The 128,033-nt window shown below is 47.8% G+C and overlaps 1 protein-coding gene, 1 long non-coding RNA gene, 1 other non-coding gene and 1 pseudogene across 3 annotated transcripts; 2 read left to right on the forward strand and 2 right to left on the reverse strand.

Annotated features, from left to right (window-relative positions):
• The first annotated feature begins 12,209 nt into the window (after nucleotides 1-12,209).
• On the forward strand, nucleotides 12,210-13,774 carry LOC123802019 (uncharacterized). Its single transcript, XR_006782399.2, has 2 exons — nucleotides 12,210-12,601; nucleotides 13,292-13,774. It is a non-coding gene; the product is annotated as an uncharacterized LOC123802019 (long non-coding RNA).
• Nucleotides 13,775-69,462: 55,688 nt separating this feature from the next.
• On the reverse strand, nucleotides 69,463-96,584 carry RPN1 (ribophorin I). The gene is made up of 10 exons (XM_045812357.2): nucleotides 96,274-96,584; nucleotides 92,148-92,212; nucleotides 87,924-88,230; nucleotides 82,278-82,487; nucleotides 80,747-80,939; nucleotides 76,214-76,313; nucleotides 74,875-75,013; nucleotides 74,566-74,685; nucleotides 71,188-71,433; nucleotides 69,463-70,075 (listed from the first exon to the last, which is right to left on the reverse strand). The coding sequence occupies exons 1-10, from the start codon at nucleotides 96,532-96,534 to the stop codon at nucleotides 69,893-69,895; spliced, it is 1,824 nt and encodes a 607-aa protein (XP_045668313.1). The 5' UTR covers nucleotides 96,535-96,584; the 3' UTR covers nucleotides 69,463-69,892.
• A 16,801-nt stretch (nucleotides 96,585-113,385) lies between these two features.
• On the reverse strand, nucleotides 113,386-113,492 carry LOC123802074 (U6 spliceosomal RNA). The gene has a single exon (XR_006782423.2). It is a non-coding gene; the product is annotated as a U6 spliceosomal RNA (small nuclear RNA).
• Nucleotides 113,493-115,551: 2,059 nt separating this feature from the next.
• Nucleotides 115,552-116,683, forward strand: LOC123802030 (26S proteasome regulatory subunit 4-like; annotated as a pseudogene).
• The last annotated feature ends 11,350 nt before the right edge of the window (nucleotides 116,684-128,033 follow it).

Below are 128,033 nucleotides of genomic sequence, written 5' to 3' on the forward strand. Positions count from 1 at the left end.
CATACCTGAGCCCATACTTCAGTCTTTCTAGCCCAGGTGCAAGACGCTGAATGAAAAAGCCCTCTGGGAAATGGACCCTCCAGCCCCAACTATTCTAGCCCTGCAGCTGTTAGAGTTACCCCCAGCCATTCAAGTCATCCCAATTGAGGGCCTAGATATTCAGAGGCAGAAAAGACCCACTGTGCCTGTCCAAATGCAGATGCACGACCCACAGCATTCATGTGCATAGTGGAATAGCTATTTCACATTACTACACTTTGGGATGGTTTGTTACACAGCAATAGGTAACAGGAACGCCATTTTTCCCCTCATTTCTGTTCTTCTATTCAGACCATTCTTTTTCTCCTAATCCTACACAGCTACACAGATTGTGTTCCCACAAGCCAGAGTGGGAAGTTCTCCCAACTCAGTAATGGAGCCTAATCGGCCCTAGACTAAAGGCTGTTCTGAACCTAACAAAGCTGAAAAGCATGCCTCAAAAGAACTAAATTCTATCCCAGAACAAAGCCCCAAAATATTTAAAGAAATACAAAACAAACAAAATCACACACTCAAGTACATAATATTTACAACTCCCGTCATCCAATCAAAAATTACCAGGCACACAAAGGAGCAAAAAAAAATGCAAGGATAAAAAGTAATCAATAAAAACAGACCCAGAAATAACACAGATGACAGAATTATTTGACAATGGTATTAATAGGATATTTAGGGGCATCTTGGTGACTCAGTTGATTAAGCATCTGCCTTCAGCTCAGGTCATGATCCCAGGCTCCTGGGATAGAGTTGCACATCAGGCTTCCTGCTCTGCGGGAAGGCTGCTTCTCCCTCCCTCTGACCCTCCTTCTGCTCATGCTCTCTCTCTCTCTCTCAAATAAATAAAATAATAATCTTAAAAAAATAGAATATTTATAATAGTTGACTACTACAAATATACTCAATATATTCAAGAAGAGAGAGGAAAACATGAACATGATGAAGATAGAAATTGATACAAAAAAGACCAAAGTCGGACGCCTGGGGGGTGCAGTCAGTTAAGCATCCAACTCTTGATTTCAGCTCCGGTCATGATCTCTTGGTCGTGAGATTGAGCCCCGTGTCGGGCTCTATACTCAGCTCAGAGTCTGAATATTCTTTCTCCCTCTGCCCCTCCCCTGCCCATGTTCCCGTGTGTGCTCTCTCTCTCTCTCAAATAAATAAATAAATGAATAAAATCTTTTTTAAAAAAGACCAAAATCAAACTTCTACAAATGAACAATACCCTGTATAGGATTAACAGTACATTAGACACTGCAGAAGAAAAAGAAGGCAGGAAAAGGAGATAAGTGAATGAAGAGCAAGATGAGACTGATAGAGATCAACTAAAATATCTTAGATTTAAATTCAGCCATGTCAATAATCATATTAAATGTAAATGTTTAACATTCTAATTAGAAGGCAAAGATTGTCAGATTGGGTAAAAAGGCAAGACTGGGCCCTCTACAAGAGGCCCACTTTATTTTTTTTTTCTTTTCTTTCTTTTTTTTTTTTAATGATTTTTTATTATATTATGTTAGTCACCATACAGTACATCCCCGGTTTCCGATGTAAGGCTCGATGATTCATTAGTTGCGTATAACACCCAGTGCACCATGCAATACGTGCCCTCCTTACTACCCATCACCAGCCTATCCCATTCCACCCCCTCCCCTCTGAGGCCCTCAGTTTGTTTCTCATAGTCCATAGTCTCTCATGTTTCATTCCCCCTTCTGATTACCCCCCCTTTCTTTATCCCTTTCTTCCCCTACTGATCATCCTAGTTCTTATGTTCCATAGATGAGAGAAATCATATGATACTTGTCTTTCTCTGCTTGACTTATTTCACTTAGCATTATCTCTTCCAGTGCCGTCCATGTTGTAGCAAATGTTGAGAACTCGTTCTTTCTGATAGCTGAGTAATATTCCATTGTATATATGGACCACAACTTCTTAATCCAGTCATCTGTTGAAGGGCATCTCGGCTCCTTCCACGATTTAGCTATTGTGGACATTGCTGCTATGAACATTGGGGTGCATATGGCCCTTCTCTTCACCACGTCTGTATCTTTGGGGTAAACACCCAGTAGTGCAATGAAGAGGCCCACTTTAAATATAAAGGCTATCAATAGATGAAAAGTAAAAGAATGGAAATATATATATATGCAACACTCACACACACTTTTTTAAAAAGCTGGGTGGTTATGCTAATATCATACAAAGTACATTTCAGAACAAGGACTATTACCAGAAATTTAAAAGAGCATTTCATAATGACAAAGTGGTTAATTGATCAAGAAAACATAAAAATCCTAAATGTTAATGCCCTTAATAACATAGCTCAGAATACATGCAGCAAAAACGGATGTGCTAAAAGGAGAAAATGACAAATCCACAGTTTTGGTTGGAGATTTCAACATACTTCTCTCAATAACTGATAGAACAAAATAGACAGAATATCAGTAAGAATATGGAACAGGGGTCAGCAAACAGATCAGCCTGGCTTTTGTACAGGAAGCTTTCTTGGAATTCGGCCATGCATATTTATTTACATACGGTTGATGACTGCTTTCACGCTATGGTGGCAAAGTTGAGTGGATGGTATGGCCTGCAAGGCCAAAAACATTACACCCCCTGATATAAAAGACTTGAATGACATTACCAAATTGACCTAATTAACATTTTTAGAACATTCCACACGAGGACATCCGAATACACATTTTTTTCCAAGTACATGTGGAACATTTACTGAAACAGATTGTATTCTGCATGATAATACAAGTCTTAATACATTTACAAGGATTCAAATATTTTCTCTGCCCACAATAGAATTAAATTAGAAGTCAATAACTAACTAGACAATACACTTCCAAATAACCCAGGAGTCAAAGAAGAAACTACAAAGGAAATTAGAAAATATTTGAATAACAGAAATGAAAATATGACATATCAGAATTTGAGGCATGCACATCAAATAAGCTTTTACTCGGCTGCCCGTGTATTTTAGCTCAGGGACACCACGATCACTTAGCCACCACTGAAGATTTCTGTGGGCCAAGCATCCTGCGTATTGCTCTGGCCCAGCTGCCCACCTTATCTCTCGTGGTTAGGTGGCACCCTCCTGCTTCCTTGAATCAGCCAACTTCCCCAAAACTTAGTGGCTTAAACACCAACCTTTCACTTTGCTCACAATTCTGTGATCAGCTGAGTAGTTCTTGTGGTCTGAGTGGGCTTGCTGAGCCTTTCATGTGCCTGTAGTCAGCTGGTGGCTGGATGACCTAGGACATCCTCACTCACATATCTGGCAATTGGCTGGCTGTTGGCCAGAGAGACAGGGACAAGAGGGCCACATGTCTCTCATCATTCAGCAGGCTAGCCCAGAATTTTTAACCAGAGGCCAGGTTCCAAAGCAGGAGGAAAGGGCAGACAAGCTCCAAAATGCAAATATTTTTCAAGCTTCAGTTTGGGCCACCCTTGTTACCTTGTCTAAAGTAACCTTGTTCCGTTGTCTAAAGCAGATTAAACGATAGAACCCAGATACAAGATGTAGAGAACCAGACTCCACCTGGGAAGAGTTGCAGAGTGCTGTGGATACAATGGGAAGAATCTGTGACCATTTCTGCAATCTATGCAGGGAGCTCATTTCCATGGGGGCGTCTCCCACTATCATCACCATCCTGAAGAGAATAACCATGGCACAGCCTTGCAAAACTCTGATGTTCCCCTCACCCGTGTATTACTCAAAGCTCTAGTCAAGAAAATGTCCTGTGGACCCCCCTCCCCAGGGGTCTTTGTTAGGGGCCAGGCGAGTACTTGCTGAAATCTCAATCATCGCCGGAGCTCTAGCTGCAAAGGAGTCTGGAAAAGGTTCTTTTCTTGCTTCTCAAGCTCTGCAGTATAGGAAAGGATGCCGGAAGGCGGTGACACGGGTGTTGAGCACCAGTCCCTCCCACCCACTCACGCTGAGGTGCTTCATGAGGAAGGACTTTTTGCAGCAACAGAAAAGGAGTCTGAGGCAGGAGCTCCTGATGCCAGCTCCTACCCCTTCGCCTCGAATTCCAGCTCCTCTAAGCCATATCACCAGAGGCCTCCTACCTGCTGACTCAGGCCAGCCACAGCTATAGCCCAAACGACCCCAACAGGAGCAAGGCAGCCCCCATGCCTCGGCCAGACCCCTCCACCCCACCAGCACACACTCCTGAGGCCCAGAACCTACAACAATAATCACCTTGGTCACCAGCCCGACTGTGGGCCTGGGAGTGTGACCTGCCCTCCCCCTCAATCCTCAAAACCCCCTCAGGTGGGGGAACACTCCATTTTATAGGAGATAAAACCAAGGCTCAAAGAGGTGAAGTCACTTCCTCCTCAAAGTCACCTATGATAGAGTAACCAAGCTGGGATTTGAACCCAAACCAAAGCAATGCAGAAGTCTCCCCACTGGGCTGCACAGCCTACCTGGCTCCCATTTCCGACTCTGCAGTCCCTAGACCGAGGACCAGGACGCCAAGGGAGGACCATGCTGGCTCACCATGGGTGCTTGCGCCAGGGCCTGTAATCAGCCCTCGGCATAGGCCCTACCAAACCCCCCTCTGCTGCCCATAAACACGCCTTGGGTGAGAGGGACACATTCCTCCCTCCAAATTCCTAGAGGAAAAACAAATATGTAATGGTTGGAAATACGCTGTAACAACCAGACATCCCGGGGCACCTGGGTGGCTCAGTCGTTAGGCGTCTGCCTTCGGCTCAGGTCATGATCTCAGCGTTCTGGGATCGAGTCCCGCATAAGGGTCCCTGCTCAGCAGGAAGCCTACTTCTCCCTCTCTCTCCTGCTCCTGCTCTCTCTCCGACAAATAAATAAATCTTAAAAAAACAAAACATCTTCTAAAAAAAATAATAAATAAAATAAAAAGCAAACAGAAGAGTATACTAATGTCTTAATGGTAATGATCCCAGGGTCCTGGGATCGAGCCCCACATCGGGCTCCCTGCTCAGCGGGAAGCCTGCTTCTCCCTCTCCCTCTCTCCCTGCTTGTGTTCCCTCTCTCGTTGCCTCTCTCTCTGTCAAATAAATAAATAAAATCTTTAAAAACAACAACAACCAGAATCCCTGTAGTCAGCTATGTAGATGTGGGGACATTGCCAGTTCTATTTCCCTTGCTTGTAGAACAGACTTTTCCTAAGGAGAATCCCTTAGGATAGAAGGGGGGGTGACGTCACCCCTCACACGGGCACTAGGACTATAGCATGTCACCCACGCCTGGCCAATCAGAGTCCACATGACTGGTTCAGAGGTGGACATATGACCCAATCTGAGCCAATGGCCAGGCGGCACCCTGTGTTGTTGGAGATTTTTTCTGGAACTAATGGGAAGAGGAAGTTCTCATTCCACTGGAATTGCTGAGCTTGTTAAAGATGAGCCTAAAGCCGCTGGAGCTATCTGGCCGGGATAAGGAGAAAGTCTCCAAGGAAAGAGCCAACACAGAGGCCCTGGAGCCTGCCATTCCTGAAACTGGAAGAGTTTTCTTTTTCCTTTTTCTTTTTCTTAAGAGAATGACTTATATCTTCAATGTCACTTGTCCTGAAATTTTTTTTAAAGAATTTATTTATTTATTTGACAAAGCGAGAGCACGCGCACAAGCAGGGGGAGCAGCAGGCAGAGGGAGAGGGAGAAGCAGGCTCCCCACTAATCAGAGAGCCCCACGAGGGGCTCGAACCCACACCCCGGGATCATGACCCGAGCCAAAGGCAGTTGCTTAACCAACTGAGCCACCCAGGCACCCCTGGAAGAGTTTTCAATTACATAAATCAATAATTTCTCTTTTTCCTGAAGGCATTGTGAGTTGGGTTTCTGTCACATGCCGTCAAACGACCCTGGTGCACACAATGAACTGTGAAAGTCAAGTCAGGGCTCCATTTGTTTTGCAAGGCATAAACTTGGCCCCTTTCTCATCAAGTAAGCAAATAAAATCCTCCATAACCAGAACCATCATTCCAGCCATTCTGGCGCCTTCCCAGGGCCTTGCCCAACCTTTTCCTGACCTGAACACCCCCTCCCCCCCCCACAACGTGGCAGTTCCCCAGCAGCAATGCCGGCGCCGCCCACCTCCCTTGATACCCAGTCTGGCCCTCAAGTTGTCCTTCCATGAAGACCTCGTCTCCCTGCAGAGGGACACAGGCTCAGGGTGTGGGGCTGAGCAGAAACAGCCTTAGGATATGGTCACGGAACTGTGGATCAGGCATCTATCGATTATACACTTTTGAGCAAGTATCCCAATAGCCATATGTTTATTTACATATTTTGTGACACTATTTGCATTTTATGTACTAATAAAACTTCACTAATTCCTCATTTTAGATGACATTTAAATAAGAATTCTCCAGTTCCCATCCCTTGTCTTTCACCCCCTCTTTGGAGACCTCAGGAGGAGGGGGTGCTGGCCGGACTCTCCTTCCCATCCCCCAAGTTGTTTTCCAAACTTTCAATATTGTTAGTAAAAGGAGGGGCCCTGCCCGGGGAGGGCTGGCTGAATTACCCCATGGAAATATTGGCGCCCTGGGCTAGGGGCAGGGTGGGCCCAGTTTCCAGGAAGAGTTTGGGCAGGAAGCCAGGCAGGAAGGGGCTGGGAGTTTCTGGAAGGGCAGCCTGGAGAGGCCTGGCAGGCTAGTCCATGGATCTCACTGTGCAGCACTTTCAGAGATGGGGAATCCTTGGCACTTCCGGCACATGCCAGGGCACAGGTGGGGGAGGGAGGGCAGGAGGGTTCCTGGCTGAGAACAGGGACAGAGGTGGTAGGCGACTCCTCAGTGGGCTTTCAGGAGGGGTGGCCATGGATGGACAGGAGAAGGTGGGCAGACTTGCAGGGGCAGTGACGGGGGACACTTGGGTCTCCCTCTGTGCCTCCCCCCCCCCATAGCCTGGGTGGGATCATTGGAAGACATATACTTTCGGCCAAGAGGATCCTTGGAGCAGAAGGGGACAAAGAGGAGGCCCAGAGGGGTTTTACTTGGTTAGGGGTGGGGAGTCGGAGGGTGGTGTTGTCAGGATGGAAAGATCCCCAGGCAAAGACTCTTGTGGATGCGCAGGGAAGGAGCTGTTCCGTGGGGGTCCCTCTCTCAGACTTCTGCAGGCCCCGTGACAGCCAGCCCAGGAGATGCCTCCTTGATACAGTAGTTAGGTTTTGGACAGAGACCCAAGATAGGAATGGCATCAACTATGTAGAAGTTGTTATTCTGTCACTCCTAGTCTGGGCCCAGCCTTTCTGGGAGGATGTGGCCTTTGCACGGTGTCAGAGACCCAGGCTCCCTCTGCCTCACTGTTCCAGACACAGCAGGATGGAGGGAGGGCAGAAGACGCCTCACAACCTATCCCCTGGCCACACCCCACTAATGGGATGTGGGGACGTGACCTTAGAACGTGGTCACGGGCCTCGCTGAGAGCTCTGTGACCATGGAATGAAGATGAAGGTCCTGGGGGCCAGCTGGCAGCCCACCCCACGTACCTACAGTACTCAAGGTGGCATAGGAACAAGCTGCTTCCACTAGTGTCCTCCAAACAAGAACTCTGTTTACCTCTACGGGGAAGTAAACACAGGGGTGGTCCTTACAGGAACACGTGCAGGGTGCAGAAAGAGCCCAGGTTCCCCAGCTCGGGCCTCTCTGCCCATGAGAGGAAACAACTCCTCAGTGGCCCCTTCGGCCTCTTGTCCCCTGGCCTGGCTCCCCCTGCACCAGCCCCAAGCACAAGGAACCCCAGATATAAGCCTCTCAAATCCATCTCCTCTTAGCATCTGCGGCTAAGCAGCCCCTATGTCCCATCCTTCATCCAGTCGTTCATGCAACATTTACTGAGCACCTCCCAAGCCTCTGTCGGCCTTCAGGGGTCCCACCACCTCCAGATCCTGTGCTCCCCACCCCCACCCCACAGTAACTGGTTTGGGTAGAAACGCTAGCCGAGCTGCTCCAACCAGGGCGAAGAGAAGGACTTCGGCAGGCAGCGCCCAGACCAAGATTTGAACCTGGGAGAACAAGAGCCCCGGAGCGGCTGGGCCAGTCCTTACGTTGTAGGAACCCCTTTCCCGAGGGGGGCCCATGAGAAGAAAGCAGATGCATGATGTCTGAGCCCCTTGAAGCGAGGGCTCCCCCAGACAGGAACTCCCAAGTAAGCCAGCTGTGGCCTGCAGCCCAAGCGTGCCAGCTGCCAGAGAAGGCACAGAGGCCGACCTGTAGGAGGAAGGGGAAGAGCAAAGGGCGGGCTACCGGCTGCGGTCTTGGGAGCAGCTCCGCCCTTGCACCCCTTCTCCCTCTCCTCACGGTGCTCCGGCTCACTGCCATCATCCGGAACGTCCGGAGGGAAGCGGGCACTCTCGACTTCAGGCCAAGACCTCCTTCAGAGCCATCAGTGGGGCGGGCAGGAGTGAGGGGGGTGTGAGAGGACACAGGCCAGGTCCTTGTTCAGGCGTCGAGGCCCAGGCCACCTCAGCGGGCGCCCGGCAAGCGTCCCCTCCTGGGAGTCTCAGCTGACCTCTCTTCTCCAGGGGAGGTCCTCCCTCTCCATGGCAGGAAAGAGGGCAGATGCCCCAAAGACAGGAAGCGGTTCAAAATAGCCTGGGGGGCTGTCGGAAAGGCCATCCAAGCAGGAAATGCTGCTGGAGTGGGGAGGAGGGCTGCGGGGTTCCTGCAGCGCTGTCCTCTTGGAGCCCCTTCCCCGGGCACAAGGGGCCCGGGCATCATGGGCACACAGTCTCGCTGGCGACCGCACGCACTCATGGCAGGAACCGCAGTATGACTCCACGACAAAGCGCAGGCTGTCACAAGAGCTTAGGAGAGGGGCCCGGGCGCCACACCGCAGTGGGGAAGGCCTCCCTGAGCTGGACCCACAGGCCCTGCGGCCAGGGGTCATTGCGGCGGACACCAGGGGGGGGGGGGCCGCACGGTCTGTTCCCACCTCCTCTGTGGCCCAAATGCAGATGTTGGCACACGTAAACTACATTTCCCAGACTCACTTAGAACGAGGGTCAAATGAGATTCCACCGATCCGGGGCACTCCTGTGTGATCTGGAAGACGAACAGGCCGTTGGGGTTTTCTGCTGGTAAGTGTGGTCGCAGAGATGCTGGGTCTCTGTGGTGATGGTCCAGGCTCCAGGCTCCGGCTTCATGGGGTTCGACCAGCAGCTGAAGTGGCTTCTGATCCCTGGATCACAGCTGAAAGGCTCCGTTCTCGAACTAGCAGTTCCAGCGGTAGTTACGATCCCCGAGGGTACCAGAGCTGGGGCCAGGTTCTGCTGTGCTTCCTGAGATCATCCTGGAGACTCCACCAGCTCTTCCAAAGTAGCACCCAAGTCCCTACATGAAATCTCCTCTCCTGCTTCAAATACCTAGAATGACTTCTGTATATAAACTGAGACACCAGGCAGAGAACAAAAGGATGGTCTAGATGCAGGGCCTGGCATGAGTGTGGCAGCCTTGCGGCAGAGAAGGGAGCCGAGGCAGGGACCCAGCTGGGAGCTACTACGCGGTACGACAGGAGCCTGAACTAAGGTGGGGACAGTGGGATGGAGCAGAAGGGAAGGGTAGGGGTGAAGAATAAGCCAGACTTAGTAACTGTGGGCATGAAGGTGTCTCCTTGCACCCATGAGATCCCATGACTCTTAGAAGCACACAGAGCAGGGTGGTGTCATGCGGAGAGCACGAGCCTCGGGCCTGCCCGGTGAGACAGCGGAGACCCCTGACCTCGCTCATGTGCCCGCAAGGGACACAGATCAAGTGGATACAATTATTTCCCAAAGTGACAAGTGCTGCCAAAAAGAGGGTAGCATCAGAATAAAAAGGGGCAGGTTGGTCAGGAGGGGCCTCTCAGAGCTGGTGTTGGGTTGGTACCTGAAGCATGAGGAGGCAGCCATAGGAGGATCTGAAGGAAGGACTGTCCGAGCAAAGGGAATAGCCAGTGCAAAGTTCTCAGTGCAGGAAGGGAAGTGACGCGGGACGCCTTGGAGGCTCAGCCAGTGAAGTGTCTGCCTTCCGCTCAGGTCATGATTCCAGGGTCCTGGAGTCAAGTTCTGCATCTGGCTCCCTGCTCAATGGGGAGTCTGCTTCTCCCTCTCCCTCTGCCCCTCTCCCCACTTGTGCACTCCCTCTCTCTCTCAAATAAATAAAATCTTCAAAAAAAAAAAAAAAAAGGAAGGGACGTGACATGTCCTGGGCTCACACAGAGGCGGGATGGCTAAGATAGATAAGCAAGAAAAGAGACAGGGTCCCAGAGGAAGGCTGGAGAAGGGGTAAAAACTCTCAGTCAGCCAGAACCTTTGATGAACCAGAATGTCCCACCCTCCATGTTCAAGCATTAATGCCATTAATTTAGCAAATGAGTGAGTAATGTGTTAAAGGGCCACCAGGAACCAGACAAATAGTAGGAAAGATGTGCAGCAGGGGACGGGACCAGAATCAAATACAGACAGGAATCACTAGCTACCAAACACCGGACAGAGGGGGCTAAACATCCCTCTCACATGGAGGGAAGAGAAGGGAAGGATGGGGGTGAAGGGAGAAATCTTCCAGAGGATTCCATGTCAGATCCCAGCTGAAGCAGGACTTTTCTGGTAGCAGATGATGACCGAACCTCAACTGGCCTAACTAAAATGAGCATTACTGACATAAGTAGCTGAAAAACCCAGATGCGGATTAAGCCCAAATTAAGGTTTCTAAGCACCATCACTGTTGCCAGCTCTTTCAGCTTAGCTCACCTTCTCTGGTGGCTTCACTCTCCTCCTGGTGGAGAGATGGCTGCCGTAGTTCCAGCCCTTACATCTATCTGCTCAGCCTACAGGCCATCAGAAACAGGAATGTCTCCAGTTGACTTGGATCAGGACCATCTCTGAGCCTATTGCGGTGGGCAGGGGAATGCAGCACGTTGGCTAGCCGTGGCTGGGGTGGCCCACCCCCAGAGCCAGTGGGGGCCAGCCCCAGGCAATCACATGGGCCCGGAGTGGGGGAGGGGAGGGTTTGTTCCCAGGGTAATGGGGTGAGGGAATGGATGCTGGTCCACCAAGGACTTCCAACAAGAGCCACTACTACTCATCATCGCATCACCGCCATGATTCTTAGCCACTGAGCACCGGCGCCGCCCCTGAGCCCGCTAAGTGCTTTACATACATTATCTCAGTCGGTGCTCAGGGCCCCTTAAGGCAGGTGCTCTTTATTCCCTCATGAAATAGTTGTTTATCAAGCACCTTCCAAGGACCTTGCCTCCGTCCCAGGTGTCAGGGACACAGCCCTGAACAAAGCAGCAAGCCTCCCCACCTTCAACCTTCCATGCTGACATTCCAGCAAGAAGGAGCTACATAAGCAAAGCTCATGACGCCCGGAAATGCCTGGGAGACACTGAAGCGGGGGGAGCAGGGAGGGTTTAAACAAAGACGGTGACACTTGAGGAGACCTCAAAGGATGTGAGGAAGCAAACCTTCGGGGTGCCTGAGGGGAGCCCTTTCCAGGAAGAGGGAGCAGCCATTGCTAGGGCCCTGGGGCCGGCCTGTGGATGTGTGTTTGAGGAGCGGGAGGAAGCCACTGTGTGGGGGGTGGGGGCAGTGAGGGTGAATGGTAGGAAAGAAGGGAAAGGAGGAGAGGAGAAAGGAGGGGAGGGCTTTCGCTCTGGATGATGCAGGAGCCTGGGGAGAGGTTTGAGCAAAGGGGAGACTGGTTAAAGTGGGATCCTGCTGCCTGCTGTGGGGAGAAGAGGTTGTGGTTGGAACACAAGGGACCCAGGTGGGAGGTGGGGAGCCCAGGGAGGGCTAGGACTGGGTGGCAGCAGGGGGCTGGGCAAAGAACCAGGTTTGACACACTGTAAAGGCAGAGCGGGCAGGGTTTGCGGGCAGATTGGATAAGGGGGTGAAGGAAAGAGATGCCCACATACAGATGAGAAAACCGGGGCCCAGGAGCTTAAGAAATTTGATCTGGGTTCTGAGTCCATCTTGGCAGGCTGTATGCAATCAGGGCACCTGCCCGGCTGCGGGGGCACCCAGAGGAAGGGGCTGCCTATTTCTTTTTTTTTTATAATAATATTTTTTATTATATTATGTTAGTCACCATACAGTACATCCCCGGTTTTTGATGTTAAGTTCCATGATTCATTAGTTGCGTATAACACCCAGTGCACCATGCAATACGCGCCCTCCTCACTACGCATCACCAGCCGGGGATCCCTCCCGCATTGTTGGTGGGAACGCCTATTTCTACTTAGCGGGCGGTGGCCGTGCCTGTCTGCGCGAGGCAGCGTCCTGCTGCCTGAGCCCACCGAGGACAGCGCGCCCGCCACAGACAACCGCTGACTATCCCTTCATCCCTTCAGGCTGCTGGTGCAGGCCGGCTGGGCCCAGCGGGGAGCCAGCGAGTGCAGTTGCCCAGGCGCTCCGCAGAGAAACGCGGAGGGACAGAAAGCAGAGGCTGGTGTGTTTTTCAGGAAGGAAATCTTCGCTGCTGTAACAGTCTGGGAGTCTCGGCTCGCCCCGCAGTCCGCCCCGCCAGGAAGCGCCCCCTCCCGCCTCGCTCGCTGGTCCGAGGCAAACACTTTTGAGGACAGGAAGGGGAGAGGTGAGGTGAGTATCAAAGCAGCTGTGGAATTCGGGGGCGGGCCGAGCAAGGGGGTCCTCGCCATCTTAAGCGCTGATGGTGACTTCCAAGACCCCAGCCCGTGAGCAGACGGTGGGCTGCGGGTGGGTGGGGGTGGGGCGGCCCGGCCCAGGGCCCGGCCCCACAATGCACCGCATTACCCCGGCCGGAATTCCTGCAGGACGCTCTGTTCTCGATGGCAGCCCTGCTAGGGCCATCAGGCCTGGGCCGTGGCCTGGGTGGCAGGCCAGAATGAGGCCTCAGGAAGCCCTCAGCCGGTTACAGGGCTGGGCACTGCCCGCGGTCCTGCCAGCCCTTCTCCGGGCCCCCTCCACCCCACCGGCGCCACAGCCCCCCTGGGCCTCCCCCCTTCCCCGCCCCCGCCCCGGAGCCTGGAAACTGGGCCCCGTCCAGCCGGACAGGCTGTGTTAACTCCAGCTGGGGGGCTTTGCTGAGGCCACCCCAGTTTCCTGCGGCGTGCCCGCTGTCTACAACCGAGTCCACCCCTCCTGCTTCCCCTGTCCTCACCAAGCCTCCCCCTCTCCCTGCCCTGTCTCCCTCCCCCACGTGGCAACCTGCCCTGGAAGCATTCCCTGGATGGTTCACAGTGGAAACTCTGCAGAGCTGCTCCAGGCTGTGTGACATCAGGAAAGCAACTTAACCTCTCTGTGCTTCAGCTTCCTCTGCTTTACAGAAGGCCACCGGCTCCTCCGGAGAAGCAGTAAAGCAGGGGCATCCAGGGGAGGAGAAACACTCAGCTTTGGGGAACTGATTCAGAATTATGCAATCAGAAGAATCCAGACGAAAACCGTGTTAATTTCAGCACTGAGTTTCGGTGTTACTTTGATTTGTGGAATTTTTTAGAACAAACACGAACGGCACTTATGCAGCGCCAGGCACTGTTCTAAGCTCTTCACCTGTACGGACGCACCAGCCACGGCGGCAGCTTCGCGCCTTGACGAAGGAGGAGACCGAACCACAGACAGGTGGACAAGATGCCCAGAGGCGGGAAGTTGCCGAATTAGGGTTCAACCCTGGTGTCCAGGCTCCAGGTCCACGCTCATAAACACCCCCTCGCACCCCCAAGTTCTTACGGCCACTGAGGCCTCCAGCTTCCCTTCCCCTGCCAACCTCAGAGGAGTAAAGCCCCCATCTTTACAGAGACGAGGTTATTCTTCAGAACTGTGTAAGGCGGAGGGGGGTGTGTGTAAAGGTGCCTGCGTGACTCTGTGTGTGTGTGAGTGCACGTGTGAGCGTCTGGACGTTATAACAGTGAGTGTATCGTGTGACTACTCACATAGGTGTGAGTGTGTGTGCGTGTGAGTGCGGCGTGGGTAGGGGTGTGTGTGAGTGTGTGTTGTGTGTCGGACTGTGGTGCGTGTGTGTATGAGTGGACGTATGGATGTGCGGGCATGTGGGCGCGCGTAGATGTGGGGTGTGAGCGAGTCTGTTGTGAGCACACCGTGCCTGCTTGCACGGCAGCCTGGGGAACTCTGAGCAGAGCTGGCGAGGAAAGAGGGAGTAGGGCAGGGGTGAGACTTTGCATGTGCCTGAAAAAATTAAAGAGTGATTAGTCAAAGCTGAATTGTTTTTCTAAACTCCTAATGCAAACAACATGTGGGGCAGCGCCCAGATGGTGCCCGGGAGCCCCCGACAGGGTCCTCAGGAAACAGGTGCTCTTGGAATGTTTCCTGCCGCTGGGCTGTGGCGGGCGAGCGAGGTCGCCATGTTCTTTATTACCGTCAGGCAGGGCCCAGCTGCAGGCCCGTCCAGCTGGGTGGAAACCCACGGCCACCGGTCACAACAATGCAGGCCTCAGCTGGGACAGGCCCCACAGCTCTGCCAGGCCCAGCGTTGCCGGCCAGTATGAGGTGTGTCCCTGGGCCAGGGTCACGGGGGCGGGAGCCGTGCTCGCCTGGCTCCACGCAATTGCTTGCAAGACTGTTGCGAGCATCTTTACTCTGGAAAGCTATTGCCAATTATTCTCCCCAAGTGTTGTACCAATGCATAGTACCACCAGCAGCGAATGCTAGGAATTGTTTTCCTAGACCTTCCACAAGCCCGGGGTGTTCTCAGTCGTTTCATTCCCGTTAGGCTGATAGAGCAGGATATCTCCCAAGAAGAGGGGCACAATGATGCCTGTGTTTTAGAAAGATCCCTAGGGGTGGCGAAATTGATGATAAACTGGGGTATAACTAGGATTATGTTCAGTCACACACACAGTGTGTAATTCAGTGACTTAAATACGGATTTATTTATCTCACGTAACGAGAAATCCGAATGCTGTTCGATGGCTGGAGCACGCCTCGGCTGAAATCTCTGTGAATCTCTTTCCTTATGGTCACAAGATGGATGCTGTCGTTCCAGCCATTAGATCCACATTCAAGACAAGGAGAGGGAAGAACAAGGACGGGTTGGAGCTGAGTCCATCTCTTTGTATCAGAAAGAAAAGCCCTCCTCGAAGCTACCCCAGCCGATTATCAGCTACTATATTATAGGCAGAGGATGGGAATGGATTTTGGGCAGCTGACCACCAGAGTCTGCCACGACGGGTGCCAGCACGCCGGCTGCCAGACACTGCTGCTGTGGGTCAGCCTGGGCCCTGCCCCGCCTGGCCCCGTTCAAGTGAGCCTCCAGCCACCCCCCGATAGCCGTGGTTGGTCCTGCAACCAGCAAGAGTTCAGCCTGGAATGATACCTGGAGCTTTCTTCTAGCTCAAGGCAGGCCTCAAAAATTGTCTCCAAGCTTCTGGTGAGGGATACAAGACAGCTTCCTCCCCAGTGTGGGAGCCAGTTGGTTGGGTCTCAGACTTCTAGAACATTCCACCTGCCTTGATCTCTGACATGGAAAGGAAGTCTAACCCTGTGTCCAGGATACACGGGCTCCCACCAGCCCTTTCCCAGTGTGGAATCCTGTCTTGAGCACCCATCTTGGCCGCACCACCTGGCTAACAAGCGGCTTCTCCGACCATCTGCTCTGCCTGTCCATCCCTCTCTCTTTCACATGGCTTCCTGATACTTCCTGGTCAGGTGTTGGCCATTCTGTCCTGGACATGGCTGTCTGCATGGGCTGTGGCTGTCTTGCCATTCCCCCAAGCCTCTGGGCCCAGCCACACAGTCCCGGAATGCCATCATTCTTTCAGAAATATTTTTTAATCAGAAGAGTACAGGGGCACCTGAGTGGCTCAGTTGGTTAAGCGTCCAACTCTTGATTTCGCCTCAGGTCATGATCTCAGGGTCGTGAGATCAAGCCCCACATCAGCATGGAGCCTGCCTGAGATTCTCTCTCCCTCTGCCCCTCCCCCACCCACTCACGCACTTATGTTCTCTCACACTTTCTCTGTCTCAAAAAAATAAGAGTACATGGTGGGGGGAGGTGCCTGGTTGGCTCAATGGAGTGTGCGACTCTTGATTTTAGGGCCGTGAGTTCAAACCCCATGTTGGGTGTAGAGCCTATTTAAAAAACAAAAGAGTACATGGGAATTCTATTTCCAGCAAAATGACAGTGGGCAATAGGCAGTCTAATAATTCTAATAATATTCTAATAATAGCTGACACATAGCACTTACTGCACTTAGACACCATTCTGAGCACTTTATATGTTTGTTCACAGCGACCCTCTCTGGTGGGAATATGAGTCTCCCATTTTTCAGATGAGAAACTGAGGCACAGCAAGGTTAAGTAGCCTGCCCAAGTCACACAGTTATGAGTAGCCTAGTATTTCCTAGAATTGGTTAAAGTATAATAAACATTCCTTTCAATGCACTGCAGATCTTGCAGGAAGAAAGAAAGAGAGGGAGGGAGGGAGGGAGGAAGGAAGGAAGGAAGGAAGGAAGGAAGGAAGGAAGGAAGGAAAGGAAAGGAAAGGAAAGGAAGGAAAATTCCTAAGGGTCAAAGTGAAAGAGCATCAAAAAAAGTGAAGTAAAACCCCCACCCCTTCAGTGTGGACTGTGCCCAGTGACTTCCTTCCAAAGAGTTCAGGGTGGGAAGGAGGAGAAAGAGTAACTTCACAGTGGAGACACCCGACAAGCATGGCCTCGGCCAGGTGCTCAAGGTCAGCACCAAGAGCGATATGTTACATCGACACGTGCACCCGTGATACGATGTGATGAGAAAGGCACTTTACCTCTGTGGTCTTCGTGTCAAAACATACAATCCCAGTTAAACCACTGGCAAAACATCAGACAAATCCCAGCTGAGAGAGGCTTTATGGAATACCTGACCCGTACTCACAAAACTCTCAAGGTCATCAAAAAACAAGGAAAATCTGAGCAACTGTCACAGTCTAGAGGAGCCCGAGGAGACGTGACATCTAAATGTCATAATCTCCTGGATGGGATCCTGAGACAGAAAAAGGACATTCGATAAAAACTAAAGAGATCTTGGGCGCCTGGGTGGCTCAGTCAGTTAGGCGTCTGCCTGCGGCTTGGGTCATGATCCCCGGTGCCTGGGATCGAGTCCGGCATAGGGCTCCTTGCTCAGCGGGGAGTCTGTTCTCCTTCTCCCTCTGACCCTCCCCTGGCTTGTGCTCTCTCTCTCATTCACTATCTCTCTCAAATAAACAAATAAAATCTTAAAAAAAAAAAGAAAAACTAAAGAAATCTTAATAAAGTACAGGCTTTAGTCAATAATAATAGTCAGCATTGGCTCATTCATCATGACAAACTACCACATCAGTCTCATATGTTATCAGTAGGGGAAACTGGATACAGAGTCTATGGGAACTCCCTGTTACTTTTCTATAAATCTCAAGTTATTCTAAAATAAAAAGTTGATCTAAAAATGGGGGCACCTGGGTGGCTCAGTCGGTTAATCATCTCTTGATTCTGTCTCAGGTCATGAGCTCAGGGTCATGAGATCGAGCCCCGCATCAGGCTTCACACCAGACATGGATTCTCTCTTCTTGAAATTCTCTCTCCCCCCTCCCTCTGCACTCCTACCCCCGCTCTCTCTCTCTTTCTCTATCTCAATAATAATAATAATAATAATAATAATAATAATAATAATAAATGAAGGGGCAACTGGAAAAGAACACAGCACTTAGAAATTCTGCAGGGGGGGGGGCGCCTGGGTGGCGCAGTCGTTAAGCGTCTGCCTTTGGCTCAGGGCGTGATCCCAGTGCTCTGGGATCGAGCCCCACATCAGGCTCCTTGCTCCGCTGGGAGCCTGCTTCTTCCTCTCCCACTCCCTCTGCTTGTGTTCCCTCTCTCGCTGGCTGTCTCTCTCTCTCTCTGTCTGTCAAATAAATAAATAAAATCTTTATAAAAAAAAAAAGAAAGAAGAAAGAAAGAAAGAAAGAAAGAAAGAAAGAAAGAAAGAAAGAAAGAAAGAGAAAGAAAGAAAGAAAGAAAAAAAAGAAAGAAATTAATTCTGCAGGGGCAGGTGATGGCCAGAGCTGTCAATCTAACCAAAGCTCAGGTCCTCACAGTCCCGTGGGGACAGCCTGTGGGGGTCAGGAGGTGGTAACAGAATCCCCAACCCTCTCGGGGATCCTTGAAGAGCTCCCACCTCAGTGAAATAATGGTGGCTGGTAGAAAAGTCCCTTGAGTGACAAAGGTAAATAAGAGGATTGCTATCAGTGTCAGGACCCTAAACAGAGAGAAAACATCTCCCCACAAGAATTCCAACCACCCTTCCACCAACACTGGAGTTATGGGTTAAAGTTTAGGCAACTCTCCCCAAGCTGATCAATTACTGTAAAAAACAACCCCTGGCTTGTTGCTCAGGCACATTACCTGGAAGAAGCAACAGTATCTTCCCAGAGACCCACCCTCAACCACGGCTACGCAGACACCACAGACACAGGCCTGCCAACGACGCCACTGCAGCCCCAGCGCCAAGACACACGGGGAACCCGCTATCAGAAGACGCAACCGACGACAGGATTGGAGCCCCGAACTGCAGAGAGAATCATCAGACACAAACTGATGGCAAGTTGCAAACCAAGCTAGAAAAGAAGGAATCTGACACGTAAGAGGAAAAGAAACCATTTTTTCAAAAAAACACATTTGAAAAAGAACCGAGTGGAACCCCAAAACATTAAAAATAAAATATTCACAATGAAAAAAGTGGAGGCATGAGAGTCCATCAGGACGCAGTGACGCGGATTAGAGAAGGACAAACAGAGCCGATGGGGCGTCTGGGCGCTGACTCAGAGGCCACGAGATGGAAGCTGCAGGAGAGAGGGCGAGGGTCAGAGGAGAGAATGAAAGGCCCAACACAGGGCATTAGGAGAGCCAGGGAGAGAGACGAGAGACCTGGAGGGAGGAAGTATTCCGAGAGATGATGGCTAAGAATCGTCCAGGATTGATTGAAAAGATGAATTCTCAACATCTCAACATAAAGTCTATTAATTTTTTCTAAAGGCGGAAGTCCTGAACAGGAGAAATGAAAGGAAAGCAACCGCTGGATGCCCCGGTTCCAAAACTGCAGACCACTGCAGACGGAGAGGCGGTGCCCGGCCCCAGGACAGAAGGGCCACTTGTTCCCCAGCTGCGGGGACGGCTGGCTGCTGAGGGCGCACAGCTGTGTCCCTCTCCAGGAATTGCTGTCAGCCACATAGTGCTGCCTCCCCCGAGGCCACCCTCCTTCCCCAGGGCTCCACCTGGCCTGGAATGGCTGGTGCCCAGCACCAGAGCTCCCCCGGAAGCAGGGCAGAGGGCAGGGGGTGCGTGCTCCCGAGGCCTCTGTCAGGCTCCCCAGCACACCTCCTGTGCACACCGTCCTCCTCGGTCTGTTCTCTGGGGAATCAGCTGCCAACGAGATTTTCATCCATGGATTCAGATGGTTAGCAAGTCAAGTGCCCCAGAAAGTAGGATGTGGCTGCCAGGGGCTGGGGGAGGAGGGAATGGGGGGTTAGTATCTAATGGGGACAGAGTTTCAGTTTGGGAAGATGAGAAAGTTCTAGAGATGGATGGTGGGGATGATTCTACCCCAGAGCCATGTACTTAATGTCCTTGAGCTGTACGTTTATTTTTGTCAGCTCTAAAAGTTTATTAAATAAGAAGGGAGGCTCCAGCTGAGAAAAAAAATTACTATTAACATTTTGCTATCGACAAAGTACTTTCATATGAATTAGCTCATGGGCTGCCAAAATTGAATGATAATATATGATACAGTATATGGTGACACGCTGACTGACCAGCACGATCACATGCTCTTCTGAGCCGCCAGTGACAAAAATTCCACACTGATTACAATTTCGTATTTTGTACACAAAAACATGATTTTTCACCTCCGTTATGTCAGGGCGGTACAGAAGAAAGGGAATTCATTCTTCATTTGGCCAGTGACGAGATGCAGTTTATAAAACCACTCATACGGATTTTGCAAAAATCACTCAGAGACCTAGCTGACTAGCCCAAACGACACACAGGATTTTTGACTGTCTTTTATCTCTGTGACAGCTTCTCTTTTGAACTGTACGTTTAAAATTAATTTAAGGGACGCCTAGGTGACTCAGTCGGCTAAGCGTCTGCCTTCAGCTCAGGTCATGACCCCAGGGTCCTGGGATTGAGCCCCACATCGGGCTCCCTGCTCAGCGGGGAGCCTGCTTCTCCCTCTGCTGGCCGCTCCCCCTGCTTGTGCTCTCTCTCACTCTATCTCTGACAAATAAATAGATAAATAATCTTATCAATAAAATAAACTTAATTTAAAAAGTAAATTTTATACTATGTGTATTTTACTAAAATAAAGAAGTCAAGTAGCCCAAATATGAAATCCATATCTATATCAATATCCATACTGATATCAATGAATGACTGACTAAATTACTAAGTGGAGGAAGGAGACAAATCCCTCAGGCAGAAGAACTCCAAGTAAGTTATGAAGATATTCCACACGAAATATCTTTGGTGTGGGCTGCACCTGGTGACTTCCTTCCAAAGAGCTTGCTGCGGAAAAGGGGAGAAGGAGTAACTCCACGGTGGAGACACCCAACAAGCATGACCTCAGCCAGGTGCTCAAGGTCAACATCCACAGTGATGCAGCATGTTGACAGCGGGCTCCCGTGATCTGACATGATGAGAATGACCCTTTACCTCTAGGGTCTTCCTCCCCAAACTCATTAACATCTTCCAATAAAATTGCAAAACTAGCACACAGAGATCTCGTACTTCCTCACCCAGTTCCCCTTATTAGTACTATTTTCCATTAGTGTGGTACCTTCGTTCCAATTAATGAACCAACACTGACAACATTATTTTAATTAATAATTATTAACTAATTATTAACTAATTAATTATTTCCATTATTTTTCCTTTAAATTTTTAAAATTATGTTATGTTAGTCACCATACAGTATAACATTATTATTAACTGAAATTCATACTTTATTCAGATGTCTTTAGTTTTTACCAAAGGTCCTTTTTCTGTCCCAGGACCCCATCTCCTTAGGCTCCTTTTGGCTATGACAGTTTCTCACTTTCCTTGCTAATGATAAGGGAAACTGGGGGAGAGCCTTAATTCTTCCATCAATCTAAAAATGTCTTAGAATATAAAGTCTGTTAATTTTTTCTAAAGGCTAGTAGCACAAGGCTTATAATGAAAAGCAACGACCCCTGCTTGGCCTCGGGCTCCCCCAAGCAAACAGTGGTAGTTCGTTCTGATTTTGGTTTCCTATTATGCTCATCCCATACACCTAAAAGCAAGGCCTAGAACTGCCATCACTTCATTTATCAGCTCAAACCACGGTCGCCCGGCTTCCTGGGACAGGGAGGTGTCAGCTGGCTCACACCATCCCACCTCCTCCCCGTTTTCGCTCTGTTTGAGTTTTCAGACCTCCCCCGTTCTCCCACCACCTTCACAATCGTTGCTTTATTTGATAACACCTGTGTTATCATTTACTTATTATTTCTCCTTTCGATGGGCTTGGTTTTACAAATGAAAGTATTTTAGTATTTTAGTCTGTTTTACTCGCGTCCCTATTCCTAATCCTTGAATAGCACCTGGCACATAGAATGTGTTCGGCCAACACTTACTGAAGAAAAGGAGAGAAAGAACTTGGAAGTGGGGGCGTATATGGCGGTGGTTGGATGTCCTCCCGGGAGGCGGCGGGAGGAGGCGCGAACTCTTCGGTGCTTCAAATACCTCCCTGCCCCGCGTAGTCTCCTGCTTTAAGTACGCTTAATCCCGTCACACACAAAAATAAGCAAATAAATAAGCATACAATAAAATGAAAGTATTTTAAAAGAAAGCATTTTTTAAAAGATTTTATTGATTTAAGAGAGAGCAAAAGTGAGAGAGATCTCAGAGGGAGAGGAAGAAGCAGACTCCCCGCTGAGCAGGGAGCCCGATGCGGGGTTCAATCCCAGGACCCCGAGATCGTGACCTGAGCTGAAGTCAGACACTTAACTGGCTGAGCCACCCAGGCACCCCTAAAAGAAAGCTTTTATGTCCCTATCACTATATTTAAACAAATATCTAGGCCCTTTGGCATACCACCTAAAACCCTCTTCCGAACCCCCGAGGAGCTCTTCCCGCACGTTCAACTTAAACCTCAACTCTCCCTCGGTGTATTTTAAGAGCTCTGGGTGGCAGCCACTACCCTCCCCTACCTTCCCACCCACCTCTCCCTCAGATTTCCTAGCCCTGTTGACCATCCAACTTCCCCATTACTCAGGGGAGTGACTCCACGTCCACCTGGAGGTCCAATGGGCACTGCAAACCCAAGCCATCCAAAAGTGCTGAGTCAGCAGAAGGAGACCCGTGTGTGGAGTCAGGGGAGAGGTTAGAGCCATTGGGGCCTGATTCAGAGCAGCCAGCAAAGGTGAGGAGAGGCAAGAGGGAGTTCGTGTTCCAGAGCTGGTAAACCTGCTTGCTGAAAACGGATGGATGGATGGATGGATGGATGGATGGATGGATGGATGGATGGATGGAAGGATGGATGGATGCACTGATTTGTAGTGTCTTCCAATTTCCATGGTGTGAACACTCCCACCATGGCCCATTTCAAGGTACCAATGAGATGTCACTGAACAGGCTGTTGGCACACAATCAACTCTGACAAGCTGATAGGCGCTGGCTCAGGCTCACCGCGGCCTGAGCACCAAGTGAAGAAAGAGCTACAAGAAAGAATTACAAGAATGGGGGCGCCTGGGGGCGCCTGGGTGGCACAGCGGTTAAAGCGTCTGCCTTCGGCTCAGGGCGTGATCCCGGCGTTATGGGATCAAGCTCCACATCAGGCTCCTCCACTATGAGCCTGTTTCTTCCTCTCCCACTCCCCCTGCTTGTGTTCCCTCTCTCGCTGGCTGTATCTATATCTGTCAAATAAATAAATAAAATCTTTAAAAAAAAAAAAAAAGAATGGGGGCGCCTGGGTGGCACAACGGTTAAGCGTCTGCCTTCGGCTCAGGGCGTGATCCTGGCGTTATGGGATCGAGCCCCACATCAGGCTCCTCCGCTATGAGCCTGCTTCTTCCTCTCCCACTCCCCCTGCTGTGTTCCCTCTCTTGCTGGCTGTCTCTGTCTCTGTCAAATAAATAAATAAAATCTAAAAAAAAAAAAAAAGAGTTACAAGAATGAGAGAGTGATCAACCATATTAAATGCTGTTGACATGTCAAATTAGATGAGGACTTCTGCAGTGATGTGTATAACATTTTCTACTTTTTTTAGTGATCTCTTCCCCCAACACGGGGCTAGAACTCACAACCCTGAGATCAAGAGTCACGCGCTCTACCAACTGAGCCAGCCAGGCACCCCTGATGTGGATAACATTTTGCCACACAAAAATGTTAAACCTCGTTCGAACGAGATGCAAAAATAATGACTTCATACCCTGTTTGTGCAACTTAAAAACTAGAGAGTGAAAGAGAACCAACTGTCTCACTCGTTTATTTTTAACCTTTCCTCTTTTTTAATATATGTGTTAAGGCTATAATTTTCCCTCCAAGCATGGCTTTAACTGCATTCCACACATTTTAACATGTGATATTTAATCATCATCCATTCAAAACATATTTTTAATTGCCATCATGTTTCTTTTTCTTTTGGCCCTTAGGGTTTTTGCAGATTTTGACTATTGCTTAATTTCCAAACATGTGAGGATGTTTGTAAGATATCCTTTTAAGATAGTTTTTTAGATACCTTTATTTCTAACTAAATTGTCTTGTGGTCAGAGAACATATTCTGTATTATTTCAATTCTTCGAAGCTTTTTAAGATTTGTGTTCCAATATAAGTACATTTTTCGTAAATTTCCAATGTGTGCTTGAAAAGAATGTCTATTCTAAAGTAGCTGTGTTCAATGTACTACATGTGTCTGGGAGGTCAAATTTGCTGATCATGTAACTTGAATCTTCTATATCCTTACTGATTTTTTCCCTGCTTATTCTATAAGTTACTGAGAGAGGTAAGAGTCATATTAACACCTCCCACTGAAATTGTGGATTTGTCTATTTCTTCTCATCTGTTTCCCATTGTCTGTTGTTCCTTCTGGTTTTCATTCATACGGCCTTCTCTGTGCCTGTGCCTAGCTACTTTTATTGTGTACTTGATGTTAAAATCGTTTTTAGGGGCACCTGGGTGGTGCAGTTGGTTAAGTGTCTACCTTCAGCCTAGGTCATGATCTCAGGGTCCTGGGATCAAGCCCCGCATGGGGCTCCCTGCTCAGCAGGAAGTCTGCTTCTCCATCTCCTTCTGCTGCTCCCCCTGCTTGTGCTCGCTCTCTCTCTGTCAAATAAATAAATAAATTATAAAATGAAATGTTTTTTAAAGGCTTATTTATTTATTTGAGAGAGAGAGGGCAGCGGGGAGGGGCAGAGGAAGAGGGAGAGAGAGAGTCCCAAGCGGACTCTGCACTGAGCATGGAGCCCCACACAGGGCTTGATCTCAAGACCCTGGGATCACTAACTGAGCTGAAACCAAGAGTCAGACACTTAACCAACTCCCCCCGCCCAGGCGCCGCTTGGTATTAAACTCTTAAACATTGTTTGTAGAAATAATGTGGGGTCTAGAATATTATGTTCCAGCAGAAACATATTAAAATCTTCCTCCCAAAAGGCATGTAAAGGTATTAAACATCTCCAGAAAGTCACTGCTAGTGCCTTAGGCCCTAAGTCCTACGTCCAGTTTTAGGGTTAGAGATTGTTTAAAACCGAGCAGCAGCCCTGCCAGGAATGGTCTAGGTCCACCTCCATTGCACCCGTACTCCCAGGGCGTCATGCTTCAGGGTCCTGACTCAGGGCCCAAGCAGCAGATCAGCTCTCACCAACTTTTCTCTTGCTAGCCCCACCAACTGTCAGGAGGAGTGGCCCAGGTCTTAGCTACGTCTTCTGAAACCGGCAAACACCCTCATGGAAACAGTGGTCCCAAATCCGAACTCACCTTTCTGATTTTTTTACTTTATATCGGGTGCTGGCCCAGTAATGCCTCACAGTGTTGGTAGCTCTCTGATGCTTTCAAGCAGGCATTTTGTTCTGTTTTGGATGGTCGTTTTTCTAATTGTCCTCTGTGAAAAGGTGGGGACAAATCACTTAGTCATCTTTACAAAAATCAGAACTCTTACCTCCTTTTTCAAAGGAAAAAGCCATGACTTTCTATTCCATAGATGTACCCTTTCCTAATTCCCAAAGAGATCTCTTACATGACGTAATAGCTCCATGGGTGAGAATTTGAGGGAAGGGTGTGGCTTAAGGACTCAATGGCATCTGGAACAGAGCTGGCCGCTACCAAAATGCTCAGGCACGGTTCTGTTTACACACACACACACACACACACACACACACGCACACACTTTAAGCCAGTATCATCTTCAATTCTGACAAACCACAGCTACCATTAAACCCCGAGTCTACAGGCAAGGTGGAAACAGCACTGCCCCTTGGTGACAGCATGTCTTAATTGTAGGCAAGGTAGCTAAATTTGAAACAAATTTCCGAAAGCAGATCACTGGGAAGGACAGTGTCACTATAGCAGGTTTGAGAGCCTAACCTCTGCTTCAAAATATGACAAGGAAAGAATGATCTAGAAGATGGATTCTGGAGATATGCTGATGAAGAAAGACTCAGCGCCACCCCTGGCCAGCACCTCCTCTTCCTTATACCCTAAGCCCCAGCTCAGTCTGCTTGCTTACTATCTTCACCCCGTAGGGAGGGAACAATTTATTTGTAATTGAAGCTGTAGGATCTCAAGAGAAATCTTGGTCAGTATTTGAGCCACTTCTTACATTCAGCCTCATTCAAGGTCCCTCTTCTTGACTGTACTGTCCTAACCCACTTTCCCACTGATGTAAATACTATTTCTAGTTCTCGTCCTAACAATCAGAGAAATTTTGTGTTGGAATCACTATTGGGAAATCTCTAGTGACCCTTCATGTTAAAAAAGGAGGAAGGGAAAATTCAGAGAGTTTGACCAGCTTGCCCAAAGTCACAGCCGTTGGACACAGAGCCACGGCAGAACTGTTGCCTCTCGACTTCCTGCCAGTCTCCACACTGCCTCTTGCTCGCACCGCTTTGTACCAGTCCAGGGGCTCTGGGACCCTGAGCCGTGGGTGTGGAGGCTAGGAACTGACTTCCCAGAGGTGATTTAAGTAGGGTCTGCAGAGGTTTGGAGGACCAGGCTGGCGAGAGCAGAGGGGAGGTTTCAGACTCTTCCGGAGCTGATGAGTGCCTACACGCGCAGCCAGCCCGCGGTCCGGCATCCTGGCGCTGCCTGGCAGCGCTGCAAAGGGGATGCAGCTGGACATCGGGCGCCCGGCCAGCCAAGCGACCTGCAGGCCTCCAGATTGACTCCCTCTTGAGCAAGACCTTTGTAGCCAGAAAGGCCCAGATCCAAACCCTGACTCTGCCATTGAACTAGGTGTGTGACTCTGACCACCCCTTTCCTCCTCTGTACTGTGGAGACCAACACTGTCCATACACAGGGGTGTGATGAGAATAACAAGGTGTTCTACGGAAATCACCTAAAACCGTGCCTGGCACATAGTAAATGCTCAGTGAATGTTAGCTGTGGTAGCAGAAAAGGAAAATTGAGAAAGGTTTAATGGCACATGGGAAGGACTTGGTTAAGCCTGAAATAATGCTCTATCGAGGGCCTAGCCCATGCCAGGTATTTCTCAGTGACTGCCAGCGTCACTAGGACCACGACCTCGTGCTAAGTGTCATGGCTCCATCTCCGCATTGAAGATACTGACACTCAGAGAGACCCAGTGACTTTCCCAGCCAGCAAGGGAAGCAACCGGAGTCCCGTTCCGAATGACACCTTACGTATTTTCTCTCGTTTAATCCTCTCAACAACCCGGGCTGATTCATACTGTTAATTCCAGCGACAGGCACAGAAAACATAAGCACTTTGTCTGGGGTTAAACTCCTGAGCAGTGGCAGAGTCAGGATTCAGACTTAGAACCTGCTAGCTCCAAAGTCCTTGCTCTGCTGCCTGGACGAGTCCCCCGGAGGTGCCACGAAGCGTTGCGCAGGACACGACAGAGATGTGTGCTGGGGCGCTGGCGAATCAGCCTGACTCGGGCCGAGGGCTGGCCAAGGGAGAGAGAGAAGCTAGAACCTGACCTTTGGATGGAACGCCAAAGGCCCTGTGACCCCAGCCTCCCTTCACCGTGTGCATTCCTCATCTCAACTGCCCGTCTCCGCTCCGTGACGGGGACTCACTGCCAGCCTGCTCCATTTTCGAGCAGCTTTAATGCATCAGGAAGCCTCTAGTGAAGGAGAAATAAACCACCTGTCGCTTGTTGGTCCCAGTTTGGCCACCCGGAGCCACACAGATTTTGCTTTTACATGAAATAACGATAACGGTAATTTGAATGGGTACAATGCACCATGCTGTGGGTTTGTTCGCTTGTTTGTTAAGGATTTTATTTATTTATTTATTTGAGAGAGAGAACAAGAGCTGGGGCAAAGGCAGAGGGAGAAGCAGGCTCCCCACTGAGCGCAGAGGCCCACGTGGGTGGGGCTTGATTCCAGGACCCCAAGATCACGACCTGAGCCGAAGGCAACTGCTTATGGACTGAGACCCCAGGCGCCCCCATGCTGCGAGTGTTCTGATGTATTATCTCATTTAGTGTTCACGGCGCTACTGTGCCCATCCCCCCACTCCAACAAAGACGGGAAGTTCCCAATTTATGAACTAATTGTGTTCCTAAAATTCCTTTGTAAGGCTGTTGTTTGGATGGCGGAACCGCTTTCCCACATAAACAATGTGACAGACAGACGGCCGTGGGTGCCCCAAGGAGCCCCTCGGAGCTGGGCTCGCCCATCGCCCCCCGAAGGGACCACCGGGCAGCTACAGTGAAAGCGAACTGAGTTCAGCTACAGTGGCAATCATTATTTAGTGCAGGGAAAACCTGACGTCGGGGAAAAGAGATGTTTGTTCATCTTCCACGCCAGCTGCTTGAGGAAGCGGCCTCCTGGAAGCATACAGCCAACTTTCCATGCCGGCCGGGCACGGCCTGGGAACCGGCTTCAAAGCCAGTTCACCTCCTACTGACGGTGCCAGACAGCGACAGCCCAAGAATTCTACTCAAAGAATGGCCCCTGGTGGTGGAGACGGTGAGGAGCCCAGAGGAGTCGGCCAGGCCTGGCTCTGTCACTTACGGCACGTGCGGCCCTGGGCAAACTAACCTGGCATCTCGGAGAGTCCCAGGTGGAAAGTGCGGACACCATGGTCCTTCCTGACCGGCAGGAGTGCTTTGAGGAAACAATGTGTGGCACACAGCAGGTGCTCAGTAAATGCTCACTTGGACTGTTAAAAATCATCAAGGTTCTACAGAGTCCATGCCGGGAGGAGAAAAGAAGAAAGAAATAGGGTGCCTGGGTGGCTCATTTGGTTAAGCAACTGCCTTCGGCTCAGGTCATGATCCCGGAGTCCCAGGATCGAGTCCCACAATGGGCTCCCTGCTTAGTAGGGAGTCTGCTTCTCCCTCTGACCCTCCCCCCTCTTGTGCTCTCTCTCTCTCTCTCTCTCAGATAAATAAATACAATATTTATTTAGAAGAAGAAGAAGAAGAATGAAATAGGGCAAAGAGAGGCCCCACATGTCCCGGGCATTGGGCAGAGGCCATAATCTGAGGAGGTGGGTTTCTCTGATCTCAGAGCCTGCCAAGCAATGAACTGAAAACGAGAAGTGGGGAAACCAGAATGGAAACAGAAGTCTCAGAGGGACCAGGATTTTAGGACAGGACAAGAGGCGCTCTTCTGTCAGCGAGGACAGCCTGGAAGCCCACTGGTGGCCTGAGAGACGAGGTGGCAACTTCAGGCAACAACTGACGTCACAGGCAGGCAGAAGCAGCCTGAACAAGAGCTTAGCCCAGTGTTTCTCAAACCAGGGCCGGCGGGCACAGGCTCCAGGCTCTCCTAGTGCACCACGGGCTTTTAGCTTCCAGAAGTCATTCCCATAATCATTTACATGGCTGCCTTCTAACCAAGGGCAGCCAGAAATTCCAGTACCAGCAGTCAGGCTTTTCATCTCCCGATAGCCATCGAGTACAACTCTATGGCCATAGGACACTAACAGCGAAGGCAGACCTAAGACGGAAAGAGTGCGTCCATGACAAGAGAAGGGCAGGCAGCATCTGTGTGTGTCATAAAAAACGAAGGCTTTGCAATAGTTCCAGTGAGAAAAGGGTAGGAAAATTGAGTAGTTGCAAGTGGCTAAAGAACGTGCCAGATTCCAGGGCGTCTGCACCGAGGCAGCCGACACCCTCTCCCTCTCCCAACCAGGTTATGGTGAGACAACAGCACCCACAGCTGGGAGGTAATGTTGTCCATTTGAATGTCATTAGTCTTGTCACGTTGACTGTATTTAAATGCATCCATTTGTTCTGGTTTTATTGCTGTAGCAGGACACGGGGCAGGTGTTAGTTTTCGATGTGCACAATTCGATAATGTTAAAATAAAGCTAAAGTCACAATGACCAAGAGGTGGAAGCCACCCAAGTGTCCATCAATGGATGAATGGGTGAAGTGTGGTCTATCCACACCATGGCGTACTATTCAGCCTTAAAAAAGGAAGGAAATTCTGATACACGCTACAGCGCGGGGGAACCGCGCAGGCATTATGCCTAGTGACAGAAGCCAGACACAAAAGGACAAATCCGGCATGATCCACTTACACGATGTCCCTCGAGGAGCCAAATGCACTGGGACAGGAAGTAGGATGACGGCTGCCGGGCTGGGGGAGGGGAATGGGGAGCTCGCATCTAATGGGGACAGCATCTCAGTTTGGGAAGACGAAAAGGTTCTGGAGACAGATGGTGGGGATGGCTGCCCATCCATCCATCTGGGCAGTAAATGTACTTAAAGCCCTGAACTTCACTCTTCAAAACGGTTAAGACGGCAAGTTCGATGTTGGGTGTATTTCAGCACGTTAAGAATAAATAAATGAAATAAGCCTAAAGTCAGCTCTGGGAATGGGTGAGATTTTTTTCTGTGGCTGTTAAAAGATGGCCACACATAAGATTTCTGGGGTTATCTCAGGGTAAGATAACATGGGTCCTAGGGCTCATCCTTCCGAGGAGGATTTTGGGGCCTAGAAAATAGATTGCTCTCCCACCACCGTCTCTATCTCAGCCAGACCACACAAGAAAGGCAGCTCTCCATGCCTAGATCAGGAGGGCTAGTGAGGCAATGAATCATCTACCAGCCATTTACAGACCTGCCTGTGCACGGCAATCACCTGACCACTGTCAAAACGAAGATTCCTGGGCCTGCCCGGGGCCTGCCGAATCCAGCTCTCCATGGTGAGGCCTGGAATCTGTGTTTTCCACCAGCTCTCCGATCCCCTCTGAACGCCCAGCCTACTGAAGTGGCAGGTCGGGGCCAGGGGGCGGGGGCAGAGAGGCCTAGAAGGACCCAGGTTTGCAGTTGCCAAGTCCGTGTGACTTTCAGCAGGCCATCTGGCCTTCTGGGTCTCAGTGTCCCCTCTCTGAGCTGGATACAGACATGCCTGTCGTGGAGGGCTCAGTCTGAGGATTGATGTTATCGTCTACAAGGTACCTGGGCGTGAGGGATGCTCGATAAATGGTGGATGCGGTTAGAATCCAAGACCCAGGAGAAGCCGACCCAGTTGGCACCCGCGGAGAGGGGAGAGCTGAGAATAGCCGAGCGCTCAGCCCTTTCCTCTGGAGCAGCTCCCTCACAGATGGCTCTGTCCAAACTGCACATGTGTTTCCTGCAGGAGCGAGCACCTTTAACCAGGGACGTGGACATGGGTTGTCACTTCAGCTCTGAAAAAAGGGACAGAAGTCATCAAGGGGAAATTCCCTCATAGAAATCAGAATAGTGCTGTGGGAAACCCCTCTCCTCTTTCTCCCCCACCATCCTCATCCCCATTCTCAGAGCTGGCTCTGCCTGAACCTTAAACCCCGACGGCAGCCTCTCCCAGGAAGAGAAGCGCCGCTGGCCTGCTGTGCAAATCCTGCCGTGTGTATTAAGAAAATCAGAAACCAGGGATGTACTGTATAGTGACTAACATAATATAATAAAAAACATTATAAAAAAAAAAAGAAAGAAAATCACTTGCCCTCCATGAGCCTGAGATCCTCATCTCTAACTGGGGGGAGGAAGGTGACAACAATTCATCCATCCTGCAGATTTTTATTGAGCACTTACTAGGCCAGGCCCTTGACCAGGGGCAGGGAGGCCACAATGAACAGGAGACACGGCCCTGGTCCTCACCACTGACAGTCTGGTGGGAGAGCCAGGCTTTACGCAAACCATCCGCAAATATCTAATCGCAAAATAAAATCTCTGTCTTAGAAGCTGTGGCTAGGCATCGTTCTTCCAACAACTTCGTAGTGGCAGAACCTTTTACTCAAATAAAGTCTTACACAAAAAGCAAACGGGAACAATAGATCGAAGGGTTGTTGCTCAGAGGTCTCCGGGAAGATCTCCAGGACACTAGGGCTTCAAGGAGCACAGCTAGAAATCAGCACTCTGGAGGGATAGAGGAAGAAATGTCTGCAGGTGGCCAAGCAGAGTCCCGGCCCGCCGCGGGGCACTCGAGAAATGGCAGTTCCCATTCCTCACGTTGTCATCTCTCTCTCTAGGAGACAAGAAGGCACCATTTCAGACGGTGGTGGGGGTGGAGGCGATGGGGGCCGGGGCCAGGCTCAGCCCTGGACTCCTGGGTCCTGCAGCCGGCAGATCCCCTGTCCATCCTGGCTGAGGGTGCCCCAGGGGCTGCGAGTCTGGGGGTCACTGGGAGGTGGGGACACACTGATTCTGGGCATGCTGACTCTGGAAACCAGCTCGCTGCAACGGCCGATTATCTGATGGAACGCTTCCTTCATCAGTGCTAATATCCATGTACTGAAACAATGAAAGGGTTTCCTATCAGTTCCAAATAGGACGTGAAAAACTCTCAGTGCTAAGAGTAGAGGATGCTAGAATAGGCAATGGGAAACGCCTGAGTCACCGGAGGGCCGCTTTGATTCCAACGGCCCAATCGCTGAAAAGGAAAAGAGAGAGAGAGAGAGAGTGGTTCATTAATGGTCAGAGGGAGGGGACAGGAAGGACTGGCCCTTCACACGGGACCTCCCCACAGGGCCAAGAGCGGGAGAAGCCTGGCCGTCGGGACGACACCCAGAGAAAGGAAAGAACTCACAGCTTCTTCCGCCCCCACCCAGCCTCAGCCTCAGCCTCAGAGCACGGGCAGGAGCCACACTCCATGGGCAGGTCTGATTTCCACAGATAAAAGCTTGCCAGGAGGAATTTTCAGGACGTATTTTTCTCCAAGCACCTGCGTATACCCAGGAGCTGGACGGCCACAGGGCTGGCCCGGAACAAGGAAGCCTGTTCACCCCTGCCTTGTCCTGGGGCTCCAGGCAGTTGTCTTGCCCTCCCTGTGGGTCTCCAGCTCCCCTCGGGTTGGACACGAGTCTGTTCTTTTCCCTACTCTAAGAATGCACTGGTCCCTTATGCTTCAAAAGACAAAATGTGAACAGGCCCCAGGCAAAGCAGAATGGTTCCTAACCTCACGGCTGGTGCGTGCGCTCATGCCCGTACTCCGAAAGTAAACTCTCTCTTACGGTCAGACCACAGCCCTGGTTATCAGGCTTGGAAGGTAAGAAAGGAGCCTTCTGTCCCTGAGCCTCCGGAATCTCATGACCTTGCACTGCACTCCAAGGAGCCTACCTCCACCAGAGCCTGTGTTGGCCCAGGAACCAATTCAGACCAGAGTCTTGCTAACAAAACGATCATCGTTGGGGTCAGAAATTAATGTAATTCAGGGGCACCTGGGTGGCACAGAGGTTAAGCGTCTGCCTTTGGCTCAGGGCGTGATCCCGGCGTTATGGGATTGAGCCCCACATCAGGCTCCTCCGCTGGGAGCCTGCTTCTTCCTCTCCCACTCCCCCTGCTGTGTTCCCTCTGTCGCTGGCTGTCTCTATCTCTGTCAAATAAATACATAAATAAAATCTTTAAAAAAAAAAAGAAATTAATGTAATTCATCCCGTTCCTTACGGTCCTCACTTGCTGGTGATATGACACTGTACCTATTATTAGGCTTCCAGAGTGAGACCGGAACGCTGGAACCTCGGCGTGAGTATCACTTGGGTGCCTCCCCTCGGCTCACATCCGGGAGCCGCGCAGGGGGAGCGTGATCGCGCTCTACTCCGGCTCGGGGTTAAACAACAGCTTTTAGGAAAAACCTTCCGATGATGTGCTGCTAAGTGTACAGGTCCTGTGCGTAGTAGGGGCTTTATGAATATGCATCAAATGAAACTGAACCCAAGGAAGCTTACTCAGCATGTGTCATCTGGGGGGTCTCCTTCCCCAGGAAATGCATGTCTTGGGGAAGGCTCCTGGGACTCAGTTCCAGAAAGAGCTGGAGGCTCCTGAGAGAAAGGGGCCCAGCTCAGCCCCAAGCTTAGAACAATGCCAAGCGCTCAACACACTGCAGGTGTGTGTGCGCTGGGAACTTCTTCCTGAAGCCTCTGAGGTCAGGGGCCGGGGCCCAGAGGGCTGGCTGCATTTATTGTCCATTGTCCCGGGCAGGGACAGGAAGCACTTTCTGTTCCCAATTGCTTGGGTGGATTAATTTACAGTGGGGAGCTCGGGGTTGGCGCGCCAGCACCTGTTTTCCCCTCCAAGAGGCCAGCTTCCGGCCTCGGAGGGTTTTCAGGAGGGGTCCCCCTCTGCACAGACGCAGCCTCCTCCAGAGCCCCTCTGCCTGCTGCCCCTGCCACGTTCCCCCGTTGCCCTATGGGCCACCAGACACCGACTGGGCTGCAGCTGAGGCCCTGGGAGCCCCGAGGCCTGCACTGCCCTCTGAGCCGCCTACTCTTGGGGGAAAGTTTAACCCCATGGGGTGCACACCACACTGGCCCGATAAGGAACGATGACAACCAAACCTCAGCAACAGCGTCTCCCCTTTTATTCAGGATCCACTCTCTCTGCCCAGTTCGGTTAGGTGTCGTATACACGCTCCTCTCATTTTCCTTTGAATGGGGGTGTGAGACCCATTTTACAGATAAAGAGACGGAGGCTCGGAGAGGTGACGTGCAGGGATCATAAATAGCAATGATGCAGTTCAAATGCAAGTGTGTTCCAGGTTCCAGAGCTCTCTCTCCAACATGAATGTCTGCAGGAGCCAGGCAAAGCATACGACTGAGAGATGCCGGCCGACCCTGCAGTGACAAGGAGCGGGGGGAGTCACGAGAGTCGGGGACACATGTGCCACCTCCAGGGGACAGCCGCTGCTCCCCGCTCCAGCCTGCTGTTGCCTGGAAGGAAGGTGGGCCCCGTGTGGCCAGATTTCTATGTGGAACCTCCTGATTTTTCCACGTTGGTAACTTGCACAATGAACGTCTAAACCTGGCTAAGTGAGAGGAAGCTTGTACGCAGGCAACAGATTCCTGCAGGCTCTGCCTTGACCTTCTGGTCTGTGCCAGTAACAGCAGGGAGCACCTACTGTATGCAGGCACTGCGGCGCACGCTTCCCCCACAGAGATCCATGATCCATTCACTCTCTGTGTCCTCCCTCTGCTCCAAGGAGAGTGGGGCCGTAAAGGGAAACCGTTGGACGCCGGCACCCCACCATTCCCCGCTTGCTCACGGCATCCCTGCCTCCCTACATCAGAGTCTCATCACTGTCCATCTAGGAGGCAGAGGAAGAGTTTGGGAGTCTGGTGGAGGATGGGGATGCTGGCCTGATTTCTGTAGGTCATTTTCATTTTCCTATGATGGCCCTGAGAGCGTCGCCCAGACCCACCAGCACACCCACCACTAGCTAGCACAGCTCGGATTGGCCAGCTTGCTCCCTTTCGCTCTCCTCACAGTTTCCCAGCTTCAGCTCGGCCCCTTGATTCTGGTGGCCCGACATGGTTCCATATCCCCTCTCTCTGCCCACCTGCCCCCCTGCCCAGCAGCCTGCCATTCGGGGGGCTGCGGCCGCTCTGCTCGCCCTGTTTTCTCCTACCCCACCCGGGGAGGACGCATTACGGCAGGGCTCCGGATCCAGGTTCGCCTGCTGTCCCCCTGAGTGACAGGGCTGCCCTTTGTGGAGGGGGAGATTAGAGGCAGGCTGGGGGCCGCGCAGCCCTCGCCAGGATGACAGGAGACGTCAGCCCCACACGCACACAGCACAGCCCAGAACGAGGAAAGCCTTGACAGGCCTGGAGGGGATCCAAGAGGGAGCGGGAGGGAGGGGGACACACTCCTCACACACAAAGGCCGGGCCTGTCTTCACACCTGCGGGATGAACAGAACCCAGGGGCTGGGGGAGAGGTGGGGGCCGTGGGGGCATGAATAATTCGCTCTGAAAGAAGCATGTCACAGGGAGATAGCTCAGCCAGACTCTTCAAATAAAGGCAAGCAGCCACGGTGACAGGGGACATTCTTTGCCACCCATGCGCTGCTGGGACCTAAGTGCTGAGATGTTGTGAAAGAAAAGCGCCTTGAACCCTTCATAGTTATTTTTATTAAAAAAAAAAAATGAGAGAGAGAGAGAGAGAGAGAAAAAAAAAAGTACCACCACCGCAGCAGGGACGAGCCTGTGAGGCCTGAGAAAGGGCAGATAATGAATTCTGGCACCCTCATTTTACCTTTGTTGGGAAGATCGGCGCTTCCTGGACACTCCGAGGGGCGTCTGCAGAACCAGGTCTGCGCATTTTTCAGGCCTCTGCATCTTCAGCCGCCCTGCTCCCCCTGCCTGGGTGCCCTCCCGCCACCGACCCAAACTTCCAGAACCACCTCTGAGGACTTCTTCACACGAGGACCACCCCGGCCAGACCCCCCAAGTTCTTGCTCCCTCCTCCCCAAACGTCCTCTTTGGGTACTCAGCATGTGACCTTATCTTTTGACATATTGACCCCAGCCACACAGCCAAGCCCTCAGAGCAAGGACCCTGACCAGTTCTGTTCCATGCCCCCCAAAACCCGAGCATAGTGGACACACGCTAATGTCAATTGATGAGGATGATGACAGCGGTTTCTTTTTTCTTGGGAAGATGAGGCAATGAGGCTACAAATAATATTCTAGCGAAAAACGGACCCCCTCAATGTCCATCCATTCACAAAGGAATAATGAAATAAATTATGACAGAGCCTAATATGGGACTCCTCTGGGGCCACTCGGAAGAGTGAGGCTGACCTATGTACGTTCACCTGAACGGAGGTCACGGAATTCAGCGGGAAAAGTTTTAGCAGGGCATATGAAGCACAGGAAAATGTGGGGAGCTGCTTCCCCCTAAACCATGGACCGGGGCTACCTCCTCAGACTCCGGATTTAGAGGGAAAAGAAGGGCTGAGGGATTTTCACTTTTTTATATACATACTTGGGTATATTTTAATTTTTTACATTGACTATGTATTACTTTGGTGACTTAAAAGAATTCTTAGGAGAAGGGCGTTGGGGGTGGGGTAACTGGGTGATGGGCATTAAGGAGGGCACGTGATGTGATGAGCACTGGGTGTTATACCCAACTGATGCATTATTGAACTCTACATCTGAACTAATGATGTACTTACTACATGTTGGCTAATTGAATTTAAATAAAAATAAATTAATTGATTAAATTAAATAAGATAAAAAGAATTCTTTTTTTTTTAAGATTTTATTTATTTATTTGACAGAGAGAGACAGCCAGCGAGAGAGCGAACACAAGCAGGGGGAGTGGGAGAGGAAGAGCAGGCTCTTAGTGGAGGAGCCTGATGTGGGGCTTGAACCCAGAACACCGGGATCACGCCCTGAGCTGAAGGCAGATGCTTAACCACTGCGCTACCCAGGCGCCCCAAATAAGATAAAAAGAATTCTTAATCCACGTGGTTTAGCCAGAGCTCGACCTTTCCTGGGCCGGGGCTCCAAGGCATGTCTTTGCTCAAGGAAGAAAGAAGAAAAATCTGGAGATGGCTGCCACAGCTCCAGGACTGAAGGGTGGATGGCAGGGGACAGGTCACCACCGATCTTGGCTGCCAGCGCCCTTTCCAAAGACAGTAAAATCTTTGCCTGAAATCCTCCGGGAAGATAGCTGCTTACACCTCATTGGCCAGAACAGGTCACATGGTCATGGGAGCCGCAAGGGAGGCTGGGAAGACGGAGGCAGGATTGTCATGCAAAGCTTAGACCAAGAAAGAATTTTGTCTAGCCCAAACAGCCTCCCCTGCATGTACTTTCCCTCTTGCTTCAAGTCTATTGCAACTTTTTCTCTTCTCTTGAAACAAGACGTTTCACTCCAAAGTGAAAGTTCACTACTAATGCCTGTCCCTGCTCACAAAAACTTCCTCCAGCTACACCCTGTGAACCGGTTTCTGTTGACATTATTTAGCAATATTTCTTTTTTATTATTATTCAGAATTCTGCACTTCAGTCTTGCCACCACAAGGGGAGAGACTGCCTACCCGAGAATGTAGCCAATAGGGAAGAAACCAGAAACCAAAAGCTGGGGAAACTTGGGAGTCCTTTTGACCCAGTAAAGCCCTGGGTCAGCCATGCCTAAAACTACCTCTGGCTTTTTTTTTTTTTTTTTTTTTAGTTTTATTTATCTAAGTAATCTCTACACCCAACATGGGGCTCAAACTCACAACCCCAAGATCAAGAGTTGCACGCTCCTCCAAATGAGCCAGCCAGGCACCTGTACCTCCGGCTTTCTAAATGAATGAACCAATAAATTACTTTTTCTCCTCTTTATGTCAGTTTGGGTTGAGTTTCTGTTGTTTTTTTTTTAAGATTTATTTATTTTTGAGAGAGATGTGAGAGAGAGACAGCACACGCACTTGAGCAAGCACTCAAGTTGGGGGAGGGACAGAGAAAGAGGGAGAAGCAGGCTCCCCACTGAGCAGGAAGCCCAACTTGGGGGCTCCATCCCAGGACCCTGGGATCATTGCCTGAACTGCAGGCAGATGCTTAACCTACCAAACCACCCAGGCGCCCCTGAGTTTCTGTTTCTTAAAACCAAAAAAAGTCCTGACAATCCTAGAGACAATCTAGAGCTGAGTTTAATCATGTGCTCTGGTGTAGAACCATCTCAACCTGGTTGGGGGTGTGTATGTGGTGGGTCTTCATATGTCTTTGTGAAACCCAGATGGCCACTGACGTCACCCCCAGCCTTGGGAGCTCAGTAGGATTACATCATATCACAAACCCTTCGTCCATGGTCCACCCAATGCTCTCCCCAAGATTTCTACAGGTCCCCTGAGGGTTCCTGTTCTCTTGGTCATCCATGACTCCACGTTGACTCTTGTTCTCACGTATCCCTCCATGTCTTGTGTCTTCCCACTTCTCCACACTGACCTGGAAATGAAACTGGGCCCTTTTCCTTAATTCACGTCCTGTATTCCCAAAATTGCTCACATAAGATACTGGGATCATGGATTTTACGGAAGCTTTAGGACAGTTTAAATGAGAGCAATGTAAACCTCAGTCAGATAGGGACATCTTAATCACGAATATTTAATAGAGGGGTGCCAGGGTGGTTCGGTTGGTTAAACATCCTGACTCTTGATATCAGCTCAGGTCTTGATCTCAGGGTCGTGAGTTCAAGCCCTGCACCGGTCTCCATGCTAGGTGTAGAGCCTACTTAAAAGAATAATTCATAACAGTAATTAAGAATCCAGTGACAACCCCAACACCAAGCATTTCTTTTTGCACGTGTTTCCGTGGGCCCTGGCCCCCCACCCCCACCCCCCCCAGCTCCCCGCCCTCCCAAACTGCAGCTCAGTTTGTAGCACAACAGCATAGCTCTATTTTTTCGTCTCCTTCCAAACCACAACTCTTGCCATCCCAGCACAGAGGTATTTTCCTGAATAAAGCGGTCCCTCCCTAAGAAGAGCTCTGGTGCTGGCTATCTATATTTACTATCTGTCTCTGGGACCTTATTTTTTTCTTATAAGTACCAGAGTGCACTACATATTTAGGGATCGAGTGTAAAGAACACAGTTCCTGAAACAGGAAATAAACCAATTTGATTGTGCAGGAGAAATAAAAGCCCGTAGATGCCTAATCTGAAAGAACAGAGAAATTCACATACCAAAGCAGATCTCTGGGCAAAGGGTCACCAGCTGTATTCTCTTTGGCATTCTCCCACAACACCAGCAGGCAACACAAAAGTGGCAGTGACCTGGTCCCTGATCTTCTCACCTTCCTCTTGGTAAGCATTGAGACATTAGAGCAACTTACAAATAGCGTCCCTCCACTAAGGACATTGTGAATGGTGGCAGTAAGAGTTAAGGCTCCAAACGTTGGAGAAATAAGGTTGGAAGCAAGGGCCATCTTAGTGAAAGATGGCGGAACTTCCTTGCCAGTCTCCTCCCCAGCTGACCTGTGACCTCATTATGGTCAGGTGCAATGTACAGGTCTGAAGCTGCAGAAATGTTGTCTGTAGAGCATTGGAGAACCCTGAGGACATCCCAGATGCCTTCTTGGGGGTCTCCCCACTCACACTCCCCACCCTAGCACCCCCTCAAGCCCCTTCTCCAGAACGTGCTTTTGTCATCTCTCAACAAGACAACAGCCTAATTTGGATTTTCTGACTCCAGCCTCTCCCCTGCCCTCCCCCCTCCACATGGCAGCAGTTCTTCTAAAGCACAAATCTGATCTGGTTTAAAATATACAAGTGAGGGGCACTTGGGTGGCTCAGTCAATTAAGCGTCTGACTCTTCGTTTCACTTCAGGTCATGGTCTTGGGGTCCTGGGGTCCAGCCCCATGTCAAACTCCATGCTCAGCGTAGAGTCTTCTTGGAATACCCCCCCCCCTCTATTTCTCCCTCTGCCCCTCCCTCACCTCTCTCTCTAAAATAAATAAATAAATCTTTTTAAAATAAAAAAAAATAAAATACACACATGAAACAAAGTCCCAGGATGAGTCTCCTTACTGATCTGCTCCCACCAGCTGCCCCAGGCCCTTCTGTCTCAAAGTGCCCAGCTTGCAGGAGAGAGTAATCTCTGCATCCCTACAGTCCTCCCACCTGGCCACCTCAGAGGCCACAGTCACTGCTAAAGCAAAGTGTCCTTCAAGAGGTTCCTGCGGGGTCTTCCTTAAATCTTTTCATTCCAGTGCCGCACCCTTGCTTCATCCTCCCCTGATCTTGGACCTTTGTGTCCAACTCAAGCCATTCAACACAATTCATGTGCAACTTGCCTTTTCACTCGCTCCAGAAGGCTCTCTGATGCCTTGTCTCATGCACCACAGAGACCTCCCTGACTCCCTGATCATACACTGCAATCACCTGGGGAGCTTTTAAAGCCATCCTAGCTGAATTCCTCTGCGGTGGGGTATTTTAGGAAACTCTCCAAGGTGATTCTGATGTGCTTGCAGGGTGCAAGATGGAAGAGCAGGGTGTGCTCCGAACGGCACTGGATAATGAATTCCCCTGTCTGAAGCACGCAGTTAGCAAGTCAACAGTTGCAAAATGAAGCACAACCTGGACTGTTTGCATTTTTTGTCCTCAGTAACTAACTCTCTGTGGGCATAGTCAAATCAATGGTTTGAATCAATGAGACCCTTGCTCCTCAAAGTGTGGTCCGTGGACAGGGCAGCATCAGCACCTCCCAGGAGCTTATTAGAAGTGGACGACCTCAACCTCCCCAACCAGATCTACTGAGCAGAACCTGTATTTTAACAAGATCCCCAGGTCATTTAAACATGTTAAAGTCTGAGCAGCCCTGCTCTGAACTTGAAAATGTTGAAGGACAGGCATGTGTATATTCCTTATTCTAGGTCAATGCCCACAGGAGCAGGCAGGAGTGAGGTGGCCTGTGTGAGGCACTAAGGAGCACTGGGGACTGTGGCTAAGGAGAGGCACCACAGCTGCAACCCCCACCCATTCTTGCCCGTTAGGATCCAAACCCCGGGGACTGCCAGGGGGTCCTCTTCCTCAGGAGAATCCTGAACTCCAGGTTTTCTTTAGGTGAAATCCACTCCCTTTTCAATGTTTCCCTAGCACACATCCCTAACACCTTCTGTTGCATTTATTGTTTCTTACCTGCTCCCCTTCTAGAACACGGGGATGGTTGTCTCTTGTGCTCACTGTTGTGTCCCGGGGACTTAGAACTATCTCTGGCAAGGTAGTAGGTGCCAACAAATAGATGCGTAAAGAATTTACTGTGCAGGACAAGCCAGAGCACACCTCTGGCTGACATGCGGCTGACCACTCCATAGCTTTGCCTGAAGGAAGCAAGGCCATGGTCCTCTAGCAATGGCACCTGGGCTGGGAGACCCCGAGGCCAAGAACTTCATCCTCGGGAGGATCTAAGGAGCCTTCCTTCTCCCTTCCCTGTGGGATCGTAGACATGCAAGAGGCCCTGGGAGGGAGGCCTATGGGAAGTCCCCCTGGGAGCCTCTGAAGAGTGCTCTTGTGAGAAACCAGCCTGATGGGGTCTGTGAGATGATCCAGAAGAGGTTGGGGCCATTTTATCTAACCCTCCCTTTCAGGAAAAAACCTTATATTTAGACTTTTTGATATTATCTCCAAGTAAGGTTACACTTACAAAAGTCTTTTTTCTTGAAGGTATTCATCTGTAAACACTTATCGGATCCCTCAGTTGGCCACAATGCTATGCTGTCTTGTCTTCATTGTTTAATATTCTAGAAGCTTCTCTCACTTCCGGAGGGAGGGACCCTAGACAGAGATCATAGGGCCCTTAGGGGACACTCTCTTCCTTGTAGCTCTTTTCCCCCTGCTGATCGGGGTGCCCCCGTCAGGGGGCTCTTGGGCCTTAATGCTGTGCCCCTGGGCCCTGGCCTGGAGCCCCTCAGAGAGCCTTGAGAGAACTGAATGCAGGCCAAGTATCCTTTTGGGGGGAGGCCCATCCCCAAGCCAATGTTCCTTCAGAAGCCATCAGGGCTGGCCTGGACGTAGAGGAGAGGGCCAGGCAGTGCCCTCCAGGGCCTGAGCTCCTGGCCCGCAGCTGCACTGGAGCTGAGGCACGTCTTCCCTGAGCAGTGGCTGCCCCCATGAGGGCAAAGACGGCAACCAGGCCTATTACTGTGCAGGGGAACCTGGCCAAGGCAGGGGTGCCCATGGAAGAGGAGTGGAGGAAGTCTGGGGTGGGGAGCTGTGTGCAGCCCACCAGGATGTGTGGGCCCCAGAGGTTCCTGCAGGATTTATGAAAGAAGACCCAGCCAGACTGCCTGTGTGAGGGGGGGAGGGGCGTAGTGGGAGAAGGTGAGCCTTGGGGGGGCCCTACATGGGGGGACGGGGAAGGAGCCAAGTCAGCTATGTGAGAAGGTTTACATTTTTGGTACTTGTTGCTCATCTTTTTGTCTCTTTACCTTTATTATCAAAAACCTCAAGCTTTTACAATAGTAAACAGAGGGCTACAGTGACCCCTTGCGCAGCCATCAACCCGGGCCCAGTAATAACTAACTCAGGGCCGATGCTCTCCAGCACTTGCTGCCCTGCACTCACCCCACTCCCATGTTATCGCACAGCAAATCACATACACCTCAGCATTTCACTTATAAATATCTTAGTATCTTTCTCTGAAGGAAAAAGAAACTTTTAGAACATAACCATAATACCATTTTCATACCTTTAAAAAATGAACATTATTTCTGTGATATTATCAAATATCAAGTGTTGTGGATTGAATCATATCCCCCCCCCCCCGCAAAATGTTGAAATCCTAGACCCAAGTGCCTCAGAATGTGACCTGATTTGGAGACAGGGTCTTTATCCAGTTAAAATGAGGTCATTAAGGTGGGTCTTAATCCAATCTTACCGGTGTCCTTATGAGAGGAGGGAAATCTGGTCACAGAGACAGACCAGCATGGAGAAAATATCATGGCAAGAGATAAAATGAGGACGCCATGTGAAAATTGGACTCTATTGTCATGAGCTAAGGAATGTCAAGGGCTAGGGGAGCTGTAAGAAGCAACGAAGGAGCCTGCCCCGCTGCCTCCAGACAGCCGCCACCTTCATCGTGGACTTCCGGCCTCCAGAAGTGTGAGACGGTGAATTCCTGTTATTCTAAGCCACCCAGTTGGCAGTACTTGGCTAAGGCAGCCCTAGAAAACTAATCTTGTCCATGTTCAAATTTCCAATGATCTCACAAATGTCTCCATTTTTTTAGTTTGTCTGTTGAAATCGAGATCCAAACAAGAATCGCTGGTTGTGACCGGCTGATATGTCTCTTAAGACTTACCTCTTAAAATGAGCTGGCGACTTATTTATTAAGGAAACTCATGTTGTTTGTCCTGTGGAGCTCACCACAGTGTGGATTTTGCTGTTTGCATCTCCGGGGTGTCATCTCGACCTCTCTACTCCTGGGGAGCGTGTCTACAGCCCAGCATCTGCATGACCTGCGAGCTTGTTGGAAATGAGGAGGATCCCAGGCCCACCCCAGACCTGCGGGATCAGAACTCCATTTTCACAAGCTCCGCGGTGATTCATGTAGGCACTGGAGCCTGAGAAACATACGATTCACATTCTTTTCCTTGCTGCATTTCTTAAAATTGGTGATCGGAGCTGGACACTTGATCAGATTCAGGTTTGATTTTTTTCACCAAGACTATGTAATAGATGGTGATTGTTCTTCCATCAGGAGGCATATCGCGCCTGGTTGTCTCTCTGTTATGATGTCAGCAGAAGTTGACCATCCATGCCTAAATCCATTCATTCATTAGGGTTACAAAATGGTGCCATTCTATTTCCATTATTCCTCTTCATTCATTAGTAGGAATACATCCATAAAGGAAAAGTTTGTCTCATCTGCTATTTGACTACCCAGTGGTGCAGTAATATAGGAAAGGAAGGATAAATGCTAAATTCTTTCCCTCTTGCATACCATTTTTCAAAATGATGAGTAGATTCTCAATGGTGATAGTGAGTTTTGTTATTTTGGTTCTGTTTTTAGCATCAAACGCATGGATTTAAGCATAAGTGTTTACAGTCCATTCTTATTCTTCTTGATAGTCAGTGGTTGTCCAATCTTTGGCTAGTGGGAATCATTAGAGTTGGCTCCTGAGTCTTTGTAACAGAACCCTAGTACAACCCTAGGTAACATAGCAACCTCATGCAACTGGGTGTTCTAAACTCATCTTATGCATCTCCTGTCCTAGACCTGGAATCAGTCATCTCTCCATGGACCTCTAATATCATTCAGTGGAGAAGGGTGTTTAGAGACCACAGTTTGAGTGTAGGGGTGTTCACTGCTATGGGTTGGCCTTGATTTGGGGCCTTTCATTGGCTAAAACATAATTAACATTTTAACACAAAATTCATGAGCTCATACTTCCAAACAAATTCAATACCATGGGATTTTTAGCTTAAGCTTTTTAGTTGGATAAGTATCTCCTTTCTCCCAAGCAATGAATCCGACTTCACAGTGACATCAGGTATGATAGAATTAGGATGCCCCATATTTGCTCATTTGCCTTGCCCCTCATGGCATGATCAAACGTGATAGGAGCTCCAGTCAGGGTGGCACGTCAAGCGTTCTAGGAAGAGTCCCCACAGACTGGCTGGGAAGGGAGGCCTGCAGGGTGACAGAATTGGCTGAGTTGGGACAAAATGACATGACGCCCATAGGTCACAAAGGGGACGACAGAAGGGGAGGTCCATCTCAGGACTGCACAGAATGGAAGGCTTAGGTAGGAGACCACAGGCAGGAGAACAAAGTCCAAGGGGTAAGACATTGCCAGCCTATGAAAGGGACTGAGGGTGGGACCCTTCATACTTGAGTCCCACCGGCACATAAAAAATTAAAGAAATGCCAAAACATGATTACATACATTAGAAGACATTTTAAGACATTTCCATTGAACAAATTAAAACTCGTACGAGAAAAGCTAGCCACAATGTAATTATACTCACACAAGATAGTTAGGAGATTTATACAAATGTGTATCTATTGATCTGGAGTCTCTATAAGGAGTGAGAACAATTTTGAAACACAAATTTAAAGCCAAATGAGGAACACCATCTTCTTTCAACCCTGTCAGTGAATTTCTGTGATTTTACGTTCTACCTTTTAGAAAGAAAAAAATAAACTATCTTTTTTAGAGCAGTTTTAGGTTCATAGCAAAATTGAGTGGGAAGCTTGGAAAGTTCCCCTCTACCCCCTGCCCCCACACATGCAAAACCTCCATGTCTTTTTGTGGCTTGGTAGCTTGTTTCTTTTCAGCACTGAATAATAGCCCATTGTCTGGATGTGCCGCAATTTATCCATTCACCTACCGGAGGACATCTTGGTTGCTTCCAAATTTCGACAGCTATGACTAAAGCTGCTATAAACACCCCCGTGTAGGTTTTTTGTGGGCATGTTTTCAACTCCTTTGGGTAAATACCAAGAAGCACAATTGTTGGCTCATATGGTAAGAGTATGTTTAGTTTGCAAACAACCACCAAACAGGGGCACCCTGGGTGGCTCAGTCAGCTGAGTGTCTCACTCTTGATTTCATCTCACGTCATGATCTCAGGGTTATGAGATTGAGCCCTGCATTGGGCTCTGTGCTGGGCGTGGAGCCTGCTTAGGATTCTCTCTCTCTCTCTCTCTCTCTCTCTGCCCCTCGCCCCTCCTCCTCTTTCTATCTCTCTCCCTCTCAGTAAAATAAAATAAAATACATCTCCTTAAGGCAACCTGCCCTTAAAAAAAAAACAAAAACTGTCTTCAAAAGTGGCTGTCCCGTTTTGTCTTCCCAGCAGTAATGAATGAAAGTTCGTGTTGCTCTACCGCCTTGCCAACATTCGGTGTTGTCACTGTTCCAGATTTCGGCCGTTCTAATAGGTGTGTAGTATTATCTCATTTTAATTCGCCTTCCCCTGATGAGAGATGAGTGGAGCATCATTCCATATGCTATTTGCCATCCGCATACCTTCTCTGGTGAGGTGTCTGTTCAGGTCTTTTGCCCATTTTTTAGTTGGGTGGTTTGTTTTCTTATTGTTAAGTCTTAAGAGTTCTTAGTGTATTTTAGACAACAATCCTTTATCAAACGTGTCTTTTGCAAAGATTTTATCTCAGTCCATAGCTTGTGTTTTCACCTCTAGCTGTTGACTTGTTTTAGGGAGAATGTTGAAGGTCTGAGTTGGAGACCCCCCCACATGCAATATGAGGGTGACCCCCACTCTCTCATGCCCTGCGGTCCCTGAGGGGTGAGGAAGGGCCCACCAAGGAAAGAACCAGACCTCGCAGGGAGCAGGGAGGAGGAGGCCCGCAGTTGGCAGAGTCCGTGGTAGGCTCCTCTCTTGAAGGAGACATGAATGTGGGGGAAGCGTGAGGGAGAGCTGAGTGTGAGGAGAGTCAGGGCTGCCCTGAGAAAGTCTGAGGAGGAAGATGTTCAGAGGGCGGGGGAGGTGAGGAGACACTTGGAGGCAGGCCGCACACAGGCAGGGAGACCTGGTAGGAAACAGAGTTCAAGGAAAGCTGTTGTCCCCGAGGCTGGGGTGACACTGCTGGGACATCCTGGAGGCAGGTCCACGTGGACTGTCCTGTGCCAGGGCAGGTGGACCCTGGAGCCAGCCAGCCAGCAGGACCAGGCGCAGAGACGGCACAGCCCCAACGCTGTCACCAGGGGTCCTTCTTGAGCCACTCAGAAAGCTCGTCAGAGTGCCCTCCTCAGCCCACTCCTCACACAAGACCACCCCGCACTTTCAACAAACAGATCCTAAAAGGGCCGGTAACCAAATGCCAACGTCAGGTTTTGCTATGTTCACCGACGCCACACGTCCTGGAAAAATCCACAGTCCAAATCCAAACCATTCCTAGGGCCCCACATGGGAGAATTGCATTCCAGGGAGAACCTTCGTTTAAACATTCCCTGACTTGACAAAACGGGCTGCGTTAAGGGCACATCCATGAAACTGTTGGCATTGGATTTCCTTTTTTTCAAAAGCCACACCACCAAAAATAATCAAAGAGGTAAACATGACACTAGGCCGGAGCCCAGCTGGTCTCCTCAGGCCTGAGCTGTTGCCAAGTTCACACAACTTCATCAACTGTCAAAGCAGAACTAGAGCTCTATCTCCACCGCCCCAGGAAGAACCGAGGCTGTCACCGTGCCCCTGATCACAAGATCTCAAATCAGAAACCTTAGCCACATTTTCTCAGCTCCCATCTATCTGGAAATACCCCAACAAGGAACCTAAATTCTAACAGTCCTGGTTCAGGATGATCTTTTCAACTCATTAATGCCGGGCGATCTCCACCAGATCTCAGACTTGGTACCCCTCTTTGGGTAGGAGGGCGTAAGGCAGGGAGGCTGGAAAAAGTGAAAGGCAGAAAGGAAGTAAGATTAACATTGAACAGCGTTCTGAGTCACCAACCTGCAAATGTCACTAGTAGGAAATGCACTGACACATACATCCCCGTGACAACTGGGCACAGAGACTCCCTGGGCCTCAAGGACACTCGACTTCTGGCAGTCACATCTGCTCCAAGGAGCACCCGGGACCTCCTGCCCCCAAGTGCATAAATCTGTTCCCGTCACTGTGGCTGGCATTCCACCGTGAGAATTTCTCATCTCCTGCAATACACACGGGGGCCACCAGGAATCAGCCTCAGGGGACGGAAATAAGAGACTTTTCTTAAGTTACAGCACATGCATTGCAATGGAATACCATGCAGCTGTAGAAAGAGGAAAGCGAATCTATCCTTGAGAGACATTGTTCGGGGAGACAGATCAAGGCGCAGAATCCATTATTATTCAGCCGTAAAAAGAAGAAGAAGAAGGAGGAGGAGAAGGAGGGGATGAGGAGGAGGGGGAGGAGGAAGGGGAGGAGGAGGAGGAGGGGGATGAGGAGGAGGAGTGGGGGGAGAAGGAGGAGGACATCCTGCCATTTGTGACAGCGTGGTCAGACCTTAGGGCATTATGCTAAGTAACTCACAGAGAAAGACAAATACTATAGGATCTGCTTATGCGTGAGATCTAAAAACAAGTAAAAATGAAAAAAACTGAGCTCATAGATACAGAGAACAGACTGATGGTTCCCAGAGGTGGCGTGGGGGGGTTGGGGGGGACAAAATGGGTGAAGGGAGTCAAAAGGGACAGACTTCCCGCTATAAAATAAACAAGTCCTAGATAGTAACGTACAGCATGGTCACTATAGTTAATCACACAGTATTGTACATTTGAAAGTTACCGAGAGAGTAGACCTTAGAGGTTCTCACCGCAGAACAAACTCTGTAACTCTGTGTGGGCGTGGGGTGCGGTCATTTTGCAATCTACACAAATATCAAACCATTATGTTGTGCACATGAAACTAATACAATGGTATATGTCAGTTAGACCTCAATAAAAAAGAAGGGGGGAATAATAAATAAACATTAAAAAGAAGGAGGGGGAGAACTGATATGCCTATATGCTTGTACGAGAAAGCCGTCTCTAGAAGAATACCGGCTGGGTCTACATGGCATATCTGGGGTAGTGACAGTGGAAGCAAGGGGCTTTCCCTGTGTGCTCTTTTGTACCTTGTGGATCTTAAACGACATGAATGTATTATCTTTTAAGATACATTCAGATTTAAAGGAAGGGAATGAAAACAATCCATACGTAGAGACCTGGAGAGATAGACAAGATCATGATTAAACGATAAACAGTTGCTAACAGGGGGTCTAGTGTGAGTCAATCTGTGTTCGCTTTTTTTTTTTAATAAAAAAGAACATTCACATATAGACTTGTAAACACGTAGAAAAAGACTAGAGGGTTACGCCAAAAAAACAGAGGTTCCTTTGGGGAGTCTAGAAAAACAGAGAGGTGTTAGACTTGCCATTGTGTCCCCTTCTGTCCTGTTTGACCTTTTTAACCAAACATGGATGACTGTTTTAATCATAGTAATAGCACTAACGGGATGGTCGAGGCAAAAGGAAAGGTATGCAGATGTAACAGGGTCCTGAGCCAGCCCCAGTCCCGCTGTCCCAGCGGCGCGACAGTGGCAACGTCACTCCGCAGCAGGCCGCTGGTGCAGACCTCCAGGGCTGCCGAAAAGCTCAAATAGGGAGCCCAGCGCTGGGAAGGTCTCCATTTTCATGAGCCCATCGTGAAAATCTGCGCCCAAGACCGACGGGAGGAAGAACTGGGAATCCACAATTGCCTGAATACAGATTTCCATTTTTTAAAAGTGCATGTGCGTCTTGCAGTTTTATAAACTTGGCCTTGATTAGGAGAGTTTTTAGAGTGTCGAGGACACAGCCGAGATGGGATTAAGGAGACGGGCACCTGCAAGACGAAAGAGGACAATCAAGGCTTCGCCACCCCCTGGGATGTGTGCAGTGCCCTCCGAGGGGACCCCGAAGGAGCCATGCAGGTGCCTTCCCTGCACAGGGAGCCAGGCCTGAGAAGCAGACCTCTGTGCGGAGAGGCCCGGTCCAGCAGAACGGAGGGCAGAGGGAAAGGAGGCTCCTGCCAAGGAGTTCTTTGTCCACTCCCTCGGATTGGGGCGGCAATTCTGGGGTCCCCCACCGGGAGGCAGGCCCAGCTCGAGCCACAGCCAGTGCCTTCAGGTGAGTGGCTCCCACTCTCAGAGCCTCGGCCTCCTTGCCTGTCCAACGGCGTCTGCGCTGGGACCTTGGCCGTGGGCCGGGGTTGACGACACGTGGCGCTGAATAGTCTCACGGTGGCTGCCGTGCGGTGGGGGCTCGGGAAATGTGGTTGCCTTCCCCTTGGAAAACCAAAGTGACGGAGCAGAGTTTTGTAGTCTTCGGACAGTATCCCTCACCTTTTCCTGGAGCCCCCTCCTTTCTGGCAGGAATCACACCCAGAAAGACAAAACCGTGTTCACTGGAAAACACCATCAGCACATCCCTTCACAAGGGATGCTTCGCTGGCAGCAACCCTTCCTCCCCGGGAGTACTGGCCGGCCCACTGGGCCCGAGCACCCGGCCGGGAACGGCAAAGTGCCAAGCCTCCGCCTCCTTCCGGCCGTGCGACCCTGGGCAAGGCCCTTAACCTGCCGTACCTCAGTTTCCTCATCTGTAAGCTGGGGCCAAGGACCCCCAGGATGATTAAATGGAGATGATACGATGAAAAGGGCTTCCATTTGCTATTATCAGTCCCTTTGGTTAAAGAACCTTATCTCTGGTCCACTCACTGCCACCTGTGGACGTGGACCGACGTCCCAATGGATTAGAGATGAAGGGGTGATCTCGGATGGGAGGGGAGACACTGTGAGTGCCAGCCACGTGCCACATGAAGGGGAGATAGGGACCGTTTCAGCTCCCAGGGAGCCAGGAAGGCCTCTCTGGGGCCTCATCCAACCCACCGTGTGCCCTGTCCAGCCTCAGCAGCATTTCAAACACACCGGAGTCAGCGGGTAAATACTGGAGGATTGCACATTTGTGAAAAATCCAAAATTTGGATTTCTCTAGGGAAAAAAATGGACGGTCTGCCAGCACTGGGCCCAGACTCCCACATCGCGAGCCTCAGGAGGGGCTGAGTAGCAGTCGCCTCCTTACGTGGTATGTGTGCTCCCCGTTCGCCACGGCCACCCCACCCCACTCCCTTCGCCACCAGGACACAGAAGGTGAGGCATTGGTTCTATTTCTGAAGGCCTCTCGACCTCTTCTTATGGTGGAAACACGGCTCTTCGTATCCATGTCTCTATCAAAAATTGAAAAATGGAAAGTAAATCAAAGGGCCATGAGTTTTATTTTATGGAGGTGAAGAATATTCATATGGAGTCAGTCTGCAGACACGTGTCCTGTTCGCTCATGCGCACGACCAGCACAGTCACAGCTGCCTTGTAAGGTAGTCAAGGGTGTGCACTGCTCATCTCCGGGCGCAGGGGGCAAGCAGCACGGGGGGGGGGGGGCGAGCGGCAGGGGGATGATCGGGTCATAATCTGTGTGAATGTCACCTCCTGCAGTCCCCACCTGCATGGCCCGACACAGCGTTGGCCAACTCAGGGGGCAGGGCCCTCAGTCCCTCTTCCCCAGCCCTGCATTCACGTGGTGGTCCTGTGCGCCCTATAGTCCCCCTCTGTGGTGTGCATCCGTCTCTCACGAGAAAGCCCCAGGGCAGGGCCGAGGCTGGGGCTGGGTCGTTCTCTCCCAGGCCCCCGCCCTTCCTGAGAGCGCTTCAGATAACGCAGTGAAGATGACCATCAGCGGTAATGACACCCGGGACCTCGGCACTTCCCATAAGCCTCCGGAAAGTGATCTGAGATACATCTTGCGATCTGTGAAACCCCCGTACTCAGCCTCCGCAAATGGGAATTCTCACACCAAAGCTGCTGCTGACCCATTAAAAACACCTTGCCCCCCTTGCCCCATTCATCTATTTCTTGAAATCTCAGCCTCAAAAATTCATACAATAAAAGAAAGAGAGAAAGAAGGAAGGAGGGAAGAAGGAGAAAAGGAGGGAGGGAGGGAAAGAGAAACAGAGGAAAAGTGATATCCTTGAAAATGTTTCCTGGGCGAAAACATGCCCGGATGACCACCGTGAGTATATAGTTCAGTGGGGAAAGATTTTATTCATTTTGTTTTTGTTATTTTGAAAACTTTTGGCAATGTTATATTAGTTCGATAATTCAGACTAAATCAATGGAACCTTAAAACTGGAGGCATCTCGAGGACTCCAGGCCACCCCGCGGACCCGCATTGCCACGCAGCTGGTGGCCCAAAGCAGACCCTGGAGCGAGAGGGGCCGGGTTCCTAGCCTGGCACCTCCACTCCCCGGCTGAGGGGCCCTGGCAAGATCCCTGACCTCTCTTTGGCTCCATGTCCTTATTTTTAAAATGGGCACAACAGTAGCATCTATCTCGTAACATTGTTGCAAAGACCAAATGAGTTAATAATAGATGTAAAAGTGCACAGAACTATACCTGGCTCTTAATAAGTCTTTCTAAGTTGCTGTTAGTAGTGCTAACAGTGGGTTGTGCTATCATTTCTGACTCACCAGCTCGCCATTCTCCAGCATCACCTTGCCCATCCTCCACCCTCAAACACATCCCAAACCCAGCTCTGCCCTGAGCTGCCCGCAGCATTCGCCTCCAGCTCCAGCGGACGGGCAAGGACGAAAGATTGAGCGCTGAGGGCCACCCCCACAGCCACCCTGCACCCCAGCTGCCTCCTGCCAGAACCTCCGGCCCCCTCACGCTTCTCCAACCCCACCTCCTCAGCTTCCCCATGCCCTGCCTTTGACGAGCTCTCTGTCCCCAGAGCCACCTCTTCCTCAGTCTGTCCCCAATTTTATGACCGTCGTCCCTCAGGGGCTGATGTGAAACTCTGATCTGAAGTTAAACAGCAGAAGGAAACTCTAAGAAATTTTATTTTGTATGCTGACATATTTCAAAGTAAATCACAGGCCTCACGTCACCCCAGCCCTGCAGGCTGCAGGACACGTCTTGAAAAAGAATACCATCTTCTGGTCCATAGCTGAAATACATTATCATTAACAAAATAGTAGTTCACTGATGCCATCTAATAGTTCAGAGGCAAATTCAGAGGCATCATTTTAAATTTGTAATGTTTCTATTCATCTTTTTCTTTTAACTTCATCAGACGTCATTGACGGGGACCGGCAGAGGCACAAAATGTGTGAGGGGCGCCGGGGTGGCCCAGTAGGTTGAGCGTCTGCCTTCGGCTCAGGTCATGACCCCCGGGTCCTGGGATCGAGCCCCACATCAGGCTCCTGGCTCAACAGGGAGTCTGCTTCTCCCTCTCCCTTTGCCGCTCCCCCTGCTCATTCTCTCTCTCTCTCAAGTGAATAAATAAAATCTTAAAATAAAATAAAATAAATAAAAATAAAACAAAATGTGTGAAGACCCTGTGGGGTGAGTCTGTGGGGTGGGCGGAAATTAGAAGGTGTTATGACCATGGCCAGCGCCTGTTACAGGCACGGGTCCTCTGGTCCAGCAAACCTACTCCAAGGAACTTATCCTGTGGGTACTCTTCCTGCTGACCAAAGATGCATACGTGAGGCCATTGACATCAGTGTTGCCAGTGGGGCCAAAGATGGGAACACCTGAAATGTCATCACCCGGGGCTGTCCATTCATCACGATGGGGACATGATCTGGAGGCTTTCACAAGTCCTGGGAAAAGTAAATGCAGTCCGTGACCCTCAGCTGGGTCTGTCTGAAGGGGAGACACTCAACAAAGGGCATTATGGGGTCAGTTGGCAGGACAAGATGACAGACAGCAAATTAGAGAAAAGTATGGCCCTGAGACGAAAACTGTGTTGTGTTTACGTGAAAGACTATCCCTCTTCTCAGGAAGTCACACCGAAGTCTCTGAAGACTTCTCACGCAACTTATTCTCAGATGGTTTCCAAAAATGCATATTAAGTATGCGTATTATACGTAATACTGTGTGCTGGCATGTACCTGGAGACGGAGAGAGCGAGAAGACGGGGGAGAAATGATAAAGTAAATTGTAAACGATGCATGAATTGGAGTGAACAGTATACAGGTGACTTTTTACTACTCTTATTCTTCACTTTTTTCCAAGTTTGAACTTATTCCCCAGGGAAAAGTTGAAGCACAAAAACAAGAGAACAAGGCAGATGACAGTGACCAGTATTCAGTCTCCCCAAGAAAGGGAAGAAGCGGGTGCCGCAGGCTGCGTGGCCGGCCCCCTCCGTTGCTGCTAACGGAAGAGTAGGAAGGGCCATGGACCTGAGCAGGCAGGGGTGACGACCACCCAGGAAGTGCTCAGAAGGGCAGCAGTGGGGCGTGGGGGGGGCCATTTTCCTTTAGAGGACAAGGACAAAGAAATGGGTGTGGGGACTCAGTGAGTTAGCCAGAGGGACAGGAGTCCTGGGTTTGCTGGGACCATCCTGACTCCAAATGCTCCCTCCGTCACTCTTGTTAGTGCCCGCAGACGTAGCCGGCTGGGAGTCCCAAGGTGGTGGGTTGGAAACCAGGTAGCCATAGTTTGGGCATGTGGCCAGATGGCCCCCGCCAGCCCGGTCCTCCCCTCAGCCCTGAACAGGAAGGCAGGGCTGGTCTCCTGGGCGCTCAGGACCTGGAGCCCCTTTCTTCATAGGCTGGGCTGCCACCCAGCTTTGCTGCAAGGGCTTCGCAGCAGCCCCCGACCCCCTGCCGACCCCCCCACCCCGGGGTGCTCAGGCGTCGCCTGGACAATGCTGGCTGGAAGCAGCTTGCTGAGCAGATGGCCCAAATCCCGGACCCTTGTGGGAAGGATATCCTGTGCCAGCCAAGCCAAGGCCCCACTATCACGTCCCACCCAGGGCTGGGGCCTCCTCACTCGTGGTCGGCGGGAAGCCTGCAGAGAAGGAGACGTGATTGGTGTTCCAATCCCGGCCCTGCTCAGGCCCTCCAGCAAGGAGGCTTCCCAGAGGAAGGACCAAGACATCTCAGAGGATTTTGGGGAGCAGAGTGGGGACCCCTTGCCCCACCAGTCTACACCACTCCCATCAGCTGGGGTCGGAATAAGAAAGAAACTTCCTCTCATGTGCCTACTCCGGTCAGCTGGGATGCTGCCTGGGCTCTGTGGTGAGGATTCCGAGGCACATTCCAAACGCGAAGGAAAGACGGTGCTGGTGACCTGGTGGCCATGTCTGCACGATGTGGAATGGGGGCTAGCGGTGTGCAGACCCCGTATTTGCCATCCCTGAGGTAAGGTCTTGCCTTCCCCCCACTTGTAAGCATAACCTCCAGGAGAGAGAGCTGGGGAGAGGGTATCAGCAGACTACCACCACTGTTACTACTCTCCCAGCGAACAGTTCCCACGCACCTACTCTCAGCCAGGCACTTTTAGACGCTGTCCCCATAAAGTCCTAAAAGTGCGGAGAAAATTAGGAAGGGGTGCCTGGGTGGCTCAGTCGGTTAAGCAACTGCCTTCAGCTCAGGTCATGATCTCAGGGTCCTGGGATCGAGCCCCGCATCAGATACAGCTCTCTGCTCGGTGGGGAGTCTTCTCCCCCTCACTCTCCCTCTGTGCTCTCTCTCTCGAATAAATAACTAAAATCTTTAAAAAAAATAAATAAAAAGAAAATTAGGAAGGGCTGGAGTCTCACTGATCTCTGACTCTCTGCTGAACCGAGGGGTAGGCATCATAACCCCATTTTACAGCTGAAGCAACTGAGGCTTACTAAGTATTCGCCAAGGTCCCACTGCTAGGAGGTGGTAGAGTGGAATGGACCCCAAACCTAGCCGCTCTTGACACCCCCCCTTTGCTTCTCCCCTGTCCACCCTTCCCATCCCAGGGCCTGGCCTCCTGCCACCTTTCCTGAACCCACCCCCCAAGTGCTCTGCAGACATGGGGGAGGGGGTGTCTGCCTGCATAGCTGTGGGTGCTCTTGGAGGGGCAGCAAGGTGGGCAGGGACTCACCACCCCCACAGGCAGTGGACAGGGGCCTCCCTGCATCCGTTACTTGCCCCCAGCCCAGGCTCTGCCCACCACACAGCAGTGATAGATAGTTTGTGAAATACCCCAAGCTTGCGGTTGACCAGAATTCTGAAATAATTCCATTGAGACCGGAATTCATGCAATGTTCTGTATCCTGATGTGGTAAAGAAGGCAGCCCGCGGGAGGGGCGAGGGGATGTGAAGGCCCAAGGATGGTGAGGCAGCCTCCAGGCCCTGCAGCAGGGGCTCCTGCCAGCCCCCCCTCGCCCACGGGCTCCGGAAGGCCCATCTGACAGGAGCGGAACCCTGATAAGCACCACCTGACCAGGAGGCCCCAGGCAGAGAGATTAATGCACAAATTGTCAACAACCTCCCCACGATGCACGCCCCCCCCCCAGGGGGAGCAGGGGCAGATGGGGGGGCACACTGGGAAAGGAAGGACAGAGAAGCCTCAAGCAGAGATAGGCAACAGGACAGCTCTGCCTGCCCCAACCCCTCAGCTTCAGCCTCACTCTGCAACCTGCAGCACCCCAGCCCTGGGCACCCTGAGCGGGAGGAGGCCAAGGCATAAGGCCGAGCGAGCATCATGGCGGCCCGGTTACTCCTCATCTGGCCCCGGAGCCTCAGCAGACCCTTGCTGTGCAGGGGGATGGGGCAGGTGCCTGTGGAGCTCCCCCTTGGCCTGGAAGCTTCCCACAGGTGTGATGACTCTTGGGCCTCCATGCCCACCACTGGAGCTTCGGGGGCCCGGGGGCTCTGCTGGCCTCGTGGACGACGGGCTAGATGGAGAGGTGGGCTTCTCCTCGGCTCATGCCTCCTCACCGTGCCACAGAGAATCCCTCTACCCCTGCAGCTGGGCAGGGACTCTAGGCCCCAGCTCAGCAGGAGGACAGGTCCAGAGGTGACTGTGGGGTCACCACAGTTCGGGGTCTCCTTCACACAGTCAATAGGTTTAGGCCTATTGTTTCCCCTCCTTGCCTGGAAACCAAAATCCCAAGGGCAACCTCAAGGGTTTCCATAAAGCAAAATGCAACCACTGGGAGGGCTGCCCTGGACAGGGAGATGATGAGAGCCCCACTTTTTAGGGGAACAAAATAAAGAGAAACCTTTCCCCCGAAGGAAAGGATGGTACTCACCAACCAGACACGGCGGAGCGAAGGCCCACCGGCGTATCGCGTTTGCTGCGTGGGTAACTAGGATTCCATCTCTACATCAAATTAAGGCCATTCTTCTAAGTTGTATTTCCAGCTTTGTTTCAGAAGCTCTGAGCCACGAGCCTCCCCACGTGCCCCAGGCCCCAGCTCTCCCCTTCGCTCCCTCCCCTAGGCTGGCCCCTTAGGATTCCCGCTCGGAGCTCTGCGGAGTTAGCCACGCCACACGCCTGCCCCACACCCTGTCCACCCGTCCCTGGCCTGCGTGTTCCCAGCCAGTCCAAGCCCCGGGCCTCGCCCTGGAACGCCACCCTCATGTGTCTGAATCCCTCCATGGGCGAGGTGCCCTGGGGGCCACCTGCCCAGGGCCACTGGTGTCCACAGCAGGACAGGCTGAAGATGCCATGCTGGGCTGTACCCTCCACGCGCTGGGGAGATGTCCACCTAGAGAACAGCAAGGACCCAGAGGAGAGACCCCAGTGCCGGCCTGGGCGATACCGATCTGGAAGAGTGGCTCCTAGGGGTTTGGGGGGCCACAGACTCAGCGGCCTCGGGCCAGGCAAGGGGCGCTCAGTGTGTGGATGGCAGTGGGGGGTGGGAGCACCGTCGGCCGTGGGGCCACCAGGGGCCCTGATCCATTTTGTCAAGAGATGTAAAAAATGCCAATTTTTAGGGAATATGACCTGGCTTTTAAAGGTTGAAAATTAATTCAATATTTCATAATGATAATAACATTCCACAGGAAAAGAAAATACATCTGCTGGCCAGCTGGTACAAACGCCCGTCAGCAGCAGGGACATGCACCAGGTCCCACACGACATATGGCCAGTGTCGTGAAAACACAGAAGCAGCCTGGGCAACCTCTTCTGGGTGTGTGTTCTGGGCCCGGCCCAGGGCTGGCGCCGGGCAGCCCCCTAAATCAGACCCCATCCCAAGCCTCAGGGAGGTAGACGTGGAGCGACGGACAGAGACAGGTCTCCAAGGTGCAGAGAAACAAGGCACACATTCTCCCAGAGGCACAGGGAGTTTTCTGGGCGCTCACAAGCTGCCGACAAAGTTTTCCTCTGGGAGAGTGGTTGGCAACTGTGGGCAGGTAGGAAGGTAGAGGCGCTTACTTTTCTTTTCCGATCTGCTTGAATATTTGCCTCCAGCATGTATTACTTTCACAACTTTAAACCCACAGGACACATGTTTACGAATCTGTCTGTAAACCGAGGCAGGGATACAGCTAGGACATCGTAACTCAAGTCACAGAGCGCCCAGCAGGGCGGTGGCTGTCCTCCTCTAGGGGAGAGGAGGACGGTGCCATTAAGCCTTCCCAGGGGTAATGCCTGCGGCTGGGTTTCGAGCATGAACAGGAGTTTTTCCCAGGCAGACAAGGTGGGAAACTTTGTTGCAGACCAAGGAAATCGGTGGCTGTCGGGGTCACTGGCAAAGTGGGGCCTGAAGAATAAACAGGCTTGGAATGGCAGAAAGGATTAAGGTGGTGGACGTGGTGCACACATGGACATGGACAGAGAAATGACCCGGCACGTGTCAGGGGTCTGGTTCCAGAGCAGGGACTGCAGCCTGAGCAGGTCCCTGCGTCCTCACAGGACCTGGCCCGGAGCTGGCCTGGAGCTACGTCTCAGAGGTCCAGGAGGACCGCAGTCCGTCACTAGCGGGCGAGCGGCTGCCTCAAGCGCCCTGCCCATATGCTGCCCGTGCAGTTTCTCAAGGGAGCCGGGCCCACCCGCGGGTAGTCACAAAGGCCCGAGTGGCGTAGCATCACTAGCCCCCGGCTGGGAGCCCCACCTCTCCTCACCACAGTGGGACATTTAGCTGTCTTTCCCTAAGCTCCACTTTCCTTAATAAACCCTCCAGCGGCGGGGTGATCATGAGGAACCAAGGGCGGGAGGATGCCAAGTTCCCACCGCAGGTCCTAACAGTCGCTGACATTTATCAGACACCCACTTCTCGAAGAGCTCTAACGCCATCAATCTGCTTAGTCTGCACAAGAGCCCTGTGTGGCAGTTCCAGTGCTAACCCACGTGACAGATGAGGAAACTGAGGCAGGCAGGGTTAGACACAATCAGAAAGTGTAGGAGCCGGGTCTGAACCCTGACCAGCTGGCTCCAGCCTCCAGGCTGTCACCCCCCACGCCCTTCATGCTCGCGCCATGTGTCTTCATCATTCCAAAGTCAATCTGGCTACCCTCAACAGAGGCGCTCTGTGCCACAGCACAGGCCACCAACTGGCAAAAGCAAGCCACCGCCAGCGCGAAATGCCCGGGCCTCCTCTCCGCCGAGAGGTGTGAATTTCCTGTGCGGGGGCGCCCTCTGGTGGCGAAGGGCTGAGTCCCCACTGGCCTCGGAGGGTCTTTGGAGCAAGGTGAGGCGGGTCCAACTCTGACCTGAACCTGGCTCACACTCAGCTCCACCACTTTGTCAAGGGGCAACCAAGGCCCTGAAAATGGAGCAGTAACTTTGTCCAGGGCCACAGAACAGTCCATGGAAGAACTGCAGGAAGAAGCCAGACATGTCTAGCAGCTGGCCTGTGGGATGAAGTGGGACACCAGCACTTACTGAGCGCCTGCTGTGTTCTCTGTGCCCCTGGTCTCCTATGACCCCTATTATAGAAAAAACTATTCATGGCACACGCTAAACACAGGGGGGCCCCTGCAGTGAGGACATGAAGTGGGGGAGTGATGGGGCTCGACACTGAATACAACAAAGAAAGGGGAATTTATGGGGCGGGGGTGTCAATGGATGGAAATGAGGAAAGGGAAATACCAGGAGAAGGGGGGATTCTTGCTGAAGGCAAGCCAGCTGATCGGACATAGCCTGGGCCATGCTGGGGGGAGGAGCCTGGCCGGATATGCAGGGTGGAGGATTCTAGCTAAAACTGGATGCTGCAGGGTTGCCTGGCTGGCTCAGTCGGTGAAATATGTGACTCTTGATCTCAGAGCTGTGAGTTCGAGCCCCATGTTGGGGCTACTTAAAAATTAAAAGAGATTACTTAAAATATAAAATCTTTTTTAAAAAAATAGAAAAGAAAAGAAAGGGAAAAAAGAAAAGGAAAGAAAAGAAAAGATGTTGCTGAAGAACACAGAAGCCACAAAGTCAAGGCCTAGCTGAGAGGAGACTTCAGAGGAGCCGGTTTAGTCAAGGAGAGCCTCCGTCACCGCTATGGCAACCCTGCAATGGTCCCATTCTACGGATGAGACCCAAGGCTCAATGCCGGGCTGATTGCAAAGCCACACTGCGGGCCAGCCTCCCAGGGAACTGCATCTTAATGGCCCCTGTGTTCCATGGAGTCCAGTGGAGGGTGGTGTAAGGCAAAGGGGACCGTTTCTCCTCTGCGACAGGAGCTGAATTAGATGGGTGTCTGCCAGCATTCAAGCCCCACCTTCAAACCCTGTGCCATATGTTTTGGTCTCACAGTCTGTGTTCCCACAGTGACAACACACCCCACCTCATGCCCACTGTGGGTCAGCACCACCAACAGCTCTCAGACTTAGAAATTAATAGTGCCCCATTTTATGGGTGGGGAAATCGAGGCCAGAGCACTTGAGTACCTTGCCAGTCACACCGCTCAGGAGTCTAGTGGAAGCTAGCAGTCCACCCCAAGGGCCTGCCAGGAGGCCACCACCTCCCCTCAGGTTGGTCTCATAGTCTCACTTAGTTGGCTTTTTGTTTAAGATTTTATTTATTTAATTGACAGAGAGAGAGCGCACAAGCAGGGGGAGCAACAGGCAGAGGAAGAAGCAGACTCCCCACTGAGCAGGGAGCCCGATGCGGGACTCGATCCCAGGACCCTGGGATCATGACCTGAGCAGACGCAGACGCTTAACTCCCTGAGCCACCCAGGCGCCCCTAGTCTCAATTAGTTTTAATGAAACTTTGCAATCTACCATTTCACTGGCCTAAATAAAAGGAACTGTGAAAAACAAATAGAGTGTTAATCAGATAAAGGGATTCCATTCGGCTGCACAGAGCAGTGAGCGGGAAGCCTGGCGTTTGGAAGCAGCTCTGTCTTCGTGAAGAGATCACATGTCGGGGCTATGAGACCCACAGTTGCCCCACCTGGGTCTTTCTCCCCCACCCGCCCCCTGAGTCAGTTTGTCCCACCTTGCCCAGGGAACCCCACTCCCCAATCGCCCCAACAGTGGGCATGGCTGTTCTCCGGGGACACTGATCCCTCAGAGCAGACTGGAGCTCTACACCAGGGCCCCTTCCAGTCTTCACGGTAAAGGGAAATGAATTAGACCCACCGGCCAGGTTTGCTGTAGGGACTAAACGGAACTCTGGACAAAGTATCAAAACAGGGAGACACCACGTGCACCCCAATGTTTATAGCAGCAATGTCCACAACAGAAAACTTCGGAAAGAGCCCAGGTGTCCATCGACAGACGAATGGCTCTTTAAAGATGTGGTACACGTACACGTACAGTGGAATGTCCCTCAGCCATCAGAAAGGACGGATACGTCCCACGTACCTCGACATGGATGGAACTGGAGGGGATTATGCTGAGTGAGTTCAGCCAGGGAAAGACAAATATGATTTCACTCATATGTGAATTTAAGAAACAAAACAGACCAACATAAGGGAAGGGAAGGAAAAATAAAATAAGACAGAAACAGAAAGGGAGGGGCGCCTGGGTGGCACAGCGGTTAAGCGTCCCCCTTCGGCTCAGGGCGTGATCCCGGCGTTATGGGATCGAGCCCCACATCGGGCTCCTCCGCTGGGAGCCTCCTTCTTCCTCTCCCACTCCCCCTGCTTGTGTTCCCTCTCTCGCTGACTGTCTCTATCTCTGTCAAATAAATAAATAAAATCTTTTTTTAAAAAAAGGGAGAAAAACCATGAGAGACTCTTAACTATAGGAAACAAAGTGCTAGAAGACAGGTGAGTGGGAGGTGGGGTAACTGGGTGACAGGCATAAAGGAGGCACTTGATGGAATGAGCACTGGGTGTTCTGTGCAACTGATGAATCACTGAATTCTACCTCTGAAACTAATTTAAAAAAAAAAAAAACCAGGGTGACACCACTGGTGGGGCAGGCACACTGGTGGCCATCCTTGCAGAGCCTGTGGCCTGCCAGTCCTCCCACCCCAGCAACTTTGGCCAAGCCTACTCCCTGCAGCCGCCTTTGGGATCTATCTGTCTTTGGGAAGAAGGGACATGTCGGTGTCCATCACTGGGAATGAGGGGTGGGACATGAGGGAAGATGGGGGTGTGGGCATCCATCACTGAGGGTGGAAGGTCGGGAAGTGGAGGACACAGTGAAATAACCTGGGATAGAACACTGTGGATATACACACAGCAACATGGGTAGACCCCAAAAATGGAGCCAAGTGAGGTCAACAAGAAACAGTATGATCTAGAGCCAGCGGACACACCTGCATGAAAATGCACCACAGGCTTCCCCGAGACACATACACGAGGACGTGCACGCTACACAGCGGGGCTGTCCACAGCGACAGGGGTCAGGATGAAGATACTGTGAGGCAGTGTGTCCCAATCTGAGAAAAAGATCCAAGTAGGAACGATTAATAACCGAATGCCCAGCACGGAAGCTAGCCCATCAGACCCAGATGAAGGCCTACGGTCCTGTGTCTGCGTCTGTCACATGGGAGCCTCAGCCGGCAGGAGGGCGGTCTGTGCGGAGCCTGTGGCAGGTGACCGTGGGTCCTGAGTCACAGGGGGCAGCGCCCCTAGAATCACAGGACAGCCACGCCAGGATGGGTCTTCGAGACCAGCTCTGCCAGCACCTGCAGCTCACAAGCCCTAAAAGGGCCCTCAAATCCTCCCCGACACCTACACGATGTATTAAGCACGCACAGTCCTGGTGCTGGGATATTTACTAACATACGTTTCATCGTCATAACACAGGCGTCACTGAACCCACTGTTTGGGCGGAAACGTAAGTGACTTGCAGCACCAAGAACCAGTGCCGGACAGGTCTGATTCGCCCTCTTCCTGCTGCCCCAGGGCTGCCTCCCACCACCACACACACATACACACAATTCACACACGTGTGCGCACGCGTGCGCGCACACACACACGGGTCACAGCCTGACAGAACACCTTCCTGGAGCTGCCTCTTCCCCTCCCGCACCTCGGGTGTGCCCAGATGCCCCATCCCAGGCCTCACGCCCCAAATCGCCCCCTCCAGCTCCGCCAAGTTCGAACAGGTCTCCTCCTCAGGACCCAGTCTCCATCCCCGACAACACTCCCACCCCGCCCCCGTGCTCCTGGAGTCCCTCACCGGGGTCTCCAGGGGCCCACCTGCTTTCCTGCCCGGCTCCCTCCTGGCTCTGAGCACCCTGTTCCAGTGACGGGGCCTCAGAAGCCGGAAAACCTGGGCTTTCTGGAAGAGCTCCGGGAGCCAGTGGGTGAGAGGCGGTGACTTCACGCTCCTGCAACACTCCCTCACCGCGGGCACAGACCTACCTTCACTGCGGGCCTTGTGCGGGCCCCAAAACCCAGGGCCTGCGCGGGCCTCAGCCTGGTGGCCGGGGTGGCCAGCCCTGGGGGCTTCTGTGCCAGACCCTAAGGGGCAGGGGCCGAGACTGAGGACACAACAGATAAGTGCCCTCCGGAGAGAAGCCCGTGTGAGCGGGGACGGAGGAGGGGGTGGCACGGCTGTGTGATGGGAAGGCGCGTGAGAGCCCCACGCAGAGGGCCTGGGGGTGCAAACAAGTGTTTCTGCTCGTGAGGGGGCCCCTGGAGCGGCCCGTATGCCCTGAAGGACGGTGTCTGAGGGTGAGAAGACAAGGCCCGAGGGCAAGAGCGCCAGCTCTGGGCCCAGAATGCCAGGCCCGCCTGTCGCGCCAGCCCCCTGGGCTGCAAAGTGAGGCACCAGCAGCCACCCACAGCGGCTGAGGGCTGACAGAGGCGATGCGTAAAGCGCCCTGAGTGCCGGCGGCCATCATGACCGTGTCTGTGGCCTTCTAAGGTCCCTACGGGCGGGGACTTTGCCCACCCCCCACCTCGCATCTGGCATCCGTGACTCGGCCCAGCAGCGGGTATGCACGTCCACGCGTCCCCCTGTGCGTGTTTGTCTGTGAATCTTGGTGAGAACCAAAGTTGGCGTGGGCGGGGAGTGTCCCCAGCCGCTGATGACTGGATGCCTCTGGCCGTGTGCCTTCTCTGCCCGCCATAAGGGTACACAGGAGACAGAGACAGAGACAGAGCCTCCAGCCTGCTCGCGCGGGTCATGCAGGCCCAGGAAGGACTACTCTACTCACGGCACCTCCACAGCTCAATGACAAGGAGCAAGGAACCAAGCCCAGCACCGGGAAGAAGCCGGGAGGGCGGGGGGGGGGTAGCCCCGTGCCTCCCCCATCGACTGAAGCTTCTCCCTGCCTGACGGGCCCCAGCATCCTCAAGTGTCCATGCTAGAAGGGCCCTCAGACATCTGTCGTTGTGCCAGAAGACTTGAGTCCCAGAGGGGAAAGGGACTTGCCCGAGGTGGCCCAGGGCCTGGCTGCAGACCTGGGACCCAGCCTCCATGCCCAGGGCCTCAACCCGGTGCACCTGGGGACCCCCGTCTGCACCCGAACCAATGAGTAATGGACACTTATAAAGGCACTTTGTAAACAGCTGAGCTCTTCAGACAAAAGCGTTACGCTGATCATTGTAGTACCCGTGGAGGAAAGAGACTCCATTCCTTGAGCCACTCCTGTGGAAGCGTGTCACTGTGCCATGTCACTTGGTCCTTCCAGACCTCGCCATCATTATGGTCCCCAATCTCCAGGTGAGCAAGGTGAGGCTGGAGAACAAGCTGGGTCTCAGGTGGGTCACACACCCAGTCAGGAGCCTGGCCTGGTTAGTGCCCACACGCTGAGGCAGAGGGCTGCGGAAGACAAGGAGGGCCTATGGCCTCCAGGAGAGGGAGCCCGCAGCTGAGGATGTGGGTTGCCCTGGAGGGACCGGGTGCCCTGTCAGGAAGGTTCTGCAGCCACCAGGGCCTGGGGCGGTGGGGGTGGGGGGGAGGCAGCAGGACTTACAGCGTTCGCTCAGCCTTGCAGCCCGCACTCTGCCATGCCACCCTCCAGAGCTCCAGGCTGCGCAGTTCCAGTTCAGTTGTCTCCTCCCAGGGATCCCTCCTAGCCCTTCAGACTAAATCCATTTATCACAGCAGCCTATTTTGTCCTTCCTAGCACCCATCACTCCCTGCACACATTTATTTTCTAGTTTCTTTCTAAAAGTCACACGACAGTGCCCTACTTACCGTGTCCCCAGTGCCTTTTAGGCAGTGTCTGACACACAGTAAAGACATTTAAGTGAATCATAGGCATTGATGTGATGCCTTTTTGACTCTGTTCAGAATGAGCTGCTCCCAGTCTAGGGAGGTAAGCAGTCCACTGCACCACCGAGAGCATGGCCAAATTGAGGCCACCAAGAGGTGAAGCTTGAACAGGCCTCTGCCTGTTCCCCTGAGGTGCAGGTGGGAGGCGTAGCCAATGGCTCAGAGATCTCCCCGGTCTCTCCCCTCAGCCCTCAGTCCCGCGCAGTCCCGCTCTTCGGGCCCCCACTCTCCTGGATCTGCAAGCTTTCCCTCCCCGTGACCTCTTTCCTTCCCTCAGCATTTAAAGGGGCTCCTGTCTTTCTCATCTTCAAATGAATCTTTCTGGATTTCACCTCCTGCATGGAAGTCAAAACTGGGTGCTAGAATCTGGGCTCCTCTCCATCACCTCCCACATGCAAATCCTTCAGGCCCGGTCATTACTTAACTATGCTCCCATTCTGTCTGCTTCTCCCAGTGCCCAGTACTACTACTACTGTTTGGTTTACTTCTGTTTTGTTTACTTCTGTGTCCCCTGCGTTTCCTTCTGGGCCTGCCACAGAAAACACAGAACCAGTGACCTGAGGGAGGCTGGGAATTTAGAGGGCTGGGTCACAGGCATGATGGAAGGACTGGCCATAGTAGTGGAGAGGCTCTGGGTTGGGTCTAGCCCAGTCTGAAGGTTCCCTCTTCCCTCCCTGTCATCTCCCAAGCCTGTCCAGGCAGGTGACAGACAAGTTCCCAGATGCCAGGCCAGAGTCCCAGAGTCCAGCCCAGCTTCAAAATGGCGCCGGGGCCCGGTTCAAGGCAGCAGGCCTGTGCGGAGGCCATGGGCCCTGGGGTACGCTTGGGGGCGTTTCCTGTCTGGGCCTACGGCCCCCAACCGCTGGCAGCGCGGTTTCCGGCGGGGCTGCGGCCGGGGACTGCACTATCAGCTCGGCACCAGATGCCCGGTCAGGATACTTGTGGTGAAACTGTGAGGGTGCACTCGGTCCTTTGGGGTTTTCTCCCGTGTCAGCCTCCAAGACAAATGAAGGAGAGAAAGTGACATCCAGCCCTTCTTCAGCCATGTTTTCCCCCTTCTGAGCTAGGGGCTGGGCTGTGGGCAGCAGCTGCCCAGGGCTGGGGGCCTGCCAACCAACCACCTACGGCTGCAGGGGCAGCTCAAAGCTGCAGCAGTGGAGGAGGCCAGGGCCAGGCCACTGGGGTCAGGAGTCTTGGTCAGGGCTGGACAAATGGGATTGGCCTGGGGATCTGAAAAGCAGTGGGGAAGCGCCAGGTGAGCACTCCTCTCTATCTGCCAAGAGGGCCTCAGAGTGGGCAGGCTGGGCCTGAGACCAAATGAGAGGTATCAAGTGTCTGAAGCATCTCACCCTATACTGGGTGGGGGTTGGGGGTGGCTGGGAGGGTGGCAGCTAGGCCTGGGCCAAGGCTCCACACTCAGGACCCCACTTCACCATACCCGAAGGACTTACAAGGAGAAAACTGAAGCCCTGTCTTCCACAGAAATCAAGGACCAGAGAGGCAGAGGGCTGGCCATGGACTAATGTGCTGTCCTAGAGCTAGGAATACAAGGAGCAGGGGGAAGGAGAGTGTGGGATGCCTCACCTGTGGGCCCAGCCCTGATGCTGGGTAAGCCACGGGCTCTGGCCAGCCCAGCTGACCCCAAACCCTACGGAACATCTGGGAGGCCAAGTCCTCATTGCCCTTTGGCGGCAGCACAGCCCACCTTGCCTGCGGACCCCAGACCCAGTTCTAGCCCAGGCCAGGGCTGTGGTTCCCGACCCACACCCCTAGATGGCGCCACAGCCAGAGCATTGGCTTTGGGGAATGTGAGAGCTGCCCTGCCCTTAAAAGTGGCTGCAGCCCCGCACATGCGCTGCTCTTCTAGCCCAGCTGACCCTCTGCGCCTGTGCATTCGGCCTTACTTCCTGGCGCCCCAGTGACGTGTCCACGGGTTTCACACTGACACCAGGGCGCAAGCGCAGCAACCTCCCCAGGCCTGCAAGCTGCCCACCAGCCCAGCAGAGGGCGCCCGTCGACACAAACCTTTGGTTCCTGCCAAGATGTCTCTTCCTGCTCCAAAAGTGAGAAAAGATTTAACCAAATGCAAAAGGGTGAGGAGGGCTGAGAAGAAACTGGTCGAATGGCCTGAGATGGTATCTACCCAGGGTAACCAGGTCCCCACCCTGAGACACACAGCGGCCCCTGGGGCTTCCTTAGAGAAGCAGAGGCAGCGCTGGGAGGCAAAGGAGAGGAGCGGCCACTGCAAGACTGCTGGGGCTGCTGGGCGAGCAACAGGAAATTTCCAGGGAGCGACGGGAGGCCCAGCTCAGTCCCACGGAGGGGCGCCAGAGGCTGGGTGCGTGTGTGGCCAGGCCCATGAGAATACCACTGTCAACACCTATCAAGACGGTTTCCAACCGAAGGCCAGAACACCCCAAGCACAAACCCAGGCTCACGCCAGAAGCGCTGACTGGTGAAATGGAAAAGATTAAGCGATGGAACGGAACCAACAGTTAATGTTTAACGAGCAGCTGCCCTATGACCCTGCACGTGTTACTCATGTGACCCAGCCTATGAAGCAGATAACCGAGCACTGCTCCATTTTACGAACGAGGAAACGGAAGCCCCGAAGACTCACTTGAGGTCACAGTAAGGGGCCTTTCTTTGCAGGCTGTCTGACTGCATGCCCGAGTCTTGAGCCAACGTTCTCCTCCATATCCAGGTGTTCTCCTTCCTTCCGACCCCGGATCTTCCCACTGCCTGAGAAACCTCACCCTGCGCACCTTTTCCTTCCTCTATGTTCAGCCTCTCATGTTCCACCGGACCCGTCCCACTGGCACTGAACACGCTTGAAGCCTGCCCTCTCACAGCCGGTCTCTGACGCGCACCATCCGCGCTGGAACGAAGCCCCGCCCCTTTCCCTCTGCTCCATCCACACAGTGCTCAAGTCCCTGAAGGACCCCTGCGGGGACCCGCTCCCGGCACACGCTGACCCTTCGCAGCCCTCCTCTCGCAGGACCACTCGGCAGCACGTGCTGGCTGCTGCTCCTGAAGCTCCTCTTCCCTGGGCTCCCGAGACCCCGCGCGCTCCTGCCTGAATACTTCACAGGCCAGGCCACAGCCGGTGCGCAGTGAGCGCAGTCTGCAAGCGGCCACCGCACTCCGAGCCATACATTCAGCGCCGGGTCTCTTCTCCATACCCTTCCTAGGCACCTCACCCACCCCAACCTCGACCTCACCATTTCCACAGCCATTCCACAGCGTGTCGAACACCACCCACGGTTATCATTTTCACACCAGGCCCCTTCTCCGAACTCCAAACCCGAAAATCCAACGCCCCACATTCCCACTTGCAGGCTGCAGCACAGCCTCCTCACCGCGTCTGGGGCAGAACCATCATCCTCACCCTCCAAACTGGTCCTTACAGACCTCTCCATTTAAACGAATGCTAAGCCATCCCTCAACCCACCCCGCCAGTATGTCGCCACTGTGTCACACACCAATCCAAACATCTAGCTGATACCCTACGGGGACCTTATCGGACGAAACCCCTGCCCGTCGGAGCTAGTTCTGGTACTTACACACATCCCAACTGTGATATGATGTGGAGACACAGTGGAACAAGACGGCCTGACTGGGCCTGGGAGATCATGGAAGGCCTCCCCGAGCCCATAACCTTAAGCTGTTACCTGAAGGGTGAGCAAGAATTCCCTAAGTAAAACAAGGCACAGACCTCAGGCAAAGAGGAGAGGGGGAGAAAGCATGACCCTCATTTCACATAGTCCATTCCCCCACCTGAATCTCTCAGCTGCGTCCCTGTGGGCACATGGCCATCCTTGCCCAAGGTTTTCTCCCACCCCTATCTATGGCCTTCAGCAGTTTGCTCTCAGCCAAAGTACAAATCTGAGCATGTCTCACACAGTAGTCGGTCTCCCCTTGACTTTAGGATAAAGCCAAAACCCTTGTCAGACCTACAAAGCGTGATCTTGTCGGGGCTCTCCCACCTCTGCAGCCTATGCCCTACACTCTTCACCTCACTCTCTGGATTCCCTCCTGGTCCTCAAGCCCCAGCCTGTCCCAGGGCCTTTGCACATGCTATGCCCCTGTCATCGATGTAACTCCTACAGACCCTAACTCCAAAGTCACTTGCTTAGGAAGACTGCCTGATTCCCCTCTCCACCGAGATTACACTCGGTGCTCTCCAGTGAACACTGTCGGGAGAACCCTGTCCCCTTTCTACATGGGGCTGTCACAATTTGACTATGAATTTGCGTCTGATCATCTATCTGTCCTCCACAAGAACCACTGTTCTCTTTTTCATCCATCATTGGGTCCTTAAAGCCTAGTAGACATGTGATACAGTACAGATAAAGTTTAATAACAGAGCCCTCAGGGGCGCCTGGGTGGTGCAGTCGTTAAGCGTCTGCCTTCAGCTCAGGGCGTGATCCCGACATTCTGGGATCAAGTCCCACATCGGGCTCCTCCGCTGGGAGCCTGCTTCTTCCTCTCCCACTCCCCCTGCTGTGTTCCCTCTCTCTCTGGCTGCCTCTGTCAAATAAATAAAATCTTTAAAAAAAAACAAAACCAACAGAGCCCTCGTTCCACTACTCTGGCAACCTTACATATAGCGCACTTTACCTCTATGGCCTGTGTTCTAACGTGTTAAACAGAGGCAATGCCTGCCATGCAAACTTGCTCTAAGAAGCAAATCCACTACTTAATGAATAAAAAGCACTTGATAAAAGTACTATCCTCAAAGTTAGTACGTTATGAGATGTGACTGTCACCAGAACAAATGTTCACAGTCCCTGCTTTATTTTCATTTGGCCACACACGTTTAAAAAACAAACAAACATACACTCGCAAAGTACCCAAACATCGGGAATTAGAAGGACAAAAAACAAGGGGTTTATGGCTGAAAGGATATCCTAGGCTTCAGAAAAAACAAAACCAATCACCTACTGAAAATTTCTTTGTTCAAAACACAAAGATACTTTGTTTTAATGGGATTTAATTTTTTTTTTTTTTTTAAAAAGAACGCTTTAAAGACAAAAACTAAGCTGCTTGTGTTGCCTATGGCAGGACCTGGCTTCACTTCCTTGAAGGCCTTTTGTAAAATACAGATGCCTGCACTCAGCGGCCTTGATGGTCGCCCTCCCCCCAGTGCCCCCCACCTGCCGTCTGAAAGTGCAGTGCCCTGGGCCCACCCCGATGGTAACGGTCGGGGGCTACAGAGCATCTAGGATGTGGTCGATCTTGGTGACCAACTCCTGCCGCTTTCCAGAGATGAGCTTCTCATTCTCAATGTACGTGTCCTTCTTGAGCTTGCCGGCCACCAGCCGCTCGGCTTCCACCGCGGACTTCAGCACCAGCTCCTTGACCTGCGCGTCCAGCTTCTGCATCTCGCTCACCTGGCCGAGAAAGAGCAGGGCAGAGCTTGAGAGTGGTCCTCCCACCCACACTCAGCAGGGCCCACCACCTCCCACGCCTACAGGCCCTGGAGCTCCCAGGGCAGAGGGTCTGGCTTCAAATGCCAGCTCCCCTTTCTGTTCCTTTAAGCTCTGACCTCAGGTCTCAGCTATACAGGAGGACTGAGGATCGAGTGGGAACATCTGGGCAATCCCCCAGCACGGTGCAAGGCACACAGCAGGTCCTCGAGGTACGTTTAGGCCAAATTAGGTGCAGGGACTCAGCTGGGTAAGACTAATGGCGGGGGTGTGGCAGAGAGACTGAATGACTCCCCTATTATCACCAGCTGGGTGTGAGGCTGAGGACTTCAGTCATAACCATTCAACATTCAACAATCACTGAGTGAGCTGCAGTGCTAAGCACAAGTCTAGGCTCTGGAAAACCGCAGTCAAGACAGATGAGGCATCTGACCTTCATAAAGCTACCAGGTAATTAATACTCGGGCACATAAAGAGGAGAGTTGCAGAAAGAGGTAGGTCCTATGACGAACACAGGGTAAGGAGAGGGAGTGTAGGAAGTGGCATGTGGAGACGGGGGTCGTCAGAGGGGAACCTCTGGGGAGGAAGGGGTCTCCTCTTTCTTTATAGGTAACAAGGACTCACTCACAAAGCAGGTCCCAGGCAGGGTTCTCAGCACTTTACATGCACTAACTCATTTCGCACTCACAACTCAGTGAGGAAAGTACTGAGACATGAAGAAACGGAGGCACGGAAGTTAGGTGACTTGCCCAGGTTGACAAAGTCTGAATCAAACACCTGATTCTAAGTCTAGGATCTTCTAGGCACACAGGAGCAGCCTGAAGCCTTGCCCATGTGGACAGACAGTGACATGAAGGCTAGCAGAGCTTTCCAACCCAGCCCCTAACCAAGACCCCTAAAATTCTTGTTCCACCATAAGGGCTGGCACCACGGGACAAGCCAGGAGTGAGCAAGAGCTGCCCGGCGTGTGACCCACCCAGAGCAGCCCCATGGTATTCTAGAAGGTGGGGGCAATCCCTGAAGGCATGACAAGGGAGGGCAAAGAGCCGAGTGACTCCAGGATGGCAGACACTTACTTTGTCGCACAGGTCAGAACCCTCCGTCTTCAGCCTGGACTGCAGCAATGCAATCTCACTGGTCAAGGCCTTGTGCTCTGTCTCCAGGCTCTTCTTGCCACTGTTGAGAGTTGACACATCCCGCGACTGCTTGTACCTATTGATGGTCTCATCAAAGTGACGGTAGAGACCTATTCTCTTGTTGACCAGGGTCAAGACCTGCTCCGTGATGCAAGCCACCTTCATCCTGGCCTCCGCGGCCGGATCCTGTTGGTGGGACATCGTGAGTAACAACATCCAGGCCTGAGCCTGCTCCAACCTTCACCTCCCAGAGAGTACCCACCACCGGCTGTGCAAACAGGAAAAGCCACCTTCCTGGAAAGTCAGAGAACCAAACCTTTGCTGACACTAAACCTGGACCAGTTCAGCAAAGGGCAGGACTAGGGGCATGAAGATGAAGTAGACGTTTACGTCAAAGCCCGGCAGGGCAGAGAGAGGAAGGGAGAGAGGATATTACTGCTAGAATACACCAGGAAAGGGACAGGTGAGGTGCTAAGGGAAGAGAAATCTCAGTGCAGGTCAGGGAAGGCTTCCAGGACGTTTATTATAGTCTCTCTCCTCAAAACCTTCAAGAATTTCCCAGGGCCTAAAGGATAAAGCCCAAGCTCCTCATCCTGCCATTCATGACCCTTGAGATAAGGCCCTACATACTTTCTAGAATTCTCTCTCATCACACGGCTACTTGAGAAGTTCTAACTTCTCAGCTCAAAGGCCAAATCTGGTCTGCAAATGGTGGATTTGGCCCACAAATTTTTTTTTCTCAATAAATTATCATAGGTTTAAGACAGGGAGATATATACATAAGAAGCTGAATAAACGGACTGGTTCATTTAATGGAGTACTCTGCAGCTATACAAAAAAAGAAAATAATGAGGAAGAGCTTTATGAACTGATATGGGTACTTCTCATAACCTATTTAGTTTAAAAAAAAAACAAGGACAAAACATACATACTTGTGTTATCTTTTGTGCAAGAAAGAGGAGGAAATAAGAATTAAAGTAACCGCTTATTTCTGCAAAATCAATCAGGAAGGCTATCCAGAGACTGATGAAGCTGGTTATCTACAAGGCAGGGTTTTACAAATTCATAATCAAAATTAAATACTCACAGTGCCAGTTGGAGAAACTACAATAAAATTCAAACAGAAATAAATGAACCTACCTATATTTCAAATGAGTTAACACAAGAAAACTCAGCCAATTACCTTGGAACACAGTACTCTGACAGGTATTCTCAGTCTAAAGACAAAGAGAACTGCTAGCCAATCTTGGGACTCTAACTGATAGGTCTGGTGTTTCTGGCGGCATGAGCACAGCAATTCTGAAACTATTTGTGTGTTTACAGAATTCAACAAACGAATAAACATATTGATGCTGGGGTCCAGGAGAGAAGGAAAAATGGTGGAATGAGGGAGGACGGCAAGAACCCTGTGACATCAGACGGAGCGAGACATCGCTGTCAACTGCTACTGTAAACACCATACCTCTCTCCCCTGGCTCTGTCTGCCGAACGGCCCAGACGCAGAGACACCCCAAAAGCAATGATCACACCTAGCTCCCAGATCATGCTCTCTAGGTACCATTTCCACACTGAAAGGAACCAGGGCTGCCTGGAGAAGGTTCAGAATACGCCTGAAACACGCTGCTGTGCCCAACGATAAGGAAATGCTCGAAAAAATGATGAGACTTGACAAAAATAGACAAATCTGGGATAATTTGTGTATCAAAATAAGTAGCACCAGTGGACAGTAGCCCACAGAGCAAGGTAAGAAGCCAGGAGTCCCAACAAGTCACCACCAGCCAACCAGTCAACCGGGAAGAGAAGTTTCTCCTTCCAGCACAGTGCCAACAAAAGGATTCATAGTTTGCCAACCACCTAACACATTCAGACAACAATCAATACCAAATGCTAGGACTAATCGGTGAATGTATATGAGAGTGTTTGTATAGCCTCAAACAATCATACATTAATTACAAAGAGAAAAACCGTAACTGTAACATGAAGAAATTAGGCAGACATCAACTTAGCCAAATAACATCCCCAGCACTGGGACCAGCTGACATCAGGTACCCTGATGGGATGCGCTGCAGACACGGCACCACTTCACAGCCCTCTTGCCAAAAATGCATAATCTCGATTTCATCAGAAACATACGCTACACCTAAGTGAAGGAATATTCTACAAACCCGGTCTCTATACGTCAGATATGTCAAGCTCATTAAAGACAAAGAAAGGCTGCGGAGCTGGTCCAGATTAAAGGAGACCAAGGAAGCGTGACAACTGAAGGGGATGCACGATCCTCCGCTGGATTCTGGCGGTAGAACTGCTAAAGGTGTTACGGTCGCTGGGACAGGCCACCAAATCTGAACACAGCCGGCATGCTGGTTAACGGCGTTCCAGAGACATAGCATCTCCCGAATGTGATCATCCTACTGTGGCTATGTTACGAGAATACTCTTGTCCCTAGGCTACACGCATGCTTTAGTACTCGAGGGGTGAAGGATATAGACGTCTACAACTTACTCTCAAACGGCCCAGGAAAAATAATTACATATCAAGAGAGAGGCCAAACGTTAAGTGCTATGTCTAAGCAAAGAGTATACAATCGTTTTTTTTACTATTCTTGCAAAGTTTCCATACATGTGGAATTAAAGAAAAGTTTTAAAAAAAACAAAGCAGGGGCGCCTGGCTGGCTCAGTCAGTGGAGCATATGACTCAAATCTCAGGGTCGTGAGTTCACACCCCACATTGGGTGCGGAGCCTACTTAAAATAAAATTGAAAAAATAAATTAGAAAAGGAAAGCAGCATTTACAGCTTACAAAGTAGAACTATTTCATAACAAAACCGACACTCAGCCCCTCTGTATGACAGGACTTGCCAGCAGCAGCCGAGGCAGCCTCACTGGTCTATGGAACCAGCCGGACCAACGCCTTTGCTGCCTGTACCACACTGCCCCGCACGGGTTCCACTGCAGCCCCCCTGCTGTTGCACAAACGGTTCCTTCCGGCTGAACGCCCCTCCCCACCTTCTCTGCCCGTCACCCTCCTCAGGGTAGCCCCACCACGAAGCGCACACCGCGGGCTGCCCTGCTCCCACAGTACTCGCCACCAGCAGCACCCCACCTCACGTTACCACCACGCGCTCTGTGTCACAGCAACAAGGACACGGTCTCTCCCTTCACAGTAAGGGTCAGCAGAAGCCACAGGCAGGGGAGCGGCCTCTGGGCAACAGGGTTCTGCTCGGGCTTGCTGAGAGGACCCCAGTGCTCAGCAAAGCTAACGAGACACATCATCAAGGCACGAAACGACTAACAAAGGTAGGACAAAAGCCAAGGGTACCTTTGTGATGGAGAAGTCGAGGCGGACGTAGACGATGACGGTGAAGAACAAGATGTAGAAGGCGGCCACCACGAGCAGCGGCTCCTGCAGCATGAGCACCTTGTTGAACGTGTAGTGGACCTAGGGCAGAGAACGAGGGCGACGGCCCGCGCGGGTCCGCATGGACACAGACACCTGGCCCCAGAGGTGACTGCGCTCAAACCTCTCCAGCCCGAAGAGGGAAAGATAAAGACAGGCGAGGTCCTGGCCCCCCCGGACCCCATACTCTGGGGAGGAAGACACCGAAGGCAGAGCAGTGGTGCTACTTACCACGATGTCCTGAATGTGCTGTTCCACCAGGTTGTTCTTATAGGCAACGATCACAGGGCGGCCAAACGTGTCTAGGTACGTGTAGTGCAGCTCACCTGGGGCCCGACTAACCTCATAGGGACTGTCAACTTGGATGTGCCTGGGCGGAGGGAGAACGGAACACAGCCTAAGACCAACTGCACTGCCCAACGAGGTTTCTCTAGGATGGAGAATTCTAAGGCTCAGGGGGCCTTTAGGGTCACTAAGTTCACAGTCTACTCTGCTCCCCTCCTGGCACCAGGGACCAGCAGACCTCCCGCGGGAACACCCCGACTGTCAGACCACTCTCCTGCTGCGGTAACAACCGTCTCCCTGCATCTTGTTCTTGCGAGTGCTCACCGGGACTGGCCAAGCCCTGGAGTCACACAGCCCACACGGCCCTACTGCGCGCTCCACCCAACAAGGGCCTCTCGGGGACCTGAAGAGACCCCTGAGAAGTTACTCCAGAAGTTCTTTCTCCCCACATGACTGAGAACTTTTATACGGTAAGCAGGACATGTCCCGTTTTTGTCCACCTGGATCCACTCTCCCTCCTCCAGGTTCTCACACTCTAGTTTCTAGTTTTGCTAGAACTCCCCATCCCCCATGGAATGTCCTCCATTGGAGGAACAACCCAGGCGCCGATCTTTCTGGTGACCAGAGTGGGCACGTGACCAAGAGAGGTCAAACAGACGCTCCATTTTGAAGTGAACCTAGAGCGAAGTGACACAGAGACATGCGTTTATCACTCATGCCAAGGGCAGGCCCCCAGTGAACAACTGTCGGTTTCCACCAAATGGACTCCCAAATGGCTCTGCAACTGTTGCTGCCAATTCATAAGAAGTGCCTTACCCTTCCAAATGCACTCCTTTGTGCTTACACTGGCCGAAGACAGCACTGCTGTTTATGAGCACGGAACCCTAACACACCATCAGCACGCCCGTCTGAACCTGGTCTGACCAGCCCAGGATAAAACAGAGCCACCGTTCCATCGCTCTTCTTTTTGTCTTAACACAGCACAGGGGCCACCTGGCTGTCCTGACTCGGCATTCCGTCCTGTTGCAGATCATCCCCCCCCTTTGGAAGCTGCCCCTGTCACAGAGACGCACTGTCTGGGGCATGTATTTCATAAATAAACCTTGTGCCCTCATTTGAGTCTAACTTTTCTGTTTAAACTCCAGTCAGAAAGTCCCTGCAGACCTCTCGGTCAAAGCTATGTGCTGAGTACGTACTCAGCACCCCCGGAACACAGCTTCCCCCTCAGGTAGCACAGGTCAGTACCAGAGAAGTGGGAAGCAGAGGAAAGGACAGTCACACTCACTTGGCCCCTTCGGGCAAGATGATCTTCACAGTCAGAGAATCTATCACTTGCTCATCAAACACATGGTCCACGAACCTCATCTTCAGTGCATACTGGTCACCTGAAGAAAGACAAACACGTGCAGGGATGTGAAAAACAGAGAAAATGACACAGGAGCTGGGAGGAAGCACAGGGTACAAACACTCTCGTCGTACACGGAGAGGAATACAGAGATGCTATCTAAAGTTAATGGACTAGGAGATTCTGGGAGACAGAGGTGGTGCTGACAGCATACTTACGGGTCTTCCCCAATTCTTACATAAAGACAGAGCAACTAGATAGCAAAACCAAAAACCCACAGAACATTTTTTACAAGATCTCCACGAACCCCAAAACAAATGGGGGGGGCACAAAACACCAACACACAACCTGCACATTACTAGTGTCTGTAAAGGAGAAAGCAGAGGGAGGCAACAGGGCAAGTGACAGACCTGAGAAGAAAAGAGAAGAGCCCCAAAGAGGCCACCACATTGACCAGAGAAGGAGGCAGGCCAACTGTAGAAAGCGGCTGGAGCTCCGAGGAGTCCTTCCCTGACCCCACATGGTGGGCGAGCAAAACAGGCCCACGGACCTGTGAGTCCAGAGCTGTCTAGTCCCTGAGAACTTGGAAAAGCCATCAGAGCTCCCCTCCCAGGACAGTACCCTAAGCGGAGGAAAAACTGCCAGAGGAAAATCAAAATCAAACAGAACAGGGACAACAGAGCTACAGGAAACCAAGCCAGGGCAGGCTCCACAAGCAAGCCACCTTATTTAACACTACCCTAAATCAACAGAGAACTGGTCAGCTACAATACACCCTCCTAAAAACTCACATTAAAAATGAATAGCAGGGCACCTGGGTGGCTCTGTTAGTTGAGCGACTGCCGGAGTCCCAGGATTGAGTCCTGCATGGGCTGCCCCGCTTCTCCCTCTGACCCCGGCCCCTCTCGTGTTCACTCTCACTCCCTAATACAAAAATAAAATCTTAAACAACAACAACAACAACAACAGAGGGATGCCTGGCTGGCTCAGTTGGTAGAGAATGCAACTCCTGACCTCAGGATTGTGAGTTTGAGCCCCCCCACACTGGGTGTGGGGCCTACTTAAAAAAAATTTTTTTTAATTTAAAAAAAAAGAGCAACAGAAAAAGGGTGCCCCTCACTCTTAGAGTAAGTTATATTTTTAAAAGCTACAAAAAAAGAGAACATCCCAAGAAAAAATAAAAACACGCCAGGATTTCATGCCACAAAACTGATTTAAACGGTTCCTGTGGCGCACCTGGGAGGCTCAGTCGGTTATGTGTCCAACTCTTGGTTTCAGCTCAGGTCATGATCTCAGGGTCCTGGTATCAAGCCCCACGTCGGGCTCCATGCTGAGCGTGGAGTCTGCTTAAGATTCTCTCTCCCCCTCTGCCCCCGCCCATGCACTCTCTCTGTAAAAATCAAACAAAAAAACTGTTCCCAGTATTTCAAAACAAACTAAAGGTATTATAAAAATGACACAAGTCATGAAAGAGCAATATAAACCAGAATTATAGAAATTCAGAGAAGTGACGGAATGCAGGAAAAAATTCAGGAAATAAATTTTAGAAATAAAAGAATTGTTTTGGAAATGAAGGATAATCTAAAAGGAATAGTAATGAATATAATACGTAATGTCTTATAATAAATAGAAGTAAAAAGAAGCAAAGTTTTCAATGAAGGAAAGACTCAAGAGAAACTGCCAAATACAGAAAACAGGCAAAGATTCAACACAGAAATAAGAGGAGCCTCGACAGAGAAAACTTACAAAAAGGTTTCAAAACTGTAAGTTGAAAAAACATAATACAGACCCAAGAATAGCAACATGACAACCACTGCCAAAACATGCTCTAGTAAAAGTATTAGATTTTCAAGAAAGAATCCCTTTCAATATTTATATAAAAGGACTTAGAGGGGGAGGAGACTTATAAAGGGGAAAAGTTAGATCATCAGACCTCGACAGTGACATTTTATACCAAGAAAAAGTACCATATTTAAGATATTCAAAGACATGTGCGCCGGTGACGCTCTATTCCTCAAAATGGCTTAGAGGCACAAAAGGCACAGCCTGTTACGAACTATCAATATGTGAGGACTCACTCCCACAAGCCCTTCCCGAGGACTCTACTAGGGAATGAGATGCAGATCATTAAAATAACTAGAGCTGTCAATGTAAACACTGACGGGGTGAGCATTAACTGCAGTTACTACAGAGCTAAGACTGGACTTAAAGGGGGGAGGCACAGGGCGCCTGGGTGGCTCGGGCGGTTAAGCATCTGCCTTCGGCTCAGGTCGTGATCTCAGGGTCCTGGGATCGAGCCCCGTGTCGGGCTCCCTGCTCCTCGGGGAGTCTGCTTCTCCCTTTCCCTCTGCCTCTGCCCCCCGCTCATGCCTGCTCTCTCTCTCTGTCTCAAAATAAATAAATAAAATCTGGGGGGAGCATGCTCTGTAATGGCTCATTGTATATACTGACAATATACAGTATACATACAGCACACCAAAACAAGGGGGTAGAATGGGGAGAGGATATGCCAAAAATAAACAAAACTCTTTTCAGAAGTGGCAGTATGACCATTTTTATTCTCAGACTGCTGTGTATTAGGTGTGGGATAAAACAACCGTGGAATGCTCTGTCACCTCTGTCCTTCAGAATGAGGACTCTCGATATGGAATTAGATACAGATATAACATAGGACAAAATCCTTATAGTTCACACTATTTTTTTTTTTTTTTAAAGATTTTATTTATTTATGTGACAGAGAGACAGCCAGCGAGAGAGGGAACACAGCAGGGGGAGCGGGAGAGGAAGAAGCAGGCTCCCAGCCGAGGAGCCCGATGTGGGACTTGATCCCGCAACGCCAGGATCACGCCCTGAGCCGAAGGCAGACACCCAACGACTGCGCTACCCAGGCGCCCCTATAGTTCACACTATTAAGTAACTACATAAATTCATAACTTTTTACACATAGACATTATACACGCCTAGCTCTGTTAGCTGAAAAGGCCTAGATACTGACCAAACTAAGAACAATATGCATTCCTAGTTCCGGACTGTGGTCTTAAAACCTGTTCATCCACAAGAAGAAACTAGAGCTTTGAGGAGAAACGGCTGATTCCAGGTCTGGGACTGAAAATATACAACCTGGGAGCAGCTGGGTGGCTCAGTCGGTTAAGCATCTGCCTTTGGCTCAGGTCGTGATCCCAGGGTCCTGGGATCAAGCCTCATGTCAGGCTCCCTGCTTAGCGGGGAGCCTACTTCTCCCTCTCCCTCTGCCTGCTGCTACCCCTGCTTATGTGCTCTGTCAGATAAATAAAATCTTAAAAAAAAAAAAAAAAAGGAAAGAAGAGAAAAGAAAATATACAAGCTGGTCCAAGAACGTCTTTCGTAAGACAGCAAGGAAGATAACAGCTTTCAATCTGCAAGAAATACAGAAGACATGGGAATACACTGAATTGCACTTTGAGTAAGGAGTCAGCAAAATCCAGACTATAGGCTACACTGCAAGTGGCTCATACTTCAATAGCTAAACTGTTAAAAAGAAAAAAAAAAAAAAACAGAGGAGCGAACTATGGATTAGTAGACTCATAAGACATCAAATTTTTGGAAAAGGACAAAACTAAAGTAGAGACTCTAGAGACACACACTTGGGTGATAAAACTGAACAAAGTCAAGAACGCAGTCACTGAAGTCGGGATGGTGACCACTATTGTGGGGAAGGAGGAGGTACACGGAGAGCCTTCTGGCTGGCTGGCTCAGTTCAATTTCTTGGCCTGAGTGAGTGGTGGTTACGAGGTGTTCTTATAGTCATTTACTGAACTATACATTTATTTGTGTGGTTTTCTCTTTTTTTTTTTTAAGATTTTATTTATTTATTTGAGAGAGAGAGAGCATGAGCAGGGGAGGGCCAGAGGGAGAGCAAGAAGCAGACTCCCCGCAGATCAGGGAGCCCCACATGGTACTCTATCCCAAGACCCTGGGATCATGACCTGAGCCGAAGGCAGAAGCTTAACCGACTGAGCCACCCAGGCACCCTTAATTTTGTATTTAAAAGATTTTAAAAAGAAAAGACTTGACAAAAATATGGCAAAATGATTATAATAATTAGTTCTGGATGCTTGTGTAGAAGTGTTCATTATTCTCTGAGTTCTTCTCTTTACTTTTTAAATACCTCAAATTAAAAGACTTGAAGCAGTTCCATCTTAAAATGGAACTGGGGGTAAGAAGAGGATTTTTACTAGACTGTTTGAACTGACTACCAAATACATGTATTACTTTTACAATAGTAATTTGTCCCCACCCAAGAAAAGTTGTTCCTAATATCCCAGCCTTCCAAAAAATGACAATACTCTCCTCCCATCAAAAGTGATTGGCAATTGTTAAAACACACACACACACACACACACTCTCTACCACCACCACTAGAAACAAAAATGCAAGAAATGAAAGAAAATGATAGTCTCTCCCCTTTCTACTCCCTAACTACTAAAGACTGACCCAAATTATAGAGGTACTCATAGCTCGGGAGGTTGTAGCCAACGATGTAATGGGTCTTCCACCCGCCAAACAGAGGGAAGCGAGGCCGGATTTCCATCTCTACAGAGTCGTCCAAAATAAGGAGGTGGCTGGTGGAAACATTGCCTATCTCGTCCCGGTAGTAAACATCCTGGGCAGCGGCAGGGAGGATGGTCTGCAAGAGAGGGGACATGCCTTCTAAAGCCCCCAGAAACTTACTCACAGGAGATGATCCTGAAGACAGAAAAAACTTTCTGTGCTAAGAGCCTCCCCATGGCACTATTTAATTAAAACAGTCCCCAAACTGGGAACAACCTAAAAAGAAGTCTATCTCCCCACCAAGTCTTCAAAAGCTCTAGATATTGCATCTATTTTCTCAATATGGTAGGTAAATGCCAATTCTCCTAAACAATAAATAATGAAGACAATCATAAATACCTTTATGATACTGAAGGATTAATACAAAGATAAACATAATCTCTAAGTTACCTTGCAGGCAGAGAAACTAAAAATGGGAGAAATCGCATCAAATCGCCAGGTGGTAGGGTTATGGAGCGGTTTCTCCACCTCCTATTCTTTTACTATAGCTTCCAAATCTGTAAAAGTATTTCCATCATCAGGAAGATGATAACTCTGACACTTCATTCACATAATGAGCCCTTCTATAATATGAAGTACAGATGACCCTTGGACAACATGGGTTTCAACTGCACAGGTCCACTTATATGTGGACCTTTTTCAGTAAATACAGTAAATACTGTCAATGTACTTTCTCTTATGATTTTCTTAACATTTTTTCTCTAACTTATTTTGTTGTAAGAATACAGTACATAATACACCCAACATACCAAATGTGTGATAATGGACTGTTTCTGTTAATAGCACGGCTTCCAAAAAACAGGGAGTCAAAAGTTATATGCAGATTTTCAACTGTGCAGGGGGCCAGTGCCCCAAACTCTGTTTCCCAAGGGGGTTTTCAACTGAATACATTTTCAGTTTTTGACTATATGTGAAAATACAAGATTTCATTTATAAGACTAAAAATATATAAAACATCATGTACAATATGATCAAATATCTTTTAAAAAAAGCATTATAAAAGAGGAAATATTAAAATATGAGCAATTATAATTCTGGGTGGTGATATGGTTCTTCCTTTCTCTATTATTCAAATTTTCTTTTAAAAACATGGCCTACTTTGGGGCACCTGGCTGGCTTAGTCGGTACAGCACATGACTCTTGATCTCAGCGTTACGAGTTCGAGCCCCACACTGGGTGTAGAGATTACTTAAAAATAAAATCTCTTTTTAAAAGAAAAAATGGCCCTATTTATACAAATGGGGGCATTTTTTATTTTTAAGATTCTTTCCGTTGGTTCTAACCCTGCGAACTGAACTACTTGAACACCAATCGATCCCAAACAATGGTCCATATTTAGATACTTTCAAAAAGCCAAAGGGCAAATGTAATAAAACAGTAGTTTCTCCCAATGTCCACGTTGTACACCCCGTACCTTAAATGAGCGGATGGAGGCTATTCCACTATCTGGCTGTCTCTGGTAATCGTAGCGTGAAAAGGGTCCCTTCAGCACAGCCCCTGTGTGCTTCAAGTCCACGTTTTCTTCCACAGCAATGTTACCCCAGTGAGAGACCTCGATGACTCGGGTCATGCTGGTGATGGTCAGGAAAGGGCTGTTGTTCTCGTAATGTACTTTAAAAGTATCCTGGAGAGAAAGGAAACAAGTAGTTTCAAGTTTGGGTGACAGATGAATCAACACTAGTTTCAAATACAGTGGAGATAACCCATACATCAGCAACAGAATGATCAATTATGGTGTATCCAGTGCACACTATATTCTAAAATGACGTTTACTAGGACTTGTTAACAGCATATGGAAATAAATATTTATGATGTATTACTAAACGGAAAAACAGGCTACCCAAAATTGTTTTAGGTTCCAACATAAGTATCATTTGTATTTTAAAAACAAAAACTTCCACATGCCACTTATCTTACAGCCACTATAGGAGTAAAAAACCAAAAAGAACCTGAAATAAAATACAGGAGAAATCGCAAAACGAGTAGGAAATAGAGTTCTTAGATTGTTCCTACTTTCTCCTTGTAGTTTTTATTTTCAAAATTTCTACAATGAGCTTTTTACATTGGCTTTTGAATAATTTTTGCAGTTTTGAAAGAAAACGAAATCTTCGACTATAATAAAGAAAAATTCTGACGAGGTATATACATGATCTCATAAACACATAATGTCTGCCTAATGAGCTAGCAAATAACCTCAAAACTGAGGATGAGTCACAGCACGACTGGATTTTTTCTAACACGGAGAAGATTCACCCAGACAAGCCCCCAGCAGAGAGACCTGTTCAGCTAACATGTACGGAGCTAACATAAACATGTGTCAGTCACTATGAGCGCTAAACAAATGCATGATCATTTAATCCTCAAAACACCACCATGAGGTAAGTACTACTTATCTTGTTTTACAAATTAAAAACACTGAGGCCCAGCAGTGTTAACATATTCAAGGTCATAAATAAACCTAAGTGGCAATACGAGGTCTTCGGGTCTTCAACTTTTAACCCTGGCTGCGCGCTCCTCCACAGTAACTACTGCCTCCCAGGGAGGCCTCAGAGAATTAATGGAGATACCGCTGGAAATTCCTCCATGTTGTCAACTTCACCACCTAAATTAGTATTAAATCTTTCTAGTCACTAAGTAATATAAGTGCCCTTCCATGACTACACACCTGGAACCTGAGAAATGGAATCTAAAAGGACAGAAGGATCAGGAAAACACCCTTCTTCCCCAAAAGTCCATGAAAAAGGACATTTTATTAATTCTCATAGCTCCTGCTACTTTATTCACTCATTCTATGAGTAGATTCTTAAAAGTTCAACTTCATCCATAATCATATTTGATAGTATTTAATGCTGATATTGACAAGGGTGCGAGGAAACAAGCAGTTTCTGACTGCCAGTGCCATAATAAATTGGCTAAATCTTTTGAAAAACCACTTGGCAATATATATCAAAAGATTTTTAATTTTTTTAAAAGATTTATTTATTTGAGCAAGAGAGTAAGGGCACGTGTGTGGGTGGGGAGGCAGAGGGAGAGAGAGAGGATGCCAAGCAGACTACCCGCTGATCGCAGGGCCCCAGGCAGGGCTCAAAGCTGGGTTCGATCTCATGACCCTGAGACCATGACCTGAGCAGAAACCAAGAGTCCAACGCTCAGCCAACTGAACCACCCAGGCACCCCACCCACATCATGAGGTTCTTTTTTTTAATATTTTATTTATTTGACAGAGAGAGAGAGAGCGCACAAACAGGGGGAGCGGGAGAGGGAGAAGCAGGCTCCCCGCGAGCCTGATGCAGGGCTCGTTCCCAGGACCCCGGGACCACAACCTGAGCCGAAGGCAGCTGCTCAACCGACTGAGCCACCCGGGCGCCCCCACATCAAGAGATTTTTAATGCTCATATGCATGGATGTGAAAACTTTTACTTCAGAAAACCTCTCCTATGGCCAACAGACACATGAAAAGATGTTCATCATCACTTATCATCAAGGAAATGCAAATCAAAACTACAATGTGGTATCACCTCACACCTGTCAGAACAGTTAAAATCAACAACACAAGGAACAACAGGTGTCGGTGAGGATGTGGAGAGAAAGGAACCCTCATGCAGTGCTGGTGGGAATGCAATCTGGCGCAGCCACTGTGGAAAACAGCATGGAGGTTCCTCAAAGAGTTAAAAATAGAACTACCGTACCTCCAGCAATCCCACTACTGGGTATTTGCCCAAAGAATACGAAAACATGAATTCAAAGGGATACATGCACCCCTATGTTGATAGCAGCATTATTTACAATAGCCAAGATATGGAAGCAGCCCAAGTGCCCAGCAACTGATGAATAAAGATGTGGTACGTATAATATACATATACACACCCACAGGCACACACACACTGGAATATTATTCAGCCATTTAAAAAGAATGGAATCTTACCACTTGCAACAACATGGACAGAGCTAAACAGTATAATGCTAAGTGAAATCAGTCAAACACAAACACATGATTTCACTCATATGTGGAACTTAAGAAACAAACAAGCAAACAGAATATGTATATAGAGAGAGAGACAGTGAGTGAGTGACAGAGAGAGAAATATCAAGAAACACACTCTTAACTAGAGAGAAAAAACAGAACACGCTGAGGGCTACCAGAGGGAGGTGGGTGGGGGGATGGGTGACACAGGTGATGGGGATTAAGAAGGGCACTTACTGTGATGAGCACTGACTGGGTGATGTATGGACGTGCTGAGTCACTACACTGTACACCTGAAACTAATATTACACCATATGTTAACCGGAATTAAGGCCAAACTTAATTTAAGAAAAAGAAAAGAAAACCTACCCTGAGACTATATAAAAAGTACAGAGCTGTAAACAGATGACCACTAGAGTGTTACAGAAAAAAACCTAACTGTCCAACACAGGAAACTTGGCAAATAAGCTATAAGACATCAAATTATAGGATCTTAAACGGCTATTAAAAATGGTTTACAAAGGTAATGTAAAATGTTCAGAGACTATTCTAAGTGGTGAAAGTATCATGCAATACTTTACACACCACGTAGCTTCCACATTAAAAAGCCCCTGTGCTTAGAAAGAAATGACTCAGGCACTAAGCAAAAGCGGATGTCAAGTGGCATCAAATTTTCCTCTGTATTTGCCAAACAGTCTCTCATGAGCATTTTATTAATTTAAAATGGAGAAAGTCCAAAATCCAAAATATTAAAAATTTAGAAGCCTATGTAGGAGACAAACAAATCTCTGTCCCCAACATGAACTGAATCATTCAGTTTTAAATAAGGAAAAGAAATACACAACTCAGAGGAAACACAACTCAGAGAGCAGCCAGTCCCTCAGCTGCACAGAGCATGAGCCCCTAGGGCTCTCTGCGTCATTAGGAATCACTGGGGGCCACTCTCACTCCCCCACCAAAACCCATGAGGCCACAGCATACACAGGGTGCTACTTTTTGAGAAATGGGGGAATATAAATTTACTATAATCTGCATATATTTATAGAAAAAAACATTAGAAAGATAAACCAAAAGCTAACATAAATGGTCACCAAGAACAGACAGAAGGGAGAAGTGGAAGCAAGAGTTCTCTGAATATACCTTGTTATATAATTCTGGCTGTTTTCATTTCAAAAAATTATATCAATTTAAAAAAATTGTTTACAGTGGAAAATGACCAAAAATGAACAGCCCTAAGTACGTCAAACTGACACCTGAGAGACTGAGAAAACAGAAACAATTATTTCAAGTGACATCAGAACAAATATCTTGACTGTACATCCTCAGTGACATATGTTCTAAACACAGAGATGCATAGAAGTCTTAAATATCCACGCATCTCAGAGATGATAATCAAGGACTTAGGCTAAAATGACACGATTAAGATTTGCTTTAAAATATTACAGCAGATGGGGCGCCTGGGTGGCACAGCGGTTAAGCGTCTGCCTTCGGCTCAGGGCGTGATCCCGGCGTTATGGGATCGAGCCCCACATCAGGCTCCTCCGCTATGAGCCTGCTTCTTCCTCTCCCACTCCCCCTGCTTGTGTTCCCTCTCTCGCTGGCTGTCTCTATCTCTGTCAAATAAATAAATAAAATCTTAAAAAAAAATAAAATATTACAGCAGAGAAAAAAAAGAGTGCTGATAAGTGTGGTAATATTCTGATGCCCACAGAGTCGAAGTGATGGGTGTATGGGAAGTTATTACACCACTCTCTATACTTCTGTATATATGTTTGAACTTTTCCACAACAGTCTTTTTTAAGCCTTGATTGCTCCAAGTTTAAGGTCCAACTCCTGGGATCAGCGAGGCAGCCGATTTTACTACCCCAGCAGCGCCCCAGACACCACAGCACCTGGTCTCCCATCTCCGGGCCTTTACCCACAATGCCTTGATCCCTTCTCCCCCAACCCCCACTCCAACCCTCCAAATGCTACCTCCTTATTTTTTATTATTCTTTTTTAATGTGAGTATATTTGCTAGAATTATGCTACATACAACTTGCCCATCTTCCCTAGAAGTTAATTTATTTGTAATCTACTCCTAGAGGAGTCATTAAATTCACCGATTCTGTTTCCTTGTCTATAGCTACAGAATAAAATATTTTAACTACATTTTTAACTCTGATTCAATGAAATGATCTTATTTAATACACTATTTACAGAGCCTAGGAAATAAGATGGTGGGTCAGCAAGTTGGTCTTCCCTTCCCTAACCCCCTTCTCCTCCACCTTGCTTACATTTAAAAAGTTAATGCCTCTGGGCTCACATTTTATTTCATGTGATGGGAGTTCTGTTAGTATAAGACTCTGAGCCTTTTCGTCCAGAGGACCAGTATCCCCCACGTAAGAGTAAACTGGAGAAGAGTGGAGAGGCATGCTCTGCCCAGCTCCTCTTCTCCATCTGGCATACTTGCCTGCAGGCAGTTTGAGATCTCACTTCATCTGCCGGCAAGACTTCCACGTGGAGAGGCTTGCCCTGGCCCACCTTATTCGCATGGACACTTCTGTCTCAATTTGGAGTTCCATATTAGGAAACCTCCTGCAGTACCTGCAGCTGAACTCCTTCGACCTAGGCTTTACCTGTGATAAAGCTACACATTTTTCCACTTCCTACCTACCTCAATACTTTCGTTTCTCAGCATGTGAGAATCTGGGAAGGGGGAAGAGGATTGCTGTTTGTGGGGCTCCCTCAGAGACCTCTGCAATCCCCAATTAGCACTGTCACGGGCTAACAGTAGGCTTTGAGAAGTCCTGAATGCTGATGCAATAATTCAACTCAGCTCGTGTGTCATTGCTTCAAATATCCATCTGCCATGTTTTTCCTTATCAGAGCCCTTCTTAAAAATCTTCCTACACCTCCCAGCCTCTAGCTGTTCTCCCAAAATGAGAGAGTTGACCCCCATGGAGTCATTTCACAGCAGGTAAGAATATTTGGGAATGATCTTAAAAATGACCAGATTTACACCCATCTCACACCACCAAGCCCGTCCACTAGTAGTCACTCCAGAAGACATCCTCTGGAGTAGGCAGGGACAGACTGGACTCCACACGAGCCTACCTGACTGTAAGCAGGGATGTCTCTGAAAGGTCCATAATCTAGGAGGTCCTCAGAGCGCGTGGGGTTGCCCAACTTGGTGTAGCTCTCTACGTTTCGGGAGGCAAGCTTCACACGCATCGTCTGTGTCTTCGTTGGATAGGGAGAGTAGAAATAATGGTTCCCCTCAAACACGACAAACTGTTTCTCTGACTGGGTGATCTGGGTTGGATACGGCTGCAGCACGTGGGTATAGACTGTTTCCACAATGACTGAAACCTTGGCCCCAGGATCGAGAGCAACTGGGAGCTTGACTGTGAAGAATCTCCCACTGGAGAAAGAACAAGGCAAGAAAATTAAGACATGAAGGGAACTGAAAACAGAAGTAGCAACTCAAAGTCACAGCAACATTTTGTACCCAAGACAAAAGCAGTTCTCTTTAAGAGATCACCTTTAACCTATTAATTTAAACCTTTTAAGACAGATGTCTAGGTATTCATTTCACAGTTGTTTATAATAATAAAAGAGTACAGCGGTGCCTGGGTGGCTCAGTCGGCTGAGCGTCAGACTCTTGGTTCCAGCTCAGGTCATGCTCTCATCAGGTTCATGAGACTGAGCCCTGGATCGGGCTCTGTGCTCGGCAGGGAGTCTGCTTCGGATTTTCTCTCCCTCCCCTCTGCCCCCACCCTGCTCTCTCCCTCTCTAAATAAATAAGTCGGGGGCGGGGGGAGAGTATAAAATGTAAAGGTCCAACAGGGTCCAACAACAGGATAATGGTTAGAAGCATTCCAGCAGAGCCACACAGTGGAAAACTGGCAGCCACTAAAAAAGATGTTTGGATTTTACAGATATTAAGCATGTCCATGTACGATGTAAATAAATGTTTACAAATGGCACAGTACGATTCTATCTTAAAGAATAAATACATACAAGTGTATGTGAAGAAAAGTATTCCAATGAATGTTTCTAAACTGTTGATGGTAACTGTCTCCGAGAGGAAAATTAGCTTCATTTTGTTATTTTTTCCAATTTGTTTTATGAACTTGTATCAATCTCATAATTTACAAAAATAAAGCTACTAGCACCTTAAGGAAAAAGAGATGGCCTGGAAACTACTAAAATCCATAGGATAGCAACTCAAAAATGAATCTGAGTTTTCTAAGCCAGAAGATAACTTTTGGCAGGCCCAGCCACTGTGAGTGGAGAATTAAAGGCATTTAACATGCTTCCTTGGAATTTGTCCTCCGAGGGCAGAACACGGATCACCTTTCCTGATACGGCTTTACGGAACTCTAACCTTGCCATGTCTTCATCAGTCACACCGTCACACACTCTATTACTACTCTGAAGTACCTACTTAAAATATAGTAAGTCCTACACCTTCTCCCAGGATGGTCTTAACCAATTCCTGGCTTCAAGTTCCAGATCTGCTTCTCATCCCATGCTCTGCCCTTGAGCGTGAAACTCCTATTTTCAAATGTTCACTAGACAGCTCCACTGACCACCCGAAATACCCAGTATCACTCATAATCCCAATTCCTTACTCTTTTAATACTACTACCATCTGACTACTTCTAAACCAAAACCCTCCAGCATGTTCAGATGCCTTGCTCTACTCCGTCCCTAATGTCTGGTTCATCCTGCCTTAGAATGTCTCTCAAATTCATCCCTTCCTGGCTTTCCATTGCTGCCCCCTCAGTTCAAACAATTCTCCCTTGCCAAGATTATTACATCCCTTCCTAATTAACCCCTTAATCTCTTTCTCCCTCTAGCCCATCAACAAAATATGACACAACCCCACCTTAATTTTCACATCAAATGTCCCAGCATAATTAAATCTCACTTTAACAACGTTTCAGTGTTCCAGGTGATCATTAGAAATATCAATTCTCAGGGGCACCTGGGTAGCTCAGCCGGTTAAATGACTGACTCTTAGTTTCGGCTCAGGTCGTGATCTCAGGCTCCTGGGATTGAGGCCCACATCAGGCTCCACGCTCAGCATGGAGTATACTTGGGATTCTCTCTCTCTTTCTCTCTGCCCCTCCCCCCCCCACTCTCTCTAGAATAAATCTTTTTTTTTTTTTTTAAGACTTTATTTATTTGGGGGCGCCTGGGTGGCACAGCGGTTAAGCATCTGCCTTCGGCTCAGGGCGTGATCCCGGCGTTATGGGATCGAGCCCCACATCAGGCTCCTCCGCTAGGAGCCTGCTTCTTCCTCTCCCACTCCCCCTGCTTGTGTTCCCTCTCTCGCTGGCTGTCTCTATCTCTGTCAAATAAATAAATAAAATCTTTAAAAAAAAAAAAAAAAAGACTTTATTTATTTGCCAGAGAGAGAAAAAGGGAGTGCACAAGCAGGGGGAGCAGCAGGCAGAGGGAGAAGCAGGCTTCCCGCCGAGCAAGGAGTCCAATGTGGGACTCGATCCCAGGACCATGGGATCGTGACCTGAGCCGAAGGCAGACACTTAACCAACTGAGCCACCCAGGTGTCCCTAGAATAATCAATCTTTAGAAAGAAAGAAAGAAAGAAAGAAAGAAAGAAAGAAAGAAAGAAAGAAAGAAAGAAAGAAAGAAAGATCAATTCTCATGGCGCCTGAGAGGCAGCCAGTTAAGCGTCCAGCTCTTGGTTTTGGCTCAAGTCGTGATCTCAGGGTTATGCTATCGAGCCCCAAGCCCTCACACTTCATGCTCAGCGTGGAGTCTGCTTGAGAGTCTCTCTACCTCTCCCTCTGCCCTCCCCGCTCCCTTGAGCAAACTCTCTCTCTAAAATAAATAAATAAATCTGAAAAAAAATATCAATTCTCATTACAACTCGGAAACAGCAGCTAATGAAGGCTTCTGATTGATGAAAGGCTAGGCAGACAACACAGAGGTGACTATACTGGTGTCTAAGGAACAGATTTTTTCATGGATCAGAACAAAGACCTGTAAGTTGTCATATTAGGATTGCAGGATAAATGACTTGTTTAATGTTAATGTTAAGCTTTATACAGACATTAATAAATATGAAATTATCCCATTTATACACTTGCATAAAATTATGTATTTTGGGGCATATGCATAAGGAAAACAATAATTATTATGTCATATTCTCGTTTTTTAAAAACTCAAAACTAATGAGAAAAAATTTTTTTAAACTTTGCCAAGCAAACAAAACAAAACAAACTCTGCCAAGCAGGAAGACCAAATTTAACACTTTCTGAATCACATGGGGGCTGACAGCTATAAGGCTCAAAGGTTTGCTGGTCAAGAGTCAAATATTTTATTTCTTTTTATGATAAACTACAGCATAAGCTAACTCTGTTTGTCTTAGCAAACGGGATTTTTCTTAACCTTGGCACTGCTGACATTTGTGGGTGGGTAATTCTTTGCTGGGAGGAGGGACCTGTCCTGGGCACTGTAGGATGTTTAGGGGCATCCCTGGCCTCAGCTATAACCTAAAATGTCTCCAACAGTGCCAAATGTCCTGGGCGGGGTAGGGGCAGGACACGACTATTCCCTCCTCAAGAATCACTGAGGCTAAAAACATTTCTTCCTCCCACATCACTCATTCAACAAATATTTCAATGCCTAATAAATACCATGCAAAATACGGATAACTGTTGAAGCTGGGTGATGCAATATATGTGGATTCTTTATACAATTCTTCCTGCTTTTTATGCATTCTGGAAAATATCTTTAACAAAGTGTTTTACAATAACTAGGGAGTGCCAGGCCCCATGCTAGGTGCTGAGGTTAAAGCAGAGAACAAGGCAAGTCCAACCCCAGCCTTCAGAGAGCTAGGTCTAACTCCCGCAAAGAAGCAGCAATCACGTCAATGCCCCGACGGCTCAAAAGGAGGTGAGAGGGGTAGAGTTTCTGCCCTTTGGAAAGAGGAAGGTAGCCAACAACAGATGGGAGGCTATTTACGGAGACAAACAGCTTGGAGTTCTCACATACTGGTTCTCCATCCACTGTTTGGGGATCCCTATCCCCACATACATTAGCCGACCTGACCTGGTATGGAAAGCAGCTACCTTCCTGTAAAACAAACTGCCACCATTAGAGGCCATTTTAGCATTAGTAATCAGAAAAGACACAAATGGTCAGAATACATTACAGCTGTTGCTTACTTACAACACAGTGTATTAACTGAAACAGCCTCTAAAACACCAGGTACTTCCTAGCAACTCTCCTACCTTATGATTACAGCCGATGGGATAACCTGTAACAAGACAAGGCAGGGTACAGCTATTCTATCTGGTTGCGTACCTTTTACCCTTAATTTTGGTTTCTCGTACTTCCAAATTGTTCTCTTCCTCATCTTCTCCTTTCACCTGTAACAGGACAAAAGAGCTATTATGTCTTTCAGCCTCTAAATTTGAGTCAAAAGTTAACCAACTGCCTTAGAAAGTCCACAGTAAAGTACTCAAACTACAAGAACTTTTTCAAGACAATCTCTGGTAACAATTTTTTTTCCATATGAAACATAAGAATATTGTCAAAGACTTACTTTTGCGCTGAATTGGTTGTATAGTAAGCTCTATAAATACACAACATTCTCCTGAATGACCAAATACACACATATAAATAAAAACTACACTTACACTTTACTTTTCCCAATACAAAGGTGATGTTTTCTTCTCCATTTACATTCACATACACAGTTGCAAGGAAAATAAATAGTATTATTTACTGTTGTGATAGAAAAGTCTCCCATGGGGCGCCTGGGTGGCACAGCGGTTAAGCGTCTGCCTCCGGCTCAGGGCGTGATCCCGGCGTTATGGGATCGAGCCCCACATCAGGCTCCTCTGCTATGAGCCTGCTTCTTCCTCTCCCACACCCCCTGCTTGTGTTCCCTCTCTCGCTGGCTGTCTCTATCTCTGTCAAATAAATAAATAAAATCTTTAAAAAAAAAAGAAAGAAAGAAAAGTCTCCCACGTGGCCAAAACTGGTTCACTTGCATGAACATTAATAGTGGCATAAGTCCAACAGCCACTGCTTGTCACACTCCCTTATTCTCATCCTTCACTGCAAAAGGATGTGTAACCACGAAGAGAATGTTCACTCCAGCAGGCTGCAGGGTCTATCTGAGAAAGAGCAAACACCCTGAATCATGAGATGGAGAAGAATGTGAGGAAAACCTAATACACACTGCTGATCTCTTTGCCAATCCAAACTCTGCTAGGGGAAGGAAAAAAAATTAAACTACTTTTTGGGCTGAAGCACTTGTTCCCAATAGGGCACACAGAACTCTTAATGAGGAAAAAGCTATTTTTAATATTTTAAAATGCCTAAAAGTGGGCGCCTGGCTGGTTCAGTCGGTGGAGCATGCAACTCTTGATCTCAGGGTTTCAGTTCGAGCCCCATGTTGGGTGTAGCTTACTTAAAAATAAAATTCTTTAAAAAATCTTTAGGGGCACCTGGGTAGCTCAGTCGGTTAAGCATCAGACTGTTGGTTTCTCTTGGTTTTGGCTCGGGTCATAATCTCAGGATCGTGGGACTAAGCCCCACATTGGGCTCTGCACTTAGCAGGGAGTCTGCTTGTCCCTCTCCCTATGCTCCTCCCCCTGCTTGCACTCCCTCCCTCCGTTTTTCTCTCTCCCTCTCTCAAATAATAAAATCTTTAAAAATTTTTTTTAAAATAAAAATAAATAAAATGCCTAAAAGTAATCATAACAATCACCCTCAATATAGCTGCACAGGCTAATAAAAACAAGCTTCCGGGACGCCTGGGTAGCGCAGTCCTTAGGCGTCTGCCTTCGGCTCAGGGCGTAATCCCGGCGTTCTGGGATCGAGTCCCACATCCGGCTCCTCCCCTGGGGGCCTGCTTCTTCCTCTCCCACTCCCCCTCCTTGTGTTTCCTCTCTCGCTGGCTATCTCTGTCAAATCAATAAATAAAAAATCTTTAAAAAAAAAAAAAAAAGCTTCCTCACTTTGACCGGAATCTTACCACAATGGTAACATTCTAGTATACTCGTGCTTATCACCATTCAGTTACGTGTTGATTTGTCTTACTAAGAGGTATTAATGAAAGATCAGAGAGACGAAAGATTTCAAATGTAGGATCCACAGGAGAGGAAAAATACTAACATGGATCCTTGGTAGTAAGATGATAAGCAACCACTAGATCCTCGTCAGAAATCATCATTGTGGGACGCCTGGGTGGCTGAGTCAGTTAAGCTCCTGCCTTTGGCTCAGGTCATGATCCCAGGGTCCTGGGATTCTCTGCTCAGTGGAGAGTCTGCTTCTCCCTCTGCCCCTCCCCCGGCTCGTGCTTTCTCTAATAAATAAATAAAAATCTTCAAAAAAAAATTTAAGAAATCACCATTGTTCCTTCTAACCAGTTCCTAAAATTCTACATGGAAGGCTAAAGATAAATCCACTGAAAAAAACTTCTAGCAACCTTATCAAGGCCTCCAAGTCAACTACTAAAAAATACACACCTTCTTTGCTAAGTCTAACATCCAGTTACATTTCCCGTTGGGAAAGGGGTGTAAAGGAGCACATATATCCATTTAACCCGTCTCTCTCGTGGGACTATGAAATTAACAAATGATTTTTAATAAACCTGGTGATGCGGCTGCAGGGCTTACATCCCAACACAACCCTACCTCAGAGCCATCTAGGCCAAAACAGGCAATGGGGTACAGTGAAGAGCACACACGGTCTGAAACTAACCTAAGCCTCGATTCACTCATCACTCTAAGAGCTGACACAGGAGGTTTAAACAACTTAACTCCTAGACTGCACTCCTCACCTCCAGTGAGCCTACACCCCAAAGGGCCATTGTAAGGGTTGAAGAGAATGTACTTAAAACACCTATCACAACACCCAACACAAAGCAGATTGCCAACAGGACATGTCTGCAGTAATCTAGCATTCTCCAGCATGATGGCAGATAGCTTCTCCTGCTGTCTTGTTTAACTGTGGCAACTTCAATACATCAGAACTAGTTTTTCATTTGTTTGGTTTTTTTAAGATTTTATTTATTTATTTGACAGAGATAGAGACAGCCAGCAAGAGAGGGAACACAAGCAGGGGGAGTGGGAGAGGAAGAAGCAGGCTCATAGCGGAGAAGCCTGATGTGGGGCTCGATCCCAGAACGTCGGGATCACGCCCTGAGCCGAAGACAGACGCTTAACGACTGCACCACCCAGGCGCCCCAAGATTTTATTTATTTTTTTGACAGAGAGAGAGGGAGAGAGTGCAAGCAAGGGGAGCAGCAGGCAAAGGGAGAAGCAGACTCTCCACTGAGCAGGGAGCCTGACACCGGGCTCGATCCCACGACCCTGGGATCAGGACCTGAGCTGAAGGCAGACTCGCAACCGACTGAGCCACCAGATGCCCCAGAACTAGTTTTTATAAAAGAATGGGATTTAACATTCAAAACGCTCAAAGGTGGCAGCACACATTTAAAGGAAGTTTTGATCCACCTTTACACAAACCTTTGAGTAAAGCTGTGCATTCCATCATGGACAAGGCATGAAAAGGAAGAGGAATCCTTTCAGAAGTATAATCTCCATAAACCCAGCTTTATAGCCAGATTCAGTCAGAGAGAAAGGTGTACTTAGAAGGAATATGACACTGTAATGACTACTCTCCCTCAACAAATAATTGGGTAATCACTTAATGGACTTTGCTTAATGAAAATAGTAATAAAAAGCAAACCTATGAATACGTAAACCCACATTTTCTTTCCTTGAGAGTTGTAGAAGTGTTCATTGAAATGCTGGGGAAGTACATAAAGCAACCTTCCAAGCCATATACTGACGACGTGCAAGAACAAGAAACGGTAGGGGGAAGGGAGTGATTCAGTCTTGACCTTTCTGTAGTTTAAGAGAGGTTTTATTACCTACATTACTTCTTAAACTAACTTTAAGGAAAGGAACAAAATTTAAAAAGCGTTCGTTAGCAACCTTAAGTATACTACACTAACAACGGTTTCAAATTACAAACTAGAAAATACACAATGTTACATTTCTGATTGTATTGGACGAAGGCTAGAAAGAGCACCTACTATGGGCCAGACACTGAATTAATGGAATGATATTCATCTTTGGGCTCATTTCTTCGTCCTCCGGTTGGACTCCTGCGTCAAGCCGTGGGAAATGAAAGTTTGGTGCACACCCGCGCCCCGCTAGGCCCTTCGCAGAGGCGGCCACTCCCCTAGTTTCCCCGGGCCGGGGGCGGGGGGGGACAAGGAGAGCTCGCTCCGCCGGAGGCCAGCGCGGGTACTGCCCGCCCGCCCAGGCGGAGCCCCCTCGGAGGAGTAGGGGGCCGCGATCAGAAGGCGGCTCACGTGGGCGGCGGCCTCTCTCCAGCAGGCTTACGCTGACGTGTCCACCGAGACTGCCGGGCTGGCGCGCGCCGACCCCCGCCGCTCACCCGCACTCACCTGCACGCCGAGGTGCGCAAGCCGGGCCTCGAGCTCGGGCTCCAGGGCCAGGAGGAAGGAGGTTGCGCGGGACGTGGAGCCGCCGCCCGGGTGCGCCAGGACCACCTCGGCCGTCACCTTAGCCAGGTGACTGCTGAGGTCCACCGTGCGCTTCACGTCCTCGTTGACCAGCAGCGGTGCCTCCGGGGAGGCGCTGCCGGGCGCCGAGGCCCAGGCCCCGAGCAGCAGGAGCACAAGCAGGCGGGCGATGGGCGCCTCCATGACCGGGACGAGCTGAGCCGCAAGCCGCGCCGAACGCCGCCCCGCCTCCGGCCACTATGTAGCCGCTCATTGGGCCCGCGCTGGCGCCACAAGATGGCGGCGCCCACGGAAGAAGGACCCCATCTCCAGGGCAACGGGCGGCCCGCTGGACGCCCGACTACACGCTCCTTTGCCCTTGCCAATCGGCCCTCCTGGGGGTAACAGTGACTTTCTACTCCTTGAGACAGTAAAATTTACTTCAAACGGAGAAAGTAAAAGCCTAAGCAAAAATTTGAGCAAAAACAGGCTATCTGCACAGTCTCAAAGTACCTCCCCTAAAATATTTAGTAATTAGAAAAAGGGAAATAATAAGTTTACCGTGGAGAATCCTAGCAACCACTACCTTAACCAAACGATTTAGGTTAATATCACCGATTATAAGACGTAATGACATGATGTACCCACTGATCTGATACACCCAGAAGGGCACCTCACTTCTGTAGTATTCTCACAGAATTGCTGAAAATGCACAGTATAACCTCAATGCAACAAGAAGGAACATCAGACAAACCAGAGGCACCTTGACTTCAACCCAGTGAGACCCATTTCAGACTTCTGTCCTCCAGAACTGTAGGGAAAATAAATTTGTATTGTTTTTAAGCCACTGAGTTTGTGGTAATTGGTTACAGCAGCAGTAAGAAACTATTACAGAAGGTCATTTCTCTGAGGGCAGGAAGCTATCTAGATTGTTTATCCCAGAATGTCAATAAACATTGGTGTCAATAACCATTGGTTGAATGAATAAATGAGTTTTTCATTAAAATGTTATCCCTGTTTTATAGATGATTAAACTCAAATATCAAAGCTAGTAAATATCAGGTTGTTTAGAAACCTGGACCGACTTTGAACTGGAGTTCTTGTCACTACCCCCACACCCCTGAATAAAATCCTAGGTTCATTTAGACAAAAAGAAACATTAGGGATCCCACTCTAATCCTTATTTCACAGATATAAAATACAGGCCCAGAGAGGGTACCTTATCCAAAGTCACATAGCCATCCAAGAGCAGAACTTGGACTAGGAAGCTGATCTCCTAACGCCCCATCAAAAATGCCAGAATGGATAGTGTTAAACATTTTAACACAGTCGTTATTAAAATACAATACAAGGAAGTTGCTTTGGCAGCAGTCTGTTCAGGGAGATCCACCAGGATCCAAATGAATGAACCAATCTGATTTTTTTCCACCAACTGACACTTACAACAAAGATATCCCTGAATCATCCTGGAGTTTCAGACCTTCTATTTTCCCTAGGAAACTTCTGCCTTGGTCACAGTCTCTTTCTCCCTTCCTCTCTCTCATTCCTCTTGCCAACAACCACTTAAGTGAGCTTAGAGCAGATCTTCTAGCTCTAGTCAAGTCTTGAGAGGCTGTAGCCCAGCTGACAGCTCACTCATGGGGTACTGGCAGGAGGAATCAGAAAGAGTCAGCAACCAAGGCAGAAGCCTGAGTGTCTTCTGCAATGTGTTGATTCACAATGAGCGAAACTTTTAAAATCTTTAAAAAGTGAGGAAGAGAGTTTTATTTGAGCCCAAGTTAGGAAAGCTGCCCAGGAAACATGCTCTTCACAGGAAAGAAAATGTTCCAGAGAATGAACAGTTTTCACAGTTTTGTAAAAGATCAAAAGGTTATAGATTAGCATATAGGCAAGAATCACAAGTTTTAATATCAAGGAATGCGGGGAGTAGGAGCATTGATCAATATATTAAGGACCAGATGGTTTTCCTTTAGGCTACTCATTTCTAAAGTAGGTGCACGATGTAAGCCTGGTGGGCCATAAATCATTGGTTTAAATGAAGTTTATGCACGGTCATGCTGACTTAGAAAGAAATCTAAAATGGCTTCCCTTATATATCAGGCCTTTAGAGTTCTTTTCTCTCATCAAATGAAATCTCAGAAATGACATACCATCATTTCTGCCATATTCTATTAGTGGCAGACCAACCCCAGTACAATGCAGGAAGGGATTATGAAAGACCATGGTGAGTACCAGGAGGCAGAGATAGTTGGGGACCATTTTGGAGGCGGGAGACCACAAAGAATATACAGTGACAAGTCAGTCTTCATCTTCTGTTCTCCAGGAAACTCATCACACTCCTAGGAGGTAACTGCTGTTCCCATTTCTTTGGTCCCCTTGCAAAGACAGTCACAAAGAGGGAGTACGAACTGCATCTGTCACTGAGTGAACAGTATTTTTTTTTAATTTTAGAAATTACTGCCCCAAAAATGCTCTGTAAACATTGAGGTCATCGACTTCCCCTTCATTCATTCATTCATTCATTCACTCCCTCAAGAAGCATTTGTTGCGCTTTGGGTTGCATCGCCACCTTACCCATCTGAACATAGCAAAGAACATAGTGTTGGTGAGGAAGAATGAGAGATGTTGGGTAGATAATGAGCAGTCTGGGTCACATAACTCCACAATTCTTTTGAGGAACTTTCATTAGCTCCGTTTGGGGAAATAGTCAAAGTGTACCAAACACCACTGGAATCAGAGAAGGAACAAGACCCAATGTAGACCAGACTCTCTCTACCAGAAACTTGAATCTTTAATGCAGCAACTACACCTGTTAACTGCTGAACTAATTCATTTCCACTGGCAGTCCTGGCCTCAATCTTCTCTAGTCCCAAACTTTTCAATGTTGGCTGTTTCCACTCCTCCATTGACTGTGAGCTACTCCATAAACCTCCACTATATTGCTTTTTTTCCCCCCCTATTAAGTCGGCTAGAACAAGTTTCTGATAGATTGGAGGGTGAGGGAAGACGGAGATGTTGGGAAGATATTCACAGTGTTGTACCAGGGACAAATTAGCAGCTATTCAGACTGACAATTCAAGATAACGCAATATAGGGAGGTTGTCCTAATGGGTGCCAGCATGGATAAATAATAGCAAGTACCAAGCGCTCCCTGACCTGGCACTAAACAATACCCTCCATCCCACTCCCAGGATTTAGAGCAACCTGGGAAAAGGAGAGAAAAAAACCCAAATTGACCAAGATTAACTTTTTTACCATCCAGAGGAGAAGGGAGCTGGAAACCAAAATAAAGATGTGATACACAAATAAATATGTTTATATTTCTTAAATACCTGTGTTTGTGGCCTGTACATCAAGAAATTGTGATGGCCTTGCCCATACTATTCCTTCTAACTAAAAGCCCCAAACTCTTTCACTGTTCCCTCTGTTTGCTTCTGGTAGTAGATTTAAAATCACCTGAGAGGGGCAGCTGGGTGGCTCAGTTGGTTAAGCATCTGCCTTTGGCTCAGGTCACAATCTCAGGACCCTGAGATGGGCCCTACGTGGGGCTCCTTGCTCAGTGGGGAGTCTGTCCCTCCGCCCCTTCCCTCTGCTAGTGTGCGCGCTCTCTCTCTCGCTCAAATAAAATCTTTTAAAATAAATAAAATTAAATCATCTGAGAACAATTTATGAATCTTACCCACATACACACACACACACACACACACAATTAATCCCTCTTACCTCTGTGTCCCCTAGTAGGTGGTCTGTATACCTGCGTTTCTTTAAAGGAAAGGGGAACACCACGCTGTAATTCATCATGAAGACTCCCAGAGTGCATGAGGTATTGCAGACGCTCAGTAAAAAGGCACAGAAAAGTGTTTGCATTCGGTCAAGTGAGTTTGAGAAATATCACTCTGCATATTAGCAGTGAACCCTCCTTACTATTCCCCTGTTTTGGAAAGACGGAACTGTCCAGATAGCACAGAAAACAAAGTCCAACACTGAGCCTATCATACCCACAGAAGAATGTTCAGAACAATTCCTTTCTTTAGACCCCAAATTCCAGTTGTCATTTGTATTAGTCAAAACTGTTTTAGTAGCAAGAGATAGAAACTCCGCTCAAACTGAGCCTAGCATAGTAGTATGCAGTACAAACTGTTGTTAGAAAATTCCCAAACAACAATGGATTAAGCAAGAAGAATGTTTATTTCTCATGTAATAATCCTATGGAACCCAAGAACACAGCTTCCTTCAATAAGATTACTCACCCGTCCTTACCACATGGCTTCCATTTCATGAGCCAAGATGGCTGCCCCTGCCTCCTCATAATGTCTACATTCTACCTAAGGGGAAGAGAGGAGGGGGACAGCATGTTCCTTTCCTAGAGAGCAAGAGTCTGAAAACTATGGCCTGCAGGCCAACCATCTGTTTCTGTAAATGAAGTTTTGCTGGAACATAGTCACACCCATTCATTTACGTATGATTTACAACTACTTTCACACTACAAAGCAGGGTTGTGTAGTTGCAGCAGAGACTGTATGGACCACAGAGCCTAAACCACTTACCATGGGAATATTCACAAAAAATGATGCCCACTCCCATTCTATTATTATGCAAGAGGTTCACACAAGGAAAAGCTGGGTGAAGGTGAGAGAGGCAAACTAGCAGCTCTGCAGACAATCAGATTAGACAGGGACACTCTCTACTATTTTCCCCAACTCTTCTGCAAATCCAAAACTCAAATTAAAAATAAAAGGTTTTTCAGGACACCTGGCTGGCTCAATTGGAAGAACATGTGACTCCTGATCTCAGGGTTGTGAGTTTGAGCCCCATGTTGGGTATAGAGATTACTTAAAAATGAAATCTTAAAATAAATAAATAAATAAAAGATTTTTCAAAAGATGTCATAAATGAAACACAAACAGAGGTGGAGAAGGTCACTGGAACACATATAACACAGAGGACCTATATCCAAAATATATACAAAAATACAAATTAATGAGAAAAAGACAACACCATAGAAAAATAAGCAGAAGAATTTGACCAGGCACTTCCAGAAGAAGAATTATTCAAATGGCCAATAAGGATGAAAAGCATGCAGTATCATTAATAATTAGGGAAAGGCATAGTAAAACCACAAGAAGATGCCACTATACACTCACCAATTGACAAACCTGTTAGTCTCACAATACCAACTCTTGGTGGGTATGTGGACCAAAGGGAACTCTCATTCCCTGCTATAATTTGGTATAACCACTTAAGAAAACAGTTTGGTATCATCTACCAAAGATATGCATACCAAATGGGCTAGCAATTCCACTTGCAGATATATATGCTAGAGAAATGTGACCACATGTGCCCCAGATACACAGACAAAACGTTCACAGAGCTTTGTTTGTAATAACAAAAACTGAAAATATCCTATGTAGTCATCTATCAAGAGATGAAAAGTAAAGACTTTTGCAAATACTACATGGACAAGACAACAGCAGTAGGAATGGCAAAGTAAGGACCTCTAAAATCCCTCTCCTTCATAAATACAATGAGAACACTGAAAAAAATGGTCAAAATCCACGTTTTGAAACCAAAAAAATACCCGAGGAGACTCTTAGCTCTCACTTCTGGCTGCTCATGAGGCTGTGTAGAAACAGTAAGTGAAAGATAAGATGAAGTTGCAAAATGCCTTCATGAGCGCAGAAGGTGTGCCTGACATGCACAGAGCCCCTTGGCAAAGGTTGGGAGATTTAATGGTTCCAGACATTTAATGAAGCCGCTATTTAATCATTAGCTGACCACTAAGCTAACTGATCAGAGACTTCACTGGCCACATATGACAAAGAACACAGACTTCACAGATTTTGTTCATGAAAGTCACTAAACAAACAAACTGCAACAACAACAAACAGCAAAAACAAGTCCTGGAGGAGAGGCAACTCCAGAGTTGCCACATTAGATTACTGCAAATGTCCAGTTTTCCACAAACATTATGAGGTATGCAAAGAAATAAGAAAGTATGGTCCATACTTGGGGGAGGGGGGGCATAAAGAGAAACTGTACCTAAGGAAATCAAACATTGGACTTCTAGACAAAGACTATGAATCAATTATTATAAATATGTTGAAAGAACTAAAGTGAAGTATGAGAAAGGATAAATTCAAAGCAATCCATACCAAGACACATCATAATCAAGTGGGCAAAAGGCAAACACAAAAAGAGAATCTTGAAAGCAGCGAGAGATGAGCCACCATTCACAAGGAATCCTTGACGAGCTGAACAGCAGACTTCTCATCAGAAACCATGGAGGCCAGAAAGCCGTGGGACGCCCTCAAAAGGCTAAAAAGAAAAACACCGTCAACCAGGAATTCTATATGAACAAAATATCCTTCAAAAATGAAAACCATGGGTGCAGGACTTACTTCCAGCATGACATGAGGAGCTCCACTGACCTCTGTGGTAAAACTGGTGAAGACTATAAAAACACATTTAAAGCCTCCAGAAATGGTCATGAAGGCAAAGAGCAAACGAAGAAACACCTATTCAACAAAATCTATGAAAACTCAGTAAGAAAAGCAAGAGTCTGAGGTATTCGAACCAAGACCCTACCTCGCACCACCATTCTAGCCCAGCAAGGCAGAAATTCCACACCAGGCTGCAGCAGCCAAGGACACAGCGCTCCCTCTCCCTCTAGCTCTCAGAGGGTTTTCGAAAGAAGGGGGGACAGGGCAGCATTTCTCAGGCTTGCACCTAGCTCAGGCAGGGTGGGACAGGGCAGCATTTCTCAGCTTGCACCTAGCTACCTGGTGTTCAATCTAAGACCTGGAGGGGACATTACTATCGACCTTACAGAAATAAGAAAGGATTATAAAGGAATAATATGACTATTTGTACATGAACAAAATATATAACTTAGATAAAATAAATAAATTCCTGGAAAGACACAAATTACCAAAACTGACTCAGGATGAAGTAGATAATCCAGGGGTGCCTGGGTGGTTCAGTCAGTTGAGCATCTGACTCTTGGTTTCGGCTCAGGTCATAATCTCAGAGTCACAAGATGGAGTCCCACGTCGGGCTCCACACTGGGCCCACGCAGAGCCTGCTTAGGATTCTCTCTCTCCCTCTGTTCCTCCCCCAACTCACGCACTATCTCTCTCTTTCTAAAATAAATAAAACCTTTTTTTTAAAAAAAAAAGATGAAATAGACAGTCTGAATAGACCTATAATAAGTCTTTTAAATTAGTAACTTGAAAAACTACCCATAATGAAAAGCCCAGGGGAGATGGCTTCACTGGTGAATTCTACCAAACACCAAAGAAGAATACATACTGATTTTTCACAAACTCTTCTCAAATATAGAAGAGGAAGGAACACATCCCAACCCATTTTATGAGGCCAGTGTTACCCTAACAACAAAACTAGACAAAGACATCACAAAAAAAACTACAGATCAATATATTTTATGAATATGGATGCAAATGTTCTCAGCAACATATTAGCAAACAAAAGCAAACAATACATAAAAAGAATCATACACCATGATCAAATGGGCTTTTTCCCAAGAATGAAAGTTTGGTTTAATATCTAAAAATCAATGAATGAAATAAAAGAATAAAAATGAAAGAGAAATTAAGACTTTTCTAGATAAACAAAAACTAAGAGAATTTGTCACTAGCAGACCTACACTACAAGAAATGCTAAAGGGAATCTTTCGGGCTAAAATGAAATGATGCTAGTGAGTAATTCGATTCCAAATGAAAAAACAAAGAACACCAATAAAAGTAACTACTTGGGGAAATATAAGACAACATAAATGTCCTTTTTGTTTATAGCTCTTTTCTTCCTCTGATTTAAAAGACAACTGCATAGGGGCACCTGGGTGGCTCAGTCAGTTAAGCATCTGCCTTCAGCTCAGGTCACAATCCCAAGACCCTGGGATCAAGCCCCACATTGGCTCTCTGCTCAGCGGGGGGCCTGCTTCTCCCTCTCGCTCTGCCGGTCCCTGATTGTGCTCTCCTGCTGTCAAATAAATAAATGAAAAATATTTTTAAAAAAAGACAACTGCATAAAGCAATAATTGAACATATTAGGTGGATAAAAGTGCAAAGGTCTGATGTTCCTATTTGTTTTGATTTGTGTAGTCCTGCGTGAATGTTATTCATAAGTTTGAGGATGATATTGTAAGGACAATATTGTAGGGACATTCAACTCTTGATTTTGGCTCAGGTCTTGATCTCAGAGTCAAGAGTTCAAGCCCTGCATTGGGCTCCATGCTGGGTGTGGAGCCTACTTAAAAAAATAAATAAATAAAGGATAATATTGTAGAATTTTAATGTGTTAGATAGTCCTAGAAAAATAAGAAAAGGCTTCCTTATTCCATTTCTTCCAGAAGACAATAACATTTGTGCACTTGTACACCTGAGTGAACAAACCTTGTATATTTCCCAAGGACAGAAACAGCACCTTCTCCAGGTACTGGTTCTCACCCAGGAGGAGGAGGAGGATATGACGATGAAGAATTAAATTTTGACTTGCCCTTAACCAAGTGGTAAATGCATCCCTGTTGATTGTGACTTCTCCTTAACTAAGTGGTAAATACATCCCTGCTGAGGTGCTAATAACCAATGTGGACACTTATAATAGATATGAAGGTATTTTTGCACTTTAAAGAGAGGTCTCCTGAAGACCTGGAATGCATCCAATTTCCAGAGACAGGAAGCTATCATAATGGAATTGGAGGTGATCTGATTGATGGTTTAAAGCAGATAGAGCAGGGAATATTATCTAAAGATTCCTAAAATCACTGTTTATTTCCAATGCCTTACTTAGGAAATAGGTGCTATGGATCTTGGAAGTGTGAATACCAAAGAGATCTAGTTCTCCTCCTTCTTTTTTTTTTTTTAAGATCTTATTTATTCATTTGACAGAGAGACAGCCAGTGAGAGAGGGAACACAAGCAGGGGGAGTGGGAGAGGAAGAAGCAGGCTCCCAGCAGAGCCGGGAGCCTGATGCGGGGCTCGATCCCAGGACCCTGGGATCACGCCCTGAAACTAAGGCAGACGCGCCTGAGCCACCAGGCACCCCACTGAACCACCCAGGTGCCCCTAGTTCTCCTCCTTCTTATGAAGACCCTGACAAGTAGGACCCCTGCAAGAGAAGCCAGGCTGCCAGACTCCTGAGACAGAGCCTGGACACTGCCTCCCAGGGCCTGCCCAACCTCAGTCAAGTTCCCGACTGAGAGAGCTGCTGGCTGGGTGGTACAAGAACACCATCACATGACAACTCATCACCAGCCCCAGGTAAGGAACAAGGCTGTGTGGGCTGGCTTCTTCATGTTGGGCCTATGGACTATGCTTCCCTGGAATGTCTTTATCATGACCTCTATCTGCTTCACAAACCACCTGGGCATAACCCTCAACATGTCGCTGACCTTGTTTAGCTTACTAGGTATGTTCATTCCTCATCTACTCCATGGTTGGCCCTCTGGAAAGAAGTTTCCTTAGCTCTCATCAACAATGTCCTGACCCAATACACCACGATGCCCCTACTGTCCTTTACTTCAACTTCTCCCTGCTCAGCAAGATCCTTCAGTTCGTGTGCATCCTGGGCAGCCAAGTGGCCATCTTGGTGATGGGACACCTGGAGACCATGCCATTCTCCATCATCGCCACAATCAAGGTCATGCCCTCCAACTCATCCAGTGCCACTTTGCAGGACAGCCCATTCTCCTTGGTTGGTATCCTGACTGCCAACTACATGTTTCTTATAAGTAGCCAGTGCCTGATGATCGTCTCCTCCCTGCCCATGACCAGTGCATGTCCACAGCAGAACAGCATCAGACAGTGCCTTCAGCTTCTTCTTCATGGCCTATGTGGTCATCCTGCTGACCACTCTATTTCCTGGCCCCTGTCCAGACTAGAGTTCTGCTGCTACCACAAGCAGGTGGACCAGAGCAGCAAGGTGGACCACACATAGGCAGAGAGGATGAGATATTCCACCCGCAGCCCACAGCCTTCCTCCAACACCCCTCGGTTGATTCTCAGAAACATCGCAGTCCTGGTTCCCATCCATCTGCTTTGTCTTCCCTGGCACAGATGAGGTGTCCCCACCAGGTCCACCAGGGTTAGGCCCAGTGTTGAGGGCACCAGCACTAGGGGAAATTACTTTATTCCTGTGTCCTACTCCTTGACTATTTTTTTATAGATTTTATTTATTTATTTGAGAGAGACGGAGATAGCAACAGAGATAGTGAGAGAGAGCATGAGTGGGGAGGAGAGGGAGAAGCAGGCTTCCCCCCGAGCAGGGAGTCCAATTTGGGGCTCAACCCCAGGACCCTGAGATCATGACCTGAGCTGAAGGCAAACACTTAACGACTGAGCCACCCAGATGCCCCCTATTCCTTGACTTTTAACATCTCAGACTGGTTGAGCCACAACCCCATGGCTCTGTGCAACTGGCCAGGGAAGGCCAGCTCAGTGCTGGCTTCAGTGGTGTTCTTGCCATGGATCTTGCTGTGTACACTGATTGTGATGCACACCTTCCTGGGATCTCCTAGCACACAGGGTAAAGGAGCACAAGAGGGAGTTTCTGGGATGCTGGCAACATTCTCTTTCTTAACTTAGGTAGTGGTTACATAGACATTCGTGTTACAATAATTTACTAATTGGACATTTATGTTTTATGCACTTTTTAATATGTGACTCACAGGAAAATTTTTTTGCATTAAAAAAAGTCTGCATTCCTGATGGCACACCATACCCATACAAACTTCAGACCTACCTATGCATGGACTACCTGCATGCACTAGATTAACACTGGTCTGTTGAAGCTGCAATAGAAGAGTATTCTATTATTTGCAGCCACATGCATCATAATTATATGTGATCAATATGACCTTGGAGCTCATTCCATAACAGCACTGCTTTGTTCTTTTTAAGAGCTGCATAGGGGTGCCTGCGTGGCTCAGTCGGTTAAGCCTTTGGCTTAGGTCAGGATCTCAGGACCCTGAGATGGGCCCCACGTGGGGCTCCTCACTCAGTGGCGAGTCTGCTTGACCTTCCCTCCCTCTCTCTCCCTCTGCCCCTCTCCACCCTGCACACTCTATGTGTCTCTCCCTGTCTCTCTAAAATTAAAAAAAAAAAAAGCTGTTAGGACTCTGTCACACAGATGTGTCATATTTTTTTAAAGATTTTATTATTTATTTATTTGAGAAAGAGTGTGTGCATGAGCAGAGGGAGGGGCAGAGGAAGTGGGAGAAGCAGACTCCCCAATTCCAGGGCCCTAAGATCATGACCTGAGCCAAAGACAGACAGTTAACCAACTGAGCCACCCAGCCTCCCCAATGTGTCATATTTTTTAAACCAAACCAATCCCCATTGATGACCGATAAGGTTGTTTCCAGGCTTTCACTATTCAAACAATGCTGGTTTGTTATCTCCTTGCACACATGTCTGTGCACATTTGGAACACACCTATAAAATAATTTCCTAAGCTTTTAAGTGGTTGATCAAATGATTCATGGAAAGAATTAATTCTATGTTAACAGACATTTCCAGCTTGGCTTCTAAGGAGGCTATAAAAACATACATTCCCTCCACCAGTAGGTATCACAGTGCCCACTTTCCCCAGCCTTGCCAACACAGGGTCCCATTAAAAACCACACCAAATGATAGTGTAGGACACCAAAACTCTCTCAAAACAATCTGGCCAGGTGGCTGGGACAGGGATTCCTATTACCCCAGTTTTATAGGTAATTAAACACTGCCAAGGATAAGGGACCTACTTTTCCAACTTCAGCCTCCTAGGGCCGGATTAACACCTTCTAAGAATAGACATGGTAACTACTAAACGAGTCATAACAATTATTATTACTATCATCCTGACTTCCCATTCCACAAGCTGGAAGCCATTTTTTTCCACTTCTGGTGCAAAGAAGACAAAAATGTTGTTTTATCCTCTTTTGCCCATTCCCTCTGGTCAATCCTCCTCTACCTCCCACCCTCTTCTCTTCCCTCCCAGATAAGTCTGTCCTTAGAAGCTCCACTTCTGTCACAAGGCTGCAAGAACTATGATAATGGGTCCCTGTTTCTTTACCACCTATTTAGCACCTGTTACCAGAGAGCACGTATAGCAGTTAAGATCCGTCCCCCACCCCAACCCCCACCCAGTCTACCCGGGGCATTGCTACTTACTATTTTGCGAACTTGGTCAAATTACTTTTGCTTTCCTCACCGTCCTCATTTGCAAAATGGTAATGCTGATACTACCCACCTTATAGAGTTGTAGTGTAAGTGAAGTTAGCGTGTGCCTGGCAAGTGGTTGTTGATACTATGTTATTACTACTGTCAATGCAGAGGAACCTGATATTAATTAAAAACCAGGCACTGAATCTCGACACTCAATCTTCACAACAATCCCTCAGATTAGACGCTGTTATCCCATTCTGCAGAAACGGTGAGGGGAATGCTTAATTATGGCTTTATCAGGGCCTGGCAGAGGGGGAAAGGCAGACGAGTGTTTCCTCATAGGCAAACGGTACATCTCTCACATGGTCGTGGTGGATTAACACAGCACGCAAGGGCCCTCAACAAAAGCGCATTTCCTCCCCTAATTCCCCACGCCACGCCACGCCACGCCACGCCACGCCACGCCACACCACGCCACGTCACGCCTCGATCGCTCAACGCGCAGGCTCAGATTCCACCCCAGCCTCGTCCCAGCTCGGCGTTCCCAGCGGGGTCCGGCGACGTCAAGGCCTCGCCCGAGCAGACCCGGAAGCAGAATCCCGAACAGGTCAAAGCTGGAGTCACTGCTAGGGCGCCAGCGCCAGGGGGCGCGAGAGCCGCCTATGTTGCCTCGGGCCTCCCCTGTCACGTCAGCTGGCCGGTCCGGAAATGGAGCGGTTTGACGTACAAGATGGCGGCTTCCTTTGTGGCTGTACGGAACACAGAGTTTTTCCCGTTTCTGAGAAACGCGGTGTTCTGAGCGCAGGGATTGCAGTGCAGGCTTCTCGTAAAAGATGGCTGCCGCGGTGTCTGTCTTGACGGGGTAAGTGACCCAAAGTCCAAGATGGCGACCCCCACTGAGGACGCGGAAACAGCCGGAAAAATGGGAGCGTGCGTGCGTGCGTGGGGCGGGGTGGGGGAACTGGCCCCGCCCCCGCCGCAGGTGGGATGGGCCTTGCTCGCTGGGTCTTTGTGTGCAGGTGGAGCGGTCGGGGGAGGATCCTTTTCGGGGGGTCTCTGGCCCAGGCTCTTCCTGGGTTTCAGTTTGGTCTTAATAATACCTCCTTGTAGCGCGTTAAAAAACTTCTCCCTCCCAACAACTAAGGCAGGCAGAACGGGGATTCCTAGTAATCCCAAACTGACTCATGTAGACAAAAAGACAACTTTTTCCTCTCTTAAGCTGTGAAACTAAAGAGCAACCAAGTGAAATTAGAGTCCATTTTTTTTCGAAGGAATAATTTGCCAACGCTAGAAAGAGCAAAGCAGCAGTTTACATACTAATACGGAACAAATTCTAAGGTATATTACATGAAAAAAAGCAAAGCACAGAAAAATGTCTCTGGTTATAACATTGTTTGCGTTTTGTTTTGTTTTGAGACCCATACGGGTAGTCCTGGGGCTCCTGGCTGGCTCAGTAGGTGGAGTCTGAGACTCTTGATTTCCGGGTTGTGAGTTCAAGCCCTACCCTGTGTAGAGGTTACTTAAAAATAAAAGCTTAAAAAACAAAAACAGACCCGCGTGGGTAAAGATACAAAGGAACTTGTGAGGGGGAGCAGAATATACCACCCCAAAATGTGCCTGCCGCTTTGGCATGTGGATTATTTTGAGCTGAAGTCAATCCAGACCTAGCAGACTCGGGAAAAACTTTTACCTCTCCCTTAACTTTCTGAAAGAATCTAAATAGGGGGACGTGGCCCAGAAAGACAGTTATTACCAGGGTTAGCTTTTTATCTCAAGGACTTACCTGCATGGCAGGGCAAACATCTGCTTTTGTCTTCCTGTGAATTGCCCTTCTCCCGTTTGAAGTCCCAAGCCCTCATCCCATTCCTTAGCTCAGAAATGGCATATAAGCCTCAATTGCTTGAGTGTCTTTGGGTTTCACCTTTTTATGGAGCTTCTGTATATATAAAATTAACTTTTTTCCCCTATTAATGTGTTTTATGTCAATTTAATTATTAGACAAAGAACCTAGAAGGATGGAAGGAAAATTTTTCTGCCCTGACACTTGCATAGGCATAAAATATCTCCACAGAGAAACTGGTAACAGTAATTGCCTGGTCTAACAAAAGCAATAGATATGACAAGGTGAGGAACAGGAATAGAAAGAAAGATAAGTTTTATAATTATTTAAATATATGATTTAATCACACGAAGTTCCTTTATAAGGTCATCATATTATTAAATGACAATGGCAAAAAAGTGGCATTTTTTCAGCTGTAACTGAGAATTTAATAAAGATCCATGAGATTCAATTTGTAAGGATAAATTTTCAAGGTCAATACTATAGTACTTGCTGCAACGGCTCTATTCTATATCCATGTGACAACCTCTTGAAAGCTAGTTATATGGGGGGGTGTTGCTTTTTTGATTTGGATTTTTTTGTTTGTTTTGTTTTAGTCTGTTTTTTGAGGGGAGGAGGGGGAACAGGAAGTTTGGCCTGGCAAACAGAAGACATTCAAAACCTATTTGTTGAATGAATGAATGAATGAATGAATGAATGAATGAATGAATGAATGCCTTTCTACTATAAACACATATTCTTAATGGCATCTTCTGGTATATCTTCCTGTTTTTAAGGTTGGTATCATGGAAAACAAAGGCAGCATTGAACTAGCATTCAAACCAAGTTCTGCCTTAAAATTACCCAGGAATGTGTTTCCAGTGCTCAAAAAATAAAGTAGTAGTAGTTGTTTCAGAATTGGCATTGATCTTGGAAATCACTTATTTCAATATGAAAGAAGTATTAATCCTTTGTCCTGAAATAATTGACCATTCCTGAGCCTTTGCCATTGTGCCAGGCACTGGACAAATAGGCACCCTTACACATATTACTTGAAGGTATTGAATGTATTACATATGGTAATGTAATCAGAGTTTCACCAAGTTCCTAACCTATACTAAATGCTCAATAAATATTAGCAATTACTATTTCGTGGCACCCCCGAGTTGCTTACAGTGCATTTTTGCCTCTGAGACCTTATGAGGGCTTTTAAAATGTCCCAGTTGCTGTAGGGATTTTATTATTATTACTATTATTATTATTATTATTATTATTATTATTATTATTATAGAGGCCACATGGTGTGATGGAAAGAATTTAGCTCCTTATTGTGCATGTTTGAGTAAGTTACTTAACCTTTCAGAACTTTGGTCTCCTCATGAGTAAGACAAGAATCACAAAACCTCTTTGAAAGAGTCCCTGTGAAAATAATAGAAACAATATGTAAAGGACTTTGTGCAGGGCATAGTAGGCACTCAATAAGCAGTCTCTAACTCTGTAATATTTCAACATCAGAGTTAAGGAACTAATATTGCACTCAGAGGCAATAGAACTTCTCCGGTCAAGGGACAGGAGCAGGTGGCCACAGGGTGACAGTTACCACAGGAAGCTACAAGGAGAAGTTGGAGGGATGGCAGGTCCACTGGCTTCGGTGCCTCAGGCTTCCTGCCTCCATTGGAAAAATTGCAAGCCTCCATCCCAAGCAGATACGTATGGTCTGCGGGCCGTTTGCAGAGATGCCCCCTTGCCAACAGCCACCTGCTCTGTTCCAGCTCACAGTCACCTCTTTGGAGCATTTACAATGCCTCTAAGAGGCACCAGCCACTATTCCTGAGGCTCATTCTTCATACTTGAGTGTTTACTTTGAAGTGCTTACCGCATATGTTTAATTATTTTAGAATTTTTAAGTGTGGAAAGATACACATGAAATTTACCATCTTAATTGTTTTTAAGTGTACAGTTCAGAGCAAGAGTGGGTGCAACAGCAGTGATTGTGGGCTCACAGCTGGTTGAATCCTTTTCACAAGGTTGATGACGTCACACTTCAGAACCAAATTAGATGCTTAGAATATTGGCTGCTCAAGGTTTGAAAGATATTTAACAGTCATCAAATCCAATTTCCTAGCGCTCTGGACATCTTGCCCACCACTTGAGTACCCAGTTTCCACCTGCATTGCTCAAGGATCAGGATGCTGTCTAACTCAGAGGGCCTGTTCCATGTTTAGAGAGCTCTGGCATGAGAAAGTATTCATTCATTTGGAGCCAAATCAGATCCCTTGCTCTGTTCTTCAGAGATGCACAGAATGGGTTTGTGCCCAATCCATGACAGGCAACGAGGGACTTCAAAGTATCTACCCTGAGCTCTTATGACCTGTTTTTTTCTTTTTTTTTTTTAATGTTTTTTTATTATGTTAGTCACCATACACTACATCCCTGGTTTTTAATGTAAAGTTCGATGATTCATTAGTTGTGTATAACACCGAGTGCACCATGCAATACGTGCCCTCCTTACTACCCATCACCAGCCTATCCCATTCCCCCACCCCCTTCCCCTCTGAAGCCCTCAGTTTGTTTCTCAGAGTCCATAGTCTCTCATGCTTCATTGCCCCTTCTGATTACCCCCCTTTCTTTTTTTTTTTTTTAAGATTTTATTTATTTATTTATTTATTTATTTATTTATTTATTTATGTGACAGAGAGAGAGCCAGCGAGAGAGAGAACACAGCAGGGGAGTGGGAGACGAAGAAGCAGGCTCCCAGCAGAGGAGCCCAATGTGGGACTCGATCCCCGAACGCCAGGATCACGCCCTGAGCCGAAGGCAGACGCTTAACGACTGCGCTACCCAGGCGCCCCTACCCCCCCTTTCTTTATCCCTTTCTTCCCCTACCAATCTTCCTAGTTCTTATGTTCCATAGATGAGAGAAATCATATGATAATTGTCTTTCTCTGCTTGACTTATTTCACTTAGCATTATCTCCTCCAGTCCCGTCCATGTTGCAGCAAATGTTGAGAACTCGTTCTTTCTGATGGCTGAGTAATATTCCATTGTATATATGGGCCACAACTTCTTAATAAAAATACGGAATGCTTCACGAATTTGCGTGTCATCCTTGCGCAGGGGCCATACTAATCTTCTCTGTACCGTTCCAATTGTAGTATATGTGCCGCCGAAGCAAGCACATGACCTGTTTTTTTCTAGCCCGGATCTTTTGTCCAAGCTCCTGACCTACACATCCACTTTCCCCTGGTTCTCCACATGTGGCTCTCCCACGAGTGTCTCAGACTCAGCATTTCCAAAGCATGGCTGTTCTCTCCTCCTTCCTTATTCAGAACTCAAGCACAGTGCACGCTGCTGTTTGTCTCTGGTGCAAGTAACAAACAAATAAGGGTTTGCTTTTTCTCTTTTGTAAAAGAAGTTTAGATTTAGGCAAATGCGGCTACCCCATGATGCCAACAAGGACCCAGACTCCTTCTGTGTTTTGACAGGAAACCCGTAGTACCTTAGCCAAACAGGGATTTACTTTTTCTCATGGATTGAGAAGTTCTGAGAAGTACAGTCAACCCATGAAAGCATCAGAGGCAGAAGCTACTTTAATGCTTTTGGTCAGTTCTCCTGATCCTGTGTCTTCCGTCTTCAGAGGTTTATCTCCTTTGTCACATCCATGTTGCGGCCAAGGTGAACAGGAAGGCAAATGGCAACCATACCTGCCAGCTCAGTTGGTCTTTCTTTTATGAACTATTCAGGAAGTTTCATTCAGCTACTGCCACTTCCACCTCGTTGCCTAGAACTATGTCACCCGGCCATGTCTAGCTGTAAGGAATGCTGGAGAATGTGGTCCTTTAACTGGGCACGTTGCTGCTCTGAACAAATCAGGGTTGTAAGAACAAAGAGCAGAGTACAGATGTGAACAGTAATGTCTGTCACAGTAAAGCTTCACTGAGCAACAGGAATCATGTTTCCTAGCTGCAGGATTTCTCAGAGCCTTTAAAATTCCAGGGAGAGATACTGGATGCAGTATCTCATCCACAGAAAGCACTCTTTTTGCAATGGTCGTGTCTCAGGAATTCTGTTTCATGATATGTGTTTCAGGACGCACAGAAAAAGCACAGTCTCTAATACTTTCAAAGAAAAATGTTATCTGAATCCAGGGTGGATTTGTTAAGGTATTTCTGTTACTATAATGTAATAAGAATGACAGATTTAATGACTTTCATGAAAATTGCATCATTATTCTTTCCATTTCCCCATCCAAAAAGCTTCTGGTCATTTTCACTATTTTTTCTCTTTCACAGTGCTTAGTTTTCTTCCCTGAGCTCTTGCAACCGAATCTTCACCCTTAACATTTTGTAAAAGATTTTATTTATTCATTCATTCATTCATTCATTCATTCATTCATTCAGAGTATGAGAGAGTGAGAGAGTGAGAAAGTGAGAGAGCACAAGCAGGGGGAGCGGCAGAGGGAACGACAGAAGGAGAGGGAGAGATCCCAGAATCCTGGGGTCATGATCTGAGCTGAAGGTTGATGCCTAACCAAGTGAACCCACCCAGGCGCCCCTCTGCTTAACATTTTTAAGTATTTTCTTCTAGTGCTTTTTCGTATGCATGGGTATATGTATTTTTATAAATAGTTGAGATAATATGCATATATGCAGCAGCAAGAATGATGTTTTGGATCTTTTTTTCTTTCCATTCCCCATCCTAAGGCTAGGAAGACACTGAGATTAATACAAGAGGGAACGTTTTGGTCACTATGGTAGGCTCTGTTGGTTGATATTCCTCCTTTCTCTTGGCTGAGGCACACTGGTTAGAAAGCTCAGAGTTAAGAAATAGATGCAGCTACTATGACAGAGATGCAAAATAATAGTTACTTTATTAAAATGAAAATGTGTAGGGGTGCCTGGGTGGCTAAGTCGATTATGTGTCTGCCTTTGGCTCAGGTCAGGATCCCAGGATCCTGGGATCGAGCCCTGTACCTGTATTGGACTCCCTGCTCAGCAGGAAGCCTATTCCCTCTTCCTGTGCCTGCCACTCCCCCTACTTGAGTGTGCTCTCTTGCTCTCTTTCTCTATCTCAAATAAACAAATAAAATCTTTTAAAGGATGAAAATGTGTCTCCACATTAAAGTCCAATCTTGGCTCCAGCGGCCAAAGCAAGATGGGTCAAAGTCAGAGTAGTGGTGGTCATGGTCCGGGAGGTAGCAAGATGGGTCAAAGTCAGAGTAGTGGTGGTCATGTCCGGGAGGTAGCAAGATGGGTCAAAGTCAGAGTAGTGGTGGTCATGGTCCGGGAGGTAGCAAGAAGGATGGAGAGTACAAGAAAATGAAATATGCACCTTGTGTACCAACTAGAGTGGGGAAAAGAAGGAAACAGAAGGATCAGATATTGCCAGCAAAGTGTCACATTCAGTGCCAGTTAAAATGATTGATGTTAGAGGAGGAAGAATTCATTAGAAATCAGGAATAAATGAAGCCTTTAGGAGAAAAGCAAGGAGAGGAAAGATCAAAGCTGAATGATCTGAGTGTAGCCAGCTTACCCAATGTTGGTAGGAACCTTGGAAGAGGTCACTGATGATCAAAGACACGCCATTGTGTCTCCATCTGTGGGCTCAGAACACCACATCAGCTTTCTTTCATTTGTAGACAACAGTCTGCTGGAACCCGGCTGCTCAGTCCTGCTCAACCACAAGGTGTATGCTCTGATGGGGTGACACGGATCCCTTGGTCACAGCGATGAAGGTGAAAAGTCCCTCCAGGAGATCTATGCTGTTATTGGGGGGGTTGGACAACCAAATCAGGGAATTAAGGAATCTGTGAGTTTCCTGTTGCTCGTTCTGAATATTATGAAAAAGGATGGGTATAAAGCCCCCAAGGGAGTCATTCTTTTTTTTTTTTTAAATATTTTATTTATTTATTCGACAGAGATAGAGACAGCCAGCAAGAGAGGGAACACAAGCAGGGGGAGCGGGAGAGGAAGAAGCAGGCTCATAGCGGAGGAGCCTGATGTGGGGCTCGATCCCATAACGCTGGGATCACGCCCTGAGCCGAAGGCAGACGCTTAACCACTGTGCCACCCAGGCGCCCCCCAAGGGAGTCATTCTTTATGGTCCACTTGGCAGAGGTAAAACCTTAGTAGCCAAAACAATAGCAAACCAAACCTCAGCCACTTTCTTGAGAATAGCTGGCTCTGAATTATTCAGAAGTATCTAGGTGATTGGCCCAAACTTGTACAGGAATTGTTTCAAGTTGCTGAAGAACATGTACCATTCATCATTTTTATTGATGAGATTGAAGCTATTGGGACAAAAAAATATTACTCGAATTCATATTCCAGTTGATCCTTCTTAGCAAAACATCCTATCCTATCTTTAAAAATGTTTTTTATTCGGGGCGCCTGGGTAGTGCAGTCATTAAAGCGTCTGCCTTCGGCTCAGGGCGTGATCCCGGCGTTCCGGGATCGAGTCCCACGTCGGGCTCCTCTGCTGGGAGCCTGCTTCTTCCTCTCCCACTCACCCTGCTTGTGTTCCCTCTCTCGCTGGCTGTCTCTGTCAAATAAATAAATATCTTTAAAAAAATGTTTTTTATTTGAGTATAATTAATATACAGTGTTATATTAGTTTCAGGACTATGATGTAGTGATTCAATAATTCTATACATTACTCAGTGCTCATCATATAAAGTGTACTCTTTATCCTCTTTACCTTGTCATCCTTTGTATCTTTTAGAACATGATGTGCAGGATGCCCTTTGGGCTACCTTCATCTTTTGGTCATGTGCAATGCTCTCTTTCAAATAAAGTGTGCGCTCTCTCAAAAAAAGAAAAGTCCAAGCTTTTTCAACAGCTTTTTTTTTTGAAGGTTTTATTTATTTATTTAAGAGGCAGAGAGAGAACACGCAGTGGGGAGGGGCAGAGGGAGAGAGAGAGAGAGAGAAGCAGACTCCCCACTGGGCAGGAAGCCTGATGCGGGGCTTGATCCCAGGACCTAGAGATCACAACCTGAGCAGAAGGCAGACGCGCATTCAAGAAATCAATAGGTAGCGAAGTTCCATCATTCTAGTTGCTTTGTCATCTCTAAGGAGTTGTCATCGTCTAAATAGTCTAAAACTGGTTGCCACCACATCCAATTCTAGCCAGTACAAAGCGGGGAGAGAGAAAAAAGAGGTACACTCCCTATTTTTAAGGATATGACCTAGAAGTTTTTCACCCATTGGCCACCACTAAGTGCCTTTATTCTGAGCATCTATGCATTCAGATAAAAATTTGAGGATCCTGTTACAGTAAGAGGGAGGCCAAGATCTTTGCCTTCCTAAAGTTTATTTTCTCTTTGGAGGACACGAGGAAAAAAACAAATAACATGTTAGGCAATGACAAATGCTAATAAGAAAACAAAGGCAGGATAATAGGATAGAGATGAGATGGCACTTTAGATAAGGTGCTCAGGAAAGACCTCACTGAGAAGGGGATGAATAATCAGAGATATGAAGGCAGTGGGCTCCTGGAAGAAGGAATAGCAGGTATAAATGCTTTGAACGTGCTTGGCATGATTGAGAAACAGCACGATGTGGACAGCGTTCCTAGAATCGGTTGAAATCAGAAAAGTGTAAACCAAATCATGTAGAGTCCTGCAAGCTAGGGTATTTTTATTTTTTTGAAATATTTTTTAATTAATTTATTTATTTATTTACTTATTTGAGAGAGAGGGTGAGAGAGCACAAGCAGGGGGAGTGGCACAGGGAGAGGGAGAAACAGGCTCCCTGCTCAGCAGGGCCCCTGGATCATGACTCCAGCTGAAGGCAGACACTTAACTGACTGAGCCACCCAGGAGCCCCTGTGTTTATACTTTTTGAAGATCACTAAATTAACAAGTTATGAAATCTACGTACTGTGGATCAAAGATGTAAAAGGTAAAACTACAAAACTCTTAGGAGAAAACAGCGCAAAAACTTTTTGACAATGGATTCAACAATGATTTTGTGGATATTAAACAACAGGCATAGGCAACAAACTGGACTTCATCAAAATTTAAACATAGAATTACCGTATGATTCAGCAATTCCACTTACCGGTATATTCCCAAAGAATTAAATGCAGGTATTCAAACACTTATTTGTCCACCAATGTTCATAGCAGTATTATTCATTTAAGAGCCAAAAGGTGGTCCAAATGATGGACCCAAATGTCCATCAGTGAATGAATGGATAAACAAAATTTAGTGTATACATACAATATTATATTATTCATCCTTAAAAAGGAAGGAAATTCTAACACATGCTACAACACTGATGAACCTTGAGGGAAATACACTAAGCAAAATAAGCCAAAAGGATGAAAGAACAAATATTGCATGTGTTGGAGGAATAATTTATCTTCCACCCTTCTAGGTTCTTTGGCTGTTAAGTTGATGAGAAACAGATTAACAGGAGAAAAACATCTAATTACATACATACAGAAGTCCCATCAGAATATGAGACCCAAAGACAAGCCCTTCAGCTGAGGCTAATATGCCATCCAGAACTAAGGAAGGATAGGGCCCTGGGGCTTCAAAGGGAAGAAGGGTGACAGGACAATAAGAAGAACCAATGTTTGGTAATTAGATGTCTGCCCTGCCATATAGATAGGTCTTTCAAATAAAAACTTGTCTCTGGGGGCGCCTGGGTTGTGCAGTCGTTAAGCGTCTGCCTTCGGCTCAGGGCGTGATCCCGGCGTTCTGGGATCGAGCCCCACATCAGGCTCCTCCACTAGGAGCCTGCTTCTCCCTCTCCCACTCCCCTGCTGTGTTCCCTCTCTCTCTGGCTGTCTCTCTCTGTCAAATAAATAAATTTAAAAAAAATCTTTAAAAAAAAAAGATTCTCTCTCTTCCTCTACCTCTGCGCCTCTCCCCAGCTCTCTCTCTTTAAAAAAGAAAAAAAAAAAAAAACCTTATCTCTGGTAATAGCTCTCTTTCTGGGCCAGGTCCTCTATCTAAATTCTTTTAAGTTATTTGGGAGAAATAAAAGTTTTCTGCCTTCAACTCAAAATAACCCACAAGCCAAAATGGCATGTTTTGGAGTCACATAGTTCGCCCCTCCCCTCAGTCCCACCTTGGAAACTTCCCCAAGAAGTTTCGCAATCCTGAAGTTGAGTTGGTAGATTGCTCCATCTCACTGAACCACTCTCTTAATACTGAGAATATGTCAGTTCGGTTAAACAGTTGTATCTCATTTCAGGAGGTGGTGATTCAGGTGGGCTTCCAAAGTTAGGGCTATGGTACAAGAGGCATTTCTATGGAAATAAAAGAAAAACAATGATTAATGGTTGGAACAGATTATAATCCCAGTTTCTGAGTTCTGAAGACAGTGAGACAGGAAGATTTCTAGATGTCTGGCTCAAAATATCTTCAGAGAGACAATCTGACAGATTTTTTTGGTTTGTAGCTTGAATGTCACTGGTGATCTTACTGAGAGACCACACCACAACAGTCATGAAGATTATCCATACCTGAGCTGTCGTGGTGATTTCTTTGAAGTTTATATCAAGTTGTCCAACTTTAGCTCGCATGACTTCAGAAAAATGACACTTTTAGTTCTCAAGGATTCCATGTCAGAAGGGTGGGAGGAAAGCTGGAAACGTTAGTTTGGAGAGTTTAGCCAAATATTGGAGGAAACTAGAAAAATTCAGGATCTAGTCCAGTTTACAGGTAATAAGCAAAATCTCAAAGACAATTAACAGCACTAGAATTTGATGTCCACAAAGATGTATTACTGAAACCTAATTTTTCTCTCTACAATCACCCCCATTTTTATCAAAGATAACGACAGCAAGACTAATGCATCTGCAAATCGAGTCTGGCTTCAATCAACTTGACCTAATCATTTACATAAGTGCAACAAGAATAGTGATTGACCATATAGACTCTTTTAAAAGAGCCTATTTTAGACTTTTAGACTGTGCTGGAATTTTTCATAAGGAATCTCAGATTGAACTTGTCTTTATTTTTTAAAAGATCTTATTCATTTATTTGACAGAGGGATAGAGAGAGCCAGAGAGCACAAGTGGGGAGAATGGCAGAGGGAGCTCAGCGGGGAGCCTGATGCAGGACTCGATCCCAAGCTCCTGGGATCATGACCTGAGCTCAAGGCAGACGCCCAACCAACAGAGCCATCCAGGCGCCCCTCAGATTGAATTTTTAAAAGCTTCTCGAGATTAACAAGCCATACTAATGATTAGCATCAGATTGTGCCTGCAATACCTATAGATTTGGGTGAATTCTTCTTTTTTTGAGGTCTTCAAAATATCTTAAGGGTCCTGCACCTGCCAGGATGTGACCTTCCTTATTCACCTGGTAAGGCTGCTGGGAATCCTGTAAGCAAGGTACCAAGCCAATTTTTCCATGGGACTTTATTGGCTCCATAAAGTCAATATTAGTTCCTTAAAGCTGTCTGGTCATGGGGCACCTGGTTGGCTCAGTCAGAGGAGCATCTGACTCTTGATCTTAGGGTCGCGAGTTCAAGCCCCATGTTTGGCATAGAGATCACTTAAATTAAAAAAAACTTCTTAAAGGAGCAGTCTGGTCATATCTGAGTCTATGTACATCTCTCAAATGTGACATTCCAGTCAAAGCCTTGGTAATATAACCTATGTTTCCAATTGTGTCCTATTACAAGGAGAACAGATTCTTATTGACCTTATGCAAATAATTCTGTTGTCATGAAAATAAGAATATTCACTCACTAGGAGTTACCAAATTCTAGAGGGATCAGGTAGGAAGAAAAATTGTTTCATGTCTGTTCACAAAGGTACATCTTACCAAACTGTTGATAACTTAAGAGAAAAGAGAAAAAGGTTTCCTTAAATCTGGAAAAACAAAAAGCCATAAAATGTTCCCCCAAAGTCATAAAAATTATAATCATTCATTTCCAAATAATTGTTTTTGTTTTGATCAATTCCACTTTAATTTTTTTCATCTCAAATCCCTTTTGGTTTTTTATTCTTTTTTAAAATTTTAAATTCAATTAATTAACATATAATATATTTTTTGTTTCAGAAGTACAGGTCTGTGGTTCATCAGTCTTACATAATACCCAGTGCTCATTGCAACACATACCCTCCCCAATGTCCATCACCCCATTATCCCAACCCCCCACCCTTCCTCCTCCAGGAACCCTCAGTTTGTTTCCTAAGATTAAGAGTCTCTTATGGTTTGTGTCCCTCTCTGGTTTCATCCTGTTTCATTTTTTCCTCTCTTCCCCTATGATCCTCTGCCTTGTTTCTTAAATTCCACATGTCAGTGAGATCATATGATAATTGTCTTTCTCTGATTGACTTATTTCACTCAGCTTAATACCCTCTAGTTCCATCCACATCATTGCAAATGGCAAATTTTCTTTTTTTTTGATGGCTGTGTAATATTCCAGTGTGTGTGTGTGTGTGTGTGTGTGTGTGTGTGTGTGTGTGTGTATGTGTATACACACATCTTTATCCATTCACCTGTTGATGGACATCTAGGCTCTTTCCATAGTTTGGCTATTGTGGACATTACTGCTATAAACATTGGGGTGCAGGTACTCCTTCAGATCAATACATTTGTATCTTTGGGGTAAATACCCAGTAATGCAATTGCTGGGTTGTAGGGCAGCTCTATTTTTAACTTTTTGAGGAAACTTCATACCGTTTTCCAGAGTAGCTGCACCAGCTTGCATTCCCATATCATTTCCAAATAATTAATACTTGTTCCACCTGAATCCAGTTTTTCCATTGGCTCTGGAAATTCTTACCCAGCACAGTTTTTTTGGTAAAGGTTTCGTTTTGTTTTATTTTATTTTATTTTATTTCATTTCATTTCATTTTATTTTATTTTATTTTATTTTATTTTATTTTATTTTATTTTATTTATTTTATTATTTTATTTCATAGTAGGCACCATGCCCAACATGGAGATTGAACTCACAACCCTGAGATCAAGAGTTACATGCTCTACCCTCACTCTTTCTGAAATAAATGCATTTTTAAAAATTAAAAAAAAATTTTAAAAACTACCCCCACTTGTGCTCTCTCTCTCAAATAAATTTTTTAAAAATTCAAAAAAAATTTTTAAAGAAGGGGCACCTGGGTGGCTCAGGCAATTAAGTGTCTGCCTTTGGCTCAGGTCATGATATTAGGGTCCTGGGATTAAGTCTCGCATCAGTCTCCCTGCTCAGCAGAAAGTCTGCTTCTCTCTCTGTGTCTCCCCCTGCTAGTGCTCTCTCTCTCTCTCCCTCTCTCTCTAATAAATGTTTTTAAATTTTTTTTAATTACAAAAAAAAGAGTTACATGCTCTACGGACTGAGCCAGCCAGATGCCCCCATTACCCAGCCCAGTTTTATAATCTCAAGTTATCAGAAACCGGAACTTGTCAAAAGTTCTTTTCTTGAACCTCCTTGAAGAAAGAGTACTTTTGTAAGAATACTTTGCAGAGCATCGGAGTATAACAACTATTTGTAAATGACAAAAACATTTTAAATGCCCATTGTTAAAGATCTGATGAGAGTTCATTATAGTGGAATTAACACATAAATGTGGTTATTTGTATGACATACAGTATTTTAAGGTAGTAACTAGAATTATGACTGATAACATACTGGTACATATCAGAATTTTAGGAATTTCAAATTATTTCTAGAATACTTATATTAATAATATCAATAACATACAATATAATCTAAGAAGGCGTCATTGTTTATTTGATAATCCTTCCCTGTAATTCAAGATACCAAATAAGCCCAATTGGTATTAACGGCTCACTTTTTATAAGGAGAGAGAGCAAATCTTTTGAGATGCTCCAGGGACCCTCTGGAAATTCTCAAAGCTTAGTTTTGAGATAAAATATATATATATATTTTAAGATTTATTTATTAATTTATTTTATTTTAGAGAAAGAGAGAGAGCAACTGGGAGAGGCAGAGGAAGAGAGACTCTCCAGCAGACTCCACACTGAGGGGAGAGCCCAATGCAGGGCTTGATCCCATTACCCCTATATCATGAACTGAGCTAAAACCAAGAGTCGGATGCTAAACCAACTGTGCCACCCAGGTGCCCCTAAAGTCAAAAAAATTTTTTTTAAGATTTTATTTATTTATTTGACAGAGAGAGCAAGAGAGCACAAGCAGTGGGAACAGGGGGAACAGTAGAGGGAGAGGGAGAAGCAGGCTCCCTGCTGAGCAGGGAACCTGATGCGGGGCTCAATCCCTGGACCCTGAGATCATGACCCAAGCCGAAGGCAGACACTCAACCATCTGAGCCACCCAGGTGCCCCAAAAAACATTTTACTGAGAATTTGATTCTGGAAACTTTGTCAAAGATATCAAATGGTTTAGACACTTGACCAAATAGGATCACAGATCACTGTGAAACAATACTTAATTATCTATTGAACCAAAATGACAAAAGATTTTAAGGGTAAATACAAAATGTTATGTAGTTCTGAGCAAAACCAATGAAAGACCTAATAAAGCACAGAAAATTGTTTTTTGTTTGTTTGTTTGTTTGTTTTTTAAGATTCTATTTATTTATTCGACAGAGATACAGACAGCCAGCGAGAGAGGGAACACAAGCAGGGGGGGTGGGAGAGGAAGAAGCAGGCTCCCAGCAGAGGAGCCTGATGTGGGGCTCGATCCCACAACGCCGGGATCACACCCTGAGCCAAAGGCAGACGCTTAACCGCTGTGCCACCCAGGTGCCCCCAGAAAATTGTTTTGATAAAGCACAGAATCTCTCTTCTTCCTAGGCAGATTATTTAAAAGGTAAACTTCTTTTGCAGTCTGTTACCAACAGTAATCCAAAAGTCCAAGAAAACTTTATCCTTTTAAGAGAGAGAAAATCAGTTCTAATTTTGCACCAGCTTATTTTTTATATTAAAACTCACTTAGGGACGCCTGGGTGGCTCAGTCCATTGGGCATCTGCCTTTGGCTCAGGTCATGATCCTGGCATCCAGGGATCGAGTCCCATGTCAGGCTCCTTGCTAAGCAGGAGCCTGCTTCTCTGTCTGCCTGCTCTGCCTGCTGCTCCCCCTACTTGTGCTCTCTCTGTCTCTCTCATAAATAAATGGATGAAATCTTTAAAAATCAATCAATCAATCAATCAATCTCACTTAACTGGGGTGCATGGGTGGCTCAATCAGTTAAGTGGCAGACTCTTGGTTTCAGCTCAGGTCATGATCTCAGGGTCATGAGATTGAGCTCCTGTCAGGCTCTGCACTCAGCGGGGTATCTGCTTGGGATTCTCTCTCTCCGCCACTCCCCCACTGCTCACATACACATTCTCTCTCTCTCTCTCCCCCCCCTAAAATAAATAAATCTTTTAAAAAATAAAATAAAATTCAACTTAAATTTATTCTAACATTAGCAAGTTTGACTACACATTATAATTCCTTTCTAAGGTTGTTTTTCCATAAACCTTCTATAACTTTTTTTTCCTTCAACAAAAATTCATTTCCTTTCCTCATACCTTCTTTTACCAAAAACACACATCCTACTTTCCTTGCATATGGAGATATTTCCCTTATTATTTCTAGTAACTTTAATTACATATATTAATTAGAATTCTTAACTGTTAGAAATCTTAATTTCTAGTGAAAACTAAGAATAAGCAATTTTGAATTGTATAATACCGGTATTCTTTAGATTGGTAAATTTGTGAATACATGTCATAATTTCTAGAAACATATGCTTCTTCACAGTATAATCTTTCAACATGACACAAGACATGTTTACCAAAAGACCCAAATATCTTTAATTCCATTTTTAAAAATTTGAGTAAAATGTGAACATCTGATTGGCAAGATTCATGAATAGAACAAGTATCCAAGGAGCTATACAAAATGGAAAGCTTTTGGGGCACCTGGGTGGCTCAGTCAGTTGGGCATCCAACTCCTGACTTCAGCTCGGGTCATGATCTCAGGGTTGCAGGATGGAGCCCCACCTTCGTCTCTGTGCTTGGGATTCTCTCTTTCCCTCTGCCCCTCCTTTCTGCATGCCCTCTCTTTCTCCAAAATAAGTAAATAAATCTTTTTTTTTTTAAAGGAAGGCTTTTATAGGCAGAAGAGATAATAATTAATATTCAATATTTTTGGGTGCTTGGGTGGCTCAGTTGATTAAGCATTTGCCTTCGGCTCAGGTCATGATCCCAGGGTCCTGGGATCCAGCCCTGCATTGGGCTCCCTGCTCAGCAGGGAGCTTGCTTCTGCTTCTCCCTCTCCCTCTGCTGCTTCCCCAGCTTGTGCTCTCTCTCTGTGTCAATAAATAAAATCTTTTAAAAAATATATTCAATATTTTATCTTATTTGGAAATGATCTAGATATTTAATGACTATACATTATTTAATTTAACTTAGCAAAACTCTAAAGTTTTAAGTTACCAAAAAGATTTGGGGAAACTAGGTAGACATCCCATAAAACATAAATGTTGCTGGAAAGTTGATTTATAAAGTTTTATCTTACATCTGTTTAATTCACTTGTTCTTAACAATTATGCTTAGATTTGTTAGGAAAATTTCATGAGACATTAAAAAGCTAACCATCATCTTAAGTTATCTTTCTTGCTGACAAATGCTGTAACGGAGATGGCATGAGCTTGTTTGACTTTTGGTAAACCTAGGTAGAATAAAAGTATATTTTATGCTGAAAACTCTGAAGATATGCCTATTTTAATTAAGCCAACAAACTTAAACTAACTTTAATACTAAATATTTTTCCAGATCACTTGAACCTAAGAAGTATTTGGGTTACTTTCTGTTATATTTCTGAGAACTCAATTATATAAGCACTTCATTTTCTTTAAGCCAATTAAATAAAGTTCTTTTACAAGTTAATTTTGGTGATACCATCGACAGGGATAAAATGCTATCCATCTACAATATACATATTTGAACATATATAAGAACGCAGACAGACACAGAAACCTTATAGTTTCATTTTAAAATTTTAGCCATGAAATACATGAAATAGGTATGATTATGTAAAATTCATGTCATAAAAGAACAATTGGAATAAGTTTGTCTGCTCAGATGGCTAAAGCCTTTTAGAAGACACTGAAGATTTGTATTTGCTCTTGACAAGTAATCTTATTGCGAGTTCTTTCAAGAACTTTCGTTTCCTAAGACAAGAATTTTTGTAGTGCTTAGGGTTCCGGGTTGGTAAAAAGGAATAGGTGGAGTTTGAAATGCCTCTAGAGCTGTATTTCTAGTTTTGCAAAGATTTGTGAGGTAAGAAGGGTTGTCCTCAATTCCTCAAAGAATTGGTTTGTAGCCTGGAAGATAAAGGACGGACACACTCATACACCTACATTAGAATGTTTTTCTTTCCATCTGGTACATCGGTTTACTCTACCTTAGGAGAGAAGGCCTAAAAAAAGGGAAAAAATCCCCCTTTTAAATACAGGCTTGCCTCATCTGTAGCGCTTCACTCTATTATGCTTTGCAGATACTGTGGTTTTTGCGAACTGGAGATTTGTGGCCAGCTTGGCATAGAGCAAGTCTATTGACACCCTCCCCACTTCACGTCTCTGTGTCACATTTTGGTAATTCTTTAACTATGTCAAGCTGTCTCGTTACCATTATATTTGTCATGGTGATCTGTGATCGGTGATCTGTGCTGTTACTACCGTTACGGTTTTGGAGCACCACAACACGCCCACATAAGGCAGCAAATTTAGTTGATAAGTGTTATGTGTGTTCTTGACTCTTCCTCCATCCAACCGTTTCCCCCCATCTCTTTCTCCCTCTCCTTGGCTCACCCTATTCCTTGAGGCACAGCAGAACTGAAATTAGGCCAATTAATAAACCTATAACGGCTTCTAAGTATTCAAGTGAAAAAGAGTCACATGTTTCTCATTTTAAATCTAAAGGTAAAAATTATTAAGTTTAATGATTATGGCATTTTGAAAGCTGAGATAGAGGCTGGAAGCCAGGCCTCTTATGCTAAACAGCCAGAGTTGTGAATGCAAAAGAAAATTTCTTGAAGGAAAGTAAAAGTGCTACTCCAATGAATCTGTGAATGATAAGAAAGCAAAACAGCCTTAGTTTGATACAGAGAAAGTTTTAGTGTTCTGGATAAAAGATCAAACCACCACAACATTCTCTTAAGCCAAAACCTAATGGAGAGCAAGGTCCCAACTCTCTCTAGTTCTGTGAAGGCTGAGAGAGGTGAGCAAGCTGCAAAAGGGAAGTGTGAAGCTAGCAGAGGTGGTTCATGAGGGTGAAGGCAAGAAGCCGTCTCCATAACATAAAAGAGCAAAGTGCAGTAGCAAGTGTTGATGTCGAAGCTGCCGCAAGTTCTCTAGGGGACCTCGCTGAGATCATTCATAAAGAAGGGCGGCTACACGAAACAACAGATTTTCAATGTATGCGAAACAGCCTTCCAGGGGAAGAAGACACCATCTAGGACTTTCATAGCTTAGAGAAGTCAGTGCCTGGCTTCAAAGCTTCAAAGGACAGGCTGATTTTCTTGTTAGGGCATAATGCAGCTTAATGATGTTAAGTTGAACCAATGCTCATTTACCATGCAGAAAATCCTTGCGCCCTTAAGAATTATGCTAAATCAACTCTGCCTGTGATTTATAAATGAAACAACAAGGCCTGGATGACAGCACATCTGTTTACAACATGGTTTACTGAATATTTTAAGCCCACTGTTGAGATCTGCTGCTCAGAAAAAAAAGATTCCTTCCAAAATATTACTGCTCATTGACAATGTACCTGGTCACCCAAGAGCT

The sequence above is a fragment of the Ursus americanus genome, chromosome 14 (genome assembly GCF_024610735.1).
Source record: "Ursus americanus isolate L20-20 chromosome 14, mUrsAme1.1.p, whole genome shotgun sequence".
Taxonomy (NCBI): Eukaryota; Metazoa; Chordata; class Mammalia; order Carnivora; family Ursidae; genus Ursus; species Ursus americanus.

Bases quoted from the DNA above. Each gene is read 5' to 3' on its own strand.
- RPN1 (XM_045812357.2), bottom strand. From the start codon at position 96,534: ATGGAGGCGCCCATCGCCCGCCTGCTTGTGCTCCTGCTGCTCGGGGCC. The intron at 82,488-87,923 runs GTAGGCTCGTGT...CTTTCTCTCCAG, and splicing joins ACATCCCTGCTTACAGTCAG to GATACTTTTAAAGTACATTA. The intron at 74,686-74,874 runs GTAAGTAGCACC...TCTCTGCCCTAG, and splicing joins AGCACATTCAGGACATCGTG to GTCCACTACACGTTCAACAA.